Source organism: Populus alba, chromosome 1, assembly GCF_005239225.2.
Source record: "Populus alba chromosome 1, ASM523922v2, whole genome shotgun sequence".
NCBI classification, from domain to species: Eukaryota; Viridiplantae; Streptophyta; class Magnoliopsida; order Malpighiales; family Salicaceae; genus Populus; species Populus alba.
The window spans coordinates 30,009,549-30,114,030 of NC_133284.1; the positions used below are offsets into that span (position 1 = coordinate 30,009,549).

The 104,482-nt window shown below is 34.4% G+C and overlaps 10 protein-coding genes and 1 long non-coding RNA gene across 18 annotated transcripts; 3 read left to right on the plus strand and 8 right to left on the minus strand.

Moving 5' to 3' along the window:
• Positions 1 to 215: 215 nt before the first annotated feature.
• On the plus strand, positions 216 to 8,635 carry LOC118032971 (DDT domain-containing protein PTM). The gene is made up of 9 exons (XM_035037780.2): positions 216 to 2,282; positions 2,389 to 3,003; positions 3,435 to 4,539; positions 5,100 to 5,388; positions 5,500 to 5,624; positions 5,819 to 6,279; positions 6,453 to 6,481; positions 6,592 to 7,221; positions 7,395 to 8,635. The coding sequence occupies exons 1-9, from the start codon at positions 493 to 495 to the stop codon at positions 7,823 to 7,825; spliced, it is 5,475 nt and encodes a 1,824-aa protein (XP_034893671.1). The 5' UTR covers positions 216 to 492; the 3' UTR covers positions 7,826 to 8,635.
• Positions 8,636 to 12,538: 3,903 nt separating this feature from the next.
• Positions 12,539 to 14,391, plus strand: LOC118032970 (ubiquitin-conjugating enzyme E2 20). The gene is made up of 6 exons (XM_035037779.2): positions 12,539 to 12,892; positions 13,421 to 13,448; positions 13,528 to 13,755; positions 13,876 to 13,939; positions 14,026 to 14,085; positions 14,187 to 14,391. The coding sequence occupies exons 1-6, from the start codon at positions 12,774 to 12,776 to the stop codon at positions 14,237 to 14,239; spliced, it is 552 nt and encodes a 183-aa protein (XP_034893670.1). The 5' UTR covers positions 12,539 to 12,773; the 3' UTR covers positions 14,240 to 14,391.
• Positions 14,392 to 14,805: 414 nt separating this feature from the next.
• On the minus strand, positions 14,806 to 20,535 carry LOC118032969 (uncharacterized). The gene is made up of 7 exons (XM_035037778.2): positions 20,347 to 20,535; positions 20,136 to 20,255; positions 19,186 to 19,638; positions 18,207 to 18,346; positions 17,811 to 17,931; positions 15,302 to 15,442; positions 14,806 to 15,054 (listed from the first exon to the last, which is right to left on the minus strand). Exons 1-7 carry the CDS (start codon positions 20,428 to 20,430, stop codon positions 14,974 to 14,976), a joined length of 1,140 nt encoding a protein of 379 aa, XP_034893669.1. The 5' UTR covers positions 20,431 to 20,535; the 3' UTR covers positions 14,806 to 14,973.
• Positions 20,536 to 22,756: 2,221 nt separating this feature from the next.
• On the minus strand, positions 22,757 to 23,707 carry LOC118032968 (18.1 kDa class I heat shock protein). The gene has a single exon (XM_035037776.2). The coding sequence runs from the start codon at positions 23,426 to 23,428 to the stop codon at positions 22,952 to 22,954; it is 477 nt and encodes a 158-aa protein (XP_034893667.1). The 5' UTR covers positions 23,429 to 23,707; the 3' UTR covers positions 22,757 to 22,951.
• An 8,415-nt stretch (positions 23,708 to 32,122) lies between these two features.
• Positions 32,123 to 38,638, minus strand: LOC118032967 (hexokinase-3). Its single transcript, XM_035037775.2, has 9 exons — positions 37,250 to 38,638; positions 35,313 to 35,463; positions 35,027 to 35,209; positions 34,544 to 34,618; positions 33,516 to 33,671; positions 33,312 to 33,410; positions 33,104 to 33,231; positions 32,871 to 32,952; positions 32,123 to 32,763 (listed from the first exon to the last, which is right to left on the minus strand). Exons 1-9 carry the CDS (start codon positions 37,519 to 37,521, stop codon positions 32,386 to 32,388), a joined length of 1,524 nt encoding a protein of 507 aa, XP_034893666.1. The 5' UTR covers positions 37,522 to 38,638; the 3' UTR covers positions 32,123 to 32,385.
• Positions 38,639 to 52,300: 13,662 nt separating this feature from the next.
• On the minus strand, positions 52,301 to 53,317 carry LOC118032937 (uncharacterized). Its single transcript, XM_035037746.1, has one exon. The coding sequence runs from the start codon at positions 53,315 to 53,317 to the stop codon at positions 52,301 to 52,303; it is 1,017 nt and encodes a 338-aa protein (XP_034893637.1).
• Positions 53,318 to 54,323: 1,006 nt separating this feature from the next.
• On the minus strand, positions 54,324 to 63,499 carry LOC118032965 (uncharacterized). Of its 6 annotated transcripts, none has more exons than XM_073403534.1 (11): positions 60,962 to 63,499; positions 60,563 to 60,802; positions 60,024 to 60,153; positions 59,533 to 59,685; positions 58,964 to 59,208; positions 58,812 to 58,893; positions 58,514 to 58,726; positions 57,648 to 57,883; positions 56,388 to 56,466; positions 56,177 to 56,314; positions 54,324 to 55,084 (listed from the first exon to the last, which is right to left on the minus strand). In XM_073403534.1, exons 1-11 carry the CDS (start codon positions 63,202 to 63,204, stop codon positions 54,932 to 54,934), a joined length of 3,912 nt encoding a protein of 1,303 aa, XP_073259635.1. In that variant the 5' UTR covers positions 63,205 to 63,499; the 3' UTR covers positions 54,324 to 54,931. The 6 variants fall into 6 exon arrangements, with proteins under 6 accessions (XP_073259635.1, XP_073259647.1, XP_073259637.1 ...); XM_073403546.1 differs by having other exon boundaries at positions 58,514 to 58,720; positions 58,964 to 59,205; positions 60,962 to 63,498; XM_073403536.1 differs by having other exon boundaries at positions 58,964 to 59,205; positions 60,962 to 63,498.
• A 7,941-nt stretch (positions 63,500 to 71,440) lies between these two features.
• LOC118032964 (glucan endo-1,3-beta-glucosidase) lies at positions 71,441 to 73,266 on the plus strand. Its single transcript, XM_035037772.2, has 2 exons — positions 71,441 to 71,600; positions 72,212 to 73,266. Exons 1-2 carry the CDS (start codon positions 71,531 to 71,533, stop codon positions 73,156 to 73,158), a joined length of 1,017 nt encoding a protein of 338 aa, XP_034893663.1. The 5' UTR covers positions 71,441 to 71,530; the 3' UTR covers positions 73,159 to 73,266.
• Positions 73,267 to 80,210: 6,944 nt separating this feature from the next.
• On the minus strand, positions 80,211 to 81,454 carry LOC140955196 (uncharacterized). The gene is made up of 3 exons (XM_073407115.1): positions 80,588 to 81,454; positions 80,312 to 80,488; positions 80,211 to 80,246 (listed from the first exon to the last, which is right to left on the minus strand). Exons 1-3 carry the CDS (start codon positions 81,452 to 81,454, stop codon positions 80,211 to 80,213), a joined length of 1,080 nt encoding a protein of 359 aa, XP_073263216.1.
• Positions 81,455 to 85,358: 3,904 nt separating this feature from the next.
• Positions 85,359 to 87,309, minus strand: LOC140955936 (uncharacterized). The gene is made up of 2 exons (XR_012170716.1): positions 87,055 to 87,309; positions 85,359 to 86,314 (listed from the first exon to the last, which is right to left on the minus strand). It is a non-coding gene; the product is annotated as an uncharacterized lncRNA (long non-coding RNA).
• A 2,101-nt stretch (positions 87,310 to 89,410) lies between these two features.
• Positions 89,411 to 93,827, minus strand: LOC118032962 (zinc finger CCCH domain-containing protein 55). Of its 3 annotated transcripts, none has more exons than XM_035037771.2 (8): positions 92,594 to 93,827; positions 91,854 to 92,030; positions 90,656 to 90,835; positions 90,485 to 90,576; positions 90,088 to 90,345; positions 89,880 to 89,961; positions 89,561 to 89,750; positions 89,411 to 89,466 (listed from the first exon to the last, which is right to left on the minus strand). In XM_035037771.2, exons 1-7 carry the CDS (start codon positions 93,604 to 93,606, stop codon positions 89,576 to 89,578), a joined length of 1,977 nt encoding a protein of 658 aa, XP_034893662.1. In that variant the 5' UTR covers positions 93,607 to 93,827; the 3' UTR covers positions 89,411 to 89,466; positions 89,561 to 89,575. The 3 variants fall into 3 exon arrangements, with proteins under 3 accessions (XP_034893662.1, XP_034893661.1, XP_034893660.1); XM_035037770.2 differs by having other exon boundaries at positions 89,880 to 90,015; positions 90,485 to 90,573; positions 92,594 to 93,826; XM_035037769.2 differs by having other exon boundaries at positions 89,880 to 90,015; positions 92,594 to 93,825.
• Positions 93,828 to 104,482: the final 10,655 nt, after the last annotated feature.

A 104,482-nucleotide genomic window follows, 5' to 3' on the forward strand; every position in this document is an offset into this window, starting at 1 on the left:
GGTTACCTTTATCTATGAGAATTCTCTACATCATTTATCTTTTTCCCGACATGGCAGTTATTTATAATATTTGTGAGAAAACACTGTGGAACTTACATTTTGGCTGTCTTAGATTATAATTATATGTAGTTAACAATAATAAAAAACCCTAACAGTACTTACTTGTACCAGTAAAGTAGTAATAAGAAGATACATATTCTTTTCAAAGTCAAAACTACCCACTTTAGACCCGTTTCTCCTACAAGAGAAAAGTCACCTCCCCCTCCCCCTCTCTCTCTATATACGTTTAAACCATTTTTAGAGAGAGAAACTCAAAGCAAAGCTCCTCCCTGTCTCTCTCTCGAAACTCTCTTTAAAAAAAATTAAAATTCTCCAAGATTATTTTTTTAAGAGATAGAAAGAAAACCCAGCATTTCCCATTCTTTCTTAATTCAAGTTTCTCAATGTTTTTGTCAAAACAGGGATCGAAGTACGGAACAAGAAAATAAAAGAATGGAATTTGTTGGTAAATCAGTCAAGAAGAAATTTAAAGGGTTTGGTGTTTTCAAAGGAACAGTCAAATCCTACGACCCGTCGTCTGGTTTCTTCGAGGTCAAGTACGAGGACGGCGATTTCGAGAAGCTTGGTTTCTCTGATGTTGCTTCTTTGGTAGGAGAGGATAAAGAAGCGGCCGTTGCTGCTGCTGCTGTTGTCGGGCCTGTTGACCCTAAGCCTCGTTTGGGCCGGAAGCCCAAGAAGCGTCGCCGTGCTGACCCTAAGAAGCTCGAGAGCGGAGGAGAGTCAGGTAATTCTAGGGTTGTTGAGGCTAATGGGAATTTGGATATGAATAGAAATGTTGATCTGAATGATGGGTTTAGTGGGGATTTGGGGAAAAATGTTGATATTAATGTCGATTTGAATGAAACCCTAGAAAAAGGAAGTGGGATTGTGGAGAATTTGACAGAGGGGGTTTTTGATTTGAATGCTGGGTTTAATTTTGATTTAAACGAGGAGGGAGAGGAGAGTAATCATAATAATAATAATAATAATAACCATATTCATATTCATAATCATAATCATAGTAATAATAATAATTTAAGTGTTGATTTTGAAGGGAAGAAGAGGGAGTGCATCGACTTGAATTTGGATGTGAGTGGTGATGTGGATGAGAATATTAAGGAGTTTGATTTGGAGTGTCAAGCTGCGGAGACCCAAAACAGGGAATGTGGGTTTGATTTGAATTTAGGGATTGATGAGGAAATTAAGGATGGGATGGATGATGGTTTAGAAGGGCAAGTGGAAGAGTCTCCAAATTTTGAGATTCCAAGGATGGGGGAAGTTGAGAAAAGTCATATTGAAAGTGCAATTCCTAATGGGAAATTGGAAGAAGTTAATGTTATTAATGATTCGTTTGTAGAGTTGGGTGGAAGGATTGAGGAGTTGAATATGGTTTCTGGTGAAGATTTTAGGGTTTGTGATTCTGTTGGAGTGATGGATGTCAAAGTGGATTGTCCTGAGGTGATTGATTTAACAAATGGTTATAAAGAGGAGAGTGTGAGTCAGAGGAGGGGGAGGAGCAGAAGAAAGCTTGCAGATAATTTGAATTCTATTCGAGATGTGACTGTTCTCTTGGATACTAATGCTGTTAGGGATGAATGTTTGGTGGCGAGTGGTAGTAGGAGGCGCGGGAGGAGGAGAAAGCTTGCAGATAATTTGAATTCTACTCTAGAAACAATAGTTCTCTCAGATGCTAATGCAGGTGGGGAAGTTTGTACAATGGGAGTTGATGGGAACCTAGGTGATGTTGGAAGTTCATGTAAAGAGGCCAGTGGTAGTGCTAGAAAGAGGAAAAAACCTTTGGGCAATGGGAATTCTACGCAAAAAACAACCGTTTTGAGAAGAAGTGCTCGTAGAGGGTCAACTAAAAACGACATGTCAGATGATATATCAATGTCTCCTGTAGTTGGTGCATTAATGGAGGAAAAGCCTGTTAAATCACATCATGAATGGCCTGAAGAGCCTGGGGTTCTTCCTCCTAAGTTGCAACTACCTCCTTCTTCACAGAGTTTAGATTTGAGTGGCATTCCTGTACTTGACCTATTCTCAGTTTATGCCTGTTTAAGATCATTTAGCACTTTGTTGTTTTTAAGTCCATTTGGATTGGAGGAATTTGTGGCCGCAGTGAAGGGTAACTTTCCAAGTTCACTATTTGACTGTATTCATGTTTCAATTCTGCAAACTCTAAGAAAGCATTTGGAGAACCTTTCAAATGAAGGTTCTGAATCTGCTTCTAATTGCCTGAGGTATTCCTTTTGTTCCTTACTTTTCATTTTTGTTGAAGTTGATTTTCTTTTCATTTGAAACTTAGGTTTATTGATATTTACTATTTTTAATTGACTATCAATTTAGGAGCCTTGATTGGGGTTTGTTGGACTTGATTACGTGGCCTGTTTTCATGGTTGAGTACCTCTTGATCCATGGTTCAGAGTTGAAACCTGGATTTGATCTTAGTAGATTGAAGCTGTTCAGAAGTGACTACCACAAACAACCTGTATCTGTGAAGGTGGAGATATTAAAGTGTCTTTGTGATGACATGATTGAGGCGGAAACCATCAGGTTGGAGCTTAATAGGAGATCTTCAGGAACTGACACTGACATGGACTTTGATCGAAATGTGAATCTTGGGGGTTACAAGAGAAGGAAGACTGCAATGGATGTCTCAGGTAACTCATGCCTAACAGAGGACGCTGCTGATGACACTAATGACTGGAATAGTGATGAGTGCTGCCTTTGTAAGATGGATGGAAATTTAATATGCTGTGATGGTTGTCCTGCCGCATATCATGCAAAGTGTGTGGGTGTTGCCAATAACTCTTTGCCTGAGGGTGACTGGTATTGTCCCGAGTGTGCGATTGACCGGCAGAAACCTTGGATGAAACCTCGAAAGTTGCTTCGAGGAGCAGAGCTATTGGGAGTTGATCCTTACAACCGGCTATATTTTAGCAGCTGTGGTTACTTGTTGGTGTAAGTTTTTCCTAATGTTGCTATTATTATTGTTTACGAGTAGCTGGGTGTGGTATGTAGAGTACAGTCCACAGTATTTAACAAAAATAATATAGAGCAAGTGAAATATTATGTTATGAAGTTTTGCATAGTTGGTATTTTCTTATATAGGTTTTAAAATTTAAGACCATCAATATTTCAAGGAAACAAATTTCTGAGACTGTTTAAGTGGTAGAAGCCACAAGACATCTTTTCACTTGCTGATGTCATTGTCTAGCATGTCATTAGCAATAGCTATAACTATTTACTTGATATGGTTTATTCCATTATCTAGGGATACAAGCTTGTGATTATGGTCGTAGTATTTGAGCTGCAGTTATTTTTATGACCCATCTGCCTGTGAGCTCGCTTCAGTACTTGCATATTTTTTTCATGTATTGTTGATCTTGCAGGTCAGATTCGTGCGACACTGAATGCTCATTCAATTACTACCAAAGGGACCATCTTAGTCTTGTTATCGAAGTGCTAAAGTCTTCAGAGATGATTTATGGTGGCATTTTGGAGGCTATCCACAAGCACTGGGACATGCATTTATATGGAGCAAGTAGCAGTTTGAGTTCCCTAAAGCATACAACAAGCTTAGACATGTTCATACCCCCATGTCCCTCGGCATCTTTAGATACATGTGCAACTAAAATCAAGGCTGCTGATGGACAAAACCTGGGAAAGTTTGTTAATGGATGCTGTGGTCATCTTGATGTTGAGTTTTCAAAGTCTGCGAGCCTGACATGTATGAGTTCTGAAGGATCAGCTGAAACCATCCAAATTAGTTTGGGGAACCAGAATTTTCAGAAAGAAGGGCCTGACTGCTCTAACAGATTTGCTGGCTTCTCAAATGAATCCGATGTTCCAGGAAAGTCCCCTCTCATGGGAGACAATTCTTTGACTTCCAACAGTTTGGATATTAAACGAGAAAAGAATCCATGTCCTCCTTCTACCAGATGTCCTTCATCTGCTGGAAATGCAAAAGCTGAGGTCACATTACAGGTGCAGCCTGGGACTGAGTACATGAACTATTACTGTTTTGGCCGTACATCTGCTTCAATTGCAGATGTGTTATTGTCTAAACCATCAGAGAAGACCACTGAAAACTCCATAAAATCAGATGAGGAAATGGCTTTAGCTCAGATGAAGGTCATTTTGAAGAAATCCAACAAGTTCTGTTGGTCAAGCATTCCCTGTCTAAATGCTGAAGTCCAGAAAGGAAAATGTGGATGGTGCTTCTCTTGCAGAGCGACCACTGATGAGCCAGATTGCTTGTTTAATATGAGTTTGGGTCCTATTCAGGAAAGTTCTGAAAGTGAGGCGATTGGTCTTCAATCAAAAAGAATCAGGAAAGGCTATCTAATAGATTTAATATATCATATTCTCTTGATTGAACATCGACTTCAGGGGCTGCTACTGGGTCCATGGCTGAATCCGCATTATACCAAGCTTTGGCGTAAAAGCATTCTTAAGGCATCTGATATTGTGTCTGTTAAACATTTACTGCTAAAAGTAAGGATTTGCTTTCAACTTGGTCAACACTGAGCAGAATTATTATTGCTTTTCATTTCATCAAGATTTCTTTCATTCAAACTAAGGTTCATTTCAAGGTTCAAACTGACATTTAGAGCCTATCTTGCGTGCTAGCTTTTAAACCATGCTCACTTCATTTTAAAATGTTATTCAAACTTCTATTTTACCTTCATCTGGGTTTTTACAATAATTTTTGGTGAATTTTGTTGGCATAAGTTGTTTATCTAGTGCAGTTGGATTACCTGAAGTCCCAGCTGCAAACAAATCTGAAGCATCCTATTAGGGATCTTGTTTGCAATAAGTTGATTTAGAACAGTCAATGTTGTCTTGAAACCCTGATTTCTTATAGTTGTTTATTGAATTTATCTAGTGATTTTTGGCAGTTGTCTTGAAACCAGGATTTCTTATACAGGCTGTGTTGGTAGTCTTTGTCTCCTTGGTCCAGAAGGGTCCAAGTTGGTGCAAGCTGTAATAATATTTACAATGGTTATCCCTTGATCTATTTGCTTTAAATTCATCTTGTTATGGGTTTTGTGCAGTTAGAGGCAAATGTGCGGCGTCTTGCACTTTCAGCAGACTGGGTGAAACACGTGGACTCTGGTGTCACAATGGGATCTTCTTCTCATGTTGTGACTACTTCTTCACGTGCATCTTCAAAGAATGGGATTGGCAGGAAAAGGGCTAGGTCCACAGAATTCGAGTCAAAACCCTGTGCAAATTCTGCTAGTGGATTGAGTATGTTTTGGTGGAGGGGTGGTAGGCTTTCTCGGCGGCTGTTCAGTTGGAAGGTTTTACCTTGCTCCTTGATTTCCAAGGCTGCCAGACAAGGTCTGAATTTCTTCTTCTATTTCTTCAATCTATTTTTTGGGGGTGGTAGTTCTTTTCATTTTAGGCAACTGAGTATTATTCTGAATATGTTCAAAGTTTGAAATTCTGCAGCTGGTTGTATGAAGATACCAGGCATTTTATATCCTGAGAATTCAGATTTTGCAAAGAGAAGCAAACATGTTGCCTGGCAAGCTGCTGTTGGGTCATCAACGACTGTAGAACAGCTTGCTTTGCAGGTATGGTGCTCATTTTTCATTTCCTTTCAACTTTTCTTGATCCTGGTTTTCTTTTTCCTGCTTTGTTCTCTCTATCTCACCTACGTGGGCAAGGACATTTAATTGCAAACATCAGTTTTTTTATTACAGTGTCTGTTTTCAGCTTCCTTTTTAACTGGTTCCATCTATTTATTTTAATTGTATGACCTTTCCAGGTTAGAGAGTTTGATTCGAATATTAGGTGGGATGAAATTGAGAACACTCATCCTTTGTCTATGTTGGACAAGGAACTTAGAAAATCATTCAGGCTGTTCAAGAAGGTAATTATCCGCAGGAAGTGTGTAGAAAAAGAAGGGGCTAAGTATCTTCTTGATTTTGGCAAGAGGAGATGTATTCCTGAAGTTGTTTCAAAAAATGGGTTTATGATTGAAGAATCCTCCAGTGAAAGGAAGAAGTATTGGCTAAACGAATCTTATGTCCCCTTGCATCTCTTGAAAAGTTTTGAAGAGAAAAAAATTGCTCGCAGATCTAGTAATATGAGTTCTGGGAAACTCTCTGATGCTTATGCAGCAGTGAATAAGCCCTTGAAGAAAAGAGGGTTTTCTTATCTGTTTGCAAGAGCAGAAAGATCAGAGTACCATCAGTGTGGGCATTGTAAGAAAGATGTTCTAATCAGGTAACTTAATCTTAAGATCAATTCTTTCTTCTGTTGTACGTGGTTAAAATTTGATGACATGGCGGCTAATTTTATACTCTTTTGTGCATGTGTGTGGGTTGTTTTTGTTCCTTTTAATATTCATTTCATGCAAATATTAACTTCCTTTTTTATGATGTTTAACCACTTGACAGGGAGGCTGTGTGCTGTCAGCTTTGCAAGGGTGAGCAGTTCTTCCTTATTGTCACCATAAATGCATGATTAAAATCTGATATCGGCATTCACTCCTTTTCCATTGTATTTTGTATCTTACAAATATGATAAAATTTACAGGATCTTTCCACAAAAGGCACGCGAGGAAGTCTGCTGGTGCCATCATGGCCAAATGTACATATACATGCCACCGGTGTCACTATGGAAAGAATGTGAAGAAGACAAATGCAAAAACAGTGAATATTGACAATAAAAGAGGAAAAAATAGCAAGATCACAAAAGTTCAGGATCGAAAATTAAAAAAGGCCACCGTAGACAGAAATTCGGTGCGACTGAAGAACAGTAAAAAAGCCTTAAAGGGTTCTCGACCAATACTATCAAGAAACAATAAGAAGGTTACAGTTGTGCCACTACGTCGTTCGGCTAGGAAAGCTAAACAGAAAGCATTGCAGAACAAGAAGGCTCTAGGATGTAAGAGAGGAAGACCAGCCAAATCCAAAAAGGGGGCAAATAAGAAACCAAAGAAGGGTAATTCGTTGCATAGGAAGAGAACAGATACTTATTATAGTTACTGGCTTAATGGTCTTCTGTTGTCTAGAAAGCCAGATGATGAACGAGTGGCACATTTTAGGGAGAAAAGGTATATTGCCCAATCAGATAGTGTTATTGATGATCAGCCCAAATGCCATCTTTGCTGTGAAGCAGGATCTACATCCATTTCAAATTATATTTCTTGTGAGATGTGTGGAGGTAACTATGTTTATTATTCTTTATGCCCGTTTCCATTTAGGTAATTGAATTATTGAAAACTAATGAAGAGTATGATATATGCTGATACATTAGGTTTCCTTCTGCTTTTTTATTTTTGTTTTTATTTTTTTATTTTTCATAGTGATGTTTTCATTCTAACATTTGTTATGCAGAATGGTTTCATGGAGATGCTTTTGGACTTGATGCGGAGAACATAAATAAACTTATTGGTTTTAGGTGCCATATGTGCCTTGAGAAGACTCCTCCTATCTGCCCGCATGCAGCAGCCACAAGCCATGAGTTTGAAATAGTTGAGGTACAAAATGATGTTGAGATTGATTTCCCCAAGGAAGGGATGGATAGTATCCTACATCTAGAGGATCAATCAGGTTTACTTCCTGTTGACGAGTCTCTTCATGTTGAGGGGCAATTAGGTACTGGTCTGGATTCGAATCAGAGTTTTGCGTCCAAGTCTAAGTTCGGAGCTGAAAATGGGCATGCACTTGATAATGTGATGGAGAATTCGGACGCAGTTCAAACTTCTAATGAGAATTTGAAACCAGATTTAATAACATCATCTAATGAAAATCTTATGGTCAAATAGAGCATGATTAAATCAGGAGATGATGCTAATGTAACTTCTCATGATGCGGCACTGCTCTCTTCCTACAAGGTTGATGTGGATTTGATAGAAACTGAGTTGGCTTCATTAGGACCGGATGGTGCAAAGGATAGCTTAACAAGACCCACCCTGAATCACCCATTGATGGATCCTTTTTAGACTCCATCAAGATGCAACCACAATCATTTATGGCATCAACTGAATTGTAAGATGACAGTGAAACTAGTGTAGATTAGATCCACAGTCAATCATTTAACTGGTGAGACAGTAACAGTAGAGGCTAGAATTATTTGAAGTTCAGAGTTACTTGTAAATCTTCTAATGTTGAAATTCATGGAAGAAGATTATAAAATACAACCAGAAGATTCTTTTGAAACTAAAAATAAGGAGTTTATTTGAGGCGGTAGTTTCTCTAACAGCATTCAATCTCTATGAAGACTGCCCCATGACAGGATGGAATTCACTCAGTTTGTGCTTGGGAAGCGTAGGAGCATCTTTTTACCAGGTCTGATGGCATTTACCTTTTTTTAATGAAGATTATTCCTGTCCCAATAGCTAGCAAGTAAGATTAGGTTAATCAGGAGGGCTTGAGACTTGGAATTGCTAGCAACGGGTTTTGTGGGGGGTTCTATAACCTAGTGAGTTGTGGTAGCAGTTCAGTATTTGGATTTTTAACCTCTTCCTTTTTTTTTCAGATTGATTTTCTATTGAAAAGTAGTTGCTAACCATTGAAACTTGTGTAAATATCACATCAGTATAGTCAAATGGAATTCATGTGTGCATATTTGTTTCGATCACCTTCAATTCATATCAACTAGTGGATTCAATTTGTATGGAGCAGTGGAACACAAACATGCATGTATTTATTTGGATATGCACACAATTTGGCATGCATGGAACACGTTGTTGTAAATATGGTAGAATGTCAAGGTGTATGTATAGTTGTGTGTGTGTGTATTGCTTGTCAACAAAGTGCAACAGTTAATTTCGTGGAGATTGCAATAATTTTTATTTCAGATATTCAGCAGCCACGTGGGATTTCATCTTTTTGAGTGTTGAGTTATCTGTATCTCACATAGGTGCAATTGGAGAAAATTGGTATGATAATTTTATTTGTTATGCAGCATTGTGGTGCGGTGGTTCTTTTTCTTCCTCTTGCGGGGTTGCAAGAACGACAATTGCAAGGTATTTCCCTTGGTTCCGCCCCAGATATATCATTAGCCATTTGTGATTGTTTTGTTGCAATACGGGCAAGGCACTGTTATTGTGAACTTCTGAACCTTCCCAGTCCCCACCCAAAAGCTGGAAAAGGTTCCGTCAGAAGAAAGTAGAAGATGCTGGTACTCATACCAGGTCTTTTTTTGTGTTTGTGTGTGCTTTGTTCCTTTCAACCTTCCCGGAGCTAATGGTATCTGACCACATCTATACCGTCACCTCACCGATTGCAGTTCCCACTTGTCAGACAAATCTTGAAGGAACATTTCAGCCATTCTTCTCAATGGAAGCAAAAGAACTGAGAATTCATATGCTCAAACTAAGCATTGCAATCAGTGACTAAAATGCATCAATAACAAAGACTCCAGTAACTAGTACATTAAAAGAAAATGAAATGATAATAGGCTAATATATATCAAGCGGTGAAAAGCGATGGAGCTACCCCAATTATGCTGTTCTGATTTTTATAAGAACTGCCCTGACCCAGCCAGCCCAGATGAGCCATTTTATTGTGAAAATAAATGAATAATAAGTAAATAAAGGAATGAAAGTCATCCATAACACACCACAAGAAGTGCCAAGAGAGATAGAGAGACAGAGAGCAAAAGATTACAAGACATGATCAACAAAGGGAAGAGAGCTATCTACAAAAGATCATGTAACAGCTATCCATAACACTCTCACTGTCGTTACTGTGACTCGTGAGTCTGGCAATGGTGTTGTTGTTGCTACTCCTACCACTGAGAAGCTGGAATCATCTTCCTATGGAAGACAGTACTTCCCTTTAGCTGCTGTTGTTGGCCAGGTCTATACTATACATTTCTCTCTCTTCAATATCGATGATAAAAAAAAAAAAAAAGTTTTGTTCCTTTTTACATCCAAATTTACATTTGCTTGTAAAAGGGTCAATTGGGTTTTAATTATTTTGTTTGTTTGTTTTGTGGTTTTACTGAAATGGGTTGGTTCTTGTAGGGTTATATTACTTGTCTTACTGTAGATAAGTGACCGAAACAATGCTGAAAGATTACTTCTTTTTGTGCGTGTGGTAGTTTTTACCGGGTTGTGTTGGGGGATTAAAAGGGGTGTTAAAAAGTTTGGAGAAAGTCTGATATCAGCTAAAAGTATTAGAGGAAGGCATATTATGATTTACACCAGCATACTAGCCCGTGTTATGTAACGGGTAAAGAATATTTTAAATGTTTTGTGTCTTACAATCATACCAGATTCAATAACAAGTTTGGAGAAAATCTAGATGTTAGCTAAAAGTGTCAAAGTCTAGTTGTGAGATCTCCTCTTGTTCAGGTCTGTGTCATGAAAAGGACCTTAGTAGTTTAGATGTTCTTCATTACTTAGCTAACAATTCTAGTCAATGCATGCCCAGATTCCTTTGGGAGTTACCGAGGATAGGTTCATTGGATCTGTTGACGTTGAGGAATCCATGATAACTGGAACAACTGTCTTCCAACCTGGAAGCTCATAGAGGTGTTTTATATGTTGGCGAAATTAATCTCTTGGATGCTGTTCGTGAACACTTATTGTACCGGATTGCTGTTAATTTGAGGTACGTGCCTCCATTTAAGCAATGGAGAGAGTTCGTTGTCCTTAGTTTTATTCTTACCGTTTCAATAATGACACAATTCTTCTGCAGCGCAGATCTTCCAATGATTCTTGAAGGTCGTGTTGCAGCTGTTGGAATTGCAACACTATTTCAGGAACATAGCAATCAAGTTTTTAGAAATGGCTGAGAATATGCAAAGACCCAGGAACCATGCAGCAATTACTTGTCCTGTGAATTGGCCCTCCAATAGAAAAAATTTAGCAGTCTTGCGAAATAAAAACCTAGGGAATGAATGACTGTAAACTATTTCACTACCGGTGGTTCTGGTCTCCAGCCTGAGGAGCCTTTATTGGTAGGATTTCAACCTCCTGAAGAGGTAATCTATATTGATAGAGAGAGGAATTTTATGATTTTCATACCTAGAGATAATCCTTCAACCGTTTGCAATCACTTAGAGATAATCCTTCTGATTTTAAAACTGCATACAACAATAGTGTCACACTTAGAACTATAATTTTAAAATCCGGCCCGGCCTGACAGGTTGACCCAGAACCTGGCTGATCCTGGGCTGGAATCAGATTGGGTTAAAAAAAAAATATGGTAAGAAAAAACTTGGTGTAACCTGGTGGGTTAACCTGGTCAAAACCTTAGTTGTAATCCGTTGACTTTTTTTTTTTTTTTTTTACCTAAAACAATGTTGTTTTGATTTTAAAAAAAAAAATTGACCTGACCGACCCGATAACCCAGTCAAAACTCAAAACCCAGGTCTTGGACCGAGCCAAGTCTGAAAACTATGCTTAAATCAGTAGCGAGGTATAGATTGGTTGACATGATGGGATGCTTCACTTCTAAAACAGTTCCCAAAACATTGTAATGTAGCTTCTCCCACTTGTTTCATGTTAATATGTCTCATTTTAATGGGATTCAACCTGGAAGAGCTAGTAAGCCTCTGAATATCATTTGTCTGATGAGCTAGAACAAGAATAGAAGAGCACAAACATTACTTATATTTTGTTTGATGTGTTTGAAATTGTATTTTTAATATGTAATGTTGTATTTTCTATGTGGTATAGTGGTGTGTATGTTTTGGTAATGAATAGAAGGGAGTAGAATTTATCACTCCGCTATCTATTTTTGGAGTATAACAAACTGTAATTTGGAGATTAATAGTTTCAAGGGAAATTGATTGTGGGTTTAAATGGGAAAAAAAAAATTTAACTTGAAGAAATGTTTTAAGTTGGGTAAAAATTATGTATAGCTTTCTCAATATCATGTTTCTCATCTTGAATTTTTTATATTTTTTTTATTCTATACTGATATGTCTTGTTCTTCCCTGCTGCACTGAGTCGAACTTCCTCAATCAAGTCCAAGTTTGCATTCAGCTATTTATCATTGTTAGTAGGAATAGTGTTTCGCTTATGAAAAATTTCTATGTAGTCATGTATGCTAACAAAATCTCATCCAAAAAAAAAAAAAAGAGACCATTAATTCTCTAATGGAGCCTGCATCAAGTTTTATTGATTAGTTTTTAAAATTCGTGAAAATGTTTTTTTTCTTAAATAAAGTTTTGAAGGAGCATTCGTTTTAACCAAATGTAACAATAAAGGGTAAAATAGACGAGATTATTTTCAATAATTTTTTTTTATTAATGTGTGCGTTCGTTGCCTTGTTCTGTTCAAATTAAAGTACGCGTAGGATTATATTATTGCTAATAAAGGAAAAAGAAAAAAGAAATTTGACCAAGCCTTGCGTACATTATTCGCAGTAGCGCTTTTCAAACCGGGAAACTAGCCGTTGGAGATTGAGGAGAAAACGGACAAATCATTGTCAACCACCGTCGTTCTAACGTTCGAAAACACGCCAAACCCTGCCCCAAAACTTTCCTAAACGGTATCGTAATTGCCATTCTCAAATTCTTATAAACCCATGGCATGGCCTCCCTCATCTCTCTCTCTTGAAACGCTCTCTTTCTCTCTCTAAAAAACACAAAGAAGAAGAAGAAGAAGAGACACTCTCTTGAGCCTCTCTTCCTTTTGTTTTCAAAACAAACCAAACTTCACTAGTCAGTATCTGGATTTGGGTTCTCTTTCTTTCTTCTGTTGGTGCTTTCGATACCCTTCTTTTGAATTCTAAGCAAAGAAAGAAAGAAGAGAGACAATGGCAACTGTTAATGGGTATCAAGGGAATACTCCGGTGGCTGCTCCGGCGGGGACTACCCCATCAAAACAGACTGTCACAGCGGCAAAGATTGTCGATACGCAATCCGTGCTTAAACGGTAATTTTCTTTTCTTTTTGCATCTGATCTGTTCTTTTCATTTGTCAAACCATGTAATATATATCACGAGTTATAACTGGATTTATTTTATGGGTTTTCTTTTCTTGTTCGTACATGTGATTTTGTGACTTTTTTTTCTTTGTTATTAAATCAGATGATGTTTTTGTTTAATGAATTTGGATGGTGTCATTTAAGCTATTGATTTCATGTGACTGATTCTTTATCTAACCGTAGTTTTGAATGACTCAATTGGGTTTCTTTAAGCCCTGTTTGATTGTTTGTCTTAAATTGGGGGGTCTGCTTTTCATTGTTCGATAAGCTTGAGCTGGTCTCTCTCTTTTTTCTTTCATTTGCTTGCAGTATCTCATGGTTTAATTTAATATATATATGTATATATTCTTGAGAATTGGTTGCTTTTAACCTGATTGGATCTGATTACTTGTTGTCTTTTAATTTGCTTGAGAATCTTTAGGGTTTATTTATTTATTCATATAAATTTGACTAATTGCTACTTCTTTTTTTAACCAGGTTGCAATCTGAACTGATGGCATTGATGGTAAGAATATTGAAACCTGTCTTGTTGTTGTATCTCTTATTTTCTCAGCAACAAATCAATGATTAACATTGTTTTGTAGATGAGTGGAGAATCTGGGATATCTGCCTTCCCTGAAGGGGACAACATATTTTGCTGGAAAGGAACAATCAAAGGCAGCAAAGATACAGTTTTTGAAGAAACAGAATACAAGCTATCCCTTTCATTCCCAAATGACTATCCTTTCAAGCCTCCAAAGGTCAAGTTTGAAACCAGCTGCTTCCATCCCAATGTGGACATCTATGGCAACATTTGCTTGGACATTCTTCAGGTAAAATTAAATCTTCTACTGTTCTCAATGTTGTTGTTAAAATTTTGTTGTCTAAATGTGCTTTTGTTCAAACTGGCTGATCTAACTCCGATGCTTTGCTTTATATTTGTGTGTTCCTAGGATAAATGGTCATCTGCCTATGATGTGAGGACAATATTGCTATCTATCCAAAGCCTGCTTGGAGGTAAATCTTATTTTTCCATTTTCTGTTTATGGAGGTTGGTGATTTAATTTCTTACTACTAAGATCATTTCTCTCTGTGTGATGCAGAACCAAACACCAGCTCACCTCTAAACACTCAAGCAGCACAACTTTGGAGCAATCAACAAGGTTTGTTGTTGTCACTTTGGATGTAATGATTTACGTAAATGGTGCGTTGCTTGGAGATTGAATAACTAATTACTTAATTTGGCACCTTGTAATTGTTGCAGAGTATAGGAAAATGGTCGAGAAGTTGTACAAGCCTCCAAGTGCTGCTGCTTAGATGGAAGAGGGGTCCAAAAGAGTAGTAGTAGTAGTGTGCGTTACTTCACTGTTTTGTTGGATGTGGTTTGAACTTCCCTCTTCCACAACTATAGCTTTTACTGTACTGACTCAATGGAAAATGAATTTATGGATCTGATTTTTCTTGCCATCTACTCCTTGTGCCGTGCATTCTGAGGAATAATAAGAACAGGGGGGGTTTTGTTCTCAAAAAGTGATGAGAATGGTTGATTTTTGTTTGGGTATTGTTCTCACATCATACGCTTAGTGTTATTAAAATAAAAGAATAAGACTATTTTCGCCTGTAATAATTATCAACAAATTATCATCCCTCCCTTCTCTTCTCCCATTTATTTTGCAAGCTGAATGAAAATCCAGTGTATTAGTTATCGTTTCTGCCTTTGGAAAAGTAAACTATATTTGAATTTTGTTTTTATTTAAACTATAAAAATTAATTTAATATATTTTTAAACAAAAAACACTATATCATCATCGCTACTAGAATTCCAAACAATTAGTCTTGCACCAAGGCACTGCAAAATAAATAAGGGGCAAAGAACAAAGGGGTAGAAGGGAAGAAAATCACGAGATAGATTTTTTTGTCTTCTGGTAACAATGTCAGAACAAAACGATAAACATTCTTATAACAAGGCAGCTCAAGAATGAAATGAAGTTCAGTTGAACCAAAATTTCTAAAGCTGCTTTGCTTTCAGTTTGAGATGTGACAAGTTACTACTACTTCGAAGATGTGAGCTGCCTCAAGTTGTACTTGGACAACTCCTTGTACTTTTCAATAACCCCGATCAAGCACAGAGTCTGAAAAAATAACAAAAAAAATAACCAAGTTAATGGGGCAAAAAACAATCTAGCACCACCATAGAGCAAACTTTTTTCTTTTCCAGTTACCATTGATCTTACAACCAATAACTAGTGCTTTGCAATAAAGAATACATAGTTTAAACGGCTAAACAAATGTGATTCCAGCCCCCAATAATGTAAAACATGGTTTTGAACAAGTCTCTCTGCATACGACAAGACAGCAGGGAAGAGAACAGATTTTTACCTTGACAATTTCAACTACAATTGTCTTGTCAGGATTGCTAAGATCAACTTTATGAGGTCCAGGAACACATTTTGCAACGGAATTTATAATTTTCATCCTGTCAATACCAGAGTTTGCACGGGCTTCATACATTACTGCAAACTGCACAGAATGAGCAAGTGGTCAAATTGTAGCTTGTTGCATGTGATGCAACTAGGTTGGGTCAGCTATATGGATCCTTCCGCGCCATGCAGTGGGTCCCTATTGACTCAGTTAAATTCAGCAAATTCGAATTTCTCATCTGCAAAGATTTCCTATATTCTATCACAATTAGGATGCCTGCAGGGGTGATTTTAGCAATGTAGAAGCGTCTCATGTTTGATTAATAGAAGAAACAAACATTATTTTGGATCTTTATTCAATTAAATGTGATGGCATTCAATGCCCTCTATTGTCCCATTCCCAGTGTGATGGAGCTACCTCAACAGCAACTCCTGAACTAAGTGTGTCCTGAACTAAATATGAGGGACCTGAGAATTTCACAGAAACCATCAAATTTTATCTGAGGTTCACTATGCACTTCAAAAGTACCGCTAGAGCTAGCTCCTTAACACAAAAGTGACATGGAATCAATGTACTTAATTTGAAATTCTAAGAAATAATGACAAAGCAGGGCACTAATTCATGAATATATATATACAGATATAATTTTACCTCTTAATTCAATTGTGCTTTCTTTTCTATCTCCTTCTTCACAGTATTTCTAAAAGATTTTTATCCTTTCTACTCATTCAATTTCGGTGAAGAAAGCAGCTCTTGCTATTGGCAAATTTAGCAGGATGATCATTGAAAAGTCCTATCAAAGGTTCTAATGGTTAAATGAGTGTTTTTCGAAGGACTTGGTTTATTCTTTAGGTTTTAGCACTAAAACTTTTGGAAGCTAAAAAAACAAAATGGATCAGAAAAATACTATATCTAGGAAGTCTCATGCTATTGTGCATGCAACAGATGGTGGCAGTTTTAGAATAAAATCTTGTTGCGTGCTTGCAATCTTCTAATGGGGAGACTCCATTGAAATTATTCTTTTAAATTTGAAACTCCTAGGAAGCCTCAATGACTTGTTCCCCCTTGCTAGTATTCAAAGAGGCTGAACAGCTGATTTTTATTTGCCTTTTGCTTCCAATTTCTCTACAAATTCCAAAACAAACTCTAGTTTCTCTAAATACAAGAACCATAAAATTTCCAATTCTTTTTAACAATCCAAATTCTGTCCTGTGTAAGTTTTTTTATTATAAATCTTGGTTCCAAATCATTTTCCAAAATGACTAGAATCCCACACACGCTAACAACTTTGGAAGCACTTGTGGCTAAAGATAAAGAGCTTAGGCTTAGGAGCTGGTCCTGGACTCTTATGGGCGAAATCTTTATATTCAAGAAAGCCAAAATCCACTTCTGAGACTTGATTATCTGTACTTGCTCTAGTAGGCATATTCCCTGTGTAAAGGTTGACAAAACCAGGGTATCATACTAAGAAGCAGAGCCTGGGCATGCTCTTTCTTTCGCTTTCAATCTGAACCAGCTTAAGATGAATTATTCAATAAGTCAAGGCTGAACAAACATATCAAGTTTCTCCCTAAACAACAGATTCCTCACCGCAGGGAGCCCAAAGTAATTCATCTTCATCAGCTCCACACAACAAATCCAAGTGCCTATCTCCAGCCAAATTCGTTTCATCATATTCTATCCTAAATCTTATTAGGAACTTCTTGTATGCCAAATTTTTTATCCAGGTACTCACCTTAAGTATGACCAGCTTATTCTTTGTAATACTCACATTGGCCAAACAACCTGAATTTTATTTGCTTTTGCTTTCAGTTCCACTCCAAATTCCAAAACAAACAATAATTTCTCTATATACAAAAACCCTATTTTTTCCAAATGCTTCACCAACCCAGATTTTGTTTTTCCTTAAACCTGTTAGGAACTTCTTGTCTGCTTAATTTTATCCCGTTTAACTCACCTTATAGAATTCTACCATAAAGGACCACGTACTTTTGGTGATAAATGTCATATTTGAATAAATATAAATTCTGAACCTCCTTTTACACAGAACCCCTTACCCATGCTGAATTATGACTATGATCATGGATGCAAAAACAGATTGGTATCACTTGCTCATATCAGTTTCAACTTCACATGATGCTAGATCTTGGCTTAATTTAAATTCTGAATCAAGTCTCTACTAAAAGTCAAACCATACAATAAAGTTGGAGCAAGACTAATGCTACATTGGCAAAATATTTGAAAATCAACTCTTTCCAAAAGCGTGCCCGATGCATTCCCAAGTTGTAAAGCATTGCTGCGTTAACTAATGCAATTTATTCATGTTGATGCAATAACTTAAATTGTCAAAACGCTACTCAAAACACTTTATCTACTATTTGTTTTATGACTTTAATTACGGAAGACCAAAGAAGTATTGCCAATTTATTTTGAGCTAAGGATCAACGGAATTGATAGATCTAGGTACCTTCTGCGGGTCCTGGGTATCCACAGGAAAATATTTCTCCACAACTGGTGCAATTGCTCTTGAAATTTCCTCTTCTGAAGCATAGCACGCAACTTCAATTGGTAACACTCTTAAAATGAACCTGTATATGAACAAACAGTATATAACTTTAGCATGTTAAAATGATATGGCATTTCTTTTCAGATGTTGCGTGTGTTCTTGGCCTCTTGCAGAACTTCAGAAAGCCAATTTGGTACTCTATGAACCAATGTCACATGGTTGACCTATGCATTTTGCAAGTGAAATCCATAAGCACTGCCTAAAAATAGAGCGCAACACACAAAGAGAGAATATCTAACGCTTACCAGAAGCTATGTGTTCATAAAATTTAACATAAGAAGTCAGCAATTCATGAACCTGGACATGTGTTTCCTTGTTGATGCAGCAGATGTCATCATATGTTGCACAATATCTTTGGGACAAGGGTCCCCATCTATCTTGCGCATTTGAACAAAGATAACACCATTACAACCAGAATCAAGGCTGAGAAAGCGTCTCTGTTCAAAAAGGACAAATATTCAAAATCAGAGCAAGAATCAGATGATATGGTAAAAAATAGCACCAAAAAAAATGATTGAGACCACCCTTTGTGGGAATGCTCACCATGACAGCAGGAATTAATGAATTCAACATATAGTCAACTCAGCAAGGAGGAGAACAGTTATCAAAACAGAAAAAATGTAGCATATAGGAGATAAAACACTCCAAGAATCACGAGGAGTAAAGCTACACTATTTACTACAAACATAAGAGCACCCATGTGCACCATGCCCTACCATAATGTTTGTCCATAGAGTCACAGTTCACTCTGAGATAGGATTAAGAGGAAAAATAACACGAGAAAAAAAAAAAAAAAAAGAGGGATAAACCTTACAATTGTGTCACCCAGAATACTTTCTTAAAGTGGAATCAGAATATAATTTTGTGTTTCCTGTCTAGGGTGAAGGGGAGGGAGGTAGTTTTGTTGGATGGTACAGTGCACTGCTATTATGTTTTTATCTTCATTTCAAGCTAAATCATTGTACTTTCAGTACAAGCGGAAAACCTTATTGAGTACCGACCAGCACATCTAAGATGCTTGCAGGTGCTGAGTGTACTTGGTGGGAATTTGCATAATCTATAACCAAATAGGGGAAGAGAAGGAGAAGAGCCAATGACAAACACAGGAAAGAAAAGGAAAAATTAATTCAACAAAAGAACAAATACAAAATCTATTGATGTCTAGCCAAAAATTCAATTTCTCAGACCATCTCATTTAAAAATTACTTCTTTCTTAAGGGAACATCCAATGTCAATTCACACAAAAAAATGGAAAGAGGGGAACTACGCTACTCACCTTGTTCTTATCTCCAAGTTCTTTGAGTTCATCCTCAATAAGCTTATCAATGGATTTCTCCTCCACTTTTTCTTGGCCAACAGACTTGGGGGCACATGTTTCTGTGCATTTCTTCTTTGCTGGTAGCTCCTCTGCCTCACTTTCTTGTTTTTTATCATTTTTACAACCCTCTTCTTGATTAGTCTTTTCTTCTCTTTGACATTCACTGTTCTCATTTTCTAGACAAGGAGATCCTAACTTTTCGTCTGCTGGGTTTTCATTCTTTGCATCATTGGCTTCGGGGGCACCTGATTTTTTCTCATCTAACCCATCTTCCTCATCCTCCTCCTTTTCTTCGTCATCGTCTCCTTCAACATCAGAATATGAGAACTTAATCTTTTTATTTATAGGTTTATTAGGCAACTCTGCAAGCTTCACACTAGTATCCTTCCCAAAAACTAGTTCTTCATAAAACTGCAAGAAAAAAGTACAAATACCAGCAGCTCAATGAAGGGTGCACAATTTGACCTTGTAAATCAAGGGAAAGGTGCATTCACTACTTCTACAAACACTCTAAATTGTTTAGTCTAGTGAATGCATTTCTCGGTCATTACGATAACAGAAAGAGCAAAAAAAAAAAAAAATTGCACCCATGACTAGCAGAATTCTTGCATGAGGAATTTATTAAGACACTATAAATATTTTCTTCGGTCCAAAGTTGGTAGAGTAGCCCTCCCTGTCCTTAAGGACTCGCCATAAACGAATCTTGCTTGGCATAAGAACTCAAAACCTTGGTTTAAAGGGGCAGCCACAAATGAATTCTCCTTGGAGCATAAAAGCAAATCTTTCTCCCATAGCCACCCACCGTGTTTGTCACCGCACGAATCGATTTTCAATTTATCCTGGTTGAATTTTGTAAAAAAAAAAGAGAAGAAAGAAACGTAGAAGACAAAAAATATATAGAAACATACAGAATCAATAACGTTAATAGCCTCACGCGAGGCTTGGCGCTCCCTTCCCCCGTCACAAGTGATAAAGAATCCTTGAACTCCTGGGTGTAAAGGGTAGGAACCCTTCTTCTTCACTGGCTTCTGCAGTGACAGGCACAATCAAAAGAAAGAAACACAACATATGCTAATACATATCAACAAACACAGAGAAAGGAAATACAAAGAAGAATACATTGTGAGGGAGGTAGCGTTGCTTTCTCTTCTTGCTGTTGGCAGCGACACTGGCACTGGACTTTGGCTTGTTTTCAGTTGCCATTTATTCGTTTATTCCAGTACAAGAGTTTAAGCTGTACTTCGACGAGGGTTTCTAGCTCTATTACCTCGGACAAGACAAGGAAGACAACAGACCACTTCGATGCTGGACTAAGAAGATTTCTTTGACTTTGAACGTAGTCGAGGTCTCTCATGGTTAGTAGGCCCAAACCCACCATGCCGCTCTGTGGCCCGAAAATTATTCGGGTCCTCGTGTAATCGTTACTCTAGGATCAGAGTGGCATGATTGATTAAGTCTTTTGCTTTCAAGTTGTACAAGAGGGTCCTCGGCCCAAAATTATTGCGCATGTATTAGGGTTTTATTATTCCCAGCCCTTTCTTCATAACTCAACCAAATCCATTACAATATTAAACTATAACTAAAAGGTTTTTTTTTTTTTTTTTACTTTTTTTTCTTCATTTTTTTTTAATGGATATTTTTATAAAAAAAATTTGTTAATGTTAAATTTTTTTGTATCTCAAACTTTTATAACACGCATTCCGAGTTTAATGAGTTAACCCAGATTTTTTTTTTGTTTTTCTTTTTAATTAATTTTTTTGTTTAATTTATTTTGTTAAATTAATTATGGGATAACCTAGTTTCATGGGTTAACCAAATTAATTATGGGTTAACCTGTTATTTGTTTTTTTCTATACAGTTATCAAACTTTCATGACGCGAATTCCAAGTTTGAGGGTTAACCCAATTAATTCAGATTTTTTTTTTCTTCATTAGTTTTTTTCTTCCTATTGTTTTTTTTTTCTTTAGTTAATCCATTTAATTATCACTCTTTTATGACACAACCTTGCAGCCAAACCCACATCCAAGGCTATTAGTCTGGTGTTGCAGTCATACTCACTTAAACTTGAGTCATGTAAGTTTAATATTATTATAAATATTACTTTTAGGTCAAGTGTTGCAACTAAACCCAAGGTTTTTTGGTATATCTTTACAGAAAAACCTAACACTCTTAGATCTTAGCCTTTTTTGATATTTTTTATGCAAGAAAAAAAACTTTACCCATGGCGTGTGTCTTTGTTTTTTTTTCTCTCTCTCTTTTTAAGCCTTTTACTGTGGACTGCACAGTGCAATCTACAGTGAAAAAGTTGATGCCTTTAGTTTTTTTCTTTGTTTTTTTTATTATTTTTTTTATTTACTTTTTTAATATTAATTTTTTTTTATTTAATTATCGAACTTTTATGACACGGATCCCAAATTTAATGGGTTAACCCAATTGATTCATAGTTAATTAAGATTTTTTTTTTCTCTTTCTTCATTAGTTTTTTTCTTCTTATATGTTTTTTTTCATTATTTTTTATTTTTAATTAATATTTTTTTTATTTAATTTAGTTCATTAATATTAAATTTTTTTCTATTTAGTTATCGTTTGATGCCTTTAGTTTTTTTTTTTTTCTTTTTGTTTTTTTTTTGTTTTAATGCCTCTGACTGTGGACTGTACAGTGCAGTCCATAATGAAAAGGTTGATGCCTTTTGTTTTTTTTTTTTTCTTTTTAGTTAATTTAGTTTGTTAATGTTATATTTTTTTATATTTAGTTATCAAACTTTCATGACACGGATCGCGGGTTTGATGGATTAACCTGATTTCACAGGTTAGCCCAATTAATTCTGGGTAACCCATCAATTTTTTTTTCCTATTTAATTATCAAACTTTCATGACATGAATCCAAGATTTAACGGGCTAACCTGGTTTGAAGGGTTAACCCAGTTAATTCAAAAAAAATTTCCTTTTCTTCCAGTTGGTTTTTTTTTTTAAAATTAATCTATTTGATTATCATACTTTTATGACACAACCTTGCAGCCAGATCCACATCCAAGGCTATTGGGTCTGGTGTTGCAGTCAGACCCACTTAAACTTGGGTCATGCAAGTTTAATGTTATTATTAATATTATAAATATTACTCTTAGATCAGGTGTTGCAGTCAAATCCAAGACTCTTGGGTATAATTTTACATAAAGACGTAACACTTTTAAACCTTAATTTTTTTATTTTTTTTTAAGCAAAAATAAATTAACCCGCGGTATCACACGGGCTCATGTAACTAGTATTTCTATATTTAGGATGCTACAGTCCTAAAGTACCGCACATGATAATTAGCAATGATTTTCTTAAGACCACAAAGAAGGCTTTTACACCCCATACCAATTTGTAAGCTTTGATGATACGCGATGTAGAATCTGCAGGGCTTGGGTTCCAATGATAAATCAGTCATCCGTAAAAGATTTGTCATCTAACCTACTAATGGCATCCGTCGTCTTCTTTTGTGCCCAGAAAACCAATTAAGAAATTTTAAGGAAAAAGGAAAGGAAGCTAGAAATAACTGGCAGGATGGATAAGGAAGATAGTAATAAGCCAAATTACAAACTATTTACCATTAAACACTTGTCAAGCATCATCAAACAAACAAGGACGACACCAGGATTTTCAGCTATCATTAACATGAGAAGACAGACAATTCTTGACTGAAAAAGTAGATAGATGCTAACCAAGGAAACAGGCATCACATTCAACCAGAGATTTCAATAGCCTTGACATCATGTTTCTTTACTTCCTCCTTAGGCACAGTGACAGTAAGAAGCCCATTTTCCATAGAAGCCTTGACTTGATCCATCTTGGCATTCTCAGGCAGCCTGAACCTTCTCAAGAACTTACCACTACTACGTTCAACACGATGCCAGGTATCATTCTTGTCTTCCATCTCCGTATTCCTCTCTCCACTAATCTGAAGCACCCTGTCATCTTCGATCTCGACTTTCACTTCCTCCTTCTTTAGGCCCGGAAGATCAGCTTTAAAGACATGGGCTTCTGGGGTCTCTTTCCAATCAATGCGAGTGCTAACAAAAGCTGAGTTCTCACGAGGGATGAGGGAAGATGAGGGGAAAGGGAAGTCCTTAAATGGATCCCAAGCCTCGAACGAAGAGAATGGGTCGAAGATGATGCTGCTGCCTCGTCGGTTGTTGAAGAAGCTTGGAATCATTGCCATGATATACGCTCTCCTTTGCTTGGCTAGCTTCTCTCTTTTTTTATATATATCTATAAAGGGGATTGTGATGGTGTTGATATGATTGGTTGAACGCCGAGAATTTTCGTTGTGAATTGCTGATTTTTCTTGATTGATTGGTGATCATCAGGGAGGTTAGCAATTTATAGAAAGCAGAAGAGGAATCGCCATGGCTTCTATTGAGGAACTTTCTGGCTTGCTCTTGAATAATCGAGGCTTTTTCATGGAAGATTCTGGGCTTCGTTGGTTTTCCAAACTCAATCGGGTTTGAATTTGAAGCCCTCACTTGGGGACAAGAATTATTAAACCCAGGCCTGCCTCTGAGGTATGGATGAGCTAACAGGATTAATTAAAAACTAGATTTTCATTGGATCAATCAAGCTTAATTGGATTAATTTTCATTTAATCTTTTTAAACTCTATTTAGATTAGATCCGAAGTGATCAAATTCCAAATTGACTTATCAATTTAGTACTTGGGGTACAGGAATAAGGGCCATGAAAGCCAGCCTTGGCCTTCAACAATGTATGGAGGCAGTATAAGAGACACCCATGAATAATATATAGCTAGTTTTATGTTTTCGTATTGCCTGGTGATATAAATTTAGTCTTACAATTATTTATATTGAATTAATTTATTTAACGATTTGATTTTATTACCACAATCTTTTTTTATTGTTATAGTTATTTTTAGATATGTTGATTGCCCGTCGTTGCAGCTTGAATATTATTTTTTTTTAATGTAAAAAAAATAATAAGTTAAAAAAATTCAAATCTCAAGCCATTGGCTTACATAGTGATTTAAATAATACAAAATAAAAACAATAACAATAAATAAATTTTTAAAAAAAAAAAAACAATGAAAAAAAGATAAAAAAGAATGACACCTAAATCTATGCGGACTATCAAATAACCGAATTCTAACCTAATTGAAGGGAAATCACAAAAAAAAAAAAAAAAAACAAAAACAAACCAAGAAAACATCATCTTTAAAAAATAACGAAAAAATCAAGCAAACTCGGACGAACTTCCTAAACCTAATCTAATCTAAAAATCTTGCAACTTATTATGGATCCAAATTCAATCAAGAATCTTAAATGTCATTCAATTTAATTTTGAAAGATAGAATCATTGAAAAATATTAATAAAAAAACTTACAAAAAAAATGAACAACCAAAAAATAAAAATTAAATCTGACAAGAAGAAACCTAAGGAGGATGAAATTCTTTAAAAAAAAAATGATCCCCCAAAAAAATTGCAATTAAAATAGTTCGGACCAAACTTGAAAAATTAAAAAATCATAAGGGGTAAAATTTCAAATCATTTGTAACATGATAGATTATTTATAGATTAAAAATGGTAGGGGTGAAATAAAAAAAATATTGATGGCTAACCGAATATAATAAAACAAAAAAAAAAAGTAAAAAAACATATAAAAAAAATAAGAAAACATCAAAATAGAAAAAAGTGGGCAAAAAACAACAAGGTAAACCTAGAAGACCTCTTAAACCTAGTTTAATTTCTAAAAGTTGCATTCCATTAAATCTTTGACTCGGATTTAATCAAGAAGCATAATTCTCAACCAATTTATTTTTGAATGATAAGATTGGCAAAAAAATATTAATAAAAAAACCCTACAAAAGCAACAAAAAAATACGAATAAAATTTGATAGAAAAAAATCCTAGTGAGGATGCAATTTAATGAAAAAATTTTAAAAAAAAATCTTAAATAAAATAAATAACAATTAAAAAAATAAAGACCATAATTTAAAAATTAAAAAAATCATACGGGTGAAATTAAAACATATCTATAAAAAAACAAGTGAACCTGGACAAACATGTTAAACCTAATTAAATCTTAAAAACCTTGCAACTAATAAAACTATGATTCAAGTCAAAAAAATTATTATGAACCAATTTAAAAATATTAATTTTAAAAACTTGTCAAAGTGAATTGTAAAACAAAACCAATTTAAAAATGATCCCAAATAAAAACATGTCAATGCCAAGAAATTAGCAATTAAAAGAACATTGATTAAATATGATAGGAAAAAAAAGCTAAGGAGGGTGAAATTGAAAAAAAAAAATTAATTTGAAAAATGACTCAAAATAAAAAAAAAATAGTAATAAAAAGAATGAGGATCAAATTTAAAAAAATAAAAAAATACTTTAGTATTTTTTTTGTTAATAATTATGTTTATTTATATTGTTGTTATTGTATTTAAATAGTTATAGCAATAGATTTATAACTATATAAAAAAAGTGCTTGAACCAAAACTTATATAATTTTTGTAGTATTTTATTTTTTTACAAACTAATATTGATATTTCATTTTTTTAATGATTAGAATTAAATTTATAAATTTCCCATCCCAAAACTTAAATTTATTTTTTCTAATATTGATAATGTGCTTTAAAAATCACAAATTAACATGGTTATCTATTTTCTCATTTACAGCATATGGATGTTACTAGATGTCATACTCGCGCGATGCCTTTAAAGTTTGCAAGGGCATTTTTGGTTTTTCACCTTTTCAAGCACAATGCAATGACTCTATTGCCTTTAAAGTTCAAATTCTCAAAGCATGTTTGGATGGCTAATTCATCATTTCATAATGTCTTTTTTTTAAATAACTAATTGGTCCTTGGGAAATGTTGTCTTTTGATACGTAAAATAAAATCAAAAAGTTGTTGATGTGTACATAGTAAGCGTCAGTTGCTCCTCTATCTTTGGAAGATGCATGCAGTTGATTCTGGTAGTGAAAAAATTTATTTTGTTGTCTTTTGATGCATCTTAACCTCTTTTTTTCCCACCTGGGGCGTTTATATGGTGATTTTGTCTGATTTGTTGCCAGTTCAGTTCTTCTTCCATTTATTTCTCTCTCCTCTATCTCGATCTAAACACTGCCTACAATAAAATCACAACAGCCCTTCAGTTTCTTTTTTCTTAAGATTTAATCACTATTCTTTGAAATGCACTTGTTTTATTTGAAAAAATCACTTCAAATTAGAATTTGTTTCAATTTTTTCTTTCAATTTTCCATCTCTAAAATTTATTTCTAATTCTTTTTATTGTTATTTTTTTTTGTTTGAGATGGTATATAATATTTATTCATTGCGATTCCATTCTCATTCTTTTTCTTCTTCTTTCAGGTTTGATTCTTATTTTTTTTATTGCTATTTTTTTTCTGACTTTATCCTTTAAAATTAAATTGGTTAGGAATCATACTTCTTGCTTGAGCTCAAATATGAGATTTCATGGGTTAAAATTTTGCAAGATCAACCCTGGTTTAGAGGATTTGTCCAGGTTTCTTAATTTTTCATGTTATTAAATTAGGGTTGTTTTTTTATATCATTATATTAACCAAACTTATTAAACTCAATCGATTCAATGACTCTAGTCTTGAATTTTTTTTACTTTTTTGGAAATGTTAGCATTGTCTTAACTTTTTCTTCTTACATTTGAAAAGATTTGTTCAACTCACGGTGTTGCACACCAACAACTGATATAGATTTACTCGAGTTAGTTTTTTTTTTTATATTAAGATTTTTTTTTCAGCCTTTAATATTTAGCTAATTATAATCGGGCTTCTTATTTTATTTTGCTATTGGTTTCATGGTTTTATCCCAATCTCATACCCTATATCGAGAGTTTCGCAAGGTAACTATAACTAACACTAGCCAATCCAATTTGCCTTCATTTTAGTATTTTTAATAAAAACAAAAATATATCATTCAATATGTCATCATTTAAATATTTTAAAAGTATTTGGGCTAATATAAATCAAATTTTTTACTTTCTAATATCTTTTTAATATTTTTTAGGTTGAAAAACAATTATTCAACCCGACAAAAAACTAGTGCGATGAGGATGCATGCAGCTCCTAGCTCGTCTACTCCTCTTTGTGAATGCTGTCTTCACCTCCAGCATTTTCTGGGAGATCATCTGGTATCCACTTGGGATCCTGAATGTAACCAGGCCAAATCAAACACAAGAAAGACTTCTTGCTGCTAGCTATGTCCACCTTAATTTCTCGTTTATAAAGAAGTTTACTTCCCATCTCATAGAGATAACTTGAGTTATGGGTTCGCTTGTTAGCCACTTTATTCTGCGACCATTTTTTGCATGATATCAGTGCTGTGCCAATGATGAATATTTGTCGCTCCAGGCAGTCCATGGTGTTCCATATAAGGGGGAGGTTGTATGGCATATAGAAGCCACAAGAAGTCATCAAACTGAACAAGTAGAAACTGGAAGTATCTGATGCGAGGCGCAATGTCCTTATGATGACCGTAGTTTGTAAATGTTGTTGTCCTGGATATCTAAGGACTTGAGATTTTTGGTTGCTGGATCTTATAGATTTTCTATTACATAAAAGAGAATGGAGCTCCCTGGGTTCTAGGTTATATTTTTCTACCTGTACGTATTCTGCTCCCTGTATACTATTAGCAACTGTACCATGATGGTAAAATCCAAAGGGTACTTGAAGCAGCATATGACTATGTTTTAGGACCATCTTCTGGAGACTACGTACAAAATGCATGTATCATGTAGAGATTGAATAAGCTACATGATGCTTGGAAACTTCAATTGATGCTACAGTCGTAAAATACCGAAATCCACCATAGATGATACAGGAGAGAGCTTATCATCAAGCCGTTGCTTCTATCGTTGATTCAAGGAATAGGGCTTTCGCAGTTGAGATCATGAATTGACATAAGGGTTACCAGTTGCTTTTCCATCCTCTGAGTTTCCCGCGAGAAGTCGTGGTGTAACCCTGGAAGAAGTGATGAAATCAATGACTCAAGTTTGCATTTGATTTCAAAGATCAAGAAACTGCATGTGTCAGTTTAGTTCCTTCATGGCGTGCAAATTTCTCTCACGCATCTTGCTGGGTGCGATTGAATAGTTACCACATGATAATTAATTAGCAATGATTTTCTTATAATGACCACAAAGAAGGCTTTTACACACCATGCCAAATTGTAAGCTTTGATGATACACGATGTAGAATCTGCAGGGCTTGGGCTCCAATTGATGATCAATCAGTCACCCGTAAAAGATTTGTAGCCTAACCTACTAATGGCATCCATCGTCTTCTTTTGTGCCCAGAAAACCATTTAAGAAATTTCTGGAAAAAAAGGAAAGGAAGCTAGAAATAACAAGGCAGGATGGATACAGAAGATAGGAATAACCCAAATTACACACTATTTACCATTAAACACTTGCCAAGCATGCATCAAACAGACAATAAGCAAGGACGACACCAGGATTTTCAGCTATCATTAACATGAGAAGACACACAATTCTTGACTGGAAAAGTAGACAGATGCTAACCAAGAGAGCAGGCATCACATTCAACCGGAGATTTCAATAGCCTTGACATCATGTTTCTTTATTTCCTCCGTAGGCACAGTGACAGTAAGAAGCCCATTTTCCATATATGGATTAATTTCCATCTAGTTTTTTAAAACTCTATTTAGATTAGATCCGAAGTGATCAAATCCCAAATTGACTTATCAATTTAATACTTGGGGTACAAGAATAAGGGCCATGAATGATAGATAGCCTTGGCCTTCAACTCTTTGCAAACCTCTCTTGCATGAAGCGCTATGTATGTATATCGATGTGTCCTTTTTTTGGTGTGATTTATTTTTTCCCTTTTGGAAGGAAAACATCTTCCTCCACGTATAAATAATTAGTAATTTAGGTCAATCTAATTTAAAAAACTTGTAATTTGTTAAATCATGGATTTGAGTTCATTCAAGAAACGTAAATGTTATCCAATTTAATTTTGAAAAATAAAATCATTAAAAAAATATTAATAAAAAAACTTGCAAGAAAAAGGAACAACAAAAAAAATGGGGATAAAATCTTAACAAGAAAAAATCTAAGGGGGATGAAATTAAAAAAAAAGATGATCCCAAACAAAAAATAACAATTAAAAGAATAGAACCAAACTTAAAAGATTAACAAATTATAGGGATGCAATTGAAAATAATTTGTAATATGATAGATTATTATAGATTAAAAAATAGTATGGGTGAAATAGAAAAACATTGTTGAGGGCTAACCGAATATAATGAAACAAAAATAAATAAAAAATAAATAAATTTTTTTTAAAAGGGATAAAAAATTAAGAAAACATCAATTTAGAAAAAGAAAAAAAAAAACAGGGTAAGTTTGCAACTCATGAAAACTTGGATCTGGGTTCAGTTAAGAAGTTTATTATAAGCTAAGTTAAAAATATCAATTTTAAAAAATTATCAAAGTGAAAAAATCATCAATCGAAGGAACATGGATTAAATTTAATAGGAAGAAATACAAAGGACGATGAAATCATAAAACAAAACCAATTTGAAAAATGATCCCAAATAAAAACTTGTCAAGGCCAAGAAATTAGCAATAAAAAAAAACATGAATTAAATTTGATAGGAAAAAAAAAGCTAAAGAGGGTGAAATCACAAACAAAATCAATTTAAAAAATGATTCAAAAATAAAAAAATAACAATAAAAAAAATGATGACCAAGTTTGAAAGATAAGAAAATTTAAGAGGAGTGAAATTGAAAAGACACTAATTTTATAGATTATTCAAGTTAAAAAAATTATAATAAAAAGAAAATTGACCAAATATAAAGAACCAACAAATTAAAGGGTTGTTCTTGAATTTTGAAGGGCTTGCCATGAAAATCTAAGTGGGGAGACAGAGAAGAGGGGGGAAAGAAATGATGGTACATGTGCCACCTCATCAAGCCGGAGAGAAATTTAAGAGGATTCATTCGGGCTTGTTTAGTTTTTCATGTTATTCAATTAAAATTATCTTTTTTATATTATTATATTAACCAAACTTATTAAACTTAATCAACTCAATAACTTGAGTTTTGGATTAATTTATTTTTTTAACTTTTTTGAAAATTTTAACATTGTCTTAACTTTTTTTCTTCTTAAATCTAGAAAGATTTGTCTCAACCCATGAAGTTGCACCAACAACTGATATAGATTTATATGAGTTAGTTTTTAAAAAAAAATTTGAGATTTGTTTTTCATTTATAGCCTTTAATATTTTGCTAATTATAATTGGACTTTCTACTTTGTTTTGCTATGAGTTTCATGGTTTTATCATAATCTCATATTTCATATTGCGGGTTTCACAGGATAATTATAATTGACATGAATCAATCCAATTTACCACACTCTCAATAATTTTAATAAAAAAAGTATATAATGCAATTTATCACTATTTAAGTATTTTAAAAGTATTTCAGCTAATATAAATCACAATCTTGAATTTCTAATGTCTTTTTAGTGTTTTTTAAGTTGAAAGAAAATGACTCGATCCACGTACTAAAAATCTAGTATCATATTATGCTTATCACTTTAATAAGGATTTTAAGATAAATATAATATAAAATAATATTTTATGTTTTATATTTATATATTAATATTTTGAAATGTTTTCTTGGTTTAGATTTATTAAAGTGGATTGTATGTGTGTGTCTATATATATATATATATATTTATTTATTTATTTATTTAAAGATATTATTCACCGATACACGTAAAAGTACACGAACTGACATAGCTTAATTTAACTTCTTCCAACGTTTTTTTTTTTTAAAAAAATAAAAAGGGACATGACACAAGCTAACAAAAATGTGTAGAATGATTCTGTTCTACACAGAGCTTCATGTAACTCTTTCTTTCTCACACTCACATATCATAACTTAAGGTGGGGGGAGGGCTATCCAATATCCATGAATCCTGAAATTTATATGATTCAGTGTACATGCATGCGTCGCTTCATAGCAACTCAAATTAGTTGATCCTCGTAGAGATTGAAAATCATCTCTGATCATTTAATGTATAAAAAAAATTAATAAAAAAAAAATATGAAAGATATAGCTCAATTAGTGAGATTATAGGTTTGATTTATAAAAATTATTAGTTTAATTTTTAAAAATTTTAGGGTACTAGAATCTTATATGATTATTAATTTTAGGATCTGTGAAATTAGTCGAGGTACACACAAATTGAACCAAACACTTATATTAATAAAAATAATAATAATAATAATAATAAATTATATTGTTGGATGACATCATGGTTAAGAAACCCGTCACCGCTTGCTGACGAGGGGGTGGGGAATTCTCGAATCTTGGCACTAAATCTTCCCACGATGACGGCATTGTTACATCATCGTACTATGAAGGAAGTGGCGCCGAGTAAACATGGCCACATACTTGCATTTATTTCTTCATAATAAGATATTTTTGCCTCGTGAGTCACCATTATGGAGGTGACTACAAATCTGGTGGATGTTCAAGTGGGCAGGCGTTGTTGTTTTTAGACTGATAGTGGAGGATACGAGGTCAACTGGGAATAACTGGACGAACAGGGTTGCTAAAGACTTGGGCAGTGCGTCACTAATCTCAGCAGTTGTGGACTTTGACGTCTATGATTAGGGTTGTCAGATTTGATGGCAATAATATGTTCCATGTGTCAACGGTGATGGTGGTGAACCCTGTAAACAGTGACAGTCGCAGGAGATGTCTAGGGCAGATGGAATGTTAACGGCGGGGTTTCCGGTCAACGATATTGGATGGTCAAGCAGCGGGATTTGATGGTCACCAAATCTTAAAAACAACCTCGAGATGTCTGGCCCCGAAATTACAAAGAATTCAACACTGTAAAGACCACTTTCTCATTTAGTGATGAACAAAGAACAATTTTCACAACGCCGACAACAATACACGGGCGACTTGAGAAGAAAAACGTCAAAAAATCAAAGAACATTGAGGTACGAGGACCGTTAACGATGACTTTTTTTTCTTTCTTTCTCAACAAACCCTTTTATATATAATATATATATAAAGATATTGAAAGAATTCTACATTTACAATGGGGGGGCTGGCTATATGTATATATAAATAATATATATATTTATAGCAAGTTTACGCCATCCACGCTGTAGGATGAATATGAGGCAGCGAGGAGAGCTCCGCCAATGCCTGATCCGTCTTCTGTAACCTGGAGACTGACATGGTGGGCCACATCTCCCAATATTTCATTTAGTGCTTCATGCAAGTACTCTCTGAACATTGTATAACTTGTATATAAACCCCCTTCAATCGCCACAACTGTTCTTTTCATTTTAACATCACTTCTATTTCTTCCACCAGTGATGCCTCCACTCCCATCCCGTCCAATCTTCTTCAAGATTCCCACAATGCCAGCGGCTGCCAATCGAGCAGCCCTACACGTCACAACATCACATATCCTTACAACAAGCTTTCGGACTTTCAAAGGGACCTCTGAAATCTGAAATTGACAGATGCATTGGAGAGAAAAAAAAGAACCAAATTAGTCAATCCATCGCAGCATTAAATTAGTACAACAAGAATGGGGGGGAAATGTGATCCATCTACCTCCAGAGTTTCTTTCAATATCTTAGCAACTTCCTTCAGCTCAGGAGAGTCATCCTCATGCATTGCAGCCAATAAAGGTGTTCTGATTAACAAGCAATAGAAGAAAATGAGTGGGTTAGAAACTTCAAATGACAGTAAGCATCCAACATCAAGACAAGAGGCAAACTTATACAACGATTAAATCATTTGTTCAGCTAAAGGAACTCCTAGTCCACACAAGATTTGTGACCTACGGCAAAATAAAGGGGATAGATAATCTGGAGGAAACAGGTCCAAATATATCCGACTCTAGCGAGATTCTGAGAATAACTCTTCGAACAATGTCACCGAGATACATTCCTGATATCATTTTCTCAAAACCCTGCAAAAAATTGCAACAAACAAACAGTGAGCAGGTCCTAATAGTTATCAATAACAAAAACCTAAGCAACTGCTGTATACCTGATCATTTGGGTTAGGGCTTTCGGAATCCAAATCAATATCATAAGAAGTTCTTGGTAAATGAGATGACCAGAAATTCCCCCATTCCATGTTAACAACCTAATTAAGTAAGATAACAGCATAATAAGAGTAAGAAAGGTTAATAACGGATCATTTTTCAAGCTAATCGCAGGAAAATGCCTGAATGAGACAAAAGAATGGTACCATGTATCCAGAAGTTGTAAGCAGACCTTGACACTTTATGATGGCATCTGCCCGTTCTAAATAACAGGCATTGGTACCTGTTCCAATTATCACAGCAGCAACAGTATCGGCATCATGATAACGTCCAAGTGCTAAGGTTCCCACAGTATCATTTACCTGTTCAAAACAAAATGCACCTCATTTTTCCTTCATTAATACATTAAACAAAATCACAGAGAGAACCACACCCGTCCCAAATGAAGTGTAAAGTACAAAACTCACAAGAAATTTTTTTTTTTTTTTTGGGGGGGGGTGGGGGCTGGCTGAAGCATAGACAAATGAAGAAAGTCTAACTAACATAAGGCAGTCTGAAGCACCACCCTCTCACAACAAAAGTTAAAGAAATGACAGTTCAAAAAAGACATCCAGATAGACAAAAACTATTAACAAAAGGTAAATTTGAAATCAACAAAGGAATAAGTTCACAGGCTCAAGCATATTGGTATTTGTGCATTTATGCATACAAGACCTGGTAATCCTTAAGTTCTAGATCAATCCAAATAGAAATGTAAGATGAACTTTATTTTGCATACATTACATCATCAACTGTGACCTATCCAACATCCTGGTATGTGTAAAACCCCACCGGTTACTGTAGCAGATGTCTTTCTTATGATTAAGTACCAATTATATCAATGAAAGAAACTCCATGCAAGTGAGTGGTAGGGAAAATCTTCACAGGTGGTCTGCTGCATGATGGTCAAGAACTTCTTTTGTTCTGATCATAAATCAAATTTCGGTAAACTAAGGAAAAAACTCAACTGACTTGGTAGTATATATTTTTTACTGCAAAATAGTTCCTGTACCAAAAAGAAAAGGCATACTTTTGACTGACAAAATATAATGCCAATTGAAATATGCCCAAAAAGCATCCAATTTTTCATTTATCCTAATTCCTTCAAATAGCAATAACTCCATAATTGACTTTTTATATTAGTTAAAGGAAATTAATTAGCAATGTTGCTTCCGTAAGAGAAGAAAGTGCTTACCAGCAATGCGACTCGCATATCTAAACCACTCCTGACCAATGCAGCTTCTAAAAGTTTGACCACCTCTTTTCCAACCTGCAACCATTTGTGCAATAAATCATTCAATAAAAATTGGAAAACTAAAGAAAACTTCACTTATAATAGTAACTTGATTAAAATGCATAAGAACTTCCAGATTGACTAATAGAAGCATTTCACTTGCATTTAAACATATTTACAATGAGCAATCTCATTATCAGGCCAGTTATGTTTTTAAGATTTTTCCTCATCCTAAAATCACATGCAATGAAAACACACAACCAGGGCACTCCAATTCTTCACTTGCTGCCCCTTAAGAACAGCACGAAACATGTACAGACATATTGAGAAGAGCAAAAAGGAGTGGAAAAACCAAATATTTGCCTCACCAGCAGGAGGACATGCAACTAACAATTATGCAGTCAACATTTACAAAGTTTTCTTGGTAGAGATCATCTAGCTTACCATGTCCTCAATTGCAAATCCTTTTGTCCATTTGATGAGGATCCCTGAACAAAGTGATGACTGTTTCACTGGAAAAGAAAATGTAAACCCAAGCTCCCTTGTTCTAACTGGAGAAGGCTCAGAACCACTTTCTTCTTTTTCAACAAATTGCTTCAAGGTTGAAGCGATAAAATCAAAGAGATCCTGTAGCCAAAAATGCACATTAACTGCCACATCTATCAGCAGATGATCTTTAATCAAGCATGCCCTAAGATAGTAAGAGTATTTGCAGTGCAAACTCAGTCACCTCACTTGTGCTTGTCATCAAGTGCTGGGGAATGGGTTGTCGCTCCACATCTTGAGACAAGATTGAAGATCTTCTACCTCCTAGCTGAATCCGCAAGACCCTAAAATTAGTACCCCCAAGATCTAGAGCATAATAAGTTCCTATCTCACTCCTGACAACAACATCAAAAATCAATTTACCAAGGCAACCTAAGCAAACAATACAAATATAGACCACATAATTGAAAGTAGATACAACTCCAATAACTGATCATTAAAAAAGGAGCAATTTACAAACACAAACAGAAGCACAGTCCATTATTGGCCCCCAAGCAAGTTAGTAATTATACATTTACGTTATGAATACCATGCATGCCAATTGTGAAATTAATCGGCTGTCCATATTTGTCTCATTTATCGCTGCAAATGATAATTATATTACATGAATGGACAAGAAAGTGTCTTTTTTTCTTCACTTCAGAAACTTTAAATTGATGTGCATTGCATGCATGGGCAAAGGATCAAAACCAACTGTGGATAAAAAGGGCAAATTTATGCAGGATAACAGTGGCAATGGTCACATCTGGTGTAACTTGATCCTGAATCTTCTAGCTACTATAAGATTCAAAGACCAGTACCAAAAACAGGCTAAACACTATCAACAACTATTAACATACCCTCTCCATTCCAAGATCTAATTTCAGCCCTTGCAAGTTTTCAACAGTCAGCCCTCAAAAAGAAAAGGGGGGCTTGCACCACATGTACAGCCTGACAGTTTCAGCAATGGATACCATGAACTCCTTGCGAAAAAATGAAATATGCAACTATTATGTTTCTAACCAAATCAGCGCTTCAACAGAAAAATTGCAGTTATGTATTTGCCCCAACAGACTTTTAAAACCTTTGGTAAATCACGTCAGATATGAAAATTCTGTTCATTGAATACATTGCAGATTCTGTCACTGATTCTTTGAGCAACCAATCCCGTCCACTTGGGAAAGAAGACTAAATGAAAAACAACAGATTCCAATTGAGGAACCTAAACACGTAGAATTTCTCAAACAGTTCTATAAGATTTTAAATCAGAATAGAAGGGAATAGAAGGAGAACATTTAGATTCTATAAACTTAAGTGTAAAGTTTTGTTTGAGACAAAAATATTCCCAAATCAAGTAGTGAAAAAGTCGATTCATTACAAATATGATATGTCAAAACAACAGATACGAGGACATGAATATATAATTCAAAAGCGCAGGCGTTTACAAATAAACCCAATTCCAAAACCACTGTACCAGAATCATCTAACCGAGTGAACCCACCAAACATTTTAAAAGCAAACTTATACAACACGAAGGAAAAAACAGCAAAAAGACCGAACATCACATCAAAACAAAACAAAAATAAAACTGCAACAACCAAACACTTTTAACAGTGACAAATTTGGCAGAAAGCGTGAAGAAACACAGGAAACAGAAAAGGCACAAAGAAAGACTGTCCAAGTTGCAAGAAAACAAGGAAAAAATGTTCAAAAACCATTTCAAAACAGCAATGGGAAACAATTGTCCTGACTATATCAAATTTCAATGGAAGATAAAAATAGCTAAGAGTACAAAAAGCATGAACATCCCAGAAAAAGATCGCAAAAATCGTCACGAAAAGACCAAAATACCAAACAACCTCGAAAATGAAATATGCAGAACCAAACTAGCAAAAAATCAGATAGAAATCAATCACAGCCTATCAAATCCAAAACAACTAGGCAAACAAATATCAGCAAAAGAAACTAAAGTGACAGGTGCCATTCAACCAATCATTCACCTTTTGATTCCTAAACCAACCAGCAATCAACCAGTCAATCAGTATGAAACAGAATACACGAGCTGGCGCAGGCGCACTTAGTAGCTCTCACAAGTCGAAACCAGTAACAAAACAACAAGGGAGAGATAGATTAGATTATTACCCAGTAGGCAAATGGTCAACAAAAGTGAGTAACATTTTGAGCTTAGAGCCACCTTCCGAAGCCAAACCAGCATGCATCTCCACAGCCATAGCATCCACTACTTGCCTTAACCTCCCAACTGGTGTCTCACATGCTTCTTCTAGCTCTTTCAACACTCTCACCACTCTCTTCCACTTCCTCCTACTCCCTACCCTCCTCCCCAAAACCACTCCTGCCACCGCACACGCCACCACTGCCACCCCAACCGCCACCCCCACCGCCACCTTCCCCATCACCCACCTTTTTATCTAACTATTCCACCTACCTCCTTATTACTATATCCTCACCAATCCAAGAGAGCAGTAAACCGACGCCGTTTCATTGTGAAACATCGAAACTTTGCTGCTGTGTATATGAACTATCTGAATGAAGCCCGGGTAGGAAAAGGTTAGGTACTTGATGAGGATTCAGCGGCGGGGGACAATCGCCGGTGAAAGCTCTATGAAGGTGAACTGCTCGAGGAAAGGGCTTAAAAAAGATTGTTTTTTTTCTTTTTTTAATTGAATTTTACAGGGAAGAGTTAGGAGGAGTTGTTTTTGAGGGGGTGAGGAGAAAGGGAGAGGGGGATGGGTTTTTTTTTTTTAACAAAAAGAAGCGGTACTTATATATGAACTAAAATGACAGATTTGCCACTGTTAGTGGTATAGAATGACTTCTTTGTGTAGCGTATCTTTTTGGAGATTTTATTACCGTTTACGAGAAGATTTTTGAGGTTAATGAGAATTTTGACTCGTGGGCTTTCCTGCTTTTTGGTGGGGGTGGCTCCTGTAATTGCCGTCGGTGTTGATTGCCTTTGACTCCCTTGATTAAGACCTTTCCAGTGTGGAGATAAGCCACGTAGGGGTGGCTATGAAATGCCCTTTGCAATCGACGATTGTGTGACGTGTAAACTTGCTTATCATTTTCCGGTGAGAAAAAAATAGTGTCGGAATTCATAGATCATTATTTCTTCTTTTTAATCTCGTTGTGTCATTTGTGAATGGATTTGGCTCCTCCACCGACCATTTAGCTTTAATGCATGCATGTTTTTCCCATCGGAATTCGTGTTCATGTATGATCGATGCTCAAACAGAAAACAGGGCGTTATGGGATGCTGTTCCTCGAGAAACAGGGAAGGGGGCAAGGCCGTTTTAGTAATCCTCTACTAAATTTCCGAATGGCAAGTTCCAAGACGCCAACCCGGCATCCTCCGTCGCCATGAATGATGGACGAACCTCCGGGATAAAACAGGAAGGAGAGGGCAGGATGGGCAATAAAAGAAACGCTGCAGGTGGGTTCGGGAGAGAGTGTGTGAGAGAGAGGGGGCCTTTTGCTTTGTTTTTTTACCCTGCTGTCTGTTTGTATGCATGCATAAAAGGGAGTGGTGCCGGGACTGCCATATTTTCGAGGCAGGATTCTTAAAGCGAAGAGAATTAAAAAGAGATTCAACGGCGACGGTAGCTGCGTATCTCCCCCTCGTACCTGCCAGCTGTGTCCCGCTAATTCCAGCTGTGCTCGCTGCACAACTGAAAGCCACCACCCGGATCCGTGAGCGTGCCCCCACCCATTTTGTTTCTGAATAATCATTTAACAATTAAGAAAAAAAAAAAAAAAACCATCACTACTGTACCAGTAGGAGTGTCTGTGACTCTGTGTTGTATACTATTATTAATATTCACGAAAGAGAGTCACGAACTCGCGTTCTTCCAGGTTGCAAGTTGAATGATCGGCCTGTCTTGTTTTGCTCAAGATTTAAGCTTTTAATAATAAAAGTAGATTATTTACCTTGACTCTTGACCATGTTGCCTTTTGTTTTTTTCTTTCCAGGACAGCCATGGGTTTGAACAAAACAACATGCTGCTCGCTGTGATTTCTTCGACAGAGTTAGTTAAAGATTAAATAGTCAATAATGGCACTTTCCATGTTCTTGAATTTTAAATTGCTTACTGTTCTTGGGAAAAAACACTAATCTATTTTTTTAAAATTCAGCACAGTTGATAGGTAGATTTGTTTATCATTTTATATTTCTAGAAATGTTCCAACTATAGATGATTTGTTTAATCCGTGATTTTAATAAATTTATTCTTGATAAACATGTGGTCTTCGGAAATATCCTTTTATCTTTAAGGTTTTTTTTAAAATAATAATTTGTTTTTACAGCACTGTGATGGCAGGTAAATGTGTTTGTTTGCTGGGAAAATAAGTACACGGGTGCTTTGTTAAGATCAAGTTCTATTCTTTCTATTACATGGTTATTTTTTCTTCAATTTGGAGGCCTGTTTTTCTGAAATTTGACGAAAATTGCAATTCAAAGTGTGGTGAAGTACGTGGTTTATGATTATTTTTTAAATAATATTTTTTATATTGAAATACATTAAAATAATATTTTTTTTATTTTTTTAAATTATTTTTAACATAAATACATCAAAACTATTCAAAATATATAAAAAAATTATTTTTTAATAAAAATTATTTTTTTAAAAAAAACGGGTATAATCTATTTGAAATGCTCTTATGTAATCAGCTTGTAATTATTTGTTTTAAAAAATTTAATTACCTTTTCTTCTAGAAAAAATGAAGTAGTTTCCAGAAAATATAATTGTTAACATTAAAACCGAAGAAACGGGGAAAAATGACAAAGGAAATGTGAGCAAACAACTTTATTTTTTTCCAAAGACAAGAATGGTGTGCACTTTATTCGCAATTAGAGCAATTGCTTTGAGTACTCCTGTATAACGGCGTTGTAAATGTGTTCAGGCCAAGCTCGTATGAGATGTTACATAAGAACCCTAATGGATGTGCTCGCATTGTTTGGTGTTGAGATTTAATATATTTTTTAATTAAAATATTTTTTTTCATAATTTTTTTATTTTTAATATTAGCGTGTTGAAACTATAAAAAAAAATATATAAAAATATCAAGTTGATTTTTTTTTATATGAAAAAACAAATTAACTTATTCAAAATTAAACGCAACATAATTTTAATTGAAATAATTAATTCAATTTATTTTTATTTTCAACTATATCAAATCAATTCTAATTGATAGTATTTTTAAATTAATTTATCATTAATTTAACAAAATTCTAAATTCAATTTAAATAGTTATTTTATTTCAACTAAATTAAACACAACTTAATAGCAATGTAGTATATATATTTACTTTTTCTTGTGGTATCAAAAAAAGGGTGGAGTATCTACTTCTAATGGTGACAACAACAGTAATAACGGTGAATTTTTAATAGAAAAACATGTAAGGATTATTTAATTCAACAAATTATAAATTCAATTTAAATAATTATTTTATTTTAATCAAATCAAATACAAATTTATATTAATGTAGTATATATGCTTACTTTGCTTGTAGTACTAGAAAAAAGAATCGGGAATCAACAGGCAACGATGACAATGATGAATTTTAAATAAAAAATATCCAAAAATATTTAGAGAATACTATGTGTTTGATTTTTTTAATACTTAGAGAAGGGAAAACATGTGTTTGGTGTGGGATATTTGGAGAGACATGAGCCGAGAATGTTAGATTGCAAAGAGAAAAGGAGTTGTTTATGTGCAATGTGGTCTTCAATGTGAAGATGAGTTTGAATTACTTTAAAAGCGTGATAACGTAAATATATGGTATTTCATTTAATTTTTTTAAAATTGTGTTGTTATCAGAATCTTTAATTTGCCGCGATAATTTGTTTTTAAAAAAATCTTTTTTTTTCACAGTGCTGCAGTGACTTTTGACCGTACAATGCTAATGAAAGAGTTGACTCGGAAAATAGCTGGCATTTCCATCTGATTTTGAGCACGTGAGATTTGTTAAACTGTTCCAATTATCAAATGTCAGCTCTGCAGTGAGCCGGGGCCCACAAGAAGCCTGACGTTAGATTACTAATTACTACTTACAACTTATAATTAGTGGTAATTGCTTAATTAATTGCCACAGTGTAATCGATATTCATGGCCCTTTTATCATTCTATACACTTCTTGTAGTTTATTTCAGTTCAGTTAGAAAACATTATAATAAAATAATCAAAATAGTATTTTAGTGTTCATTATATCAGTAAGAGCGGGTTTGGAAATATAATTGAAACTATATTTTTTTAAATTATTTTTTATTTTAAATTGTTTTGATGTGCTGATCTTAAAAATAATTTTTTAAAATATAAAAAAACATCATTTTGATGCATTTATAAGCAAAAAGTACTTTAAACCGCAACTGTTACCACAATCCCAAATAGAAAATAAATATCAGAGTTCTACCTAATTATTTTTAAAGTAGTTATTGTCTGTAAATATATTGAAATAATATATTTTTTATTTTTTAAATTTTATTTTTAATATCAGTACATCAAAAAAATTTAAAAATATTTAATAATCAGAAAGAATAAAAAAATTAAATTTTTGAAAAGCACAATCATGACGCAATAATAGACAGGCCTTAAGAGCATGTTTGGTAGTGTAGTGTTTTTTTATGTGTTTTTCATTTGAAAATACATCAAAATATTTTTGTAAGTATATATTGTAATATTTTTTTTATTTTTTTAAAATTTATTTTTAATATAAGCACATCAAAACAATTCAAAAACACTCAATGCTCCGAATAAAAAAAAAATTATTTTTTTAAAAAAGCATGGTCATTACGCAATAATATACAAGCCCTAAAAGCATGCTTGGGAGTGTAAGATATTGTTTTTTAAATTATTTTTTACTTGAAAATATATCAAAAAAATATATATATATATATATATATATATATATAATTTTCTCTTCAGTTTTTAGAATCAAAACGATAAAAAAATATTAATTAAAAGGTTTTTTAAAAAACATTCAAAACTTTTAAAAAAACATTGTTAATTAGATTGCAATTCCAAATAGTGTTTTTATCATTTATACTTCTATGATTTTGATTTAAAACTATGAAATCTTTAGATTAAAAACTAATAAATTATTCATTTTTTAAATTAAAAAGTCTCAATTATTAGTAAATCACTAAACCAGCAGATTGCAATTGTTTTATAACATGATTTAAATCATTAGCATCCACTTGCTATGGCTGGTGTACCTGTTATACTACTTTCATATATTAATTCCAAATGTATTATTTCATAACCATAAAAAAAAAAAAAAACTATGCTCCAATGCTGACATCAGTCATATAATTAAGCATATACTATAAGATATCTCTGTGGGGTCCCCACCCCCTCTCTAGCTTTGAACCTCTGATTTGAATGGTAGTTGTGCTAAATACATTAGAAAACGCATGTTGTGTTGAATGAGAGCGTTTGGAAATTCTTTTTTTATTATTATTAAAAATTAATATTTTTTTATATTTTAGATTATTTTGATATATTAAAAAATAATATCACTTTGATATATTTCTATATAAAAAACAATTATAATCACACTCTCAAATAGGCATAAAATGACCTTCTACATAAAGTTTATAATTTTGTAATGAAATCTTAGTTTCATGTTACATCATATTCTGTTTTATAATGTGATAGAAAGTTCTACAAGGATGATAACAGCAATGTTCTTCGCAAAACGATAATGCCAATCGGCTAGTTTTTATTATATATATAAAGACATTGTTTAATTTGAATATAGTTTTAGGTATTTGAATTTTATACAAACACTTTATGCTTGATCGTTGTATAAAGACAACCGGCGACCACCGTATCGCAACCAAAATCTAAAACCAGGCCAAGAGACCACGACCTTACAGGAGGTAATGCCATGATGTATTTTAACATCTGGGATTATTCACCTTTCTTGATCATAAGTTCGACCAATGAGAACTTGGCAATGTTGCTGCAGGAAATCAAACCTGAATCTGCACAAAACACAGCATCGATCCCACCATTCAAATTTGAGTGTGTTCATGGCATGTCCGTTCTTTGTCATCGCTTTTATAGCGTGCTCATGGGCCGGGTATCTTTTAGGAGGACATGCTTTTTGAATACCTTTGCCATTTCTTTGTCATGCGGATCGAGGGGGGGGGGGGGGGTGCCCTAGCAAGCAAGAAGATGGTGTATATTTTTATTTGTTAATTTCTATAGTGTTATGGGGTTGCAGCGTTGCTCTCCTCCACAATTAATCCACATGTTTGTGTTTTTGTCAATTAGTGCGTATTTTTTGTTATGAATTATGAAGAAAGATGGAAAGAAGCATTGTATATATCAAAGAAAAAAGAAAGCACCTTTATGTGTCAAGTGGGCTTATTATAAAAGCATGCCATGTCTTCAGACGAGAAAAAAGAAAAAAAACAAAAAGGAGGGGAATTTTAAAAGGTAAAGCTTAATTGATTAGTTTTTTGGTTTTTTTAGATATTATAAATTCAAGTTTTATAAATTTTAGGGTTATTATAAGTTTACATGGTCGTTAATTTTATGACTTATAAGATTAGTTGAGATACGCGTAAACTGAGCTAGACACCCACATTAATTTATGGGAGAGATTTTGATTATTTTTTATAATAACTAATTTTTTTTTTTTAAAAAAAAAAGAGAAACGAACAAGGAGTTTATTCAACAAAGATGATTAACTGCAATCCTGAGATATGTAACTCAACTTATTCAGGTCCTGGATTTGCTCCCATGGATTATCAGTTGCAGTTCCACAAATCTCAGGGCCACTAGAGATTTACATGATCATTAATTTCAGGGTCTGTAAAATTAGTTAAAATACATATAAACTAATCCAAACATTCATATTAATATTAAAAAATATATATTTATCGCTCTTTTTATTGATTTGATCTTCTTACAACTGATGATTTCCAGCGGAAAAACTTCAGCCGATTTGATAATGATTTGCTTCTTAATTACATAGTGAAGTACATCTAGCTCTTTGAATCAAACAATTATATTAGTGTTTTTCAAGAGCTCATTACAAAATTCATCAAAACCGTGTTGAAAGAGCTAGGTTTTGTTATTAACCTAGTGTCTGTCTCATTTGCTGGAAATTCTGATTTTCATTCTCTTTTAATTTTCTTTTAACCTATTAATTTATCATGTTTTATGAGGTTTTTTAAATAATTCTTCAAAAACGCGTTAAAATAACTTAGTTTGGTTTCAGAATCCACCTAAATTAATGTTGATTTTTTCTTATAACTTTACTTAATTGATACCTCGATTATTTTTTATTAACATGGATGTCCGAGCCAGTTTATGCGCACTTTGACTAATTCCATAAGCCTATATAAACTTCTCATAATTTTAAGGTTTACGAGACTTAAACTGATAATTTCTAGAAAACAAATTTAAAACCTGACCAGTTAAGATAAACCCGTCAAGGTTGATAACTCGATTTTAATTTACTACACTAGAGTGTTTAACTTTAAAGAACATATTGTAATTAGGAGCTTGCTACTGAATGTTCTAAAACATTGTTTAAATACTTTCACATAACATGAATCATTTGGTTAAATTTTCTACATCTTAATTTAATGTTTATAAGATGAGATATTGTGTATTATTTAGCCCAATTCATTAAATAAAAATGATCTTGCTTATGGTTACTGTTGTTCTTGATCATGCTACAAAAACATATACCTTTCTATCTTGCATCTGTCATCATTCGTTGGGACAAGAAGACATCCAAGTCTCCACGTTTTTGTATATCTGGACAATTAAGGCATCGAAGAAAACTCCCGCCCCCTAAAACCTAAGAAGATTAAAATACTAATATAATAAAAACCTGCCTCAGGGATCATCATTTCATTAACAGGTCGAGTTGACCATGGCTGTGACAAACACTGCAAAATCAATGATCATAATCGAGCCAGGTCATAATCATGACTAGCAGCGGAGAACGAAAGTGGAGGTTTGATGATTTTGTAACACACTGGGGGCAATATGGAGAGGAAAAGCCATACACAGTCTTGCTCTTGCTCGTATATGAGGATATTTTTTTTTAATAATAATAAATATTTGAATCATTTATAATTTATATTATTTTCTTATACATCATTTCAAATAAAATTTTTTTGAATTTAAAATTTATATATACTCATACTACTTTATGTTTCATTTTTATTATATAAACAAAATAATGAGATTCGAACTCGTGACCGCTTGATTATCATAGTTCTAATATCATGTCAAAGAAGCATCTCAATTTAATATCTTAAATTGTTAGGTGATATTTCAAGATATGATTTATATTATTTTTTAGTATATACCTTAACTAATCTTTTAAAATCTTAAAATTAATGATCAGATAAATTTTTAATGGCTATAAAATTTATAACTATAAATGGATAACTGCTAAAATCTAACTAGTAAAACATTTCTTGAGTTTCTAATGACTTGTCGAATACCCAATGAACATGCCGTATTTGGGTTTGGAGTGGTGCTTTTGCCTTGAAATAATGAGTTCGTGACAAATGCGACATTGAAAATAATTAACAGCAGGCTAATGGACGAGCAGCTAGAAACCTTTCCTTATAAATATTGTTTTATTATTATTATCCTATTTGTGTACGAGTGAGCATCAGTACGGACATTCATCTTTAGCGTGTTAGGAGAACGTCTAATATACAAAATTGGAGTTCGTGGAGAACTAAGTCGCATGGCTAGATCCAATCACTGATCTGAACTTGCAAGTGTCCACGCATCAAAGCAGGATCTTTGTGTCGTTTTTATCTTTTTGTAAAGAATTGAAACCTACCACTCAACGAATGCAACTTGAACAGATGATCAATCAATTTCCTAATTGCCGATGGAAAATAACTTGACATTATTAGCTTTTTGACAACATCTAAGTTCTCCTGATTCTTCTCAAGTGTAACCCAATTACACAGTTATTAGGTCCGCCTCCTCGAAGTTAACCGAGTTAATCATTTTTTATTTAAGATTATATTATTTAAAAGAATTGTTTTTATCAAATTTAATTAAATTGGTTTTAATTACACGACCACATAATGTTTTACTGATTTTGTTGGGTTGATTAAATCAAACAACTCAATTTCAAGTTATATTTTTTAAAATTCATCATGGACCAAAGACCGGGTTTAATAAATTATACTACCTGCTCTATGCAATTAAAAAAAATAATCATTTTCACCGTACATGATTAAACTAATTGGATACCAAACAAACTATAGAATAAAATAAGACAAACAGTTCTGGATTCTTGACATCACAATACACCCTTTCCTAAAGGAAAGGACATGCGCACTTAACATGCTCATTTGAATAAATTTTCTCATTATATAATTAATTAGCTTATTCCGTACGATTAATTGCATCGAGAGATGAGAGGTTGGATAACGTAGCATAAAGTGGCTATGATATAAACCACAAGGGCATACTTATTTTTTCAAAAAATAAAAAAACAATTTCATTAACAATAAAAATAATTCATGAGTACTATACTTAATATTAATTCTTGTGTGATTACAGTTATTTTTTTAAATTATTTTTTATTAAGTAATATATTAAAATAATATTTTTTTTAATTTTTAGAAATTATTTTTAAAATTAACGCATTAAAATAATCTTAAAATACTAAAAAATATTAATTTAAAGTAAAATAATAAAAAAATATATTTTTTTAAAAAAATCTTTTAAAATATAAAAAATAAACAGATATATAAACGTTAAATGTTTCCTGTGATGTGTTAAATAATTTTAATATTTATATTTTTAAGAAAAATCTAAGAAAACCAAAACACACGCCGAGTGATTGACGATCAAGCAGCTCGTTATCATGTAGGAGTCAACAACTCGTGTGATTCACAGACACAAATAGGAAAAGCCTTGACTTATTAGTTTGAACACCCCGCCGGCCGCCCTCTGTTTCTAGAAAGCAACCTGCCGACCAAAAAGTGGACATGATATATTCAATAGCCTGGTATCTCTGGAGATATCAGTGTCCGAGGGGTTTCCTTTCCGGTCGTTGGCTTCCCACAGTGAAGTGATCTCCCTCCCTTGAACCTGATCATATATAATGGAAGGAGGGTGGCAGTCGCTGTCAGGCCGTCGGCGCTGTTGTGTTCTTACCAAAAACAAGTAAATGAAAGAGAACCCCCCAACTTGAGGTTGATTCTATTCCACTCGTGACTTTAATTTGATTGTGACCACTTCTACATCGTTTTTTTGGATTTTGCACTCACCCAATAATCGCTTCTCTACCTTTAGTTTTGCTCCTTTCCTTTCTTCTCTCAGGTACAAATCATTGACGACGCTTTACACGCTTCCACCATACAAGGCTTGCATTTTCCCGGTGAACAAAAAGAAGTTCATATCCGGCCAAAGTTACATGATGATTACTAAAATACAATATGCTTATAAATACTTTAAGTAATTTGATTTATTTTCTCAATTAATATGTTTGATGACTTGACATGTAAAGTTTAGAAGATGGTAATTGATAGCAGGTGATGCCTAATAAGCTAAGATAATCGATAACTATGATGGTAACAAGTGGTGTTTGATAAGTTAGATGATCGATAACTGATACTTGTAAAAGATTTTTTTTTATGGATGTAGGAATTCTCTAATAATAAAGTTAATAACTTTATAAAGAAAGAAAGTACAATGATATTTTAAAGACATACATTTTGAAAATATATGGGATGAAAATGTTGAGAATGAAGATATTCTGAACCTTGAGTTTGAAAGATTCATAATGTATTTATAGCTTACGAGTTTTATTTTTTTATAGAGAAAGGGGGCTAAAATGAAATTTTACTTTTGTGATATTTTGAGTTATATTCTACTTAAAATAATACATGTCAAGTTAGTATAAAATACTAAAAGATCCGTGTAGGGCCCTAAAAGAATTCCCTAACGAGTATTGGACCTGGGGTGCATGCCTGAGTCTATGTAGTATTTTTGGGTCTGTTTGAGGTTTTTTTTAATTTCATTTTATTTAGATACATTTATATTAGATTAATATAAAATCTCAAGAAAGTTGTATAGAACTCAAAAAAAAAATTCTATGATGATCCGAGTCGGGAGTAATTCTTGATTATATTTGGGTGTTTTTTTTAGTTTCATTTTATTTATATCCATTTGATTCTGACCACTTCTACATCAATATTTCGGATTTTGTACTCACCCAATAATAGCTTCTCTGGCTTTAATTTCGCTCCTTTCTTCTTCTCCCTTTCCTTTCTTCTTTCAAGTACAAATAATTTATGAGACTTTACACGCTTCCACCATACAAGGCTTGCGTTTTTTTAGGTGAGCAAAAAGAAGTTCAAATCCAGCCAAAGTTTTCACGTATGCTATATATTAACACAACCAAGTTTTCTTTCTTGGTGAACATACATGATATCTATTTCATGCATGCCCTTTTTTTCCTTGTCAAAACTAATGGTTTAGCTTGGTTAGAAAATAATATAAATTATATTTTAGACTTTATCTAACATCTTAAGCTATTGAATTGAGATAGTTTTTAACATGGTATCAATAATATAAATCATATATTGAAACCTCACCTAACAGTTTAAGTTATTGGGTTGGAATGATTCTTTGATATGATATAATAGTCTTGATGATCAAGCGGTTATGAGTTCAAATCTCATCATCCCTATTTATTTGATAAAAAATAAGAATAAGATAATATGTGCTTGTGCAAGTTTTAAGTTTAAAGGAGTTTTACTTACAAAGATATATTAAAAAAAATATATAAATTATATCTTAAATTTTTATTTAATAATTTAAATTATTGGATAAATATTTTAACTTTGAAGTGATCAAAGGGCTAGAGCAACTTTCAGGTCGAGGGCGCAAATTGATTAAAGGTAATAGGACGTAAGAACAGTTCCAAGGCATCAATAATTTGAGTAGACTTGGCCCAGCAAGACATGAATAAAGCTAGGGCAAATATCTCTCAGTGATTTACCTCGACGTTAGCATGAAACGTCACTGCATCAATCAGCTTCTGTGTGTCATTCATTAAATTACACAAGCAAGAAAACAAACTGAAATATCTAACTTTACAAGTTTCAAATACGATCACATGCCTTGCCCTTCAGATACAATAATCAATGTTTTCCCCTTTCCCTTGTATTTTCTTCTCTTCCTTTCACCGGAAAGAAACTAGTTTAATTAGACCGACGGCCCTTTTAACATTTAATAATAAGGTGCTCCACTACATACCTTCATTGGATGTCGAAGACTTTATTCATTTTAAAACATTCAATATTTAAGTATCTGTTTTGTAATATAATAACTTTATTTTTATTTTTATTAAAGTATAAACCTGATCTATTAAATTTTTTCTGGATCTGGACAGGCTGGATATATTATATTGGATTAATTTTTGTGTAGATATTATAAATATCTACGGGGTTAGCATTTTTAAATTTTTTATTCTTCGATGATCCTGCAAAAATATCATATTATAATTGTTGAAACTAGATAAAAACTCTAAAATATATATATTATAAACAACATAAAAACTATTATGATTTTTATATATAAAAAAAAAACAAAAAAAATTACAGTCAAATATTTTATCACGAAGTTAGGGTGCAATATGATTAAAAGATAAACTAGTAGAAAAAGATTATAAAATACTTTTAAGTTTGTAATTTGAATTACATCAACACTAAATTGTATTAAGTGATCCAATAAAAAATACGAATTAGAAGATAACAAATTAACAAGGCAAGCTAAATATGCATTTTTCTTTTTTAATATTATTTTTTTCTCAAATTCTTTGTTAACTTGTGGAGTATTATTTGGAATGTTTTAAGGAATTTGAGATTAATATTTCTTTTAAGTTTTAGATGAGAACCGTACCCTGTTATTTACACCAAATTACCACCACCAATGTATGAATTGTTTTATCCACTAAGTAATATAAAAAATATAACATAATTAAACTATATTTCTTACTAATTTCCATTGCCTATCACTTTTGCTTTTTAACTCTTCAAGAGCATGTATAAATTATATTTTTCTCGACACTATATAATTACCCATACTCGAAGGATAATTTTCAACAGACCCACCTGGCTACCAGGAGATAACTTGCACGCGCGGACCATTTTTAGAAAATTAATTATTTTTTTATCCTCAGTAGATTTGTAGAGAATAGTATTTATTATAAAATTTACTCTCTCTCTCTCTCACTTCTTGTTTTTTTTTAAATATCTAATTTGACGTGAAATTGAGAAAATGTCATCCCAGCTAGCAGACGAGAACCAAAGCCGCTGGGAGAAGCCAAAAGTCACTGTTGTTTCCGAAGCATCTTACCATAGGCAGCTGTGCGTACGATCGCAGTCCCAGCTAAGAAGTCGCTGTCCAAGACTCTACGCACGTTGCTAAAATAACAGTACTTGTCGGTGTAAGCTGTCCAGCTAGAAGGGACCACCCAGAGAAGGAGACACACAACGTGGCATCATCCCCATTTAGACAGCTCATCATGTATGATTGAGGGACCACCTCCTAATCCTGGATTCCCATTATACCCTCCCCAACCCCGTGCACTTTCACTCGTATTGCCGCGTGCCATATCGGATTGGAAATCAAATGGTCACGTGACAGGCCCACTCCACCAAACGTGACTTTCATTTTTCATTGCTAGCCCTCAATAAAATTTCTTCCCGCTCCTCCCCTTTCCGTACAATATGGGTGTATATTGTGGAGACAGATTGAACACGTGTATCGTAGAAAATATTAATTTTTATTCATATTCATACATTCCAATGAGTAATGGCTACACATTTAACACGTACATCCACGATTCAATTGTTTTATTATAGATTTTTTTAAAAAAATATACTGTTGAAAAAATATTTTTTATTTTTTTTAAATTAATATTTTTTATTATTTTTATATCATTTTAATATGTTAATATTAAAAATAATTTTTTAAAAATAAAAAAAATATTTTAATACATTTTCGAGAAAAAATACTTTAAAAAGTAAATAGTAACACACTTCTAAACACCCTCTATGGTTATATAGTGTGTTTTTTTGCTATAAAAAATATTTTTATTTTTTTAATATTTTTGAGTTGTTTTGATATCTTGATATGAAAAATAAAAAAAAGTATTTTATTATAAAATTAAGTAAAAAATATTTTAAAAAATAACTGTAATGATAATACTAAACACCATAATAGTTTAAGTGATTTTTAATTAAAATTGAAGGACACGATTGCTTGAGTAATAAGAACCAAGCTAAACTCATCCAAATTAATTGGGTTGAGCATGTGTTTGGACATACGAGAAATTGAAGCTTTCAGCATGCTGCTCGTACGTTTCCACGTTCTTGAGGTAAGGACATGCTTTAGCAAGCTCGAAGATTTGTTCTCTTCAAAAAAAAAAAAACAGTCTAGAAACCATGATCGAAGCTTTCTAATCAAAGATGATTTTGTGGATTTATCCTTGAAATGGTTATTGTCCATGCATATGATTGAAGTTCGAGCTTGGACGCTTCACTTTATATTCTTGTATGCAAGTGGATTTAAAGAGAAGTTGAGCTTATTTAATGGGCCAGATAAAGCCCAATATATCATGACAAAGACCCATGGATTACCTGCCACAATTTTCTCCAACCCGCTGTATCCATGGGTATTGCATATTTATTGGACCGGATTAATGAAAATTTTGTCATATCCGGCCCAGCCCAACCCATGTACAGCCTTAACTTTTCAGAAATTGTAAAGAGAAGGGTGGTTTTCCTGCTTATCATGTTGTTAAGAAAATGTAAGAAGAGCCATTAGGATAATACTGGGAATGAAGAGGACACTCTGCTACGTACTCTCCATTCTTTTTAATGATCAGCTGCTATGTAGAGACATTGCTGTTCGTACTTACCACTGCAAGTTCTGAAATCTAGCTTTCCTGTGAGAAATTGCTTAACCATTACTGAAGTGGTAGCAACTCGGGAAACATCTAAAATCATTTCTGTAGCAAATTAAGCAACAAGAGTAGACATTTTTTGGTTGCATCAAGCAAGAAGAGGTTAAGGATTCGAACTAATGGATCGATTCCAATAGACATGTCATTACCAAGGATGTGTTATAGAATCGGGTGTGCGAATACATGAACCGTTGACTAGCCTGTCTATATCACAGATTTTGCTCGTTGATTATGCTTCCTCATCCGCTGATGCCTTGCGTTTTCTTCTGAGAGGCGGAGTTGCTCTCGATCTTCTTTCCTGCCAAGCCTTTCACTTCTTTTCTCTTCCCTCGTTATGTCTCCAAAGCTTGCCTCCATTTTTGTATCCCTATCGTCACGACCAGCAAACCTTTTGGTGTTGAACATTTTTCTGATTATGAGAAGAGCCTTTACACCTTCACAATCATCCTCTTCATGATCTGAAAGCCTTCTTTTCTTGGGACGTTGATCTTGCATATTAGAGACAGCCGGCGATGAAATATCGTCGCGTACTCGCTTGTTTGTCATCTCATGTGGCTTCACTGGCTGTTTGGGATTCAATGTTGCATCGTTGGGTCTTCGTGGTCCCTTTCTGTCGTTGCTACCCGCGAGCTGCTTTGTTGGATGAACTGCTTTGACGATAAGCTTTCTTTTATCGGTACATGGATATTGCAAGGACATACGTGATGTGATTTTCTCCATTACCCGCTTGTTTGTGAGAGGCTTCAATATTGAACATGCCAGGGCCGCTGGCTGTTTCGGCTTCAATTTAGGGTCATTGAATTCTCTTAATCCCTTCACATCTGCGTAGTAGTGCTTTGTTGAACGCACTGATGCTTGTGCAGGAGTGGCACTAGAAACTGGTGGCTTCAGGTTATTGTCGTCAGAGAACAGGAAAGAGTAGTCTCTTGTCTGTCGAAGCCTTTGGACTTTGGTCCGACTATCCATTGCAGAAAGAAGGATATCGGCACTTACTGCTCTATGTTGTGGAATCTGGGTTTGTAGCTTGCTTTTGCTTTCTTGAATAATTCTTGGAGCGATACTCGATTGAGAAAGGCCAAAGAATGATCCGTAAGTTTTAGTTTTATGATGATCAGAATTAGAAAGCTCCGAGAGATGACGAGAACAGCTTCGTTTTCGGATTTGTTCTTTAAGCAGCTTTCTTGTTTCAAGAAACTCCAGCTCCTCCTTTGTGACGGCCATTATTGGGGCTTTGAATCTTGCAATATATATTCTCAAAGGAAGGAGGAGATCATAGACGTATACAAGAACAAAGAAAACTACAAGAGTGCTGCTGGAGAAGGAGTTTTGTGTTTCCTGATACCATATGAATTTAGGGCAAAATATATGAACTCATTAATTTATACTTGGTTTATATATATAGATGACTTGTAGGAGTTTTGTGTTTTCCTGATACCATCCGGATTGCCATTATGGTTCCATCAATTCCTTGCTCGGAGCGGATTCAAATCAATTCAATTTTCAAAAAGAAAAAAAAAGAAGAGGAGAAAACTGCCTTCACATTATATTTTACTATTTTTCTTTTCTCGAAACCGACTTTGTTTTGGCATGGTTAACAAAAAAACAAAAAAAGAAGAAAAAAAACATTAGCAAATACTGATCATGCTTTATACAACAAAAGGATAAGGAGGCAGTCCCGAGTCTCCTATTGCATTTTATTATTGTTAAGAAATATATTTATTTTGTTTTATTTGTTAAGTGTAGAATAATATTTTTAGTTTATTTTATATATAATTTTTTTATATTTAGATTAAAAAAATAACTTTTGAATAAAATAATCAATGAAAATCATAATCTACTTTTCTTTTACGTTCGTGTTTTTTTTTTTTTTACTTTCATGTATAATTCGGAACGATTTGGATAAACTGCGGATTGAGAATCTGTTTGGATACACAAGCTTGAGCCTAAACTTTTGTATTTGACAAGATCTACCTGGAAAAAAAGAAAAAGGGATTTCCTGAATCAAGATAGGTGGAGTTAAGCCCTAAAGGAACGAACCTCTCTTTAAAATTTTAATCCCAATAAAAAAGAAATTGCCCTTCCATTGTTATCTGCTAGCTTGATAGCAAATTTGTCCAACCTGTCAAACTTGGTAACCAAAGCAGGGGCAAGTTATCGAGCCATGTCAAGTACTGTGGAAGGGTCAGCAAGCCTCTCATCAGTGGTGAGAGTTAGAGAATCAGCTAAAGTCCTGGATAATTTCGAAGATGTTGGTTTAATCTCTTGATTGCATTGTTAACTTTTCATCTGTTCAAAGCCGATACATTTACACAACTCAAAACATATAGCAATCTCATATATGAAATTGCATTCAAATAGCACGCCTGTTCTTTGTTTCTGCCTTTTGATTCTTCTTTTTTTTTTTTTTTTTCCCTGGTGTAAAACAAATCTTTCAGAATTCAAATTACAAATCCTCACACAATCTGACATGACTGTCAAACTCAATACAAACCAGCTCTCCTGTTTTCTCCTTTATGTTTCCTTCTTTACCCCTTATCGGTACAAACTAGCTCTTGTATGTGAGCAATTCACGATTTTTGGAAAAAGTATTCAACTATCAGGTAATTCCTCTGCAATTATGTTGTCAGTTCTTCAGCTCTGTAGTTGGAACGATTTTCCATCTGCAAGACCTTTGGATCAAAGCTAAGTGCAGATGGCAGCCAACCACCAGACTCGTCTCCTACCTTTACGGATGGACTAACTTGACCAGAAATCTCAAGATCATTGTCGTGCATGTCACACGATGGTCATCAAAACCTGTTAAATTGAACAGATCCTGGCTTTTCAGTGGTTCAGTTACCTGCCATAAGGCCTCCAACCCTCCTTCCATTGTCTCCTGCTGCTTCTTTCAAATGGATAATTCGGAGCATCTGTATGTGTTCTGTACGTGCTGCGTCCACTTTGTTTCTTCAGGTCATTCCTCATCACTTCAAGATCATACTGTGCACGCTGCAAAACATTGCATACCGACTTTTCTCACAGAAAAAAAATGAACCGCAGCATAGTGAAAGATTAATAGGTGTACAGCAAAGTAATCAGCTTATCCTCCAGATTAAGGGCTCAAGTTATGCTAAGCAGTAAAAGAAATCACAATGATTTGTTTCCGTTTTTACATGTAACAATTGAATTTATGAGTTTAAGGATTTACACTATCTATAGCAGGGAGATAGAGCAAGGCCTACTGGCCTAACGAGAAAATGGCATGCCTAAATGACCTGCAAAGGAATGTTTATAACCTTGGGTTGTGGTGTGTTTTTCCATGGAAAACACACAAGTAATAAACATTATTCAGAGGAAAGGGTTGCTAACAAATGTCCAACACACAAGTTTCGTAATTAATAGAAACCAAGTCAAGCAGATAACAAGAAGACCACTTCTTATTACACAAAGCGAGCAGGGAAATAAGTAAATATGAAGCACACCATGAAAGCATCCCAGCAAAGGAAACACCATGAATAAGACTAAAGAGGCATACAGCAAGAAAGTTATATTTGTCAAAACAAAATTAAGTGCATTATGGGTTCTTGTTCAGAGAAATTAAGCATGATTGCCATTACTAGACCATGGAAAAGCAGCATCTTAGTAATGGGCAAATAAAGCAACATCATATTTTCACATAGAACAACTTCACAGTAAGCATTGCAATCCATTAGTTGTTATGTCAGAACTTGTTTTTATACCTATATGTTCTCTACTCCACTCCCCCTACTTTAACACTCCTTTCCACAAACAACCGCAAAAAGAATTTACATAATTTTCATTTCTATAAGAAACTATCTACTTGAAATCATTGGGGACCGGGGCAGTATCATAATTGTACAAGACACTGGCGAGCAGCACACTGACACCCTAATTGAGGTAATGCCTCTTCTTAGACTAGCTCAAAGACTACCTTGCTAGCAGAAGAAAATACTACAGAGCAGCAGTTTTTCCCATTTTGAGAGGGAAAAAAAGATTATCAGGTTAACAGCAATATTAAAAAGTTGAGCCGTTAAAAGAATGTGCAGGGATAGTAGATTGCATGATAGAAATGTGAAAAACCTTAGCAGGGTCTGAAAGCATGGCATATGCCTCCCCAATCATTTTAAAAAGTCTGTCAGTGTCCTTGTGGACTTCTTCTCCTATCTCCTTCCACAGGCTATCATCTCCATTATCACTTCTTGCCAAGGAGTGACCAGCCTACATCAATTACCAATGAGTCAAAAGGGTGAGTCATAATAAGATGTCAAAAAAATTTGAACATCTAGGAAACCTTGTCAGGATGGTGTCTAAGTGCAGCTTTGTGATATGCCTTCTTAACTTCTGATGCTGAAGCGGAAGGTTCGATTCCCCTGCCATCATAATTTGATTGGTAAACGATTTTATACCTCATATTTTAAATGAATCTTAAATTTAAAGCAATAATGAGATCACAATGACAACAATAACAAGAACAGCAACAAATGGGTACCAATTGAGTTACAAGCTCATTGGCAGGGGTAATGCACACGCCAACCACGAGCCCCCCAAAAAAAAAATCAAAAGTTTACTATAGTCCCTTCAAATTAGTATACATTATAAGTCCTATTATTTCTAACCCCCCACCCACAAAAACTTTAGTCACCCTCCACCACTGCTTGTTGGCTCCTTGACAAGCATCGACTTTTCATTTGCTAAAAGATCTGTTTGATATTTTTCAAATACTCAAACTACCATTTCAACTTGTAACCTCATTTCTTTGACCCAACCCTCCATCTCTCTCTCTAAAACCCAACCCTCAAATTCTGAATAAAAAATCTCAAATCAACTAAACAACTACAGAAATGAAAATCCACTATCAGAACTCATAATTTGGTGTAAGAGTGGTCTTTTTTTCATGGCTGTTATGAGCCTGGGATGTCGTTGTTGAGTTCTTTACGTTGTCTAACCTATCTTTTTTTAAAACTTCAAATTTGGATGCCAACACATGTGGCATTTAGGAATTGGAAATGGGCAAGCTTGCAAATAACAGAAGTGAGAAAGAGAGAGGATCAAGGCTTTTATATTTTGAAACAGTTTTCAATAGTGAAATTTGAAGAGAGAGAGAGAGAAGAAAACTTGGGTTGGGGGGGGGGTGCAAATGAGATTGGAAACTTTGGCTGGGAAGGAGAGTTGTTTTGCGAATGTATATTATCAAATTAATGACAGCTCAGCGTCGTCAACTTACAGATGTTTGAAAAGACAAGCTAAATATATATTTTAAAAAAAAAAAAAACAGATGCAATTTGTAAAATCACTAAAAGCACCGACATTAACAATAGGAAAAGGGGGGAGGGGGGGTAACATGTGCGAAAAAATGAGTGATCATAAATCTCTCTACCACAGGGCAATGGAGCCACAGAAAGACTGCTCTCTGATGCGCTAGCAGATAACTGCACTCCATGATCAAAATATTGAATAGAAATCATTCAAATTCCAGCTATGATTTTTGTGAAATGACAAGACTCTATAGAGAGCTTAGAACATGTAACATCTAGAATCACAAAGGACTTACAGAATGAGGTACATATTCAGAGGAACCTCCTTTCTGGCTGCTTCTTCTATGGTAGACAGACGTAAACGAGCTTGTCTAAGATCATTGACCAAGTTTGTTGTTTTATCAGAGTGCCCGAACTGTTTAGTTTTCTCCTCTACTTGCTTAGTGAGAACAGCTACCAGCCTCTGAAGATCTCTAGCCGCTTGTGCATAATCCCTAATCATCTCGTATAAAGTGGCTCGTCTAGAAATTGCCTAATAAAGCATGGAGAGTACGTACATTACCAAAAAGGTTGTTCTCAAACATATTTTAAGAAAAAAATCAGTGCCTTCCTAGAAATGTATCCTTTTTTTCTTCCATGGATACTGAATTGTGCACCCAAGGAAGAGCAAATATGCAGATGTCAATTTAGTAATCAGTAAATTGTACCATCATAAACCTGAATTATTGTAGCAATTTAATAAGGCAAGTAATAAATCCAGGAAAATAATTAGTTATCTTGAAGACATGTCAATTTCAAACCAGATCTGCACCATGAATCAAAGCCAACAATCCTTTTCAGTATGACTTGGTACCAGAAACAAAAACAATACTGGGCAGAATCAACTTTGTAATGAAGTACAGTTTTATAGCTTCAGAGTATACATTATTGATACCCAGACAGATTATGCTTTCCTAATTTTGAGAGAATCAGCATGCAAGTGTTTTCACATAAGATCTAATTTAACCTTTTAAGGCTTCATTTAAATTTTATTGTGCCTCAACCAATATCATAAATGATCTGGTTCAAATAGGACTCGATAAAATTGCCCACAGGTCCCATGACATCATTAGTGCCAAAAAGAAAAAAGAAAGTAAAGGATGAAATCAAGATAGAAGAAAACCTTCCAATAGTTTCCATCAAGAGCTATTGCTAGGCTGCAGTCTGCTGTAGCATCAGTGATTTGGCCCAGTGCTTTGTATGCAGCAGCTCTATTGCAAAAACAAATGGCTGCAAAAGGCCGTGATTCTATGTTACGTGACAGAGCAGCACTGTAATGTTCTATAGCTTCTGAATGCTTTCCTGCTTGAAATGCTTCATTCCCTGCAGCCTGCAGCTAGCCGTATTAATGCCACGAGGTAGCAGATTAAGGTACGTCAAAACACTATTCAGGGGGGAAAAATCTAACAAGAATCCAATACCTTATGGCGTATGAGTTCATTTACAGTGGCAGCTAAGAGCACTAGTGATTCTTGAGTTTCAATACCAATCCTGGACAGACTACTGGAGTAAGAATACTGTTATCATCACTCAAACAAATGATATCGGAAATGTTCAAGGCATATAAACTTACCTTGTTGCAGTAGAAGGAGGTTCCACTTGCTTCTCTAGTGAACCAATAGCCTCCTCCAGCCTTCCAAGATGGAAGTAAGATTTGAAAATGAGGCGGCAACGCCAGATCATAAATGACGTGTCCTTTGCGTGTTCAGGACCAATATTTTCTACATGGTAATCAGCATGTAATGGAGGAGAATTCTTCTTGGCAGAGTCAAATGTATGCTCACACAGTCGAATTACCTCTTCATACTTCCGCAGCTGCTGGATGACACAGAAGTTAACCAAGTTCCAACCATTGTTTTGTTGTGTATTAGAATCAAAATGGTGAAATAATAACCACACTTATGTAGGATTTGATGTTGGGCTGGATCAGCATAGCCAGTACCAGCCCAAGTTGTGGTTTGTTGGCAACCAATGTAAATTAGTCACACACTTCTTATGAAATGAATACTAATGACGTGAAGAAAATGAATAATGCAGCTTGCCCCAGCAAGATGGGAGTGAGGTTCACTTGCATAGAAAGAGACTAATAGGATGCGGTTCACTCAAAGTAAAGTTCAAAGGTTCAGTAAAAGAAACACAAACCATGAAAAGAGACTCTGCTTTCATTTCAAGTAATTTTTCAGAGCATGAACTTATCAACAAACCCTCAGCAATTACTTGTAAAGCACTCTCTGCATCATTAGGCGCTCCCCGTTTCAGAAGTTCAGCAGAATGTTGCATGCACTCAGACACTCTCTGCCAGTCAAGAAAAACAGTTAATGGGCATGAAATAAAAAAATCATGTATGGTCATTTCAAAAGACGTTAAACCAAAGTTCCTCGGCCATGTAGTTTGTGGAGTTGTAATTCTTAACCACTCGACCATGGTTCAAGCTTTGGCAGCAACACAACAACATACAAGAGGTTCAGACATTGATGGAATCCATCAACTCAATCAGTATTAAGTCATTAATTGTGCATTTCACGCCATTATATAACTAATGACACATCTCACAGGGACAGTCAGACCACAAACTCAATAAACTATCAATGATAAGGTCTTATTTGAACAAAAGAAAAGAAAGGAAAGATTACCTGTGCCTTTTGCAACCCATCAGAGGCTTCTACAGAAATTTTTCGGTCCACACAGGCATCAATGCCGAACTGCAAGCACTTTTTGAAATATTGCACTGCACCTTCAACGTCCCCCAGAGCAAGGTAACAACTTGGAACGAAAAGGAAAATAAGCGCAGCACATAAACACAAGAAAAACTGCATTTAGAAGGAGCTGCTATTCAACATAATCAGAAGCTTAATAATTAGAAAAGGGAATTGGCCTGAGAATAAGTGATTAAAAGCTTAATGAGCTGCACGATAAGCAAGAAGTTAAACTAAAAATCATTTGTATATTCTGTGTCTAAATCCACAAACAGCAAGATGCTAACTCAAACACAACGAAAACATAACTTCTGTGTCAACTTAATGAACTAATATGAGAAACAGAGCATAATAAGGCAGCAATTATGAAATCTAAAGTAAAAATAAATTGAACTAGAATTACATGCACGAATACATAACAATTAAATCATCAAATCATCCAGAAAATTTATCAGAAACAAAAGGTGGAGCTTTACTTTGCAGCTCTGAATTGCACCCTGATAAAATTGGGATCAATTGCAGCAACCATCTTACAGTCTCCTAGTGCATCTCTCATTCTTCCAAGAGAGATACGGGTAGCTGCACGGTTGCTATAGCACAACATCAATGCCCTGAGACAGCTTACAGATGTCTCGCTTTTAGAAACACAATTTACACCTTGTGTGTAACAATCCTCAGCTTTAGACAAATCCCCACTTTTATATGCTTGGTTTCCCCTAAAATAAAAGGAAAGAAAAATATAAGTACAATAAAAGCTTGCAATCATACAGAATGGTTACAGAAGTACATGTAGTAGATATATAAACAAGAGAATACATTCCATATCAAATAATTTTACAAAAGAAAGACATGGAGTTGACTGGAATTTATCTTGCCTCAGTCGCCACTTCTCACATGCTTCTTGAGCTGCAACAGATGCAGGAACAGACCCTTGATTGATCTCCAGTCCTTTAAGCAGCTCACCATTATCACCAATCACGTGTGAAGGAGCAGATAGGCCAACTTTCTTGCTCCGTACAGGGGACAAGGGTGAAGAAGATCCAGAAAATGGTGTAAATTGCAAAGAAGATGATGCATATGAACCTTTGGAAGTAGCACTGGAATTAAAGGAATCATTATCAGCTCTAACGAGATTGTTCTTTTTATGATGATGCTTAGGTGATACATGTGCAGTAGAAGAGGCAGCAAAGGTGAAGCCTGAATTGATAGTATCTTCTGAACTCACAGCTGAAAAGAATTGAGTGCTGAGGTCACTATCTAGATTTTTACTTGAACTGGCTTCGCTTTCTGCTGACGTAACTATAACATCATTGATAGAATCTATTTCCTCATTTGCAGATTTACAGCTTTCAGTTTCAGCCCCTGAAATAGACTCCTCCATATGATTTTCAGCTCCGATACCTTTATCAAAACAGTTTTCAGAATTTTTCTCTTTAGTTTCTCTGCATTTCATATCCTCTTCATTTATATCCATTCGCTGTGTTGCAACAACCAGATCTTCATCTATTGCATCATTCAGAACAGTTGGTTGTGAATCAGTTGATGCATGTTGACTATCTAGTGCGAAAGACTCCTCTGATGTGACAGAAGTTTCCCTGGAATTTCTAGCATCAGACAATGTTTCCTGATATGTTGAAATGTCCATTGGTGAATATGATTCGGAAGCCTCTGGAATTTCTTGGGAACCACTTTCCCTGGTAACAAAATCTAGACCTGGCGACAGAGGGACTTTGACAGGTTGCTTCAACTTTCCCCTTTTCTTCTTTACTTTTGAATCTTTAAACTTTGTACTGAATTCCATCTTCGGATTTAAGCCAGTGAAAAGATTTCCTTTTGGATTTGGCGTTTTAAATTCTACAAATGGCGACCCAGCGCCATCTTGCTTGCTTGTAAAACTAAACCCATCTGTCTTCTCAAGTCCACCAGTAGGTGGCACCCTGAAAGCATTCCAACCAGCCAATCTACTGGATGAGAAGACATGAGATGGTCCCGCAATTCCAATTGGTTGTGTATCAACTTTTGGCTGATCCATAGATGCATGAATACCACTTACATCTTTACCCGGCGTTCCTCCTTCAAAAATAAATTCAGTGGGATCACCACAATCGTGGAATTTCTTATCACCCTCATTTACAGTTGGCATATCCTTTCTGGAGATTCGACAAGAAGAAAATCCCATGTTGGTTTGACCTGAAGATTCTACCTTCGCAATTCCAATTTTCAACTTGCACCCCATCTCGTGAGAAAGTGCACTCTCGTTCTCTCCACCAACATAACCACCAATGCTTTCCCTGCTTCCAAAGGCAAAACTATCCTTCTCATTGGTCTCATTATTAACATCGTTTGTGACTACATGGTCCTTTATGTTCAAATTCTTGATTTTATCAGGAAGGGCATTCTCTGCAGCAGCGGCAAACATTTCACTACCCTTTTCACTGCTTTTAAATCCAAACTTTTTGATATCATCAGCTTGAAAACTACCACCACCATTAGTAGCATCTCCAGCCTCTTCAATATTCAATTTCTTCTCCAACTCATCTGGTGGCAGTAACTCCACATTTCTCCCAATAGAACTACCTACATTGTCACCGCTCCCAAACTTGCCATTAACACTTAACTTAGACGCCCCATCTACAACATTCTCCTTATCATCAATGCTCAACTTCTGCATGCTCTCGTCAACACCATGATTCTTATCACCATCACTTGCAAAAACGAAACCACTCTTCTCGCTCACATCTACATTAGTTTCCCTTCCAGTTCTCAAACTTTTCAATTCCTCTATAATTCCCTTGCCGGAATTCGAGTTAAACCCCATATTACTTGGACTAGCTCCAAACACAAACGCCTCATTACCACCACTCCCAGAACCACCCGGTTCAACCGGACTCCTATCGGGTCGGAACTGATTGAAACCGATCCCAACCCAGGTTTCTTCATTGGATTTAAAATTCTGGGGATTCGATTGCCTCCTCACTTTTGGCAATCTTGGCCTCGAAAGACCACCTTTAGTTGATGAGGACGATGATGATCGAGAGCTAAAGTTTGGATTTTGGTTACTAATTCGAGTTGAATTTGAGAACCCAGAATTTAAATTATCAAAATTTGATGGGTTCATGCTGGTTTCTTGTTTTGATTGAGAATTTTTTGAAGCTTAATAACAATAATAATGAGATGCGGAGAGAGGAATGAGGAAGCTGACCGTTGGTGATTTTGATGTTACTATTAGGACTTTGAATCGGAGCTCCGGTGTCTAGCAACGCCAGTGACATGTCAATGCAGGAGTCATTAAATCAGACGGTGGACGGTGGAGGATAGGGTGGTGGGAACTTGAAGATCAAAGAGGTGACGTTGTTAGTGGAGAAAATGATTAGTTTTTTTGTTTTGTTTTGTTTCAGCATACATAATTGGGTTAATTAATTAAAATGTTTGCGTAGTAATAAATATCTTTTGGCGTTTAGCTTTGCTGTGTTTACTTGTCTCGAAGGAAATTCGAATGGGTTGGCACTCCGAAAGATTTTTTAAGATATTTTTTTATTTTTGTATTTTAAAATTATTTTTAAAAACTTTTAATTTTTTCATATACTCATATAGTTTTATTATTATAATATCAAAAATAATTTTAAAAAATAAAAAAATTATTTTAATATATTTTTTAACAAAAAAAACTTTAAAAACAATTGTTACCGTACTCTCAATTACCCCCTAAACCTTTTTTTTTTTTTAATTTGTTTCCTCAAGTTTATCTTTAATTATTTTGGTTGATCGAGAATTTATATTGTTATTTTTTCAGGTTTTGTGTTTTATATTGTGGTCAAACCTCGTGATTCATATCATAAGTTTAGAAGGTTAGACTAGATTGATTTCGGTCATTTTTTTTTAATTTCATCTACTATCACTATGTTTGTCGAAAATTAATATTCTTTGTTTTTTTAATTTTTTTATAGAGTTATCTCAATCTTATGTCTCGGATTATAAATTTAGTAAGTTCATCAAGTTTGAATTAGGTCTTTTTTTAAAAAAAAATTAAAAATTTCTATTTAATATTATATTGATTAGAGAATTGTATGTTATGATTTTATTTAGTCTCCTTCCCAAGAAGTTATCTTAATGCCACACAAAGTAGGTTATAGATTTAATTTGATCTGATTTTTGCTTAAGCCACGTGAAAAAAAATTAACATGTTTAGTTCTCTCGGATGATGTGTTTTTAAAGAATTCCCCTATGTGATGCTCAAAAAAAAGTTGAATCAATTTTTTTTTAACATTATTTTCTTTTTAATTTTGTTATTTATCATTTTATTTGTTGGAAATTGAAATTCATTTTTTTTAATTTTTTTTCTATACAATTATCTTATTCTCATTTAATTTTTTACTTTATTAGCAAATAAGATTTTTGTAATGTCTTAGGAATATTGTAAGATATATTTTTATAATATTGACAAACATTTATTTTTTGTATTAAATCATTGTTTTTTTTTTCACTTTATTTATTATTAATATCTTATTTTCTTATCATATTATCAAATTAATTGAGTTTATTAAATTCATTCGAGTTAATGACCAGAAGAATCTTAGATATTTTTTTTAAAAAATATTTACATTTTCTTGATACCTTTTCTATGATAAAAAAATAAAAAAGAAAGAAAACTCGTGGCACAGTACACACAACCTATTTAGATCTATATCTGTACAACATTTGATAATTGAAATCTATGTACCATTCTAGTTGGTTGTTTCCATATTTAAGCAATAAATTATTTTTTAGACCTTGTATTTTTAGTGAAATAATTATATAATCCTTTTGATTTGAGAAAATCAATATTTAGTCCATGTTTCTTAATTATATTTCTTTGTAACTCAATCATTTTGGTTGCTTTTTCATGGAAAAATTAGTTTTTTTTCTTCATAAAAATTTCCTTCATTTACAGTTCAATTTTCTGATACTCACCACGGCAAACAAAAAAAAAATCACATGAAAAGGGTAATTCATTCATTTAGAAAGAAAAAAAAAAATTCAATAGTCAACTTTGATAAATGGACTAACATGTGATTTTTAAAACTAGAAGGGCTAGCTTAAAAATACCAAAACAACAGCTATAAAACTATAATTTACTCTAGCATCAACGAAAATAGATTTTCACTAGTTAGTTACCCCGCGACATATCTTTGTTTGGCATAAAAACATAAAAAAAAAATATTCTTTTTTAAAAAAATATTAAGGTAATTGGCTCGAGCGAGTTTAATAAACTTTTTTAATTTTAATAATATCATTTAGAAAATAAGATATCAACAACAAACAAAGTCAAAAAACAACAATGATTCAATGCAAAAGATGAATTCTTGTCAATATTATAAAAATATATCTTCATAATATTCCAAAACATGTCAATGATTTTATTTGTTAACAAATTAAATGAGAATATGATAATTTCATAGAAAGAAAAATAAAAAACTATGAAAGAAAAAAATAAGACAAAAAAAGTCAATTACTATTATAAACCATAACCCAAGTTATAAGACCAAAATCACTATATATGAAAAAAATCATGAGGGTTAAAATCACAAAAAAAAAAAAAAAAAAAAAAACACCAAAAAATCCAATAAAAATAATGAGTGTCAAAATTGCAATAAAAAATAAAAACATTAATAAAAGGACAAAAATTAAAAGAACAAAGACAAAAAAAAATACACTATAAACTTGGATTGAAGAGTGAAACTAAAAACAATGAAACTTTCATACAAGATTCAAGGAAAAAAATAAATAATCTTAAGAATAAGCATCAAATCTTAAACATCGAATTAAACATAATAAAAAAAATGAATATACAAAATTCTTCAACGTGTTTTTTTTACACTAAAAAAACTCTCAAATGTAAATCAAAAAACTTATGCACACATCTAATTAAACAACCCAATAACCATTGTGTAAAGCAATGAAAAAAAATTCATTAACAATAAACAATAATAAAATTGAGAAAACCAAGAAAAAAAATAAAGATTAAGATATCTAACATCACAATACAAGTAATTTACCTGATTAATGAATTTCTCTGTCAAAAATAAATTTGTAATAGAAAAATACATAAAATTTTTAATAGAAACTGACACATACATAAAATTTATTAAACAATAATTAAAAAAAAAAAAAACAATGCAAGGCTGCACATCTAAAAAATATTAAACAAACAAATTTAATTTATATAAAATTAAGAAAAAATCACAGATGAATCATACCTACCTCTCTAAAAATTAAACACACTCAATATCATTTAAAAATAATCACAATCTAATTAAAACATAAACCTAAAATTTATTTGAAAACATATACACAAATAATGCATTATTTTTTAAAAAATAATAAAAAATAATAATAAAAAAGAATCAGGTCAGGCGTTGCTGGCCTAGTAAGCCAGGCCCAACGCCTAACCGATAAAGCAACAGCCCGCGCGCGTGCCTTTATTTTTTTAAAAAATTTAATGTCTGCCCCAAATATTTAAAAAAAGGACACATTGCCTACTAACCTAGAATCTGGCTATTATGGTGGCTGGAAAAACAAGGTCCTTTGGTTTTTTACCCAAAATTTCATTTTCAGCCTATTTTTGACCAAAAACACCTAGAAAACACTTTGTAGACCTTGTTAAACCAATTCATAGTCACCAAAAAAGCCAATAAACCACCCTAAAACCCGAAATCCCCAAACAAAAATTCTTCATAAGCTCAAATATGTTGTTTTATGTGTTTTCAAGGTAAACAATCACCTAATTGTAACCTCCCTCATCATATGAAATCTTTTTATATAAAAATCAATCATTTTGTGGTCGGAATTTTCCCTAACAACTACTTTCTCTATTTAAACTGGAATTCGGTGACTCCCTCTCTCTCCTCCCATAAAAAAAAAAGCTGAAAAAAAAATAAAGTTAGGTTCAAAAATATATTATCTTCAAATTAAAGGAATTGGTCGGCTAATTTCTAAAAAATATAGGGGATTCAAATGAATGTTTTAACAAAGCTTTCAATCTGTCCACATGTTACTCAAGATTTTCACTTTAGTCCCTTAGCTTTTAATTCAAATCTTCCTCCTAAAAAAATTTGCAATTAAGGGCTAATTTGGGTTTAAAAGAGCCAAATCATGTAAAATAAAAGTTTGAGGATCAAAGTGAAATTTATAAAAAAAAATACAGTGCTCCAATCTATAATGGATTATGGGAGAGTGCATAGTAATTTCAGCATATTGAAAAGTCGGTGCCTTTTAGTTTATAATTAATTAATTCTCAAAAAATAATAAAGGTGGACTTGCGTACAGTAGGGTGAGCTTAGGTAGATTGGTCAAGTTTGATGACAGAATTAATTAGTTGAGACTATTTTTACATCCCGCTGCATATCAAATTATTATTTTTAATTAACAAAAAAATTAGTTTCTAGATAATTATTTTGGTTATATTATTAAATATATAATATTTATTTTTAAGACTTTATGATTTGAAATTTTTTATTTTGAAAATTAAATTATACGGAAGTTGTCATGACATAACTTAAATATTGGTCCAAAACAACCTTATCAACATATAAAGAATTTCAAGGATGAAATTGAGAAAACAAAGATTAAGTGATAGAAAAAACTCTTGATTCAACTTTTTATTTATTTTGGGTTGAAAATTAAATCATGTAAAAGTTGTCCTGATAATTCAATTGACTTGGTTGATTACAAAACAATCCGGAAAATTATTATTATAAAAAAAATTGTGAATGTTATTGAGAGGGAAAAAAATTGAAAGAATAAAAAAAAGAAATGAAACGGTAGGGGACTGAACCTTTTGTTTTTTTTTTTAAAAAAAAACAAGAATAAAATAAACTCCAAAAAAATCTTAGTTTATTTAGTATAGAAGGTAAAATTTGGCAATTCAGAAGTCATCAACCAAGTAAAACATCATAGATGAATCGCAGTTGTACTTTTCTAATCTGTTCTTCAACAAATTTAAAAGGGCGAGCGATCGAGTCCCCCATATACTATTGTCTCTGCGGCATAAAGGGTTGCTAAGTAATTAAAACTGCATTTGGTTATGCGTTTTACTTCTTAAAATACATTCGCTTCGAATTTAAGTCTTTTTAGATGATTTTGATAAATTTTCGGTTTAATTTTATTTGCAACGTTGAATGTGATTTGTTTTTTTAACCAAAGCAATAGCAGCAGCATGGACGTGTCAGGGAGGCATTCTAATGGCTCTAGCCACCCAAGCAGCTCTGAATTTGCTGTTCTAGGAAGATGCTGGTGGTACGTGCTCTGTTAGAGCGGTGCAAGGCCCTCGATGTTCTTGAAAACCATGAGATACTTTGCATTTCAGCTTTTATGAAGATAGAACTGAAATGCTAAGAGGTTATTAATTGTCGAGAGAGATGCATGCTTTGGCTTTGAGTGTAGGTTCTTTCTCTTCCTCTTCCACATGGCGAGCTTCTTTCTGTATAACAAGTAACCAACCCTCCATGGCTGCAATAAAGTTTCTATTACTCGGGCTGTCAATCTCTATCTGCCAGCTATGAAGCTCCCTTTCCTCAAAGTAAAGAGACTATTAATGGAGTTTAAGCTTCTCTTGCTCTTCTTCTTCCTTTTCTTTTTCCCACTAAAATAATGCTCTCTTCTTATGGTTGATGTCTCAATGCTTGAAATAAAGTTCGGAGAAGATACAGGTACAAAACTATAATGAGCCGCAGAGCTCGCTTGGATATTCAAGATTCAAATAAAACTCATATCCATATATACGGTTCTTTATTTAAACTCGAGCATAGCATGTGCCCTAATGCTTTTCTAGATAGGATCTAACATGGCAACACTTTTCTAGATAGGAAACTCCCGACCAAGTCTCTAGTAGGATTAAAACACTCCAAGCTAGTTACTCGACACTAAAATCAAAGACAAAACATACATGCATGAATGATTGCACACTCTTTGGCCACATATCATTCAGAGACTGGTCTGGTTGTCATCGATGCAGTACACACACAGCCCACAGAACTCAAAACTATTATAACTTTTGTAGCGATCCATTGTTACTCTAAGCTTTTGTACCTAAGTGGTTCGAAGCCATAGATGGCAAATACACTAATTATCATATTCTTTTTTTTTTTTTTAGTTTAACGTGGGTGTCCGGGCCAGCTTGCGCGCACCTCGACTAATCCCACAGGCCCTGAAGTTAACGACCATGTAAGCCTCCAGTGGCCATCATATGAGCAAACTCAAGACTCGAACCTGAATTATCATATTCTTATATGGACACATGCTCGTGGGTTCAAGGTATTCTGGGTAAAACGTCTTCTTCTTAAGGAACAAGAAGATTTAATTCTCTTGCTCAAACCTGAATATTTTTTACATGGCCTTGCAAGACTCCCATCTCCTGCCTATATTAACTTAGACATCGAAGAATCCCCATCCCTTTCAAGAGATTTTCTTTGTAGCTGTTTCAAGTGTCCAAACTCAATCTTTTATGCCTTCCAACCCATATATATCAGTCTTGGAAGCATCGTAATTTCTATTAGAGGCTTTAACAACTTCATCAGGAAGCAATTTTGTAGATCCATATATATGAATTCTTCTTATTTTATATATACTTACCATTATTTTCTTGCTTTATTATTAGATGAATTTTTATCTGCTCTTTCTTAATGTTACATGCTGCATGTAGGTTCACAATCCATATATGTGTTATGGGGAAATGGAATGCTTACAATTGAAACGACTTATAAAAATTATAGTTTGATTTAAAAAAAATAAGTAACATCTTTTTTAAATTATTGAAATGATAATATATTTTGATCGATTTTAGATCAACTCGAGTTAACTCGTTAAATTCATTATTAAAAAAAAAAAAGTCGAGTCAACTTAGATTAGAAAAAAACCCGTCAAACATAAGTTTAAGACTGAGATAACCCTATAAAAAGTAATAGAAAAAAAAAATTATAAATCTTAATTCTCAATCAACTCAATTTTAAATGATTAAATTGAAAAAAAAAATAAATTAAAAAAGGACAAAAAATGACTCGAGTCAACACGGGTTAGCTCTGCTAAAACCCAGGTCATAACAAGATAAGTCCATAGAAAGCAAAGAAAAAAATAATTATAAAATTTGATTTTTCAATCAAACCAATGTCGAATAATGAAAATTTCAAAAAAATTAATTAAAAAATAGATAAAAAATGACCCGAGTCAACACGAGCGCAAAACTCGCGACCCGAGTCATGAGGGACCAGTATAGCTTCATAGAGAAGAAATTAAAATAAATTATGAATCCCTCCACTCAGTAAACCCAATATTATTAAAGGACAAAATAAATTAAAAATAATAATTTTTTTTTAAAAATAAAAATAGTCCTAACAATTTTTTAGGATCAAAGCAAAAAAAAAAAAAAAAACTCAGCTTTTAACTGTTTATTGCTATACTGATAGTTAGCCAAGCTCTTTGGAGTATATGTGAATTTCCAACTGAAAGAATAAAGTAAAAACAAAGAAATAAAAAAAAAATATCCACTAATGATAAACTACCTAACTTGCATTACTGTAAAATAAATATCGAGTAATGAAAAAAAAAAATAGAGTTTTGAATTACGTCTCTCATGATAGTCGTCCTTACATAAAAATTTTACGTTTTGAAAACCTTCATACATCTTAATGGATGCGAGTGGACGTGTGTTTCATGTAAGGTTAGTGGGACGACTGTCAAAACGACGTCAGAAGGGAAGCGTAGGTGATTTATTTCTTTTTCTGCAAATACTATGAGAGTTGAATATTCTAAGGAGGCATCCTGTCGGGCAGCATAAACCATAGAATACCGTGTCTTACACTGCTAGATGGGTGGAGACATCCTGTTATCTTGTTAGAAAAGGAACCAAATTGCTTGCCGGTTTCATGAGATTTGTCATGACTAACCAGGTACGTGAATGAGTTCGTTTGTTAGACTGGTGGAAATTGATAAGCACATCTGACCTCCGGTTTTAGTTTCTTGGCTCGCTGAGATGAAGCGTATCGGTATGGCCAGTTGACTAGATTGTTCTGCTGCTAGCATGCTCGCTAATTCCCATATTCTGGAACTTGGATCGTTGAATTTAGACACCTATCTTCAAGTTAGGCCGCTAAAATTATTGTCTGGACACCAGACCGCGGAATTTTCAAGAGGAAACCCAGAATTAATGAAGACAACGACGTTGTAGAAAATCAGGCATTCCACCATTCAAGGCAGACGGAACGGTGTTGACCTTTTCACATTTTGTTACGTGTCATCACTATGTTTCAGTCCGGCCGCCTTGCATTGCTGACTGGACAAGACGTCCGAACTGATAGTAGAGCTAGGACCTCAACTCTGAACTTAATATCATCGTCATTGCTTATCCCACCTATAAATAGAGGTGCAAGGAATTGGGAGGTTATAATTCATCTAGACTGCAAAGTTCTACAATGAACACATTCATGGCTACGACTATCTTGCTGCTTTTTGGTTTGATGATCTCTCGCCTAACACTTTCAGGTATGTGTATATGCAAATTTGTAATTTGTTCACAAGATGATAATTTTTAGGTAGTATTTGGCTTAATTATCATATATATATAATGGCTTGGATGTGCTAGAGATCAAGCTCCATCTTTGTTTGCAAGGATCCACGGAAGTGAGCATCGTGTTCAATTCTTGCACTAATTAAGGGCCTAAGGTCTTTGACACTGTCCATTGAAGTAACATCTAGGACAACGATAAAAAAAAAAAAAAAATAGAAAATCTCCAAGGTTGTATCCTTATGTCACATATAATGTCAGTTATTGAGCTCTTGATCTTGTCAGGCTCCTCACTTGACTCTGAAGTTAGTCATAAACTTAAAGTCTGTTGTAAGAGGAGTAGTCAATGGACTAGGTTGGTAGCATTGATTTTTCCGGCAAGGGTTGCATGAATTTCACTCTGTTGATAAGCTAGTTTGTTCGGAAAATAACGTTTGTGCTTCCAAGTCCGAAGACATCAAGAGCTATTTACAGGCTATTTCTTAATCACAAACAGTATTAAGAACTAGCATCATGTATACATCGCAGTACTGATGGCTAGCAGTACTCTTACATCTAAACTCATCAGCATTCGGTTTATATGTTGCAGATGCACAATCCATCGGGGTTTGTTATGGAAAGAATGGAAACAATCTGCCATCTGATCAGGAAGTTGTGAGTCTTTACCAAGCAAATGCTATTCGAAGGATGCGAATCTATGATCCGAACAGAGACACACTTGAAGCCCTTAGAGGATCAAACATAGAAGTCATCCTTGGTGTCCCCAACGACAAACTTCAGTCCCTTACTGATGCCTCAGCTGCAGCAACCTGGGTTCAAGACAACGTTGTGGCCTACTCATCCAATGTCAGGTTCCGCTACATTGCTGTTGGCAATGAAGTACCCCCTGGAGATGCAAATGCACAATCCGTTCTACCAGCAATGCAGAACATACATAACGCAATAGCATCCGCCAATTTACAAGATCAAATCAAGGTTTCAACTGCGATAGACACAACTTTGTTGGGCAGCTCCTACCCTCCGTCGGCTGGGTCCTTTAGTGCCGGTGCAAGTTCATACTTAAACCCTATCATCAACTTCTTAAGGACCAACGGCTCACCACTTCTTGCAAATGTGTATCCCTACTTCAGCTACAGGGACGACCCACAAAACATTGATCTTAGCTATGCCTTGTTTACCTCACCAGGTGTCGTGGTGCAAGATGGTCAATATGGATACCAGAATTTGTTTGATGCATTGTTAGATGCTCTTTATGCTGCTCTCGAGAAAGCAGGTGCCCCAAATTTGAACATTGTTGTATCGGAAAGTGGTTGGCCATCTGAAGGGGGGACTGCAACAACGGTTGAGAACGCAGGAACTTTCTACAGGAATTTGATTAATCATGCAAAACAGGGGACTCCCAGAAGATCTGGACAGGCTATAGAGACATACTTGTTTGCAATGTTTGATGAGAATCTGAAGGCAGCAGGAATTGAACAACATTTTGGTCTCTTCCTCCCCAACAAACAGCCTAAGTACCAACTTACTTTTGGTTAATAGAAAAAACAGTGTAGTATGTTACACCGAATGAAGGTTTGAATAAGAGTGTTTGTGCTCGTGTACTACCAGACTTATTCATAAAATACAATAAACTTATTTGCATTATCTCTAGTTTCTTGACTGTTGCTGACTAAGTTGCTTGATCCTCGCAAGAGTATACAGACTACTGTTTAGTTTAAATTAAGAGAGAGCAAGAGAAAATTAAGAGACAGGGGAGGAGTCCAACCTGTATAATTAATAAACATTTTATCATATAATATCAAATTAGGTGAATCTCCTGTATCATTTTATCAGATACACGTTTTTAAAGTAATCATAACATGAGTATGCTCTGAAGATTAGATTTTTGTTTTATTTTTTAGAACTTTATAAAAAAAAAACAATTAACAAAGATCAAACTTGCAAAAATGTTTACACTAATGATTCATTCTTCACAAAAAAAAAATCCAAAAATATATCAAAATAATTAAAAAGAATTATATTCTAACATCAATCATCGTTAAGGCTTCTTTAATTTTTCTCATATTGACCCCAACATCCTATTTAAAATACATAGTTGCAAAGGTAGAAAGTGATGATGACAAACTGAACGATCAAGAAAAAACTCAAGAAGGAAGAAGATTAAGTCTTGTTTAGGAATGCGATTTAAAAAAAATCTGTTAAAATTCATTTGTTTTTGTTTAAATTTAATATTTTAGGTTTCTAGATTGTTTTTGATATATTGATATTAAAATAAATCTTAAAAATAAAAATTATTATTTTAATGTATTTATATAAAATATATTTTTTAAAAAGTAAACGCAATATAATTTAGAAAAAAAATAAATTTAATTTCACTGGAATTTACTATAATTTATTTATTTCAATTATTTACATACACAATATCGACATGGTTGAATCATGTACTTAAAACAATATCTTGTGATTAAAAAAAAAAACGAATAGACTAAAAAACTTCCTTTTGAATTACTCTTGCAAACAAGCAAACTCAAATTAGTAAATTTATGTGACTATTTATGGAAGGGAATTTATACTATTTACTACTTTGGTATGCATGAGTCCGACCCCTATATCTTCGAATATCTTGCCATATAATAATGTTCACCGTGAGATCGCCTCTTTCTCTCTCTCTCTCTCTGTATGCTGAGAAGCAGGGGAAGAGTTAGAAACTACCAAAAAGATTTTATATCAACATCAAAGAGAATCTTTTAGGGTTACTTTTTCTTTTCTTTTCTTGTTTTTCCCTGTTGTTTGTTGGATTCTTGATGTCTGGCCTAGAAGCTGTGACTGGTACAAAACTCGCCCTAGCTCTGTACATTGTATACATAGCACATATCATGACTGTAAGTATAAGTGTGTGCAACTCTGAGCTATTGTTTGCATATATAGTACATATAACATTCTTTTTTCTTATTATTTCAGTTTTTCACGTTTTTCCTTTGCTTGTGCGTTTGACCTCTTTGCTTACCTGGTTCGGTTGCTTAGGTTTTGTTTGCTTTTAGGGTTTTTTCTTTTTTCTCGCTTTTGGGTCTTGTTTGGAGACTCTTTTTTTCTCCATGAGCATCGCTTGATCTTTGTACTCTTTTTTGTTCTCTTAATAATTCTGTCGTTTTTTCATCACTGATTTTCTTTCTAAGATATAATCCAACTTTGTTTCCTACTCAAACCAGCTGGTGCACAATCTGTAGGTGTCTGCAACGTACGGTTGGGAAATGTACCTTCTGAACAAGTAGTAGATTTTTATAGAAGCAATGGCGTTGGCAGAATGTGAATCTATGATCCAAATTAAGCAACCCTCCAGGCTCTTGGAGGTTCAAACAATATTGAGTAAGCCCTTGGCGTTCCTAATGAAAACCTTCAGGCGTTTGCTGAATGCTCAGCTCAGACATTAGGTTTGAAGCCAGTATCATAGCCTACTCACCCGACGTCAAGTTTCGATAAGTTTCAGTCGATAAGGAGGTCAAGCCTGGTGATGCAGCAGCTCAATTTGTTCTACCTGCAATGCAAAAATATATATATCTACAATGCCATTGCATCTGCTAATTTAGACATTAAGGTGTCTACTTCAATAGAGCAATCTTTGTTAGGTGCTTCTTATCCTCCATCAGCAGGTGCATATGTATAGTACTAGTGCAGGTCAATACATTTTCCCAACAGTCCAATTCCTATCAAGCACCGGGGAGCCACTTCTTGCCAATCTGTATACGTACCTCAGCTATATTGATAACCCACAACATGTCGGTGTAGGCTATGACTTGCTTAACTGAGTAGGATCTGCAGTGCAAGATGGAAGCTTGAAGTACCATAATCTTTTAGATGCATCGCTGGACGCCCTCTACTCTGCACTTAGAGAGCAGGTGGTTCCAACGTGGAGATAGTTGTATCGGAGACTGGCTATGGCCTTCGAAGAGGCATGATGCAGCTACGATTAGTCACGACGATCAATTGAGACTCATTTGTTTGCCGTGTTTGATGAAAACCAGAAGGGTGGAGCTGAAACTGGGAGACATTCTGGCTCTTTTTCCCAGTAAACAGCCCAAGTACCAGCTCCACTTTTCTTACAAGAGTTCTGATTTCAGTTTTTATTTTTTTAATTAATTAGTAGATGTTTTTTAAGGCATTTTTAACTTCATTTTAGCGTGCCTTGTTCCGCTCATGGTTTTACTACCACATAATTGTGGGTTATTATTTCATTTACAAGATTTAAGGCCCCTTCCTGTTCTGTTATGTGTTAATATTTCCTATGTCGTATACCCTTAATATATATATAATATAATATATAATATATATATATATATATAGCTACTGATTACCCTAAGAAACACTTGGGTGCTACTTGTTTATACTATATAAATTGCTCATCGGGCCAATGCTTTTTGGTATGAGCTCCTATAAAACTTGTAGTTTTAACATTTGCATTTTGATTGTAATGTTTAAACAACTTTGTTTTGGTCTTTCTGATCTTTTGTTTTGTTTTCCTCTGGATGTTGCTTTTTTCAATTTCTAATAATATTGTTATCTTCGTCTTTTATCAAATAGCAACAAATAGCAACAACTTCAGACATGGATTTGTTTCTGTGACATGACTATTTGTCAGGGACGAACAGCGTCGATGATCGAAGAGTTACTACAAATGTGCGCTTAACAGATCAAGCTGGCAATCCAATATGCCAGAATAGTTATCCTCCGAGAGAAATCAATCAAGTGGGCAGAGAAGTTGTGAACGCCACATCTGAGACTAATTAATAGTCGTGGTCCTAGCCTTAATAATCTTCAAAATTCTGCCAGAGCATATGATCCACGACGGATAATCCGAGGCGAGATTGTCCAAATAGAAGCAGAAGATCAATTCACTGGGGAGACAGAGATGATTTTTAGGAAATTAGAGAAAGAAAAGCTTTGGTAATTACCGGTATCGCTCATACAATTGTCTGTACGTCCAGGCTAAACTTGACAGCCTGTTATTTTTTTGATGAGACCATGCAATTCTCTTCTTTATTATGTTACTGCAAGAATGGTGATCCAAGCTAAAAGATGATACACACACACACACACACACTTGGCACTTGCAGCTTCCAGATTTTGAAAACATCAGGTCGATGCCATAGAAACATTAATAGTATTATGGATCCTGGAAATTAAGCCACCTCAGAATCTTCTCTTACAGGGTGATTCCATGGTTCTGTTTTTCGGGGACTGAAAATACTGCTTTGGTGAGATCCTATGGATTACATTATTAGTACATTAACTTTATGTTTTTTCTCAATTGAGTATATAGACTTTAATTTTCTTCATTTGAGTACAACAACTTTTCTAAAACTTCCAATCAACTACTTCCATTAGTTGCTCCTTTCAGTTAGGATTTTTTTTACTTTGGTGAAAAAATAGCTAAGATGCTCGTTAGCCCAAATCCATTACCATATTGTATGACATTGTGGTGATGAACTGCATGATTTACATGGCATACATGATGATATTGTAAGATAGGCTAACATGCGGTACTAGCTCTAAATGTCTCCCAGTAATGTGGAGAATTTTATAGAAACAGTTAAAATTATGCAGAAGAGGAAATTGAAAGAGTTTGAAAAGATTGAAAAGAAGAAGTGAAAAACAGAATGCAGATTTTGCTTTGAACAGTGGAAGTTTTTTACTGTTTTATTGAACTGAAAAATATCGTTGATTGCTTACTTGTTTCAGCAATCTTTACACGTTTAAATAGACTTGAAACAAACTGAAATTGCTAGTTTGTAGCACTACAATGTGCCACGTTCAGCTGACCACTAACATGACCACTAACATAAATGTACCATGTTCAGCTAGCAACATAACTGACTCCTAAAGACTAGTTCACGTCCTGAAGACTAGCTCTAGTCTTTTATTTCAGCAGAATTAAAATAACAAAGACAGACAATACTAAAATAAAACAAAGGCAGCAACTTAAGGCATAACTCCAACACTCCTCCTTGCATTAAGGGTTGCATACTCCTATCAGCCTTGTGAGAAATTCGAACCTGTTTGTAGGAAGTGCTTTGGTAAACAAATCAGCCATTTGATCTTCAGTCTTGCAATAAAGTAGCTTAACATCTCCATTCTTCTGCACCTCTCGGATAAAATATAATTTGATGTTGAAATGTTTGGTTTTCCCATGAAACACAAGATTGTTAGAGATTGCTATAGCTGCTTGATTGTCAACTAAGATTTCAGTTGCTTCTTCCTCTTCCATATGTAAATCACGCAGTAACTTTTGAAGCCATAAAGCTTGGTTAACTGCAGCTGTGGCAGCAATGAACTCTGCCTCTGCAGTTGATTGTGCAACAATGCTTTGCTTCTTAGATGACCATGAAAATATTGTTGAGCCTAGATTGAAACAAAAACCAGAAGTGCTTTTCATGTCATCAATGAATTCACCCCAATCACTGTCAGAAAAGCCATGCAATTTCAGTGTTTTACATTGCATAAATTTAACACCAAAACTGCATGTTCCTTTGATGTAACGCAGGATACGTTTGGCTGCCCTCATATGTAGCTCACTTGGACAATGCATAAACCTTGATAGAAGGTTTGTTGCATAAAGAATGTCAGGTCGGGTTGCTGTCAAATACAGCAAGCAACCAATCAAGCTTCTGTACTTTTCTTCATCTACCCTGCAGTCCCATCCTCTTTGCTTGAATTTATCCTTCTGATTCATTGGAGTAGCAGTTTGGTTTGCAATTCTCCATTTGGAATTTCTTCAAATCTCCTTCGCATATTTTTTCTTGACCAATGAAGATCACTTCTCTGCTTTGTTAATCTCCATGCCAAGAAAAAAACTCATGAGTCCAAGGTCACTCATTTCGAAAGCTTGCATCATGTCCTGCTTGAACCTTTCAATTTGCTGCAAAATTACTTCCAGTTACAAGTAAATCATCAACATAGAGGGACACAATAAGAACATTCATCATCAATTTTCTTCACATAGAGGGTTGATTCAGAAAGACTTTTCTGAAATCCAAACCCTGTCAAGTAGTCATCAATTCGGCCATACCAGGCCCTTGGTGCCTGTTTTAATCCATAAAGTGCCTTCTTCAGCATGTACACCTTGTCTTCTTCTCCTTGAACAACAAATCCAGCAGGTTGTTCAACATAAATTTCTTCTTGTAAATCGCCATTGAGGAAGGCTGATTTTACGTCCATCTGGAACACTTTCCAGTTTTTGTGTGCAGCAACAGCAAGCAACAATCTGATGGTGTCCATCCTTGCTACTGGAGCGAATGTGTCTGAATAATCCACCCCATACACTTGAGCATACCCCTTGACAACCAGCCTTGCCTTGAATTTGTTTATGGAGCTGTCAGCATTCAGTTTGGTCCTGAAAATCCACTTGACGCCAATAATGTTCTTGTCTGCAGGTCGATCAACAAGTTCCCACGTATGATTTTTTTCAATCATGTGTATTTCCTCCTTCATTGCTTCCTGCCATGCTGGATTCATCTGCGCATCTTCATAATTTTCTGGTTCACAAACAGCCACATTGCTCCTTTGATAGATTTCTTCAAGTGATCTGGTGCCTCGTACTGGTGATTCATCAATTGATTCATTTTGCAGGGGAGTAATAATTTGATCATCAAGCACCGTGATCTCTTGTGTTTCATCCCAATTCCATTTATCGTCTTCATGGAACTGCACATCCCGTGTAATTGTAATCTTCTGGGTTTGAGGGAGGTATACTTTGTAGGCTTTAGAAATTGTGCTATAGCCAACAAAGATACCTTGCATTGCCTTCTTGTCCAGCTTGTCCCTCTTAATCTGTGGAATGTGAACAAAATATGTGCTGCCAAACACCTTAAGAAAACTAAGTGAGGGTTTGTAATTATACCACACTTCAAAAGGAGTTTTTTCTGTCAAAAGCTTTGTTGGGAGACGATTTTGCAGAAATACTGTTGTGTTAGCAGCTTCTTCCCAAAAAACTTTAGGCAAGTTCTTCTCATGTAACATGCATCTAGCCATCTCTATTATGTATCGATTTCTTCTCTCACTAACCCCATTCTGCTCTGGAGTGTAAGGGGTTGTGAGTTGATGTTCAATGCCAGCTTCTTCACAATAAAGATTGAATTCTGTTGATGTGTATTCTCTGCCATTGTCTGAACGAATTGCTTGAATTCTGCAGTTGCTTTGATTCTCCACATTCTTCTTGAATCTCCAGAAAATTCCAGCCACCTCTGATTTGAATTTCATGAAATAAATCCAGCACATTCGAGAGAAATCGTCAATAAACAGCAGGTAATATTTATTGTCATTTAATGATGGTGTGCTTAGAGGACCAGCCACATCGGTATGAATCAGCTGCAGCTTTTGGGATAATCTCCAAGTTGATCTCGGAAATGATTTTCTATTCTGCTTACCAAACTGACAAGCATGACAGTTCAATGTAATTTCAGTAAATGAAGGTATACCTCTGACAGCCTCAGAATTCTTCATGGTAAGCATCCTTTGTTGATGGCAGTGCCCAACCTTTTTGTGCCATAACTCAGTATAATTGAGTTTTTGTTGGGAAAGCATTATGCTCCTCCTCAAATGGTAGAAACGAGAAACTTTTGCTCTTCATTCTGACTTGTAGAATTTTACACCCAGCAGCATCAAAAATACAGCAATGTTGATTTTCAAAAATCACCTTCATTCCTTTCTTAATTAATTGCCCCACACTCAACAAATTCTGATCTATATTAGGCACATAAAAAACATCTGCAATTGTTTTTGTACCTGAATTTGTTGTGATGGCAATTGTTCCCTTTCCCTTGGCTTCAATGCATTCACCATTTCCAATTCTGACTTTTGCAGCTTCTGTAGGCTGCAAATTTTGAAAAAGACTTTTATCAAAAGTCATGTGGTTGGTGCAACCACTATCAATTAGCCAATGGTCTGAGGTGGTTTGAACCGAGAAGCATACAGCCACAAACATCTGATCCTCATCATCTTGGTTCGCGACTTGAGCATCTTCTTCTTGTTTTTTATTTTTGAATCTGCAGATTATTGCCTCATGTCCTAGCTGATTGCACTTGCTGCACCTTGCATCAGGCCTCTTCCAGCATTTGAATGGTGGGTGACCACTCTTGTTGCAGTGTTGACAAGGTGAAAAATTCCTTTTAATAAATTTTCCTTTGTTGTAACCTTGATTTGGTTTAATGCTGCCTGAAGCTGCGTTCTTCCTGAAGAACTTCTTCTTGTCATAGTCTACAAATTTTGCTTGCAAAGCACCTTCAATTGCATGATCCTGCCTCATAAGCCTTCTCTGCTCCTGAGCTTGTAAGGCATTTAGCAACTCTGTCAATGTAATTTTTGACAGGTCTTTAGTATTCTCCAATGTTGTAATTGAAGCTTCATACTTTTCTGGTACTGTGACTAGAAGTTTTTCAACAATTCTGGAATCTGCAAATGATGTTCCCAGCAGCCTGACTCTGTTAGCAATCCCCATTAATTTGTCTGAGTACTCCTTTATAGTCTCAGAATCCTTCATCCTTTGCAGCTCAAATTCACGTATCAAGTTTAAGCTTTGCATTCCACGAATTCTTTCATCTCCTGCATATTCCTTCTTCAAGTAATCCCAAACATCCTTTGCTGATTGAAGTGACATGATCATGGTGAAAATGGTTGTGGAAACAGCAGCAAACAGACATGCCTTCGCCTTCGATTTCTTGGTCTTTCTCTCCTTATGACTTTTGATCTGAGTCATAGTTGGATTATTAGGCAGTGGTGGCACCTCATAATCCTCTTCAACAGCTTCCCACAAATCTAAGGCTTTTAGGTGAGTTTCCATTCTTACTGCCCATAGTTGAAAATTCTCTCCATTGAAGATTGGAGGAGAAATATGGGTGAAACTTGATTCAGAATCCATCACAGCCCTTCAAGAAAATTGCTCTGATACCAATTGAAAGAGTTTGAAAAGATTGAAAAGAAGAAGTGAAAAACAGAATGCAGATTTTGCTTTGAACAGTGGAAGTTTTTTACTGTTTTATTGAACTGAAAAATATCGTTGATTGCTTACTTGTTTCAGCAATCTTTACACGTTTAAATAGACTTGAAACAAACTGAAATTGCTGGTTTGTAGCACTACAATGTGCCACGTTCAGCTGACCACTAACATGACCACTAACATAAATGTACCATGTTCAGCTAACAACATAACTGACTTCTAAAGACTAGTTCACGTCCTGAAGACCAGCTCTAGTCTTTTATTTCAGCAGAATTAAAATAACAAAGACAAACAATACTAAAATAAAACAAAGGCAGCAACTTAAGGCATAACTCCAACAGAGGAAGCAAATCTTACAATCTAATGCATAGGTTTCCAGGTAGCTGCATAAAACGGGATGATAAAAGCATGCAATATTGAAACAGATCTGTAGACTATTCACTGGACCTTTCAGCCAGCCAGAGTATTATTGTATTCCTCTCTCAAGCTGTTGTATTTGTCACTCAAGCTCTTGAAAACTTCTTTTTTATCCTCTAAAGCATCCTTCCTTTTCTTCTCCAGATCAAGCTTCACTGCAACGATTTGACTCTTCAGCTCTTCAACCCTTCTGGTTTTCTCCTCATGCTGCTTCTGCAGTGCTTCCAGCCCAGAAGGGTTTTTTCCTATATTTCCTAGAAGATACTCTAATGTTACCAAATATTACAAACAGTAATTGCAAGAAAAATGAATTTTAAAAAGAAAAAAGAAGGGCACCTGAGAAGGAATTGCTTGAGGTGCCGCTGCTGCTGTCCATGCTAAAGAATTAAGTTAATTCCTGAAGGAACAAAATGAAAGAAAGTTACTACTACTCGAAAAATACCAAGACACAAAATGTTCCCAAGCATTTGTCCCCCTATACATGCTCCTTAAATTAACTGCCTTCCATTTTCCCCATCATATCTGTAACATTGTTTCCTAATGAATGTACCTTCAGAGCCCTGCCTCCTTAAATTAACTTTTCTGTCCAAGACCCACTTATTTAGTTAAAAACATCCTCGTTAAATGTGAACAAGTTAGATGGACATCCACAGGAAGATCTCACACTTTCTACTGGTTTTCTACAATTTGATCATGTGCCTGATGTTTGTGTTTGATTTTAAACCATGCTTTTCCATGGTTCTGGTGCCTGATGTTATATGTTCGCGTGTATGCATGCATTAACCATTTCTTGACTTGTTCTTTCTGGTCTATTTGACGTCACCCCAGTTCCTGAACCGTGTGTGCCCGAACTTATGTTTGCAAAACTATAAAGAAGAAAGAAAAATAGCATTTGCTTTGAAATTTAACTAGAGAAAAACAACTCGATCCAAATCTTTCGTATGCAATGTCCATTAAGGAAGCTTGCTGCCAAAGTGTAATACATTAAACCCAGGCTCGAGTCTTTCCCTGAGATGCATATCATTGATATTCGAATAACACTCAAACGCAGCTTCTTAGAATGCTGAGAAATACCATTTATGACATAGATGAGAATTAAACTCCCTTGGTCACAAAAATCAAAGCAAATGATATGATCACTGCTTACTACTAACAAGTAATATGAAATCACATGTTAATGAAGGGACTGAATGTGTTGGTGTCGAAGTGAAGAAAACTCTCGTGGGGTGAGAAAAACAAAAAGGAAGCTACTATTATTGGATGGGCATCTCATTGATTCTCAAGACTTGGCCCATCTAGTGACCTAACTGGAGCATGTGAGCATGTCCCCAACGTGTTGAGACAGGATTCCCCTATTAGACACATAGCCCATTTATCACCCAAGGGCCTCCATTTGGAATCTCCGTACGTAACAAATACACTAGCAAATTTATATGTAAAAAAGAGAGAGAGAGGAGGAGGAGAACAAAATTAGCTTACTCCATGCAGCTCTGAATGGCATTAGTTTAGAGGAGGGCAGGGAGAAAATTTAGAAGGCAAGAGAGTGTTTGATCTTTGGTTTTATACAGAGAGCTTCAAGATTTCAACAAACAGCGAAAAGCTTCTTCGATAATGGTATATGGAACTAACCTCGGAGTTCACTGTGTTATATCACGCAAGAACTGCACTCTTCTTGCTTTATGGTGGCCCCTTCACTGTGAAATCTGATATGGTGTGACCCCTGAGTGAACAGAAGAACAACTTTATATACAAGCATGACCAGTCATGGAAGGTATAGCTTGGTAGATCATGGGCAAGCAGAAAAGCAAATTCCAAAAACCATGACAGGAGGGCATCTTCCTCTGATGGAAACAAAATCATAGCTGTGGATTCTGGTGCAGATATTTGCCTGGCCATTAATGTGTGAAAGTCCCTCTCGCCCTCCTCACGAGCCTCTTACAGTGCCATCAAGAATCAGACCATAGCGCATGGAAGGGCCAGGAACATGTGTTTCCATAAAGCTGGTAGCGTGCGCAAAGCAAAACAAAAGAGCAACTTCATTGTCCAGTAGCTAAAAGTTGCTTCTGTGATCACAAGAGTTAGCATGTCAGGTTCATAATATGTCCAAAAGAGTTATAAATAGATGAGAAAAATAGAAAATTTCTTAGCTTTCTTTTTTTCCAAGGTGTAAATGGATGCAGCCCATTGTCCAGTGCCTGTTATTCGGAAGAGGATGGCTTTGTCTCTTAAGACAGAAAAACAGAGCTGCAGCTATTATTTGGAATATATTGGGCCATGCTGTGAATTGCAATAATGGGTGTATGGAACTTTACTTCCTAAAACAAGACCATCACAGAAAACCTGGTTTTGATGGCGAATTTCCTATCTGTCTTTTCACAGGTGACTGGACACACACCCAATTAGTAGTGATTCTGGCAGGTGGGCTCAAGCAGGGTTGCATTCTTCTGGTTCATCACTGCCTCATTTGGATCTGACCCACTTGACCATCTGAGCTCTTCTTTTCTCCTTTCGGCCGCTGCTTGCTTGATTTTTCTCTTTTCAATTGATGTGAAGCCATTTTACCTGATTATACATACATATACATATATATATATATATATATATACATATATATATATATATATATATTGAGAGTCCCTTCTTCAAGAAATGTATCGAAAGTCCAATTTTACATTGCCAGGAGAGTTTTTCATATAAGCATTTAATCGATCGATCTTGGTGGAAACAGATGGACATAATTATCTGCAGTACAAAGTTGTTGAACCTTCCATATCATACTATCAGTGGAAGGGATAGACTGGTCAATTTTTTTCCCTAATTCTTTTCTTCTCATTCGAAAACTCTCGTGGACTGTTAGATGACACGGTAATAAAATTATTTTAAAAAAAATTATAATAAAAATATTGAGATGGTAGACATCTATTTAATATTGTTGCAAGAACTAATTTCACAAGTTAACTTTAAAATTTCTCGATTGATTTCGTATTTAATCCAAATTTAAAATTAAATCACATGATAATTGGTTCGAAATAATCCAGTTAACATAACCGGTCCAAAACCAACTCGACAGACCGTAAAAAAAATTCTAAAGAATAAATTGAGAGAAAAAAATAAAATTGACATTAAAAAAACTCACAATTTAATGTCTTGCCTATCACGTGTTTAAAGTTATATTGTATTAAAGTTGCTTTGATGTATGTCACGACCCGAATCCCGGATCCGTGACCGGCAACGTAGGAGCGGTGTCGAAAGGACACCTCACCTACGCTAAGCCTCAGAACAGACATATCAAAAGAACAATTTGTTCAAAAATACGCAGCGGCTCATAATATTCAGAAATATTATATTATTCAAATACTGATGAAACCGAACGATAATTATTAAAACAAAAATAATAATTCATAATACTCATTACATTGTCAAAATCCAAATTTAATTTAACCAAGGTAACAGTGGAGCATCTAAGACATCAAATCAAAACTGAAAGGAAAACCTCGCGAACAAGCAAGGCATACCGACCAGAACTGAAGAAGCGGAAACACTCAACAAAGTTCCAGAAACTAAGAACCTGAAATAATATTAAAAATGAGAGGTGAGTTCAACCAACTCAGTGAGGGAATAACATTTAATATACATTTTAGATATTTCAGATATTAATAAGTTGTAAGATGATTTATCTTAATATACATATACATATACATATACATATACTTACTAAACATATTATCATAACGTAACATATAGTTATCATAACGTAACATATTATTATAACGTAGTGGATTACATGTCAGAGATCAGATGACACCCGAAGGTGACCAGATGACACCCGAAGGTGACCAGATGACACCCGTCGGTGACCAGATGACACCCGTCGGTGACCACTGTGGGATGATCAATCGCCACAGGCTGATGCCTCTCTCACCAGCTAGGTAACAGAATACTATGTGCACACAGGCTAACTATTCTCCGTTAGCATGGAGTACTGACAAGTCCCATATCAAGGCATAACAAATATTCACATAATCATCAAAGAAACGTATATCATATCAAATAGAATTTACTTTAACAGATTGCGAGTGCAAATTCAATAATAAATTAGTACTCGGAAAATAAAGCAACATATATAAATATTCAAGAAATTTACTAGTTGTACTCATTGTATAATCAACATACATATTTATTTATATTATATGCATATTAAAGATTATTCCACTCACCCGGAAAATACTCTAAAGGAATGTCAGACAAAAAGACCCGAAAAATCCGATTAAGGATCGTTAGGAGAACCTACAATAAATATATGCAATATACTCAAAAACAAATCAAACAAAAGATACCAATGCATAAAATAAACTGGGCTTAATCTCCCAAGTTTAGGGACTAAAATGACAATTTTCCAAAACAGGGACCAAAACGTAATTTTACCCAATTTTGAGGACCGAACTGTAAATATATAACCATACTGAAATTTATCCATAATCAATCCTCAATTCTGTCCAGGATATATCATTATGCTCCAAGGACCATTCTGGAACTTTACCAAATTTTTAGGGTCAAATTATACTTTTTGTCAAATTGGAGGACCAAACTGAAAATATCATATCTTCCTAATTATACTGGAATATTACCCTTAAATCATCCTCAGTTCTGTTCAGAACCTCAATTTATGTCCCAGGGACCAATCTGTAAAATTTCCAAAGTTTGGGGACTAAACTGCAATTTCTGCAAATTGAGGGACCAAACTGAATTTTCGTCATCTTCAACCTCAAACCCAGAATTTCAACAGATCACCTACTGTTATCCCCTGATTTCTAACACAATTTCACCATTTAAACAAAATCATAACTCAAAAATCATTATCCTTCAATTTAATCTCTCAAAATCAACTAATTAATCAAATACCCACAATAATCAACTCCTAACCTTCAAATTAACTCATCAATTAACTCAAAATACAAACTTCAAAACTCTACAATTAATCAAAACCGAAATTTAACATATTATACACTTAAAACCATAAATCTTACCTTTTTACTTATTTCCTCTACTTCTCTTCTCCTTTTCCCCTTATTTTCCCTTATTTTCTCTTCTTCTTCTTCTTCCTCCCTTTTCTCTTACGGTTTGTTCTTCCAATATTCAGATCCCTCTTTTTTTTTCTTTTTTTTTTCTTATTTATATTTATCAACCATTGGTCAATTACCACACTACCCCTCAATCATTTATACCCTCTCTTTAAGCCTCCAAGGGCTTTATTGTATTTTTCCAATCTTTTCAATTTTCAAAACATTACAATGTAACTCAATCCACTTTATTAGTTTATAAACAACCTGGTTGAGCAATAAAACAAAACAAATTGAGGATGAAATGGAGAGAAAAACAATGAAATTAACAAGAAAAAAAACTATTGATCATATTCTTTATTCCAAATTTAAAATTAAATTATATAAGAGTTACTCGATGTAATTCTACTGATTTTTTCAGTCCAAAAACCACCCAAATAATTGTTAAAACAAATCTTACAATGAAATTGAAGGGGGAAAAAAGATAAAATTAAAAGGAAAAAAAAAATAGAAAAGAAGAAGAAAAACAAAGGAAACTTCATTAAGTTCTCCAAGTATTTTTTTAGTATAGTATGTAATGGTAATATATATTTTTCTTGTTTATCTTCTTCCTTATTGAGGATATCATCTTGTTCGGGGTGTTTTTTTGTTTTTTTTTTTTTTTTTTTGGTCATTGAGGTGTGTATCCTTGGATGATTAGTTTCTTGAACTTGTCAGGAAAAATCTCAAATAAGGTGAATAAATGTCTTTCATTTCATGAAAATGAAATGCGAGCGAAGACAAAAACAAGGTTGGTATGAGAACTTGGGAACGGTTAAAACATCGCCATGATCACTGTAAATTAAGCTCATTTACAACTGAGAAAACAGAAGCAGACATTTTGATGGGGGGAGGGTGTCATATCTGTACCAAAAGCGGGCAACTGAATTAGATGCAGATGACATGTTAACATCACAAACAACACAGGAAATGAGAGTCAATGTCATCTAAAGACTACTTGACAAGATATCTGTATACAACATAAAACTGATATCGACTAGTCAACTGCGGTGGTCCATAAGCTCCTCTATGCACGATGGAGAAGATATTGCTCCAGACATGATCTTATGCAGGCAAAGGACTGGGGCCTAGCTTCAGGCAGACACTTTGATCAATCATGTGAAATTAATTAGCTTTATTTATACTCTTGTCGCAAATCTGAACTAATTGCAATTTCTCAGGTTGCAAGACTGCTCATAGCTGCAGCAACCATTGCAATCCTAATCCTTCTTTATATGTTAGCTATCGCATATTCAGGCGAATATCATTTGGGACTGATGCTTGGACTTGAATGGAGCTCAAGAACGTGGAGTTGCAAGGCAAAATCTGATGACGAACATGAGATGGCCAGAAAAAAGGAAGCACATGCAGAACTGCCATTTTCCACAAAACCATACCAGAACACAGAGGATCCAGTCAAGTACCAAGAAACCACAAGAATTAAAAACAAACATTTCAAGAAAGCTGAGAGGGAAATGAGTAGGATACCCAGAGCATCTTCCAACAATGTCAGCACCCACGTGACAAGCGTGGCCTTTTCCCCACATGTGGACCTGACGCAACAACATGAGACAAAAGAGTCCTAGAGAGCGTGCCTTGATCATCTGAAAGAGAGAGAACCAAATTTCACCATCACTTTTTTCAACCTTCCTTCTCTTTTTAGTTCACTTTCTTCAATGATTCCAAAGCGGATAGAAGTTCTAACTTCGATTAACAAAAATCATGCACCAACGTCAAGCTGGGAACATAAGGGAAAGGACCGTTTTTTTTCTTCATATCCTACTCAGCATGATAACTACGCATTGAATTCTGATCCTCTTAACACCGTTTAAAAGGCTGCTTAGTGTTCAACAATTATAAGACAACGATGGTAAAAGATTGTAAACGTGATATTGTCATAACAACAAGAGCCATGATATTTGAAGTCCAGCTACAGTCTGTGGTCCAGCACACAACCTACAGCAGGGCAAGAAGTAGCTAAGAGAAGATCCTACTCAAACTAGTTCGTCCGTCCACCACGTATGTAAAATGCAGTTGCTGTTAGTAGTATCGTATTGATGACAAGGATGGCAATCTAGCTGAGGTAATCTCTGCGGATCTACCATCAAGTGCAGGTATCATATGGGCTATACATCAACAGGATCTTTCTTCATTCTATGTGCTTCTCTATTTTTCTGCATGGACAAACAAAAAACAATCCAAAATCATAAAGAAATCATTTGAACAGTATGAAAAGTTCATACATCTGTCGCCTCAGAATTCAAATGGAGGAATGATGCCTTACCCTAGTTAAGTTTATCTCTTTGGCCACACTAAACTTTATTACCTACAAAACATTGGCTACATCCAAAATATAACCAATCAGAAAAAAGGATTGTCCATTGGAAATAACCTTTTGTTTCAATTGAATCAAATTATAGCAAGCAGGTAGAACCTTGGCATTTAGAACTCAATTAGAAGCCTCGTTGATGGTAGATGTGGTGGGTACTGATGCATCATTTTCAGAACACGAAGAGACGGATAACTCATTGCTTTCTTCAACTTCGGCCCAAGATGGGGACATGTCCGGATGCTGATTCTCAAAAGATTTTGTGAGGCTATCATGTTCCAAATTGCTTCCATGGCTACAAAACACAAACCAGAACATACGGGGGCAATAATAGGGGGGGGGGGGGGTTGTTCAGATCTAAAGAAGAATCACAAATGGCATTTTGATATAGCAGATGAACCTTACTGAGTCTGCAATTCAATACCTTTCAGTGAAGCTCTCCGCCTTGCAATTAACAGTGTCATTGTTCTGAATGCAAGCTGCATTCACTTCATCCTGAAGATTCTCTGCAACAACAGGAACAAGGGTGGATTTAGATCCACCTGAGCAATTCCCATTGTCTGCCAAAAGCAAGTTACATTAGTAGTACCAAAGCTTCTCCATCTCTGACCTAATATGTTTCAAACACTAACCTTCTAATGTTATCTCATTCTTGCCATCAGAGGTTAGAATATCAGTTTGATTGATGGGAGCATGATGAGTGGGCAGAGAAATGGGAGCACCAACAGAGAGACTATGCTGGTGATGATGTGCATGATCTCCCCTCAAGTCTGGAAGTTGCAGATTAATTAACCTTCTCCCCTGGAGTTCAATAGCTTGCTGCAGCTCTGCCTGCTCCTCCAATTTCCTTCTCAGCATCATTTCTGGAGTATTATAAAGCATTCTTGCTCCTGTAGAAGAGAAATTGAACAAAGATAAATCAAGAAAAAAATTATGATTTTGACAGCAGAAAAAATGATGAAAAAGGAAATAAATATATTAAAAAATACTTCTAAGAAGTCCATGCTTGATTGTTTATGTTTTACTTACCAAGGTGAAGATCACATAGCTCTCTAGGATCAAACCCTGAAGGGCTTGAAGCAGGTGAAAAACCCCCCCTCTCCAGTAACTGTTGCGTCCTGCTGTTGTTTCATTGACAAGTAAATCATAAATGCCAGAAGTGAGACAGTAAAGATAACAACTGAGAAATGGATACCATACTTGTTTGCAACTTTTCCTTTCTCCTTGTATGGCTTGACAAGCACACGCGACTCACAGATATAATGAGGGTTTCCCTTTGCCAATATTTCCTTCACAGTCTCTGGGTAGACAAATGTAACAAATCCAAACATTCGCTTCTGCTGGTATGGAATCCTGACATCTTGAACTGGTCCAAAAGAACTTTAAAAACATAAAAAGAAATTATTTTAATGACATTGCTCGGCATTGGCCTCAGCAACTGAGAACAAAGCAAGATATATCACAATTTTTTGCCTCTTCCAAATTCATGTTTCAAAAAATTTCTAGAGAAGAGAGCTGTAAATCAGACTAAATACAAATAGCGATCACTATTTTCATTCTCTGATTATCAAGAACAGTCAAGAGACTCAAAATCCTAAATCCTATCCCTTCAACTCCAGAACAGGACTACAAACACACACACACATACAGTCTTAAAATCATCACCTCCACAGCTTAGCAATATATTCTTCTTTTCTTCTTCAAATAGACTAACAGCTTTTCTTTTTTTGTCTTTTTCAACTAGGCATGCATATTCATTTCTCATCTATCTCCAGCCAATACAATAACAGATGCTCAGATGCAAACATGATAGAGTGAAGGCATGCAAATTATAAAATCACCTGTATAACGCTATTCACTCTGCTAACTAGAAATAAAAACCACACGCAGCATGTAGATTTTTGGTGCTGACATGCATAGCTTAAGATAAAACAAGGTGCAAGCCAAAATGTGCTCTCAAGACTCAAGAGAACCAGGCAAACTTACTTCACTTTCTACCAAAACATATATGCATCATGGAATGCAAGCAGTTCATTTTATTGAAAAAGATAGAAATCCCAAGTTGAAGTCCTAAACTACCAAGGCATCAAGCCCCTTCACCATCATCAGTCAGAGGAATGCAATGATTGCAAAATTAGTCCCTCAAACCAATAAAAATTTCATGACAATTGGCAGCATAAAGTTTACCAATATTCTCAACTTTTAACAATAGGACTTTCTACCATGTACACTTCATAAATTGTGCTTAAATTTCTTTGGCATAAGCATGATTTCATCGTTTTGCAGACATTCTAGCCAGTCCCTGGCACTTACCTCTAGGTAGTACTTGTGTAAGTAAACCAAAAATAATAACCAAAATTGATAATTTAAGAAGAGTAGGTGAAAAGTGGTAATTTACCTGAAATAATTTGAAACATCTTCATCTTTGAAAGAGCTGTCAGCTGGGAATGTCAAGTATATCTGTCTAGATGCTGAATTTGCCTTTTCAGCCATTCCCATTGCCAAAAAGTCATTCCTTCCACCACGGGTCCGGCCAAACTTGTAAAATTCATCACCCATCATTGCTGCGCCAAATCTGCAAATATCGACATCCACAAATTGCACCATTACCCAACCCATAATTAAAATTCCAGGAAAACGTCAAATTAAAAGGACAGGAGTGTTTATCATTAAGCAGAGAATCATGTGCATGACGAGTTCCATCAAATCATCCATTAACACAAGAACAGAATCTAGACAAGAAAAGGAACGAATCCATAACCAAAACTAGCTCGATTAACAAGATTCGTTTTTCTCTGATCTTTTTCCTTTCTTTGTGTGTACTCAATATGACTATTTTTCTCTGCCTCCATAAAAAAAAAAAAAAAAAAAAAAAAAAAGACTCTTTCTTTCTTTGGCCAGCCAAAAAATAGACAATAAAAACATGCTGAAAGATGGAAATACGTACCTATGGGGCATCTTGGTCTCATCTTGCATAGTCATAAGGGATTCTTCAATTAAACAATAATGCCCACAAATTGACACATAACAAATTAAGACTAAATTTTCACCACTAGAACATATCGAAATTGAAAATCTTGACACGCTATGCAAGGATAGGGCATGCTAAAAGCAAAACTGGTAATCTTGAATATATACCTCTCGGCTTCATTTTGTTGCAGCAACAGAAAATTCATGTGCTTGTTATAAGCCAACCTTTGCTGCTGCTGGTGCTGCTGTACAGCCTTCATTTTCATCATCTCCTCTTGCTGCTGCTGTACAGCCTTCCTTTTCATCATCTCCTCTTGCTGCTGCAAATAAAGTTCCTCAATTTCCCTTGGTGAACTCACAAGAGCACCACCACCATTAACCTCAGCCATATTTTCATCACCATGACCAAACTTGCAACTTTCTCCATTTTTGCAAAACCCTCTAGCAAAATACAGACACGGCCTATACCCGAGACCAAAACCCCCATCCTCAGCACCAGAACACGCATCACTATCTGAAAACCTCCTTCTATGCAAATGGACATCTCCATTAGCAACTGAATAACCTCCCAACTCAACCCTTTGGTCCATAAAGTCCTCGTTTTGTGAAGAGGGGTCATCGAGGAACGACATATGATCATCTGACTGATACTCGCCAAGGAAATCGGCACTGTTATTGCTGCTAACACCACCGCCATTACCACCATTTCTCGAGAATGGCGACACCAAAACAGTCCCAGAACGTATATTATCATAGGACAAAAAAGGACTGCTCTTTGGGCTAATTGAACTCTTACTGTCACTCTTATTTGGCAACCCGTGAACAGACCAAGGATTTGGAGAAGGGTTTTTTGAAAAGTCAGGAAAAGAACCATTATTTGTGATTCTAGGAGAAGATTGTGGAAAGGGGTTGGTATTATTACAAGGCCTTGCTATGGGATTGAGTGGCGACGGAGAAGAGGGTGTAGAAGGTGTAGATAACGTGTTAGCAGAGAGTCCTAAGTGGATTTTTGCCTTGAAGACTACATTTTGCAAGAGGATTTCAGGGCCAAACGCTAACCGTAACAAATCTTTTTCAGTAGGGTCTTGTATGAGAATAAAACCCATAATTCTAGAGGCGTTTTCTGGATCTAAACTCTTGAGTTTCGTTAACAGTATGTTAGTTATCTCATGAGTATCCATGGCAGTTTTTTTTAGGATTTTTATTTTGATGTTTATTAGAGTGTCTGTTGATGGTGGTGGTGGTTTACAATTTTACTTCCAGAGAGACATGGAAGCAGAGAGCCAACAAAATGCGAGAAGTGGTTGTAGTTCTGTGTGTGGGCGGGGGAGGTTTGTGTGCATATTTGTTTTTTCTCTGTTTGTTTAGAACAAGTAACTCGAGGAGGAAAAGCGAGAGATTTTGAGACAGGGTTTTGAAGAGAAAGAAGCGGGTTTGGACTTGAATTAAGGAATATGTACGTGTTAAAAAAATTATAATTATATTACAAATTACAAAAACATACTGAAATTATGGGTAGAATACAATTAAAAGAGTTTATAATCATTTGTGCTCTTGACTTTTTTTTTATAATTCGATTTTTTCTTTTTTTAAAGTTGAGTTTTTATTATTTTTATTGTTTTTTTAAGTTTTTTTATTTAATATTTTATTAATTTTTAACTAATATTCATGATTTGTTTTTATTTATTTTTTTATAAAGTTATTGCGATATTAGATAAACGTCCTAATGTTTTTTTTAGTCTAATTTTATGAGTATATATTTTTGTTATTATATAATTAGGTGAAAAATAATTTTTTTTAAAAAAAAAAAAAACAAAGTTATTAAACCAATATAAGCTTATAACGCAAGCCACTAGTTAATCTTAGTCGATCTAATAAATTATTATCTTAATATATTTTTTTAAAAAAAATCAACTTTTAACTAAGTTATCCGAGTTGCGTTTTCACTTGCATGCCTTGACCTTTTTTTGTCATATTTTTCCTTTGAATTTTTTAAGTAGTCACCAAGTCGACATGGTCAGGTTATGATAGCTATTATATGATTTTGTTTTTGTTTTTTGATTTTTTTTACATGCTCTAGAAAGTTTTAATTCGGCCCGCAAAGTAGTACGAGAAATAACATGATACTTTCTAACAAGAAATATTCAAATTATAATCAGCAAAACTGATGAATTTTTTTTATTTTATCTTTATATGAGATGCATGCTCGCATGCTGCTATGAGCTTATGAAACAAATATATTTGATAGTGTTATAATTGTGAATCAACGCTAGATAAATAATAAAAACTAAAGGTATGATGGAGCCAATATTTCATAACAGGAAAAAAAAAAGTTGTGTTGGTGATAGGAAAAACTTAGAGACTAAACAAAACGATTTGTAGTAATTCACAGTTGTTTGAGAGGAAAAATGCAGTGCTTTTGGCACATGATTTAGCTTTTTTGTTAATAAAAAGCAAAAAAAAATACAAAGCTAAATTCTCTACCAACTTAATATTAAAAAAACCCAACAAAGATTATTTTGGAAGGAAAAAAATCAATGAGAAAAAATGTTGTAGCAATTGACAATGTTTTGTGAGGAAAACTATAGTACTTTTCACAATAAAAGAAAATAAAAAACTATTTAGAGAAATACCGTAGCAATTCATAGTGTTGTGTGAAAAAAAACTACAACGCTTTCTCCATATGATTTAACTTTATTGTAATTATAATTTTCAACCAACTTAATATTCAAAAAAAAAATCGACAAAGATAATTTTGGAAAAAAATCATATGGGAAAACACTATAACAATTCAAAATGTTTTAAAGAAAAAAAATTACAAAACTAAATTCTTAATCAACTCAATATTAAAAAAATCAAATCGACAGGGATAATTTTAGAAAATAAAATAACAAAAAAAACGGGGGGAAATCATGTTAGAAACACTGTATCAATTTACAGTGTTTTGTAATGAAAGCTACAGTACTTTCCTATATGATTTAGCCTTATTTGTAATGACTTGTAATTGTAATTCTCAACAATATTTTATGATGAAAGCTACAGTGCTTTCCCCATATGATTAAGCTTTATTACAAAGTTAAATTCTAACCAACTCAATATTAAAAAAAATTGATGAAGATAATTTTAGAAAAAAATATTACTAAAAAAGAAAACACAAAAGAAACTGGAAAAAAAACATGTGAGGAAAAATTGTATTAATCCATGGTGTTTTGTGAGGAAAAACTTGTATTTACTGGTAATTGCAATTCTTAATCAGCTTAATATTAAAAAAAAAATTAACAAAGATAATTTTAGAGAAAAACATAACAAAACAGGAAAAAAAAAAAAACTATGTGGGAAAAAACACTATAGTAAGTCACAATAATTTGCGAGGAAAGTTACAGTGCTTTCCTCACATATTGTAATTGTAATTTTTAATTAATTCAATATTAAAAAATAAAATAATAAAAAAAGATAATTTCTAAGAAAATCATAAAAAACAAAAACAACAAAAAAAATGTGGAGAAACACTGTAGCAATCAACAATGTTTTGAAGAAAAAAATTACAAAACTAAATTCTCAATCAGCTTAATATAAAAAACATCGACAAATATAATTTTGAAAAATAAAAAAAATAAAATAGAAAAACTATATGGGAAAACACTGTAGCAATCCACGGTATTTTAAAGGAAAAAAATTATAAAGCGAAATTTTTAACCAACTCAATATTTAAAAAGTAAAATCAACAAAGATAATTTTGGAAAAAAAAAAAAAAAAGAAAGAGAGAGGAATGCATTGTGGATTCATGTTATAATCCACAATGCATTTAGGTGTGGGGGAATAGTGGTTTCAAAAATAAAATCAACAAATATAATTTTGAAAAATAAAAAAATAAAATAGAAAAACTATATGAAAAAACACCCTAGCAATCTATATTATTTTAAAAGAATAAAATTACAAGGAAAAATTTATAACCAGCTCAATATTTAAAAAGTAAAATCAACAAGAATAGTTTTGGAAAAAAAAAAAAGGAAAGAGAGGAAAGCCGGAAAAGAAAGAGTAATTTTTGGAAAAAAAAAAAAAGAGAGAGAGGAATGCACCGTGGATGTGGGAAAATAGTGATTTCTCCATGCCATTTAGTTGTATGTATAAATATATTTTTATTTTAGAAAAAAAAATTTGACTTAAATAATAATCAGATAATTTTGAAATGGTATAAAAATCCTCAACATTATAGGGCTATATTTTTTTGCTAAAGATACAAAACTATATAAAACAATGGAGATTATTTTTTACGACAAGAGATTTGAATCACACTTTTTGTGAGCGAGGATCAAATTGATAGATTAGAAACTAATTGGAAGTTAAAATGGAATTCAGTGACAATTAAATTTCTCTGTCCAAATTAAACCATTTGAGTCGATACTCGTCCCTGGTATCATGAATATTCATGCATTTATTTATTTATTATAGTAATACTACACTGATAAATATATTTTTTGAAAAAAATAAAAGGTTGCTAACATATTGATATATACTTTGGCCCATACAATATTTTTTTTATGGTTAAGTGGTGCGTACGGCATACTTTATAATACTCTCTGTATATATAATATTACTATATCAATAAGATAATACTTTTTTCCCAACCAACTCCATCTTTTATATATATATAGACACACACACACACACACAAAGGAATACTTTTGTCCATACGAGCCTGTTTTTAAACCCAACTTTTGTTTGTTTTTAGTTCCGGGTGGGGTGGCAACTATACCGACCAGACCAGACCTCTCCATACCCGTGAAAAAAACAATTTGAAAAAAATTAAGGGTGTTGTTTTAAACTATATTTTTGTGTATTTTTATATTATTTGATATATTAATATCAAAAATAAATTAAAAAACATATTAATTTAATATATTTCTAAATAAAAAATATTTTAAAAAATAATTGTTAAGATTTTTATCATTTTAGCAATAATTCACTAAGTATACATCTAGTGGTGGAGAGGAGGGCTGGCAGAGGCCGGGATCTCTGAAAAAAAATGTTTTTTCCAGTTTTTTTTTTTTTAATATTTATAATTTAAAGAGTGAAATAACTGAAATTTTAGTTCTTTTAAAATTTGACTCCTTTTAAAAAAAAATTCTTGCTCCACACCTGTATACATGGCAAAAACCAAGAATTTAAAAATATACATACATACATTCACACACAAGTATAAACAATCATTCAATCATTGTTAATTTAAATTTATAATTAGTTCATGCTTGTCAAAAAAAAACTGTGCTCGTCACCGTCCAAACTCCAAACTAATCTTCAGCTATCGTATTTATCTCGATATTTAATTATCATGCTTGTCAGTATGAAATTCTTTCACGCTAGAGATGTCAAGACAACCATAAACAGGGGTACCGATCGGTTGGTTCAATTTGATTTCCGTCTTAAAAACCCGACCCAACCAAAATTTACAGAATTGAAAATTTCAAACCAAACGGTTCTATCTGTTAATTTTTAATGCTACCCCTGGATATCAGTTTTCAATGCGATGGCTTTGGTTATTGAAGATCGAATACATTATTTGAATTAGACTGTGATTAATATTGCACGGCAAACCCTTCAACATTGTTATTTTTATTTTTGTTAATTTAGGTATCCGAGCTAATTTGCATACATCTCGATTAATTTTACGGATCCCAAAGTTAATAATCATGTAAGCCTCCAGTAACTCTGAGATTTGTAGAACTCGAACTGATAACATCTAGAAAATAAACCTAGCATCTGACAAACTGAGCTACATTTTTTAAGGTTACCTTTGAACATTATTGATTTTATGAGTCATTTATATTTGATATACAATCAAACTAAAAACTTGAAAAATAATAAAATTAAACTTGATTTATGTAAAATCAATAAAATCAAACTAAGTTTATGGTTTTATAAAAAATACAAGATAATTCATTTTTTTGGTTTTGTATGAACAAACAATCAACCATTTCTAGATTTTTCAGAAATTAGTTGATTGGTTATCTTAATAATTTTAGCTTTTGTGTATTTTAAGATACTTGAATTTTTAAATTATTTATTTCTTATATTATTATTTAGTATTTAATTGAAATTATCAATATATAATTAAATAAAATATTTTATTTATAATTTTATCATCTAAGTTTACATTATAAATGTTTCCCATGTAATGTAAAAGGAAAAGGAAAAGAAAAAAAAGAGCATTATAATTGCAAGTGCAATTTCTTTTATCTCGCGTGTTGCACGATATCGCAGACACAAAACGATTCCCCCATACCAGACATAAATTCCCACGACGCCTGTACTCTACTCTGGGCTGCTAAATTACTTGGAATGGCAAATAACACACCAACCATGGACTAGCAGCTATATATTATGCATCGGCTAAGATTATCTCAGCTGATTTAAGAACTTACAAGTTAAACTGGACTTAATCTTACCTATCAGTCAAAGAGCTGCCGCGTCCCGCACACAGAAACCATCATCTTTTATCACGAGGCGAAGAAAGTAAACCAAAATCCAACGAACACAATGAATGCATCTGTACGTACATTCATCAACAAACTATTTACCATGACAAGAAGACGAGCTATGAAACTTCAAGGTGGTCGATGGAGTCGTCCTTGAATGAATCTGTTCACCTACCTCTACTTTCTGTCAACCTGCAGCGTGGAGTATTAGCAATACCTACTCAGAAGCATGGAGATTGCCCACCTACATCAACGCATCATTCAAAGCAGCTAGCCTCCCTTGCTAGCTCCTCTGACATGAAAGAAATTGCAGATAAGAAGAACACGAGATTATTCCGAAAGGAAAATGATTTTAGAGTCAATTCAGACAACATATATACACCAGTATCTCCATCCAAAACATATTTCTAACTATATCCACACGATCAAGAGACGAAATGTAAGATAAACGAGTCTGGTGATATGAAATGGTAAAATTAAAGAGGACTAGAATAAATATTTTGAAAACTTTGAGAGGGCCAATTGCCCCCTTTTTTGCTTTTACTGAGGGAGTTTTTGTCTCCCATCCAAAGCATTAATTAGCTTTAGCCAAAAAGGGCTTTCCTCGAATAAATCCACCTTATGCATGGTTGTTGAGAACAGAGCGTGGCGCTTGTTATTGTACAAGAATATAGATTTATTTTTTAAATCTAGATTTTAAAATAGCTTCTAAACCTGTCTCTGTTAAGAGAAGAGAGCTTGGTTTCTTCTTATACAAGAGTAGAGTTTGATTTGTTTTTAATTTTTTTCTCTATCTATTTTTCATCACTCAAGATTCTGCTAAACAATGCTGTCTTCTTAAACAAATCTTGAAATGTATTATTTTATTTTTCTTCCAGTGTGCGATCGATGCAAACAAACTCTTTGAAGCCACCACCCATTTTTGCAGGGGCTGAAAAGTTAAAGCTGCTGGAACTTAAACAAGAGCGAGCAGGAAATAATAATAATAATATAGTAAAAGTAACTTTAAAACTTGTTGGATTCAGTGAAATGGTGACGTTAAGACTGTCAGAACTCACTGCACTGCCGTTTTAGCTTGGAAAACAGTGCTGGTTTTGCTGACTAATCTCCTTCACTGCAATCTTTCTTAAGATTGACTTGTCAAGAACAGCAAGTCATATATTGGCAGTCCAACTGCTGGTGTGCCATTAATGGAGTCGATGGATGGGTGTTAATTAGAGTTCCAAAACGCCCTCGTTTAATTTCGGGTCCAGGTCTGTCTATCTCATCAGCTTCTCTTTCAATGCCGCCCCGAGTCCCTTTCTCTGATCTTGCTTGAGGAGCACGGGTTCCGATTATATAGGGCTATTCTAGTAATCTCATCCTCCTTGTCAAGAAAAGGCGAGCGTGAGGTTATAATAGGCTAGCTAACGAGGAACCGTTTGCTACTGTTATACTTTTTTATCCATTTCCGTTGAAAAAATCATTTAGTAATTTCTGTTTTTTATATTGGATTTTTTATATAATTTTATTTTTTATATATAATTTTACATGCAAAGATTTTTTTCTATAGTAATTTTAACTAAATATATGTTTTTAATTCTTCTTATATTAATTTTAACTACAAATATATATATTTTTAAGACCAGATGAATTTTTTTTTTGGTAATCACATAGCAAAAGCAAAAACTGCTAAAAAGACACTGAATCACTGTTGACTTAGATAATTTTAATGTCTTCTGTCTATTTTTAGGGTTTTTAAGTATGGTAATAATTATTTTTTAAAATATTTTTTATTTAGAAATATATTAAAATAATATTTTTTATACTTTAAAAATTATTTTTCACATTAAGATATTAAAATAACCTAAAAATATTTTTAAAATATTAATTTAAAATAAAAAAATTAAATACTAAAACAAATAAAACTAGCAGAAGTCAATGCTTGCAAGTATGGCTTGGTTTTCAATGCACCTTCCGCCACCTATGTTAGCATTTAGGGGTGTTCAAAAAAACCGACCAACCGATTAAACCGAAAAAACCGAGAAAAAATTAACCGAAAAAACCGAACCGATAAAAAAACCGAATAAACCGATTAAAAAATTTAAAAAAACCACCCGGTCCGGTTCGGTTCCGGTTTAAAAAGGCTTAAACCGATTAAACCGGGACCAAACCGAACCTTTTTTACATTTTAGAAATCTGGAAATTCACATGCACGCTTGCAGGCGTGGGCAGAGAAAATAAGGCAAAATCTAACTTTTCTTTTGTCATCTACTCCAACTACAAATTGTATTATAATGCCTAGCAGAATGTGTCAACATTAAAGTTAAGTATTGTCAAAAGGTGGGATTTGTGGGACTGCGTGTCACTGTACTATTTCCAAACATGGCAGAAATTAAAGATCAATAATTTTCCAGAGCCGTTGGAATGGATTTTTCTCTTCTCCCTCAACCAACCGCGAGCCGATCTTCCCCACCTTCACAAATCAGCCTCCACCGTAGCCCCATCTTCTTCTTCCCTTTCCCTCTGCCGTTTCCCCTTCTGGCCATTTCCTTCTCCAGCCACCCCTCGCCTCCCAGGTCTTCTCCCCTCAGCCACGGTCTCTCCCCTTCTCCAAGACAGCAACTCCATTTTCCTTTTCCAGCGACACACCCGAACAACCAGCCATGTACCAGATCTTCTCCCTCCCAGCGGTGCTTCTCTCAGCCACCGAGAGCGCTGGTGACAGATCTTCCCTCTTCAACCGGCCGCAGGCCACGGTCTCCCTCGCCAGCACAGACGCGACAAAGCTCCCCCCCAGCGGTGGCCGAACAGCAGCAGCCAGCAACCTCTTCATCCCCTCCGACCGGACAACCACTCACATCTCAATCGCAGCTTCAGCTGCCATCGCAAGATCTGTCACCAGCAGGAAGAAAGAACAGCCAGCCAAGAAGAAAAAAGAAGACAGAGGTCACAGATCTAAAAAAAAAGAAATCTGAGAACGGATCTGGACTAAAATAGAGCCAATTATTTGATTGATTTTGGTTTTTCTGGTTTGTAAGGCTAAAAAAACCGACCCGAACAAAACCGGTTCGGTTTGAACCGGTTCTCGGTTCGGGTTATACTAACAAGGAATAGTATTTTCTGGTTCGGTTGGTTTTTTATGTTAAAACCGGACCGAACCGGACCATGAACACCCCTACTAGCATCTGTGTTGGGTCGCACATTTACTCACCCTAACCTTATGAACTGGGTATAAGGAGTACAATAATAATTGATGATGGCCTTCACATTGAAAAATAAGCATCATGGCTTTTTCAAGAATGGGAAGTCATTATTCTTGTTGATGGTGCCACTTCCTACCTTCTCATTATAGTGATTAAATCGGGCTTAGGTTGACCTGATTAAGAGACCGGGTACTTGTTATATGAATAATCTAAGTTAACCTGAAAAAATTAAAAAGATATCTTTGAGGTTTTAATATCTCACAAAAAAAAAATTAAGAAATAATTAATGTATGTGTGGGTTACATATGTTTTAAATAATAAAATTTAAAAAATTATTTTAAAAGTTTTTTTATCCCACGCTTGAAAGATATTATCTTCTTCTTTTACGTTAAAGTATTTAAATTAAAAAGATTTATTATCCCATGTTATAAAAGTATAGTTTTCTTCTTGAGAACATAGAGTATATATATTAATGAGCTACCAGTTCTACATTGAAAAATTAAAATTTCCTTCTAATATTTATACAATAAATTTGAATATGAGCTAGTAATCAATAAAAAAAGATGGTAGGCTTCTATTAGGCAAGAGAAAACCTCTAATTGTCCCTTGTGAGTAGGCATCGTTTATGCTTTTTAAAACCTTTTTTTTTTAGCTCCTCCATCTATTAGACAACATCCACCCAAAAAATTGTTCAAAAATATTTTAGCCTAGGTGTTGCAATTCTATAAAAGTACTTTCTTATAGGGAATACTCGGATGAGCAAATATCTTCCACCTCTAAAAAAAATACATTAGGCTAGTTATCTATAGATTATTTCTTGTATTTTAAAAAAAAAACAGAAAAGAAAACGAGTCTCTTGTCGCCTAGGTCTCTCGAGCCAATTGCATGCCCGGGTTTGGTCTTTTTCAAATCGTGCCAGGTCTTAGATCTCTAAGATTTCTAGTCAACCCTTTAGGTATGATAATTATTCTTTTAAGTGTTTGATAATATTTTAAAAGTTAATATCATGATTTTTTTATTTATTATTTACAAAAACCATGTTTTATAATTTTTTAAAAGCCACAATCCACTGTTTTTCCAAATAAACCGTGAATATGTTGCGAGTACCTTTTGGTGTTAACTATTAACATAAGTATAACTGTGGTATCTTTTATTATTGTTAATATTAATATGAATGTCCAGATCAAATACCAACTTATACACAACTCGACTAATCTCATAAATTCTGAAGTTAACAATCATGTAAGCCTCCAATGATCCTAAAAAAACTCGAACTCGTGATCATCGAGAAGCAAACACAAGACCTCGTAATTTAACTATCCTTAATTTTACAGTATGGTAATATCATTCCCTTTTTTCTTTTTTCTTTCTATCCCAGCGGTAGCATTATTCTTGTCCCTCTTGCATGAAAGCCATGTTGATGGGAAAGCTGCTTCCATTCCACTATATTTTTGCCTGTGCAGAGCTAAAAGTAGCTTCAAATCACCCAGCCTTTTAGCTTAGCTTACGTCTTCAGGTGCATGTTTGTGCAGGCCTTCTGAACTGGTGAGTAAATAAGGGTCATGGTCAGTTTTTCACTCGAGAAAAAAATACTGTACTGGTAATTATAGCAAGTTAAGAGAGTGGTTTTACCGATACAAAGCCATAATAAGCAATCACTGTTCTTTTTTCCTCGCGAAACCTCCGATGAAATTGAAGCATCCTTTTTTCTGCCGTCGTAATCACTGGCTGTTTTTTTACACATTCATAATGCAACATTGAATGAGGTATATTCCTCGGAATTCATCCATTCAAATCCAATTTCATAGAAAATAAGTCCTATGCCCAGCAATGATGGACGGCATGGCTTGAATTAGAGGTGATTATTTTCGATTTGATTTGGTTTTTATTTAAAAAAATAATTAAATTAAATTTTTTTTTAAAAAAAAAACCGAAACCGGTTCAAATCGACTAGTTTCGGTTCAGTTCGGTTTTTTTAAGATAAAAACCGGTTCAAATCAGATTAACTCAGTTTTTTTTGTTTAGCTTGGTTTTTTTTTTTTTTTTTTTAGGTTTAGCTCAGTGTTTTCGGTTTGTGTTCGGTTTGGTTTTTTAATTTCAGGCTTATAAAACCGAATTTTGATCTATTTAATCGATTTTTTTTTCACCGTTCGGTTTTTTTAAAAAAAAATTCTAGTTTTCTCGGTTTAATCTGATTTTTGGTTATTTTACTCACCCCTGTCTTGAATAAAGAAAATCACCCGACTCTACTTTAGTTATTTCTTCTATTTGTATTTATTATTTTTAAAAATTATGGTTTATATCTAGGATCTAAGCAAATTTTAAGGTTGTATAACACTCAATCAAACTTCTCTTAGCAAGGTCTACTTTAAGATGAACAAAATCAATCTATTTTA

What these genes read in the sequence shown, in the direction of transcription:
- LOC118032971 (XM_035037780.2), top strand. Translation starts at nt 493, where the DNA reads ATGGAATTTGTTGGTAAATCAGTCAAGAAGAAATTTAAAGGGTTTGGT. An exon ending in TTCCAAGGCTGCCAGACAAG is followed by an intron (nt 5,389 to 5,499) that starts GTCTGAATTTCT and finishes GAAATTCTGCAG; the next exon opens with CTGGTTGTATGAAGATACCA. An exon ending in GTGCTGTCAGCTTTGCAAGG is followed by an intron (nt 6,482 to 6,591) that starts GTGAGCAGTTCT and finishes TAAAATTTACAG; the next exon opens with GATCTTTCCACAAAAGGCAC.
- LOC118032970 (XM_035037779.2), top strand. Translation starts at nt 12,774, where the DNA reads ATGGCAACTGTTAATGGGTATCAAGGGAATACTCCGGTGGCTGCTCCG. An exon ending in TATCCAAAGCCTGCTTGGAG is followed by an intron (nt 13,940 to 14,025) that starts GTAAATCTTATT and finishes TGTGTGATGCAG; the next exon opens with AACCAAACACCAGCTCACCT. An exon ending in ACTTTGGAGCAATCAACAAG is followed by an intron (nt 14,086 to 14,186) that starts GTTTGTTGTTGT and finishes TAATTGTTGCAG; the next exon opens with AGTATAGGAAAATGGTCGAG.
- LOC118032969 (XM_035037778.2), bottom strand. Translation starts at nt 20,430, where the DNA reads ATGGCAACTGAAAACAAGCCAAAGTCCAGTGCCAGTGTCGCTGCCAAC. An exon ending in CTATTAACGTTATTGATTCT is followed by an intron (nt 19,639 to 20,135) that starts GTATGTTTCTAT and finishes TTTTTCTTGCAG; the next exon opens with TTTTATGAAGAACTAGTTTT. An exon ending in TTGTAGTTGAAATTGTCAAG is followed by an intron (nt 15,055 to 15,301) that starts GTAAAAATCTGT and finishes TTATTTTTTCAG; the next exon opens with ACTCTGTGCTTGATCGGGGT.
- LOC118032968 (XM_035037776.2), bottom strand. Translation starts at nt 23,428, where the DNA reads ATGGCAATGATTCCAAGCTTCTTCAACAACCGACGAGGCAGCAGCATC.
- LOC118032967 (XM_035037775.2), bottom strand. Translation starts at nt 37,521, where the DNA reads ATGGGGAAGGTGGCGGTGGGGGTGGCGGTTGGGGTGGCAGTGGTGGCG. An exon ending in GATTTGCAATTGAGGACATG is followed by an intron (nt 34,619 to 35,026) that starts GTAAGCTAGATG and finishes AAATGGTTGCAG; the next exon opens with GTTGGAAAAGAGGTGGTCAA. An exon ending in TCTATCCCCTTTATTTTGCC is followed by an intron (nt 32,953 to 33,103) that starts GTAGGTCACAAA and finishes CTTGTTAATCAG; the next exon opens with AACACCTTTATTGGCTGCAA.
- LOC118032937 (XM_035037746.1), bottom strand. Translation starts at nt 53,317, where the DNA reads ATGGCCGTCACAAAGGAGGAGCTGGAGTTTCTTGAAACAAGAAAGCTG.
- LOC118032965 (XM_073403534.1), bottom strand. Translation starts at nt 63,204, where the DNA reads ATGAACCCATCAAATTTTGATAATTTAAATTCTGGGTTCTCAAATTCA. An exon ending in CCTCCTTCTACTGCAACAAG is followed by an intron (nt 58,894 to 58,963) that starts GTAAGTTTATAT and finishes TTCTTACTCCAG; the next exon opens with TAGTCTGTCCAGGATTGGTA. An exon ending in TTGATGGAAACTATTGGAAG is followed by an intron (nt 57,884 to 58,513) that starts GTTTTCTTCTAT and finishes ATGCTTTATTAG; the next exon opens with GCAATTTCTAGACGAGCCAC.
- LOC118032964 (XM_035037772.2), top strand. Translation starts at nt 71,531, where the DNA reads ATGAACACATTCATGGCTACGACTATCTTGCTGCTTTTTGGTTTGATG. An exon ending in CTCTCGCCTAACACTTTCAG is followed by an intron (nt 71,601 to 72,211) that starts GTATGTGTATAT and finishes TATATGTTGCAG; the next exon opens with ATGCACAATCCATCGGGGTT.
- LOC140955196 (XM_073407115.1), bottom strand. Translation starts at nt 81,454, where the DNA reads ATGGAAACTCACCTAAAAGCCTTAGATTTGTGGGAAGCTGTTGAAGAG. An exon ending in AGGATCAGATGTTTGTGGCT is followed by an intron (nt 80,489 to 80,587) that starts GTATGCTTCTCG and finishes CAAAATTTGCAG; the next exon opens with CCTACAGAAGCTGCAAAAGT. An exon ending in TAATTAAGAAAGGAATGAAG is followed by an intron (nt 80,247 to 80,311) that starts GTGATTTTTGAA and finishes TCTACAAGTCAG; the next exon opens with AATGAAGAGCAAAAGTTTCT.
- LOC118032962 (XM_035037769.2), bottom strand. Translation starts at nt 93,606, where the DNA reads ATGGATACTCATGAGATAACTAACATACTGTTAACGAAACTCAAGAGT. An exon ending in GATGTTTCAAATTATTTCAG is followed by an intron (nt 90,836 to 91,853) that starts GTAAATTACCAC and finishes ATGTTTTTAAAG; the next exon opens with TTCTTTTGGACCAGTTCAAG. An exon ending in GCGGAGAGCTTCACTGAAAG is followed by an intron (nt 89,751 to 89,879) that starts GTATTGAATTGC and finishes TGTGTTTTGTAG; the next exon opens with CCATGGAAGCAATTTGGAAC.